The following is a 144,179-nucleotide window of genomic DNA, read 5'->3' as shown; positions in this document are numbered from 1 at the left end:
TTGTAGTATAGTCTGAAGTCAGGGCACATGATTCCTCCAGCTCCATTCTTCTTTCTCAAGATCATTTTGGCTATTCTTTTGGGTCTTTTGGTTTCCATACAAATTTAAAATTTTTTTCTTCTAGTTCTGTGAAAAATGTCATTGGTATTTTGATAGGGATTGCATTGAATCTGTAGATTGCCTTGGGTAGTACTGTCATTTTAACAATATTGATTCTTCCAATTCAAGAACATGGTATATCTTTCCATCTGTTTGTGTCATCTTCAATTTCTTTCATCAATGTCTTACAGTTTTCCGAGTACAAGTCTTTTACCTCCTTAGGTAGTTTTATTCCTAGGTATTTTATTCTTTTTGATGCGATGGTAAATGGGATTATTTCTTTAATTTCTCTTTCTGATACTTTGTTCTTAGTGTATAGAAATGCAACAGATTTCTATATATTTTGTATCCTGAAACTTTATCAAATTCATTGATGAGCTCTAGTAGCTTTCTGGTGGCTTCTTTAGGATTTTCTATGTATTGTATCGTGTCATCTGTATTGTATCGTGTCAGTTTTACTTCTTCCTTTACAATTTGTATTCCTTTTATTTCTTTTTCTTCTCTGACTGCTGTGGCTAGGACTTTCAAAATTATGTTGAATAAAAGTGGTGAGAGTGGGCATCCGTGTCTTGTTCCTGATCTTAGAAGAAATGCTTTCAGCTTTTTACCATTGAGTATGATATTAGCTGTGGTTTATCATATATGGCCTTCATTATATTGAAGTATGTTCCCTTTATGCCCACTTTCTGGAAAGTTTTGATCATAAATGGATGTTGAATTTTATCAAAAGCTTTTTTTGCCCCTATTGAGATGATCATATGGTTTTTATTATTCATTTTGTTAATGTGTTATATCACATTGATTGATTTGCAGTATTGAAAAATTCTTGCATCCCTGGAATAAATCCCACTTGATCGTGGTATATGATTGTTTTAATGTATTGTTGGATTTTGTTTGCTAATATTTTGTTGAGGATTTTTACATCTATGTTCATTAGTAATATTGGCCTGTAATTTTCTTTTTGTGTGTGATATCTTTGTCTGGTGTTGGTATCAGGGTGATGGTGACCTCATAGAATGAGTTCAGAAGTGTTCCTTCCTCTGCAGTTTTTTGGAATAGTTTCAGAAGGGTAGGTGTTAATTCTTCTCTGAATGTTTGGTAGAATGCATCTGTGAAGCCATCTGGTTCTGGACTTCTGTTTGTTGGGAGTTTTTAAATTACTGGTTCAATTTCAGTTCTGGTAACTTGTCTGTTCATATTTTCTATTTCTTCCTGGTTAAGTCTTGGGAGATTGTACCTTTCTAAGAAATTGTCCATTTCTCCTAGGTTGTCCATTTTATCAGCATACTAACAAGACCACTTTTTAAGCAGTCCTCAGACACTTCAAGAGTTGCTTGGTTTATAGTTCTAGCCATTTTATTCCCCCTTTTGTTGCAAGAATAAGGGCCAGAGAATCTCTGCATTTTGTGTATATTTATGTTAGAGATGACCTTTTGTTTCTGATTGAAAATTAGAATGTTGGATTCTGATGGGTATATCACCTGGGAGGACACTTTCAGAAATGTTTGCTGTCGAAACTCTGGAGAGGAGAGGAACTGGGCTCAGACGGCATAATGAGGAGGATGAACCCTTGGGTTGGTTGCTTGGCCCAGGTCCAGCCCAGAGCCCACTATTTTTTTTTTTTTTCCTTTTTTGCGGTACGCAGGCCTCTCACTGTCGTGGCCTCTCCCGTTGCGGAGCACAGGCTCCTAACGCGCAGACTCAGCGGCCATGGCTCACAGGCCCAGCCGCTCAGCGGCATGTGGGATCTTCCTGGACCGGGGCACGAACCCGTGTCCCCTGCATCGGCAGATGGACTCTCAACCACTGCGCCACCAGGGAAGCCCGAGCCCACAATTTTTTATGGAAGGTCAAGAAATTAGGAGCTGGGCCTATGGACATCTGCCTGGAGTGATATTTCCAAATTGGTCTTTCTCCTCTGTAGGTTCAGTTCAAATTTAATTAGCTAGCTAATGATGGTATTACCATGATTAATTGATGAGTGCTAAAGCGCTTTGACTAAAAAGCACTATGTGTAATTTTGAGGGCAGTTAATTAATTAATTATTTATTAATTTAATTTTTTTTTTTTTTTTGCGGTACGCGGGCCTCTCACTGTTGTGGCCTCTCCCGTTGCGGAGCACAGGCTCCGGACGCGCAGGCTCAGTGGCCATGGCTCACGGGCCCAGCCGCTCCGCGGCATGTGGGATCTTCCTGGACCGGGGCACGAACCCGTGTCCCCTGCATTGGCAGGCAGACTCTCAACCACTGCGCCACCAGCGAAGCCCCAGGGCAGTTAATTTTTGGTCTTTGACAAATAATCTAGGAGAGAGACTTTTAATAATAATAATAATAATTTTCATTACTTGCACTGAAGCTCTTGGTCAGAAACACTGCCTTAGGGGAGCATCTCATATAGTCTCTCATTTCCCACTTAGTTAAAAGAACTGTTCTTTTGCCAGAGGCATCCCGGGAGGCAGAAGGCCTTGTGAGAGACCTGCTAGTGTGTCTTTAAAGTCAGGTGCGTAAGAACAGAAAAGTAAATAAGCAGTTATTATCCAGGAGGATAAGTGCTGTGGTGGGCAGATGCCCAGGGAGATATGGGGTCATAGGAGGGGGTCTGGGAAGTGTCCTGGTGGAGGTGAGAGCTCCTGGTGAAGGATGAACAGGAGTTCCTTGGCAGAGGTGGGGGAAGGGGGAGTAAGAAAGCCAATCTGGCAGAGAGAGTAACATGAAGATGTGTGTGTATGTATGTGAGAGAGAGAGAGAGGAAGTAGCACATTTGAAGAACCACAAGTAGAGTGGGTTTGGAAGAGTAGCAAGAGGTATAATTAAAAGGCTAGGGGACTTTTATTTAAAGAAGGTAAATTGAACACATGCATTATATTTCTCCCTGGCAAAACTCTATTAAAGAGATGATAATGGGATTTTTACAAATATATAAACCATAAGAACAAACAGAACAGGAAAGATACAAAAGTAACAAAATTTTAGAAGACAGGCAATAGATGGAAGAGTGGTAGTTGATTAACATACTGGAGAAAGTGGAATCCTAACGTTAAGTAAGCAGTGGGGAAAACTAAATAGGAAGCTGAGTTGAACCAGAAAATACCCCTCCAAGTCTCAGGAAGCACAGGTAATGGACACTCCGGAAGTAGAAACGAAGGAGAATATAAAACCAGGAGAAGTGGTTCAGGTTACTTGAGAGAAAGAGTTGGACCCCCAAATCATTTCCCCATCTGTATAAGAAAATGACTTCCCACTTCTATGCTGACAGAAGAGTAGAGAGTTATTCTCCTGAAGGGATAAAATGGACACCATTTAGAGTCGAGTATGTGAATATCATATTGAAAATACAGTGAGTTAGTGAAAGTTTTCATACTGAGATTGAGGCAGCCCCGTTCTTCGGCTCTTACCAGGCTCTCAGAATTTTGGCAACCACATCTTTATCCTTCAAGAAACAGATGAAAAGAGCCTTCTCTGGAAATATGACAAACCCAAGAAAAATGATCTAAGCGTACTGACATAAGGCCTTCCACAGGGAGCCGGTGAGATATCAACAGTGAAGTCCATCTATAGGCAGTTTCTTTAAGGCAGTACAATTGACAGGAAGCCTAATACACTAATGATGTTCACGCAATTGGAGGAGCGTTTGGAGCTGAATTACTGATGAGTACATGAAAAAAAATTAAGGGTATGTTTATAGAAATCTAAGCAAATAAACAAACAGACAAAAGACAACAATTATCTCCAGGAAAAACAGAAAGTTGTGCAGAAGGGAAAAGTCATTATAGTGCATATTACATGGCTCAGCTACGAGATGTATTTACATAGTTATAATAATATAAATGCAGAATATTTGTCCTACAAAAATTCTAAACACAAGTAAGATGAAGGGCTAGAAAGTGTATTGAGAACAAGGGTGTGGGTGTGAGAAAACACCTTATCCTTATCTTCCACAGTAGATAGTTAATAGATTATGTCTAAAAATAGAAAAATCAGGAAGTAGTAATATAGTGACAGTCTTCATCAAATTAGGAAACACCGGAGAAGAGGAATTATGAGAGAAGGCAATAGATTTGTTATTGAGGTGTGGCTTTGAGGAATCTGTGAAACAGCCAAGTGGAGCTGTCTCTTAAGCAGTTGGCTCTAGGGATCCAGTGCTATCCAGCCCCAGTAAAGGTTCTTGGAGAGAATTAAGCCCCACAGGAAATGATTTGAGTGACTATTTTCCCAGTTCTCCCCCAGGATGGTTGATAGCTACTCCCATTCTAGATACATAGACGTTAATTAGTTATATACAGTGGATGCACTAGGGCTTAATGCCCCTATAGAAGCCAACTGAGAGGGGCTGGGTGGTAGAGTGGGAAGTGGGAATTTGGAGCCCTTGCCAGAGGAGTAGATTGAATTGGCAAAGGGCCAAGGATAATCACTAAAGGACATTAACAGGTTAGGGATGGACAGGGCAAGAGATGACTACAAGGAAATTAAGAAAGAGCAACTAGAATAGAAATAAAAAAAACTCAGAAGCTAAAAGAGAAGAGATTTGAAGGAGCAGGTACATGGGAGGTACTAAAAGTTGCAGAAAGAGTAAGTGAAATAAGGATTATAAGGGGGCTGTTGATTTTACCTATAAGGAAGTTGTCAGTAACCTTAGTTGGAGCAGGTTTACTGGAGTAGGTGGTATTCAGAAGCCACACTGCAGTGTACTTGGGGCCCAGGAATCAGTCAACTGAAACTAGTGCCCACATATCTAACCCAAGCTAAAACTCCATTCATGCTCCAAGTCACATCCCTTAGGAGGGAGCTGTGTTTTCACCCAGGAGACCACTTAGACACACAACATTGGGTTTCTACAATGACTTTGTGAGAACATTTCTAAGGATTCATGGACCCTGGCCAATCCTATTACTGCATTCTTCAGATTAGTTATTTTTATGATTTTTAAATGTGAAACCTTAAATGGGATGAAGTGCTGAAACTGACCAGAGGAAGAGTGAGTTGAATTACTTTGTCCTTCGAGTAATTTCCCAGCATGAGCCAAGAACTCTTCATCTGACAAAGTAAAAGCTTCCCTATAATATGAATGGGTTTATCGATATGTCACTGGAATCTCTGGTGGTATAGCATTTCCGCTCCAACTACCTTCCCTCCCTCCCTCCCTTCCTTTCTTCCTCTCTCCCTCCCTCTCTCCCTCCCTCCCTTACAGTATTTACCACTATCCTGGGAGTTACAGAGATAAAAACAGCGAGTGGATAAGGATTGTGCTCTTAAGAAGTTTACAGTAGAGGCAAAGGGATGATTTGTTGTGCCCAAACAACACCAGTACAAGGTTAAAAGCGCTAAGGAGCCTTATTCTTACGGAGGGTCTTCTATCCAAATCAGCCATACATGAGAGGACTAAAGCGAGGTGGGATCTCCTAGGAAGTGTGTCAACAGTTCTGCCTTGACATTGCCCCTCATCTGATCTGAGTGTGACCCCAGTCTTTCCAGAGCTGCGTGGGTTGTGAACTCTCAACCTATAGGGCTACTTCCAGATAGAGTAGCTGGGCCACATAAGCAAAGGGAGGGTGAAGAGGAGGTTCCATCTGAAGCTTTTGCTTGGCGTTTGTTACGATGTTCCTTCCCTGCTGGGTGATACTTGAGACGATGATACTTCTGACCTGTTGGGTACTTAAAGGGGTGTATTAAAATTTAAACCAGGAGCCTCAGTCCTTATAACTGGAAGATCCATATCTTATTGTGGCACAACCAGATATGTGGCTATGACATCAAATCAGATTTATAGTAGTACCCCAAACTTCAATACCCAGAGCCCATCCATCCTTGACAGGCAGGAAGTCCTGTTGTTTCCATGAGTTTCTCTCTCCAAGTATTTTTGGACCCTCCCTCATATTTTGTTCATGCATTTCAATTATTCCCTTGGTCTCCTGGGATTACCCTAACCAGGATGTATGTGGGGCTAACAGTTTCTCACAGCTCTGCCAGCAGCTCTGACGTCCCTGTTCTCCGCTGGCCACAGACGTCAGCCAACCGGTGATGCTGTGTATGCAGCCAGATGGCCTGTTGGCCTCTAGAACTCTTCTCCCACTGGTCATTTAGGAAATGCTCTTTCTCTTCTGACCAGCTCTTTCAGAAGTGTTTTGGACAGCAGAGCTATTGGACCTCGGCGGTATTGTCTCTCTTTGCCCCACAGCCCATGTTTTCCTTGAGTGGACAGCTCATTTAGGAGGGGTTCAGCTGCCTGGTGTTAGGTTCCACACTGCACCTCTCTGGAACTTTTGCTGCTCCAAATCCCAGGCTCATTCTACCACCAACCTCAGTCGTCCTTTTGTTTTCCTGTTGGATTCCCAGAATGCCAGGGCTATTCCTGGGCAGCTCTTTTAGGGTCCCTGAATATTTCCTGGGACTTAAAAAGTTCCTTGAACATGCTCAGGGAATCCCAAGAACTTCTTAGCGAAGGTATAGCCTAACTTCACCACACTGACCCAGCCAGCTGTGTGTGTTCCCCAGTTGGGGGGAGGGTAGGAAAAGGGGTACATTTTTGTTTCAGTGTTGTGGAAACCAATAGAATTTTCTTTAAAAGTGCAAACTGTACAGAGAATCCTTGAAGGGTTACTTGGGATTGGGGGTGGTGAAGTGGACATATGAAAAACCATGGGAGGTTTTGGTTGGAACTTTCAAACCTGAGTCATCGCCAGCAGTGGCAGCTCCTCCATAGGTCTGAGTGAGCTTGGCTTTTAAAATAACATGCTATTAGACTTGCTGCAGAGTCTCAGCTGTTTGTGGATTAGCCTCTGAAACTCTTCATATCGCTGTAAAATTTGTAACAGAGGAGATGGAATGTGTGTATTGTGAGAAGATGGGAGAACAAAGTATAATTGAATGTGAAGTAAGAAAGGTGGGGGGAATGGAAAATACTTGGGGAAGAGGGTGTTTGTCATTAATTTTGACTGCCTGCCCAGCCTCCCTCTCCCCCCTTTATCTTTGAGACATCCTCCACCTGGGCAGAGAGCAGAGCCTTCCTCTCTCCGTAGAGCCTACATACTTACCACTCCAGCTTTCCTTACAGTTAGACCATAGGTGCATGACTAATGATTCATGAATCAGATTCACCCAGGGTGGATTTTGACTTAGAAGCTATGACTCCAAATGACCTGGGGCTGTGCAGACACCATCTTGGTGAGGTTAATGGTGCCCATAGAAGCTAGATCCAGTTTCCAGAGTCATGGTGGTAACGATTCTAGCATCAGGGACCAGTGTCCAGGATCAGGGTTGTCAGTGGAAGAGGCAGTTGGGTCTGTGTCCAGTAGAAGCAACAATTATGTCTTTAAAGAATCAGTTCCACAAGAGAATTTTGTGTGCTTTTCTTGGACGGGTGACATTTAAGCCTGATTCTGATCCTCCTGGAGCCTCCATGAGCAGCTCAATATCTTTTAATTATTCCCTTTCTGCCTCAATCACCGAACTTGCAGCTATGAACCTTGACACCAAAACAAACAAACAAGCAAAATTTATGTTACAAAAGGTTTGAAAAGATGAAGAAAAGGCACTCATAATCCTGTCACTTTAACACAGCAATGATGACACCTAAGTTTTCCTCGAGACACTTTCCCAAAGTGTTTCCACAGAGCACTAGATGTCGTATGGGCAGAAACAGTGTCTGTCAGATGATTTTGGAAATTTGGAAAATCTTTTGATAATACAGTTTTCTTTACTTCAATACGTAGCTTCTCAAAATTTTTAGTATGTAAGTAAACTTTGAGAAGATTCAGGAAAGAGATAGGCAATTACATTCCCCCCCCGGCAACGTTCCAAGGATTTTGAGGAGCACATGCTGCAAAATGCTGCCTTATGCTCTTTGCTGACACGCAAGCGATCTACACAGTGATAGTCAGAGGGCATTTGTAATTTTATGCCCTGCTTTTGAGGGCAAAACTTTGCATGGAAGAAGCTTCTTTCTTTTGTCTCTGGGGTCTCTAAGTATGAACCTGAGATCACCCAGCAGATGAAAAGGTGGGAACCTCTGCCTTGAGTACTTAGTCTCTGCTCATGTGTATTCCGGTAGAAGCAGGTTGTCAGGACTTGAAATTAGGGTCAAGACCTTCTAATCCTGAAATAAACTGAATTTATTTGGGCATTTCCAGCTCACTAAAGAGCATATCCAACTTCCACTCCCTAGACATAAACCTCGCACGCACGGTGATTTGACACAGACTATAAAGGACAAAAGAAAATCTGATTTTCCTCAAAGGAAGAAACTCCAGGTGTAACAGACTGACTGCAACAGGGTTTGTCATGCAAATGACTGAGAGTATCCTTGTTGCTCCCAATTATGCCCACTGTGGAAAGGGCAGAGATTTAAGAAAACTTAGAGGAAAGAAAAATAATGGATCATCTGTATGCCACTGGCTGTTAAAGGAGAAAAGGAAAAAAAACCCTTTTCACTTTATTATTTTTTTACACCTGCTGAGTTGGCCCCAGGAAATATGACACTTGCTGATAACTCTATCTCAGCTGTGCTGTATGACTCTGCCGGTTAGAACACCGTGGTGACAAAGGCACAGACATGAATCTCCATTCGAATTTATATTCAATGAGGATAGAAACTTGGTTTTTTCACTGCTGTATCCTCAGGATGTAGATTAGTTGCACTATAAATATTTGTAGAATTAATGAAATCTGTCTCCTTATAGAAGAGCTAGTTTTGCTGGGCCCACAGACAGAGGTTGAACCTCTAATCCCCACCAGCCTGAAACCTCTAGTTTGGTGTATATTGTGTATAAAGGCAATTACCATCGTATTTCTCTAAGTTCCCACTGAAAAATTGTCCAGGCACAGATCTCCACAATGTCCTATTTAGTAGGCATTCACTGTGAATTATCTCCTTGCTATAAACTCGCACATTTAGAAAATGCATAGCTTTGTTTCTGGTAATATAATGTCTAGGTATCTGAAACAATCTTCCTGCTAATAACTATGAAAAATGCTGGTTACTGTGTATTTTTAAAATCTTAAAAGCACTGAAGAACTGGTAAAATATAGCAGCAAGAATTTATCAGTCCAACCTCCAAGGGAAGGCAGGAAGAGAGAGAAGTAAGCAAAGTTTTTACCCTGAGGGCTGTTGCTGAACCTGATGAACTTGAGCTTCAATTTTCATAGTTTTTTAGGACAAGTGCCTGTGTGTATGTGTGTGTGTGTGTGAGTGACAGTGGGGGGGAGGGGAAGAAAGCAAAGTCCAGCAACTGTTTCCAAATCCTGGAACCCCATTGGGTCACATACTAAGTGTCAGTGTGAACCAGATTGAAACCCAACTGCAGCCCTTCTACACACAGGAAATTTCAAGGCAAGATGCCTAAGCATCAGACAAAACAGGCAGTAATAATAATAATAAAACTCTTCCTGATGATTAAATTTTTTTTTTTTTTTTTTTTTTTTTTTTTTGCGGTACGCGGGCCTCTCACTGTTGTGGCCTCTCCCGTTGCGGAGCACAGGCTCCGGACGCGCAGGCTCAGCGTCCATGGCTCGCGGGCCCAGCCGCTCCACGGCATGTGGGATCTTCCCCGACCGGGGCACGAACCCGTGTGCCCTGCATCGGCAGGCGGACTCTCAACCACTGCGCCACCAGGGAAGCCCCCTGATGATTAAAAATTTAAGCTGACTTTTGTGTGGACATGTAAGTCAAATTTGTGTGACGCAGGTGGTCCAGAAGACTTCAAGTCAGATTTTAAAGTATTCCCAGAATGGCAATGTCCCAATCATCTGGTAAAAGCAAGCACAAATCCTCTCTGAAGGAATCCACTTCTATCCAAGGCCTCAAAGAATTCTCCCAAAGGAAAGGAAAAGGAGCAGCTAACAATGAATAATTAGTAAATATGTTGACAGAAGAAACAGATCTACACAGACTTCAGATATTGTAATTATCAATCTCATGATCCAAGATAAAGACGATCGCTGCATTTAAAGAAATAAAAGACAAGTTTAAAATGTCTGTAGAAAATACAAAACTAATGAGGGTCTAAGCAGATGTTAAAATCTAAATTGAGGCATATTACAAATTTTAAGAATTTATTTGAGCAAAACTCTATTCAAATCAGGCAGTGCCAAACTGGAAATGGTTAGGGGCACTCCACCAAGAGAAGGAGGAGAAAGACATATATAGAGAAAGCATGGAAGCAAAGAAAGGAAATTATTTCATTGGCTACAGCTTAAAGCCTAGCTACCTGTTTGTGATTGGTTGTCCTTAGTGTTTTGATTTCAGAGCCTTGAGGCATTTACAGGCTTAGATTTTGGTTTGTTTCCATAGGCTGCCATGGCATTAGAGCCACCTCAGTTTAATGAGCTCCTTGTTTAATTAATTTAATGCAGATTTGAAGAAGAACCAAATATAATTTATTGAAATGAAAATTATAATAATAAAATTTTAAAACTCAGTGGATGAGTTTAATATCAAATTAGATGGAGGTGAAGAGAGAATGGGTGAACTAGAAGATAGGTCAAATAAATTACCTAGAATGTAGCGTAGAGACACACAAAATAGAAGATATGACAGAGATCTCGAGAGACTTAGAGCATGGAATGTAAAGATCTAACAAAAATTTAATTGGAGTTCAGAAGGAGAGATGAGAATGGGATAGGGAAGGTGCTCAGAGGTAAGAATTGAGACTTTTTGATAACTGTTAAAGACTAAAACACACAGATTCAACAATTCTCACAAATCCTAAAAAGATTAAATAAAAACAAATGTACATCTGGGCACATTGCAGTGAGACATCAGGACATGAACAGCAAAGAGAAAACTGAAGAGCAACCAGAAGGTAAAATGTATATTACCTTTAAAGAACAGTAGTCAGACAGAAAGCTGTTTTTCAAAAGAAATAATAGAAGCCCAGAATCAAATCTTGTGTGCTGAGGAAGAAAATAACTACTAACGTGGAATTCTGTACCCAGGAAAACTATATTTCAGGACTAAGAACAAAATCAAAAACATTTTCAGAAAACCAAAAACCAAGAGAATTTGCTGCCAGGAGAACCTCTCAAAAGGAAATTCTAAAGGATGAATTGCAAGCAAAAGGAAAGCAATCCCAGATAGAAGGCTTACAATCAAAAAAGGAATGAAGAGTGAGAGGATGGTAAATACATGGGTAAATTTAGATACTCATAAAATACCAATAACATCTTGTGTGGCATTTTATTTTTTTAAATAAGATAAAAGTAAACTACTTTAATTGAAATAGTAATTCTGGAGAATGATAAATGGTATTAAGGTGTTTTAAAGTCCTTGTTTTGTCTAGATGAAGAGTAAAAGTACTGTTTAAATTTAGGCTTTGACGAGAGAGAGAGACAGAGAGAGAAAGAGAGGGAGAAACAGTGGAACAAATAGCACAAAATAAAGTGAAGGAATACATATAGAAATATATCAGTTATTTTATTAAATGTAAAAGGAGTAAGTGAAAATATATAAAGAACACTTACATTCAACAATAAGAAAAATAAGTCAATTAAAAATGGCCAAAAGATGTGAATGGACACTTCAACAAAGAAGTTAAACAGATGGCAAATAAGCATATGAAAAAATCCTCAACATTTTTTGTCATTGGTGCATTTGAAATTAAAACAACAATGAGATACAACCACAAACCAATGAAAATAGCCAAAAACCAAAGAAACTGACAGTATAAAATACTAGCTAAGATGCAGAAGAGCAGGAACTCTCATTCGTTGCTGGTGGTAACGCAAAATGGTGCAGCCAATTTGGAAGATGGTTGGGCAGCTTCTTAAAAGTCTAAATGTAGTCTTACCATATTACAGCAATCTTACTCCTATGTATTCACCAACTGAGTTGAAAACTTATGTATGTTACCCAACACTGGAAGCAACTGGGATGTCCCTCAATAGGTGAATGGCTAAACAAACTGGTACATCCATGCAATAGAATATTATTTGGTGATAAAGAGAAATGAGCTATCAAACCACAAAAAGACTTAGAAAAATTCTAAATGCATATTGCTACATAAAAGAAGTCAGTCTTAAAAGGCTACATACTGTATGATTCCAAGTATATGACTTCTGAAAAAGGTAAAACTCTTGAAACAGTGAAAAGGTCAGTGGTTGCCAGGGAATTGGGAGCAGAGTGAGGGGATAGGTGAAGCCCAGGGGAATTTTTTAGGCAAGTGGAACTATCTGTATGACACTGTAATGGTGGATACGTAACTTTATTCATTTATCAAAACCCATAGAACTTTACAACATAAGCACTGAATCTCAATGCATGCAAATTAAAAAAAATCATTTAGGAGTCTGGGGGATCCCAGGAAATAATCCAAACTATGGCAATAGAATATAACTGTATCACAAGGGTATTTAAAAAGATCTCACTGAAGAGGATGGGGGAAAATGTGCTGACCTAAGTCACTTTGGAAATGAGTGGAATCTGTAAGACTAAAGGCAAAAGCAACTGAACATAAGCACTGTATTTTAGTTGATAAAGTTGCTTCCCGTGGAGGTACAGTTTAGAAATTCTGATACTGCTGGGACTTCCCTGGTGGTGCCGTGGTTGAGAGTCTGCCTGCCAATGCAGGGGACATGGGTTTGATCCCTGGCCCGGGAAGATCCCACATGTTGCAGAGCAACTGGGCCTGTGTGCCACAACTACTGAGCCTGCGCTCTACAGCCCGCAAGCCACAACTACTGAGCCCATGTGCCACAACTACTGAAGCCCGTGCACCTAGAGCCCGTGCTCTGCAACAAGAGAAGCCACCGCAATAAGAAGCCTGCACATTGCAAGGAAGAGTAGCCCTGGCTCGCTGCAACTAGAGAAAGCCTGCGTGCAGCAACGAAGACCCAACTCAGCCAAAAATAAATAAATTAATTTAAAAAAAAAGAAATTCTGATACTGCTATACGTGCATGCTGGAATTGAAGGATTAAGTACATGATAGCAGATGGTAGGAGCCTGGTTTCTCACTGGTGGAATAGGAGTTTACCAGTAAGCATGGGGAGGAGGCTAGAATCATTCACTTGGTAATGGATTAGAGTTGAAGACATTAGTAAGAATTAATTTCTAACCTAATATAAATACAAATGGTGACATACCATTAACACTGGTTAAAATACACACATATACAGTATATTTCTTTGTTTTATCAGCTGAAAGGGCTTAAAAGAAATGACACCCTAGTAGTAATGAGCATACCTAGTGCCCAGATTTGGTTTGTAATACCATTAATCCAGTAAAAGGAAGCAAACTCCTTGGAGAATTGGTTGATTCTAGGACTGGGGGAGGAAATCTACAAGATGAGCTGGGAGCATCTTACAGTGTTAGAAAGTAAGGAAATGCTCAAAAAACGGACAAGCAAACAAACACCTCATACTGATGTACATAGATCAAAAGGGCACAGGAGTCAACTGAAAGAGGTCCCAGTGGCCAAAGCTGGAGCACTTTGAGCAAGAAATAAAGTAATATTGGTTTATAACCCAAACTATAAACAAATATCCATGAGTCTGTATTGACATAAATAAAGGATAGAATAAATAAATAAATGGGATAGAAGAGAGATTTCTCCTATACAGGAACATTTTAAATAATTTATGTAGCTACTCTACACTCAAGGAGGTGACACATGAGTCTCTACTCCTTAAGCATGGATGGCACATAGTGACTTCCCTCCAAAGAATACAGTATAGATGGGGGGGTGGGGGGGGAAGAGTAACTTTATACTGGAGAAATCTGATTAAATTGTCTCAGTCAAGTGATCAAGGTAAATGTCAACAGTAGTAAGTCATGTTGATGGTATGTACCCTTGATCTGATGTGATAAAAAATGGCACTTCACCTCTGTGGCATTCCTCTCCAAAACAAACTACCCCAGGATAATCATGAGAAAAACATCATACAAATCCCAATTGAGAGACATTCTACAAAACACTAGATCAGTACTTATCAACACTGTCAAGGTCATCAAAACTCGGACAAGCCTGAGAAACGATCACAGTGAAGAGAAGCTGAGAAAAAATTATAACGAAATGTAATGTGGTATCCTGGAACAGAAAAAAGGTGTTAGGTAAAAACTAAGGAAATCTGACTTCAGTTAATAATAATCTATCAATATTGGTTCATCAATTATAACAAGTGTACCACATGAATGTAAAATGTACCAGTGTTAACAATAGGGGCAGCTGGGTGTGGGATATATGAAAACTCTCTGCAGGATCTTTGCAATTTTTCTGTAAATCTAAAACTTAAAAAAAGTCTATTAATAACGTAAAAAGGAATAAGTGCTACAATTAAGAGAAAAAAGGTGGTCTGATTGGGTGAAATACAAAAACAACTATGTTCTATTAATAAAAGAAACATCTAAAATAAAAAGATGTAGAAAGAGTGAACAGAAAAAAAGAGTGAAAAAAATATATTGGCCAAAATCTAACCAAAAGGAAGCTGGTGCAATTATTTTAAGATCAGAAAATATAGACTTTAAGCCCAAATCCTTACTAGTGTTATGGATGATTACTTCACACAAAAAAGTTTAATTCACCAAAAAGGTATAATTTAAAATTATGTGTACCTTAATAACAAAACTTATAAATATTCAGGCAAGTAATACTAACCATAAGGAGAAATAGACAAATCCACAATCATAGTGGGTCATTTTAATTCCCCTTTCTCAGTAATTGATTGAACAAGCAGATAAAAATATCAGTAGGAATATAGAATATTTGAACAACATGCTGAAAAAAATTTGATTTAATGGACACGTATAATTGACTTGACTGGGATATGCATTTTTTTCAAAATATACAGAATATTTACCAAAAAATTGGCTGTATGCTGAGCCATAAAGCAAACCCTCACAAATTTAAAAGGGCTGAATAACGTAGATTGGGTCTTCTCAGTTCAATCCAATTAAGAAGGAATCAATGATAAAATGGTAATTTTAAAAGTATGTTTAGAATCGGAAAACACACTACTAAATAATTGGTTCAAAGAAGAAATGTTTATAGAAATTAGAGAATATTTTAAACTGAATGATAATAAAAAGTACTGCCAATCAAAATGTGTGAGGTGAAGCTAAAGCAGTACTTGGAGAGTTTATACTTCAAATGCCAACATAAGCAAAAAGAAAGGCTAAATCAAATTTAACAGTGTATAAAAATGATAATATATAAAGACAAAGTTGAGTTTATCTCAATAAAGCAAGGTTTTAACATTAGAAAATTAAAGTTGTTATAACATTACTAGATGGATGGAGGGAAATCACGCAATAATTTTAATAGATGCAGAAAATTGTTATCCATTTATTATAAATGCTCAGCAGCCTGGAAATAGAAAGGAATTATTTAATTTCATAAAGGATACTGGCAGAAATAGGGGAAGAGGACTAGAGAGAGCATCACTTATAATGGTAAAACATTAAAAGCTTTGTCTTTGAGATAAAGAATGAGATAAGAGTACCATCATCACTTCTCTCAACATCACTCTAGTTTAGCCAGTGAAACATTTTAGCCAGTGAAATACAGCAGGAAAAAAGAAAAGAATAAAAGATACAAAGTTTGAATTAAAAGAAAACATTTCATTATTCAAACATACTATGATTTTATTTGTAAAAATCCTTTAGAATCCAAGGATAAGTTATTAGAATTAATGAGTTTAGTAAGATTGTTAGATAGTAAATTAATGTGCAAAATTCAATTATATTTCTCTATATCAGCCACAGACGAAAAATGAAATTTTTACAAGGTTATGGGAAATACTGTTGGGAGATCCTCCTGCAGGAGTCTTTCATACTCCTGTATGTTTTGTTGGATATGTCAAGAATGCATTGTCCTAACAACTCTTACATGAGCCTGATCTTAAGGTTGTTTTTGCATCGAGAGTTCTTGAGGGATGAAATAATGTCTTCCTTTGGGACAAAGAGCAAACTTGCTTATTGCTTACAATAAAATAATGGGTTTCTCAAACTCAGTGATCCTTAACCATAAGGCGAACCCACTACATGGATAGACTCCATCTGGGCTCCTTCATGGGACTTGGATTAAGGAAAACCAATTCACATGCTTCTTGTTGGGAGTAATAGGAGTTTTCATTTCTACAGGAGTCTCCTGTCTTCTATCAGCATTCATGAAACAATAATAGGCCAACATTTGCTTGTAAGTACAGTGAAATCAAATCTCAGAGCCAAAAAGTACCTGGCAGTAAATCCAATGAAAGATGTGTAAAACCTCTTAAGAAGAAAATTATAATCCTTTACTGAGAGACATTAAAGAAGATATAATAAGTTGAGAGATATTCTGTGTCCACTAGCTATAGAACTCAACCTGTGAAGAGGCCCATTCTTCCAAATTAATGTGCAGAGTCAATGTAATTCCAAGAAAAATATCGATTTTTTGGTGGAAGTTGACAAACTGATTCTAAAGTTTATTTGAAAGTGCAAAAAGTCAAGAATAACCAAAGTCTATTGAAGAAAAGGAACAAGGTGAGAGGTCTTGCCCTACAGATATCAAGTTATTTTAAAGCCATAATAATTAAGATGATGTGGTATTGGGTCTGGGATAGACAAAAAGTTCTATATTAGAAAGTTGGCTTTGCAGATCAGTGGGCAAGGCTAGACTTTTAAATACATAGTACTGGGAAAATTTTTATTCATATGGAAAAAAATGAAAATATATCCCTGCCTTATGTCATATATTGTGTTGAGCCATAGAGAACTATTATCTTGTAGGTGAAAAACAGTCAAACATAGGCAATTTCATATAATTCTACCTAATAAAAAATTCCAGGTAGATTAAAAACCTAAATGTAAAAGATAAAACCACAGATAACACAGGAGAATATATTCATGTCTCAGAAAACAAGACCAACAACCATTAACTATTAAGGGAAAGATTGATAAATCCGATTACATTGAAATCAGAAACTCTCTTTATCAAAGGCACCATAAATGAGTGGAAAAACAAGCAATGGAGTGCAAGAAGATGTTTGAAATGCACGTAACTGACAAATGCTTACTATCTAGAATACATAAAAATAACTTCTAAGCTCAATAGGAAAATAACATAATAGAAAACATAAATATAATAGAAAAACCATTCAATGAGTTATGGAGATATTTCAAATTTGACATATTTTATTATACAAAATCAAACAATCACATTTTAAAGCATCACCTCTGATCTCATCTGCAATGTTCTTAAGTATTGGGAAGCTGTCAAGCTCAGCATGGTGGATACAAGTTTTTCAAAATTCTGATTTTCTCTTGAGAGCTCAATTTTTATCACTAGCTACTAATAGTGTCAGTTGTTTTCCTCAAAATGACAGGCTCCCTTGGCTCATTTTTAAGTAAAGTTCTGCCAAAGTCTGAAATTCTGTAGTTGGTCTGTCAGATGTTCTTTCAAGTAAAAATGGCATTCTGTGAAAAAAACAACTAGTTCAGCTGGTGACTCAAATAATTGCACAAGTTCTTTTCTTTGAGACAGTTATTGTACTTGGGTGTGCTGCAGAAGTGCTTTATGAATTCTTCCCATTTAGTCACACAGAATTAAAAAGACAGGCACTGAGGATCAAGGTGCAATAAAATTAATAATTTTTATTTTTTCGTCAAGGACATTTTAAAAAAAATTATTTATTTATTATTTTTGGCTGCGTTGGGTTTTCATCGCTGTGTGCAGGCTTTCTCTAGTTGTGGTGAGCAGGCTTCTCATTGCGGTGGCCTCTCATTGCAGAGCACGGGCTCTAGGCGCTCAGGTTTCAGTAGTTGTGGCACGCAGCCTCAGCAGTTGCGGCTCGCGGGCTCTAGAGCACAGGCTCAGTAGTTGTGGTGCACGGCCTTAGTTGCTCCGCAGCACATGGGATCTTCCCAGACCAGGGCTCGAACCCGTGTCCCCTGCACTGGCAGGCAGATTCTTAACCACTGTGCCACCAGGGAAGTCCCTGTCAAGGACATTCTTAAGTGAAAGTGACTTTTCTTTTTTTTACTGTGAGGAAAAAGTACAGCTATGAGTATAGTTTGTTGCCATTGCCTTGACTTGTGCTAAGGCGCCTGCAGTTTTACCACCATCAGTGCAAATGTCAGTGCAATGAAAAAGGTAAATATTATCTTAGTTTTCTTATAAAAAGAGTTTGGATTTTTAGGGTCCCCTGAAAAGGACTCATGGACACTTGAGCATCTGTGGACTAAAGTTTTGACAACAGTTGCTCTGGATGGGTGATTTCCCCAATGTTGACAGCAAGGCAATAATATAAACATCTAGAATTTAAGTGTCCAGTTGTCTTTCTTTTCTGCTATATGTGGGTCTCTCAGGACCATTTGGATGAGCTGGGAATCCAGGACATTTTGATGGAGGCTATCTGATGGAACTCTTTTGACATTATCCATTTGATTATACAACTGACATTACTTTGGGGATGGACGTAGTTGAGGTCAAAGATGGAAAGAGGCAATTTCAACTTTTCTAATTTTTTTTTCAAAACTAGAAGTGATGGTAGGTATTTTTTAGAATGAGTCAAAAATTTGCTGGGGGGCTTCCCTGGTGGCACAGTGGTTAAGAATCCAACTGCCAATGCAGGGTACACGGTTCAAGCCCTGGTCTGGGAAGATCCAACATGCCGCAGAGCAACTAAGCCTGTGCGCCACAACTACTGGACCCGTGTGTCACAACTGCTGAAGCCCGCACACCTAGAGCCCGTGCTCCGCAACAAGAGAAGCCACTGCAATGAGAGGCCTGCGCACCTCAATGAAGGGTGGCCCCCACTCACCGCAACTAGAGAAAGCCCGTGCACAGCAACGAAGGCCCAACACAGCCAAAAATAAAAAAAAAAAAAAAAAATTGCTGGGGCCTAAATGTCATGAACCTACTTACCATATTTTATAGGTTAAAATTCTTTTAGTATCAAATAACAGAAAACCCAACTGGAACTGAAAAAAAAGAGGATGTATTCACAAATCCAGGTCAGACTGGATTCTGAAACTTAACTGTGTAATCAGAACCCAGTTTCTTTCAGTGTCTGTTTAGCCTCATGTGGTGTGAGGTTCATTCTGAGCCTGACTTTTTTCATGGAGAGAAAAAGGATGCACTGGTCCCAAGAATTTCATCCATATACCCCATAATTCAGAGGGAGTGAGAGTTTTATTCCGGGAAGCTGCCAAAAAATGTTTGTCCCAATTTTCTGGAACTGAATTGGGACGGTGTTCACCATGAACCACTAACTGTGGGCCGGGATAGGGTTGTGCCGCTTGGCTTAGGCCTGAACCACTGTGCCCTGTCCTTACAGCAGTGATTTTCAAGGGGCAGGGGATGATTTTGCCCCCAGGGGACAGTTTTGGTAGTCAAAACTGGGGTGTGTGCATGCGTGTATGTGCGCAAATGGTATCTAGTGAGTAGAGGCCAGGGCTGGTGCTAAATATCCCAAAATGCTACAATGCACAGGACAGCCTGCTCCCTCGCCCCGCCCTAACAAGTACTGGTGGTTAGGGCTTCAGCATATGAATTTGGGGGGAATATAATTCAGCCTATAACACAGGTTACGTATGCCTGATGGAAATTTAGCATCCAAACTGAGATGTGCTATAAGTGTAAAATATATATCAGAGGGCTTCCCTGGTGGCACAGTGGTTGAGAGTCCACCTGCCAATGCAGGGGACACGGGTTCATGCCCTGGTCCGGGAAGGTCCCACATGCCGTGGAGCGGCTCGGCCCGTGAGCCACGGCCGCTGAGCCTGCGCATCCGGAGCCTGTGCTCTGCAATGGGAGAGGCCACAACAGTGAGAGGCCTGCGTACTGCAAAAAAAAAAAAAAAAAAAAAAAAAAAATATATATATATATATATATATATATATATATATATATACCAGAGTTTGGAGATAAGAGTAGAAAAAGGAATCGAACATCTTTTAAATAAATTCTTTTAGCTTACATGTTGAGAAATAGTATTTTGGATATATTGGTTTAAGTAATATATTGTTAAATCTATTTTACCTTTCTAGGCCACTAGAAAGTTGAAAACTATAGATGTGGCTCTCATGCTATTTCTCTCGGCCAGGGCTGTTCTCTAAATGGCCTCCCACTGCTGAGCTGATCTCATTTCCTGCTACTCTCCATCAGCCTCGCTGGTGCATCTAGAGCGTGAGCAAAGACCTCAGGGTCTTTGTACTTGCCACTCTTTCCGCTTGGAACACTTTATTTCCAGATATCCTCATGGCTTGCTTCCTCACCTTTTTCATGGGATGTTATTCAAATGTCATTTTCTCATTGAGGCTTTCCCCAGCCTTATATATTTATTTTTTAATGGAAAATAAATTTCTGTTATTTAAGCCACCCAGCCTGTGATATTTTGCTATGGCAGTGTGAGAAGACTAATACATCCCCCTTTTTTATTTCTTTATCTTCAGAGGCTTATTACCATTTCACATACTATGTATTAGACTAATTTATCTTGTTTGCTGATTTTCTCCATCTACCATGCTATAAGGTCCGGGAGGGCAGATATTTTTTGTCTCTTTTGTTCTCTGCTGTATCCCCAGTGCACAGAACAATACCTGGAACACACTGAGTTCTCAGTACATATTTGTGCAATGAACAAATGAATCCATGTCTGCAGCTTCAATTACTCTCAGTATCCTTCTTGATATCAGGATACATGTTCAGGACCAGCTTTACAATTTGCTGGACTTTATGCAAAATAAAAATGTGGATCCCCTTGTTCAAAATTTCAAGATGATGACAGCAGAGCATTAGACCAAGAGTGGGGCTCTTCTAAGTGTAGGGCCTTGTGTGACTGCACAGGTCACATGTCCATGAAGCTGGCCCTGAATATGTGATCCCCAAATATCTCTAAATCAGGCCTCTCCTTGAACTGTAGGCCTATACATGCTGCTGCCCTCTTGCTTGGATATCTCAGAGCACCTCTATCTGACATGCAAAATGGAGTTCCTGCCTTTGACTCTCACCTAGTGCCTTCTCCCTTCCTGCGTGGCCACTGCCCATCCAGTCATGCCATCCAGAATCTTTTAGGCCATCTTTGTGACCTCAGTGTCCCTCATCCACCCGTTTGAGTTCTGTCAATTTACGCCCTAAACATCTCTTGAATATGTCTATCTCCCCAACTCTGCTAAAGCCACATGAGCCCAAGCTATCCTAATTTCTCATCTGAACCGCTCCTGACTTTCCCCCCCAAATCTTGTGCATCCCCTAGTCATTTATACGACAGCCACAGCCAACTCTTTTATTTTTTTATTATTTTTTTTTAGTCTTGAGCTGATTTATTAAGTAGAGAAACAGGCTTCTGAGTCAAGCAACAACTTGGTCAAGACACTTTTCTACCTTATAAGACTTAGGAATTGGCACAGTAAAATAGAAAAGGAAGATAAATGATTGGCAAAACAACCAACTTCAGAAGAAAGCTGAAAGCTGTTTTGCAGGAGTGGCATATAGAATAGACTTGACCATCATTCGGGGACCAGTTAGGTTGTATTTTGGTGGTCACCTATACCCAGCACATAATGAAGGCTCTCTTTTTCTGAAGAACTAGAGCACTTATAGCCTGAACCATTCATTTATTTTATTTTTTTAAATAAATAAATTTATTTATTTATTTGTTTTTGGCCGCATTGGGTCTTTGTTGCTGCACGTGGGCTTTCTCTAGTTACGGCAAGCGGGGGCTACTCTTCGTTGCAGTGTGCAGGCTTCTCATTGCGGTGGCTTCTCTTGTTGCTGAGCATGGCCTCTAAGTGCGCGGGCTTCAGTAGTTGTGGCACACGGTCTCTAGAATGCAGGCTCAGTAGTTGTGGCTCACAGGCTCTAGAGCACAGGCTCAGTAGTTGTGATGCACGGGCTTAGTTGCTTCGCAGCATGTGGGATCTTCACGGACCAGGGCTCGAACCCGTGTCCCCTGCATTGGCAGGTGGATTCTTAACCACTGTGCCACCAGGGAAGTCCCCCATTCATTTATTTATTCAACAAATATCTATTGAGAGCCTTCGTTGTGTCAGGTAGTGTTTTTCTTTGCTGTTCAGTACAGCCTCCGACCTCAGGGGATTGTGAAGGAGACTGCGATGAGTTCCATGCCAGGAAAGAAAAGCTGTTGACAGGAAAAGCTTCTGACAGGCAAGGGGCTTTTTCAAGTGTTCTCAAAGGAGACGGTTGCTTCAAGCAGGCTGAGGCAGGGATGCCAGGGCTCTGAGAGAGAAGGGGCAGGCTGGCCCGGCTGGAGCGTCTCTGCTCCATCCCTGCCTGGCCCCCGAGCTCTGGGAACTGGGTGGGAGGAAAGTGAGAGCTGGGAAGCCCACAGCCAACTCTTTTAAATGCATGTATGATCATCTCACTCTCCTGTTTAGAGCTCCCCCCCACCCCCGTGGCTTCCCACTACTCATAAAATAGATCATAATTCCTGTGTGTCTTGCAAGGCTCTGTCTGGTGAGGTCCTGCCCTCCTTCACAGCTGCATCTTTGTTACCCACTCACCATCCATCTGAGCTCCAGCGGCCCTGGATTTCCACCAGTTCCTTGCACAGTGAGGGCAGACAGGGAGTGTTCAATGACTGTTTGTTGAATGAGTGAATGAATGAATACACAGACAAGTGAAAGAACGAGTGAATGAATGCTCTAGGTGAGGCATGCTTGGGAGGGCTCAGATGAGAAACTGCATTGAAGGACACGGTCTTCCTCTCTGCCCTGCGGGGTCTCATGGGCAGCGGGCTCTCTGCCTGGGGAGATGTGCTCTTGCTATCAGCATGCAATACCGTGCCTTGGCGGGGGAAAATGGCAGCAGAGAGGCTCCAGTGCCTCAGCATATCTGTCACAGTCCATATGACACCACCAGAGTGAAAACAACTGGCTTGATGAACTACAGATTTGTCTGTGCCCCTGGGTGTAAGCGGAAACTGAGGACTCAGCGTGAACGTGGTAATTTCTGTTCCTCTTCTTTTTTTAAGTCAGGACCTGGGACAGATGAGTGGCTCTGAAAGTGGCTCTGAGCCCTTTGCCCCCATAGCAGGGGTCCCCAATCCCCGGGGACACGGACCGGTACTGGTCCTCGGCCTGTTAGGAACTGGGCTGCACAGCAGGAGGTGAGCCGCAGGCAAGCGATCGAAGCTTCATCTGCGGCTCCCCATCGTCTGTGGAAAAATTGTCTTCCGTGAAACCGGTCCCTGGTGCCAAAAAGGTTGGGGACTGCTGCCCTATAGCACCAGGGAGAATCAGAGCTGGGTTGTGACAAGCTGTGGTCCCCATTCCATAGCTGGAGGGGGAAGTGCGGGAGAGATGAGTGCCCAGCTCCCGGGGTGGGTTGGGACAGGGGTCAGGCAAGGGCCTTCTCTGAGAGACCAAGCTTCTGTCAGTGGGAAGTTTGGGGTCCATTCTGAGGAGCAGAAACACATACTCTTTCCTATGTGGGGTTTCTTTCTTCTTCTTTTTTTTTGTGCTGCGCCGTGCGGCATGTAGAACTTCCCCGACCAGGGATTGAACCTATGCCCCCTGCACTGGGAGCACAGAGTCTTAACCACTGGACCGCCAGGGAAGTCCTATGTGAGGCTTCTTAGCAAAGTTGAGGGCAAGGCTGGGTTCAGACGTGGGCATCCAGAATAATGGCCTTTTCAAGTGAATATTCTTCAAACATGTGTTTCATGTTTATGTAGGAGCGGGGCTAAGGGTCTGACCCCCATGTTGGGGGAACGTAGTGGGGCTGACGGCAGTGCTCAGCCTCTCCGCCCCTTGAGTGTTTCACCTCTAGCCCCAGACTCCTCACTCAATGAAACTGAAGTCCACAGCTCCTCAGAAGCCAGGCAGGAGCCCCCTCCCTAGAAGTCATCATCTGTGCTAGTGAAGCATGCCCTTTGGGGGGCTGATGCTTGAGCCCAGCAGGTTTCAACCACAGCCAGGTGTGGTCTTCTGGGAGGAGTTTTGATAGATACAGGGTCTCAGTGAGCAGCCCTGACCCACACATCCAAAAGAGTGCTATTAAGCATCTCTGGTGACTGCTGAGTGCCTGCTAGGGTCTCCCTGGTCCTGATTCTATGTCCCAGGGTAGCGTCTGGTGGGGGAATGAGATGGAACCAGACTGTCCTTAGGCAGTAGCTCTGGAACATACTGGGTTGGCTTTCAACGTAGCCTGATCCTCTTCACCTCTCTCCACCCGAAGAGTCAGCGGTGGGGCTGACCTCAGCTGTGGCTGCTTTGTTCCACTCTTGTGTCCTCTGTTCCTTGTTCTCTGGCTTTTCATCTTTTTGCCCCCTCCGGTTCTCAGGTGGCCATCGGCTCACCCATGATAGCAAGCTGATGCTCTTATTTTTCCCAGGGCATTATTTTAAGGCAATAAGTTGCTTTAGGGAACTAGGCTAGTGGAAGTTTAGATCATAACACTGCTGGGAAGATATTTGAGGTTTAAGCATGATTTTCAACATTGTTATACCTTCACCAAGTTATCGCATTTCCAGTAGTGAGGATACCTACTTGAAAGTATTTTCTGCACATTTTAAAGTTTGCCTCTCACAGTAGTCTGTTGAAGTAGGAAGGACAGCTATTCTTATCCCCATTTTAGAGATAAGGACACTAAGCTTCAGAGAGGCAAAGGGACTTACCCGAGGGCATGTTACCAGTAAGTGGCAGAAATAGTTCGATCACATAGGCCTCTGACCTAATATCCAGCAATCTTTCCTCTGTTCCTCAAATAGTCTCAAAGTATGCTATTTTAGGGATCTATCCTGAATTTTAACATAATTAAAGCTGTTAATTGAGTCTCTTTTTTTTTTTTTTTTCGAGTCTCTTTTATAGACATAAGATAGAATTGATTTGATTCCGTTTACATCAATTCTATGTTGAGTCCATACAGAGGGCTGGGCTAAATTTTGGGAATAGAAATGGAAAACCCAGGCTCTTCCCTCAAGGAGCTCACAGATGAGGGGGATACTTTTTTCACTGGTACTTTCCCAATCCCTTCCCAGTCCCCTCCAAGCCTATGGAAAGAAAATACGCTTTCTGCTTCACCAAACTGGAGGGCTGACCCTTCAGACTGGCTTGGACTTGGAAGAGAAACAAATGGTCTGGCAATCTGATAAAGCCAGACCCTAGTGGGAGAAGCACTTTTTGAGCTGCTTCAGTGGCTCTTGATCTGAAAGAAAACTCTGTGGTGGAAAAGACCATGATGCAGAGCAGCACATCTCCTTCGGTACCAAGATGTGAACCCCACATTTTCCTCCCTTGCTGTGAGCTCTGTGGCTGTGCCCATCCCTGTAGGAAAGGGACCTCATCAGAATCTCTTGAGAGGCTGAACCAGACCTGTCCCATTTGACCAAGAGAGCTGTTAGTCACACTTGCATGTTGATACTCTCCTGAGCCCAGATGACCTTTACACGTAACATAACATTACAGAGATCTACCATGGTGGCTGCGTTTTCTAAGTACAAAACTAGGCCAAGTGGCTCTACAGGCATGGCTGGGACACTAGGAAAGAAAAATCAACACGGTGACTCCTCTGAAAAATCTGGACGTAAAAATGACATCCCTCCTTGCATCCACCTTCCTGTTCTGGAAGAGCTTTTTTGGGAGGGTGAGCTGGGGAAAGGGTTTAATGGTAGGTGTGCTTCTCTGCCACGTGCTGCAGTAGATTTCTTTCATGGACAGCTATCTATTTTTCCCTTTTGCTCCATTTCTATTCTTGTGACACAATTAAAGTTCTCCCTTGCTGGGGGTCTCAGCCTTTTGCTTTCCCTAACATCACAGAGCACCCTCTTAGGCAAGTGACTTTAATATACACATTCTTCTGGGGGAACATAGGCAATGATACTGTCCTTCCTTGCTTATTTGACCAGAATCCTGGACCTAAGTATAATTTTGGGGCAAAGCCTTCCCTCCTCCTGTCTTTGCTGCCCAACTCTCCCTTGATTTCTTTGTTCTTAAGAAACCTTCAGGACATATGAGATTGAGAAGTATCTGGGGATCTTAGACAATCAATACCATTTATTATTGTCCTTCATGTGGAGTAACAGAGCCATAGGTCTAATTTCCTAGTGACCCTAGATTTGAAACTTAATTGAGTCCTGGAGAGCCATGACAAATTGAACCATGTAAGTCATACTATCATTTTCAGCAAGCACCATCTTATAAATTCTACTTGCTGCCTTGGAATCCAACCTTATACCACAAAAATACCCAGAGTAATTACAACAAAATGAAACTAAAACAGATATATGCTTTTCAAACATTTATAAATTATATCAAAAGAAATTCAATAGAAAATCTACAGCAATGTTCAATTTGGGTGACTCTTTTGTCTTTTGGACTGAGATGGACTGGCTGAAGCTTCTGAAAATGTTGCTTCAGTGAAGCTGGGATTGAAGTCATCTTCTTTTGTGATAAAGCTCCCTAGACAGTGGCTGTCAACTGAAGGTGATGTTTTGCTCCTGAGGGCGCATTTGGCAATGTCTGGAGATATTTTTGGAGGGGGTGGTGGTCCTACTGGAGTTTGGTGAGTAGAGACCACAGATACTCCTAAATATTCTACAATGCACAAGACAGTTCCCTGCAACAAAGAATTATCTGACCAAAATGTCAATTGCACTGCTGTATTGAAACCCTGCCCTATAGCAAACATAGGCATTTCAAACTGAGTTAAAATTCAGGTCATTTCTTTGGGGGGAAAAAAGGGGGTCAAAGGTAGATTTATATAAATGTCTCTCAGAGTCTCTAAATGGTACATGATGGGGCTGGGGGAAGGCAGGTGGTTCCACCTTGACCTCCTCAGTGATCCCTCACTCATCTAAGTCAGTAAGTCAGCTGAGTTGCCTTTAATAGCAATCCAGGTTGTCATTGCTGCTCATTGTTTCAGTGTAGCTTTGGTTGTAAATACAAGTTTTTGTTATTACTCTCTGGGTTTTATTTATGTGGGAGAAAGAGTCATAAAAAGGAGTGTGGGTCACAGATCACGCCAGGTATTGCCTACACACAGACATAATTTACACATTCCCTCAGAGTTCTTTCTGTTTTCCTTGTATCTTTAAATTTCCTGTATAGCTAGCATATTGAATTTTCATAATTGCCACTGCATTTCTTGTAATTTATACTCATTTCCCAGAAACCTCTAAAGGGCATATTGTTTGTCATGAAGAGCAGACCCAAAGCTTTTACACAAGCTATGAATGGGTGCTTAGTAGTCATCTCTGAGCATAGCAATTCTTACTTAAGGCATTAAAGGGCATCCACATCCGAAAGTACCAGAACATTTTCTGATGCCCTCTTCCCCCTTCCCCCTCCCAAGGAAGATGCTATAGTAATCAGTCCTTTGAGAAGGTTCTGTTAGCTTTTTGGATTCAAGAACTTTCCTTAATTGCCACATTTCTTAGTGTTTGAAATGTGTCTGAGTTAAAAAAAAACTTGTCAGTTTTGAAATGACAACCCTCATCCTAATTGACTGAATTCTATTACTGTATATCTCTTTCCAATTCCTCATGAACACATAAACATCAATTTGGAAAACTTACTCTGTTTTATTTTAAAACCTTTGAATTGAGGGTCTTCACTCACATATGTGTGGAACATTTGGGGAGTAGGGAGTTTGGTACCAGTGGACAGAAGCAGAAAGAGGCAAAAAGAGGCGAAATCTCTTCAAGGGAGAGGCAGCCCTTTCATCTCTGCATATGCAGGGCCAGCGTTGGGTCTGGTCCATAGCAGGTGCCCATTGAGCGCAGATGGTGAGATGAGGGAAGAGGAATAAGAGATGAAGTTATGTGTAGATTTATGAGTCCAATTCATGTTCCTTGAAAGCCTGGGCAATGGAGACTATTGTACATATCACATGAGAGGAGAGATACAGGCCCCATGGGCTCTTACTCTGCGATGATGTCTTACTGCTAACTGGCAAAGAAGTCACTGCTGGGAGTGAAGAGAAGGGAGAGAAGACGCTACTGTGTTTAGGTCGGGTTCTTGGTAATCACACTGATTGTTAATGCTGCTAACATTTTTCTTAATAATCCACTTTTAATTTTACCCGTGGCAGTTCTTCGTTCCCACAACACAGCAATGATTAAATCTGTATTCAGATGGTTGTAAATGCGCCCAGAGGTCTTAAGCAATGGGTGAATTATACTCATTTAAGTAAGAACATAACGTTAGCATTCAGGCACCTCAGGAATAAATACTAATTCCTGAAATGCCTTTGAGTTCCATGATATCCCTTTAGTTTCCTTTTCCCAGATACACGCAGGATGAGATTCAGGGGATGGGTTTTATCTGAATATTACAAAGGTCACTCCTCTGGTAACATAATTCTGGCATATGGGTTTCGGGGTGGCTTATTTAAAATAGGACCAGGAAATGTGATTTTTTTTTTAAAAAAAGGGCCTCTCTTGTCTGATATTATGGAAATCTGCTTTTTAGGAAAAGAGGCACAGGGAAAGGCTAAGAAAAGTGTTCTGCCCCCTTTCGAGTAGGGTGCCTTCTGTGGGAGATTGTCATGTGATTGGAAGTTGGGATTTTTGTCCGTGTTTCTCACACAGCCACAGGGTTGAGGAGAGGCCTGCTGGTGCTTAGAAAAGGTTTATTCCTAAGAGGAATAAACTTAAAAAAAATTTATTTCCAAGGCTGGGAATCTGTCCCTTTTTAAAAGTACGCTCTATGTCTCCCTTTTAATATGGGGATGTGGAGAAAAGTCTCTCCCTGTCGGCCTTGGGATTTCACAATGCTCAGTCTGTCCCTGTGAGCAGCTCTGTCATCAAACTCCCGTTCAGGGCCCCAGGGAGCCAGGCCAACATGAATACTCACCACTCCTGGCCCTGCTGTTTCATGCCCTCTGACTCTCATTCATGCTGTTCCCTACTCATCTTTCCCTTGGCTAATGCCTACTTTCGTGAGACCCAGCCAGGTTGACCTCCTCAGGTAGTCCCCCAACGTCCCTGCCCCAGCCAGCTGGGGAAGAGCCTGTCTGGGTTTATGGCGCCTACCGTGCTCTGTCACAGTCATCTCTGTACTTCCTGGCTCTGCATGCCTGTAGAACTGAACTGCATGGACGTTCCCCTCATGACCCCCCTCTTGGGGCTATTACCTTGCTGGGTCTCACCTAGTGTTACCTGGAGGTTAGAGTTGATCTGACAGTGTGCACTGGGACTAGTTTTAAGGGAGAGAAAGAGACAGTGTTGTCCCAGGTAACCAAGTCTGAGAGGCAGGTGGTCACGAGGAGCTGGAGACTGACTGAGCCAATGGGAAGCAGGCCTAGCGAGTTGGGCCTGTTAGATGTTCTCCACCGGTGCCCATAGATGGCACTAGAGCCTTGGCGATCTGGCTACCACTGGGCACTGCAGGCTTGAGGGAGCTGGATAATGAGTCAGTCTTTGTGGCTGATCAAGGACTCAGAATCATAGACAGGACCAGTCCGGGTGATGCTGGGGCATCCAGCAGAGGCTGCCACCCAGCAGTGACATTTCCTGATGATAAATGCAAAGGGTGAGATGGAGAATTCAAGGTGAGTGGGAGATAGGGAAGGAAGAAGGAGAGAGAGAGAGAGACGAAGAAAGGTTAGAGGAGGAGGAGGTGGGGAGAAGGAGGTAGAGATAACGAGGCTATAATGAGAGAATAGGAACAGGAGAGGCAAGAAACACAGATGGAGTAGCAAGACATTGGGAATGAGATCAGCCTACCTGTGTTATTGTGATTTATAATAAATACATAGTTGTCTTCATCCACCGTTCCTGGCGCACAGCTCCCAAAACCCTTGGGATTTCCTAAAAGTTGAGAAGTGATAAAGGTGTCTTTCGTTATGTGAATGAGGTGACCTTTGGAAGCACCTAAGGATGGGGGCTGGTTGCCAAGAGAACCAACCACACGATTAGAGGGTTGGAAATTTCAGTCCCACCCCCTGACCTCCAGGGAGGGGAGAGAGAGAGGCTGGAGGTTGGAACAGTCACCAATGGCCAATGATTTAATCAATGTAATAAAAAGCTAAAAGGACAGGGTTCGGAGAGCTTCCAGGTTGGTGAACAGGTGGAGATTTGGGGAGAGCGGTGTGCCTGGGGAGGGCATGAAAACTCCGTGCCCCTTTCCCCATGACTTGTCCTATGCATCTCTTCTATCTGGCTGTTTCTGAGTTATATCCTATTATAATAAACCAGTGATCTAGTAAGGAAAATGTTTCTCTGAGTTCTGTGAGCCGCTCTGGCAAATTAATCAAACCCAAGGAGGGGGTCTTGGAACCTCCAATTTGTAGCTGCCAACCAGAGGCACAGGTCACAACCTGGTCTTGAGACTGGTGTCTGAAGCGGAGGTCGGTCTCCCGGGACTGAGCCCTTCACCTGATTCTATTCCAGGTCGATAGTGTTTGAGAATCATTTGTTGGTGTGGGGAAGCTTCCACATACATGATGGGATTGGGTCCAGGTACCCCTTCACTACCCAAGAGGGTGATGCAAAGAAGATACTTTGACGGAAGTGACGGGTGAACACTGAGGGGCGGGGGAGGGGCCGGAGCAGAGGAGAAGGCTGGCCTGTGGGGAAGAAAGGTGCACCTCCGAGATTCCCCGCAGGACTCAGCAGAAGCACATCATTCCTTCAGGATCTTTTATTAACGTATAGAAAATGTGTTTAAAAAAGGAACTATACAGAGGCTAAAAGCAACCAGGACTAAAAATACTAGTTAACAATGGTTAACAAGTGGAGATTCCAGTCTTTGAGCTACAGTGCCATGGAAAGATGGGGGAAATGGGTTAGTCCTCTCCCTTCCTCTGTCTGTTTTTAACGTTATTTTAGTTCATTTAAGTGTGCATTGCCTGAGGAGTGTGTACTCCATTTCCTCTTGTTTTTTTTCTTCCTTCCAGCCTTTCTTTTAAGTAAATGCTTTTCCAGGCACATTGTAGCTACAAAGTGAGTAAACTGGTCTTTGTTATTTTTACCTGAAAAGGCTTGTTAAAAGTTAAAACGACAAACTCAAATTTGGAGGGACTGGAGGATTTGGTGTTTATGATTTCTCAGAACAACAGTCTAGAGACCACCAGGGTGGGTTCCAGCTGCGGAGCCCCAGGTAACAGCTCCCTCAAAGTCACGGTGACTTGCTTAGGGTACCTGGGAATTCCTGTGGGCCTGGAGTGTCTTTGAGGTTGGAATGATGGGATGGGTGTGTGGAATGATAGGAATGGGGAGTCTATGTGTTAGCAATAGCTTGTGAACCTTGGTCTGTGGGGCCGTGGTGCGAGTCTAGGCATCAGGGAGGTCATGGGTGGGGACAGAGAGTTGGCAGGGGAGCACTTTCTTGACTGACATGTTTTTGGAAACTGTGATGTCTGCTGTATCTAACACAGAGGTCACTGCTGCCCAAGCAGCCCCTACATGGGAGAGGACCATAAAATGCAGAGATCTCTCCCAGGACACGTATTCCTTTACATATAAATGTTGTTCAAATAAGAGACAGGGGCTCGTTTCTGGAGTTTGGGCCAGGCAGTGAAAAATGCAAGTTACCAAGTACCAGTTGCCTTCTAAGTTCCCCAAAGTAGCAAAGAGAGCTGAGATTATTATAGTCACTGCCCTCTGAGGCCCCCTGCCTACTGGGAGGTGGGAGCAGGAAGGGAGAAGGGTAAAGAAACCAGGGAATGAACAAAAGTAATTTGTCTCCTGCCTTCTTCTAGCCTCATTCCTCAAAAGTTTCCACTCATATGTCCCTGCAAAGAACCATGAAGGTCCTAGTACCCCTGAGAGTCTAGAAGGAGGGAGCCCAAGTCAGTCTATAACTTACAGGTTTTAGCCTAAAAATTCTTGGCATTTCTGCATTTGATGCCATCTGCATTGCTTTGAATACATGAATAATATAAACCTTTTCCTCCCAAATTCAAGAGTAAAACTGACACTCCAGGAACACGTGCCATGCTTATTCTGGGGGCATCCCCCTCCTCAATCCTGGCCACGTCTTCTGCCTCAGTTTGAGAAGAATGATTCTGGAATTTCTCACTCTTCTAATGTTGGATGAGACAGAGGCTGCATATTCTCCAAGAAGTGGGGTGGGGGAAATAGTGTTTGTGTTCTGGTCTTTATCTTCCGTTCCCAACCCACTGTGACCCTCTCCTTCACCTCCCAAATTAAAAAAAAAAGGAAAAGGAAAAAGTTGCCAGGATGTTTCTTACTTCTGATGGTGAGGTTGAATGTCCCCTGGAGTATGTGGCAAAAACTATGCAAGAACTCCCTTTTCTTAAAAGACAGAGAGGAGAGAGGAAGTGGCGTTTGAAGCCCCTTTGTGAGAATATTAGTAAATCCAAGATGGTGGCCACTTGGCTAAATAAATTTAAAGGGCTGCAGCCTCATGAAGCAGCAAAAGCATGGACTTTAGTTAGACAGAGAGCTTCCAATAATGGCTCTACTTAGCAGCTGTGTGACTTTGGGCGTGTTACTTAACCTTCCTGTTCTTCTGTTCTCTCATCTGTAAAGTGATTAAACTTGAGCCAGGGTGTGGTGAAGATTTAACAGTGTGGTGAAGATTTAACAGAGTAACAGATGTCAAGCTCCTAGCACAGTATCTGGAAAATAGTAGGTATGCAAGAAATACCATTTCTCTTAGTCTTCATTTGGGGAGAGAAAAAATGAAAAAGATATGCCAGATCTGATCTCAGCTCTGTTACTGGGTGAACTTGGGCAAGTTGCCTAACCTTTCTGGGCCTCAGTTTCCTGGAGAATGAAATGAGGGGGATGGGTTAGATGATTTTCAGAGTCCCTTCCAGCTCTGAAGGTTCCCATATTTGCCTTTTGGAGGCTGTGTTGAGCTTATTAGTGTCAAGGACAAGATGTTAATAAAGAAAGCAGGGTCTTCCTGTGGGCTGCCAAACCAGCGATGGGAAGAAAACAATAGTTCTCATCCATGCATTTGCCTCCTGGCCATGCACCTGGGCCCACACCCTCTCTCCTGGCTTCAGTGTTCCAGGCCTCCTGGGATGTTTGCACTGCCTCCCATGATCCCCTGATGCCAATGAGCCAGTGCCAGTACCTGGGAGAGCTGAGCCCGTGAGACCAGAAGGCTTAAATGAACTGGAAATTTAGCATCAGCCCAGCTTCACAGTCAACAATGAGGAGCTGTTTTATGAAGTTAACAGCAGACAGGGGTTTTCTGAGGAACAAGAGCTGTGTTATTTGGATGCCCCGCAATAGCCTTATTAAGCTTGGGGAAGGAGGGAGGATTTCTGGTGTGGAGAAAACGCAACACTGTCCAAACATTGCAAGGTTTGCCAAGGACGTTTGGACAATGAAGTGCTGCAGGTGCAGTGAAGTCATGCTTCAGGCAAGGGGTGACCTTGAAAAAGGAATCAGAAATGCTGGAGATGACAAATCGGGCTTGTGGCTGCTGTGAAGAGAGAGCGAGGTCCGGGCAGATTGGTTGAGCAAGCAAAGAAAGTCCTTCCGCTTCTCATTTCTGTGCCATGAAGGCCTCTGGTGCCTTCGTTTGGTGAAGTGGGTGAACTGACAGGAGCTCTGTGGGGAGGTCGGGGGCTAGAACTCAAGGAACTAATGCTGGTCCCTTTACCAGGGCTCCTCGCGCCTGGTCTCTGTATTTTTTTTTTTTTTACTGGGGGACCATCTGTAGAAAGCTTGCTTTTTGTCTCCAATGACCCATCAGCTTCTTTTTTATGTTATTTTGTATTTTACATTTAATTTTTTTCTTCCCAGCTGTTTCTCAAAGCTTGAAGAGCCCAGAATGGACTTCAGTAAATCCAGTGCGGATACAATTAGGATGAACCAGACCCATTCTTTCAAATTGGACCTGAATCTACACCAACACATTCTTTATCCTAGAGTTTTTCCCTTACTTGTTTTTAGAGGTTTCCATTTGGCCTTTGAGTACTCCTTTGGCTTGGTAGTGCCAGTATTGCTGAGGGAAACCTTATCCCATCTGTGTGGGGTTGGGTTATGGAAGAAACAAAGGTTTAGGGAAGCGTTTAGTCAAAGATCTTCAGGGTCTTGGCCAACGGACCCTAAGGTGGAGCCAGAGAGAGGCTATAGGTACAGTGCAGAAGCCAGCCCCTCTGTGGCTGGGCCACGTGGCTCACCTTTCCTCAGAGCAAAGAACCTCTCTGTTATTGTTGCTGGGAGGAAAACAGACCACCCAGGGAGGCTATGCAGAACTGAGTCAGCAGCTCTCGGTGTCTGGAGCTTTGTGCAAGAGGCAGACTCCTAAACTTCACGGATTCACTCCAGCCCCCTGAGGTCCCAGGGCCCTTCTTGCAGCCCTGGCAAGTTTGAGGCAAGTGAAAACAGATTACCCCACCCTCTTGGGATTATTGAAACTGAAGTGTGAATCTTTCTGAGGTTCCTTATCAAAGTTTTAAGAATGGACAGTGAGATGCAAGTATAGGGCCCCCTTTGGAGGGAAAGAAATGGAAGTAAGGGATTAGATTGAGTAGGAGTCTGGTGATAAGAAAGCAAGCGTAGAAAATCACATATCTTGAGTTAAGTGGCTCCACCTTTCCTGAAATTCTGGGTGGAGGTTAAAGAAGAAGAAGAAAAATGTTTTCATGCCCAAGGGGTATTTGCAGATCCAGGCCACCAGCTAGTCTATTTCAACCCCCTCGGCTTGGTGCACCCACTGTTCTCACAGGTTCCATTTATCTTCTAGAGGAGAGGACAAAGAAGAACTCATAAACCCTCTCTCAACTGATACTTTTAAAAGGGCTCTTTGAAAAAATTCCACAATGACCTTTTGTCCCTTAATCTACAGCTCAATTCTGGGACTGGATTTTGAAGGTATAAATGCGATTAAGGATTGTTTGGTTTGGCATTGAGCTCATTGGCAACCTTGGTTCTTCAGGTTTGTCTTTGAAATAACAGCTTCACTGTGCAGAGAGCTGGTTGCTTCCCAGGTGGGAGGGCTCAGGTGTTGGGTATCTTGCTACTCCATGAGGAGTGCAGTGGGAGCTGGTAGGTGAAGGGTAGGGCGGATTTAACTATTTCTGGAAGTTTGCTTTGCATTTTCTCGCTGCCATTTTGTTGTTGTTTCTTTTACAAATCAGTTGGCCAGTTTTCCTGGGTCCTGGTTTGGTATGAGTTCTCCTGAAAACCTGGAGGCACTGGGTATCCTCAACCCCACTGTCAGGAGGTGACTGGGGATTGTAAATGCCCCAGTGGTCACACTTAGCAAGTCTCCCCCCTCCAGTTAAATCTGTCTAAAGGCCAGCAGGAATTTTCCACAGATTTGTCATCTCCCCCCTACCTCCGCCCCTTCACCTTCCAGATACAAGCCTGGAGAATGTGAGTTTACTGTGTTGGAAATTATCTGATGGGGAAATGCAAAAGCAAGCAACTGTCTGGATCTTAGGTCTAGGCAGTGAGTGTATTGCAGTCATTGGTGGTAGGGTTTTTTTTTTTTTTTTCCTAAATACACATCCTGATGTGTCTGCAGTTTAACTGCCTCTGACCAGAGTCCACTTCTATTCCCTCTGAGTCCCTTGAGGGAAACTTTGGTGTGTGAGGGTGAGTGGTTTGTGAGTATCGCTTACTGGATCCACCCTTGGGAAGAGCACGGGTACTTGGAGGAACAGGATAAGCAGGAATACATGAGTCTAGTTATGAAGCTTTGAGTCAAGTTGACCATGGGCCTTGGGGAGGTAATGGGGCACAGTGTCTCTTAAAAATGGTGAAAATTTGTGAGAAAATCACTCTACTTAATAAAAGGAATCTATAAATCCTTTTCTAGAATGTTGGGTGAGCTAATCTTTGAAGTTCCTTTCTAGCCTTAAAATTCTTTAACATGAATCTAGGCAATGCTGCTGCTATTATTTATAAAAATGTTCCATAGGGTAGAATGGTTCCAATAAAAGACAGATTTTGGTTTCCACTGATGTTTCTTGGCTTTCACCTGAATTGACAGCATGGAGACTCATGATCTTTTTCCATTTCAGTTCCCTTGATGAGGTGGGCTGTACTGGAACTAGGTCCCTGGGTTCTGCTTTTATGGACAAAATGAGTTCAGCCACTTATTTGGCACAGTCTTTTCTGCAATGTTTTCTTTGTGTGTGTGTGTGTGTGCGTGCGTGCGCCGCACACTTGTGTGTATATTTGACTGATGACTTCTGATTCTTTCTTTCTTTCTTTCCTTCTTTCTTCCTTCCTCCTTCCCCCTTCCTTCCTTCCTTCCTTCCTTCCTTCCTTCCTTCCTTTCTTTCTTTCTTTCTTTCTTTCTTTCTTTCTCTTTCTCTCTCTCTCTCCCTCCCTCCCTCCCTCCCTCCCTTCCTCCCTCCCTTCCTTCCTCCCTTCCTTCCTTCCTTCCTTCCTTCTCTCTGTCTGTCTCTCTCTTTCTGTCTTTCATAAAGCAGGGCTTCTGGTGAATTTTCGTTACTTAATTGTGCTCTCTCACCAATGCCAATTTCCATTTTCAGGTCAAAGACTAGCCTTACTTACTGTCAAAACTGAAAGGGAAACCATTCTAGTCTAAACTTTCTTTCAACAGGTGAGGAAGCTGAGGCCCTGAGAGGTGAAACAACTGTCCTGATGTCATAGTGCCAACAAAGTGGCAGAGCTGGGCCTATTCCTGAGACGCCAGGTTCCTCCTTCAACATGCTTCCTACTGTTCATTGGTGTCCCGCTCCCTATCTAAATCTTATTTAATCAACAGATTTCTTGAAAGGATTGTTTCTGTTTCTTCTTCCTTCCCCTAGTTTTTTGAAGCCCATGGTGAACTGAGAAATAGAACCTCTGTGTCCAACACTGGTCCGGCAGTCACATCCACACCACGGCAGTGAGCAAGGCCTTGAGGGTCTGCTAAGGGGAGAATGCAAGTGGCAGCTGACTCCATCCTCATAACCTCAGAAGTGTGGTTGTCAGTCTGAGGGACTCTCCTTTCCTGGTTAACAGAGCCTGGTTAGATTGTGGATGTTTCCATTAGAAAATTTCCAACTCTCAGGCTCATCCCGTGATCTGTTGGGAAAGGCCCAGGATGCCCCAGTTTGACTAAATGTGGGCATTACAAAAAACAGAATTGGGGCCTTAAGGAAAAGGAGAGGAAAGGGAAAAGGCAGCTGGGGAGACCGGGCTTGGATTTTGGCAGATGCTGCAGGGATGCTTGCAGCTGACATTTGATTGGAGAAGTTGAAGGGTCATGGCTTTTAGAGCCTCCAGCTCTCTTGGGTTTAAAAATCAAATCATGCCAGTGAAGAGAGCACACCTCATAAAATGGGAGGTAGGCCCGCACTCCTCCCCTCTTCACCTTTGGATTTCTAGATGTTATTTCCGTTGGCACTTTTCATTTTTCCTCTCAAAGGCAGAATAATAAAAGAAGATGGAGAAAGGCTTCTCATGAGCTCACCTCATTAAGGAGGTCATTCCTGTTTCTCACAGGACCAAAAAAGAGGAGAAAACTGAAACCAAACCCCTAAAATTCCACTTCTTCCCAAGGATTATCAGTCAGGGGAATGGCTGGCTGGTCATATAACTTCTTCTGACTCTTATTAAGCACCGCCCCCCCCTGCCCCCGACCCCCAAGGAGAGCCTGGCTGAAGAAAGGAATGAGGCCTTTCGTTTGCAATTCAGGAAAAAAAAAACCCATGACAAATAGGACCAGAAATAGAGAAAATGGAGCTAAGTGAGATCCGTGTTCCCAATGGAACTGGTCATCTCAATGGCGGGGACCCTGATTTCTATTTCTTCTGTCCTTTCCTCCATGCCTGACCCCAAAGTGCTACAAACCACAATTATCTCCCCCTCCCATCTTCAAAGAAAGTTGCTGTCTGTGACCCAAGGGAGGGGCAGGGACTTATGACCCCTAGGTACACAGCTGCTATGCAGCCCAGGCCAGGGGCAGGCAACACCTTGGGAGCTAAAATCCAAAACAGTGGTTGCGCTTGTGGGGCCGTAGGGGGTCTAAGGGTTAGGATGGAAGTGGGCAAAGGATGGGTTGGCTGGAAAAGAGGCCACTACTCTTGAAAGGTGACAGAGGACACTTGGCTGGTAAGAGTAAGAGTGTCAGATGAGAATCTTTGGCCCGTTAGGCCTTGGGTTGTTGGGAGGGGGCGAGGTTAATCTGTTTCCTTTTAAGGGGACTTGTTGGCAAAGCTTTCTTGCTGAGGCCTCTTCTCTGGGCTGGGGTGAGAACCTGGCCATCCAAGGCAGTGACCAGAGCGCAATACCTGGAAGTGAAGGGCATCTCGGAAGGAGGGCAGGAAAGAAGGCACGTGCCTGTCACCGTCACAGAGTCTGACTCCAGGATTTGCCTTTGAATTGGTCTTTTAAGAAAACGTCTCACTTTTCCTCCTTGGTGGGAAAAGAGGGGTAGGTTAAGGATGACGGGGTAGGAGGGAGCATGGAGACAGAGGGTCAGGCCCGGGGGCAGCAGAAACCATGAGCTGCTGATTCTCAGCTGATTCCTGCTACATCCTGCTTCCTTCAAATGCTCTTAATATGTTGCAAAGCATTACTATGTCCCCCACCCCTTGTTTCATATTATAAAATACAAACAAATGACAGAAAAGGTCAGTTGGCTCGCAGCCGCCCACTGCTTAGAACTGCAAGGACCGCCGTTTCCTCCCCGTCATGAGACGGTGGCTGTAGGGGCGCATCTTCATTTCCACGAAGGGGATGGAGAACTCATGGCCTTTCCAATGGTACCAGTTGATCCCCTGGGAAGGAGAAAGATAAGCATGTCAGATCACCCCTACCCCCTCAACGGAACTGCCAGCTTGAAAAGATAGGGGATGATGAGAGTAGAGAATCCAAGATGTGCATTTAATCATTTTCCATTAACGTGAAGCTTGAGGCTGAGTTCCCAAAAAGGGCAAAAGAGCAGAGGTTTTTTTCTAGCTTTTCTCTTTAGACATTGCCAGTGGCCTGGGTCTATAATGGGAATGTGTTGCAGGTCATTCCTTATTGCTGGCTTTCTGGTTTTGGTTTCAGGATTTGCATGCACCAGTAACTAGTATTGAATTTCAGATTCCCAACAGTATAGAAGCATTTCGAAGAGCATAACTGTGTTTGACTGCTCACTCCTGATGGGAGAGTCAGGTGGTTTCCACCTATCAGGTGACCAACCGTCTTGGTTTGCCCAGGACTAAGGGGTGCCCTGGCCGCTAGCCTTTCAGTACTAAAACTGGAGAGGTCCCAGTTGGCCCAGTTGGTCACCCTGTCACCCAACCCAGCCTATGGACTTGTGGTCTCTAATGGGGAAAGACAGTCCCATTTACACTGCTATTTCTGATCTCTCCCTTCCTAGGACACTTCTTTGGATGAAGCTGAGCCTCTGAAGCTGTCCCCGAACTTGATAAGCTTTTCATGGGATATGCTAGATGAGGAAATGAAATGGGACTTGACTGGTTGTCAAAGGCTTCTCTGGGTGAGTTCCAGCTCCTGAGTCCAGGTGCCTCCCTTTTCTTCCCCTGGCTTCAACTCTGTTCCGCTCTTATCCCAGTGTCTGCATTACTTTCCTCTTTATGGGAGTCCTTTCTCAACACTCTGAGTGTATCTTTTTAAAAGGGAAATATAAGACCCACCTGTGTACTTAGAACATAAAGCCAAGGGACGTGGGCTGCATGGCTCTGGGTCATTCATGCAGCGGCAGAGCTTCACCCACCTGGCTGTGCCTGGACTCCCCGTATTTCCCATTGAGGTTGGTCCGGTGGCAGTTCTTATACCACCAAGCCCCCTTGTATGACATGGCACAGTTGGTAACTGCAACATCATTGTCTCTGTCCTCTGTGGAGAAAGGGCGGCCCTGATGATAGCTGAGGGAGTCCCCTGGAAAAAAAGACACATTCATGAGGCCATCCAACCTGTTGTTCTTTTGTCAGGATGTTCTGGACATTTGACCCATGCCCAACAAACCTGGCGTCCACTTAAGAGACCTTCCACTCACCTCTCGGTTCCTGTCTGGCTCCTCAGCCTGGCTGCACTGAGCTCTTACTCCACCTACCCCTTGGGTCCACTACTTCCGTGCTGCTCTCCCCAGCTCATTACAGTAAGTCCCCTACATATGAACCTTCAAGTTGCAAACTTTCAAAGATGCGAACCTGTGTTTGCACGTCCAATCACGTAAGTTGGTTCACATGTCTGGCGCACATTGTCACGTGCGTGCACCCTCTCCAAGTAGTTGTGCTTTTGTGTACTTTGTACTGTATAGAGTACGGTAGTACAGTATCTTTATTTCTTGCCTGTTCACTCGATGCCAGCCCCTGTATGCCGGCTGTTGTACTGCACTACTGTACTTTTCAAGGTACTCTACTATAAAGTTAAAAGTGTTTATTTTTGTGTGTGTTTGCTTTTTATGTATTATTTGTGTGAAAAGTATTATAAACCTGTTATAGTACAGTACTATATAGCCGATTGTGTTAGTTGGGTACCTAGGCTAACTTTGTTGGACTTAACGAACAAATGGAAGTTACGAATGCGCTCTCGGAATGGAACTCGTTTGTCTGTGGGGGACTTACTGTGCCTCATTGCCCTGGCCTTCTGCTCAGAACTCTGTCCACTCAGCTCCACCTCACCATCCCCATCTGTTTCTTTCAGGCCAGCACTGGGACACAGACATTCACGGCTCCTTTTGTCTCAGAGGAGACAGTGATGAGCCATGGTGACCTGGGCCAGTCCGGGTCAAACACCGTACAGCCTGGCTTTCTCCATGGCTCATCAGGCCCAGTCAGCTCACACCCAACATCCCCCTGTTCAGAACTTGGGGCCACATGTGAAAAGGGACATTAGCTAACTAGAGTTCCTGTCCATAGGAAACAGGATGATAAGAAAATCCTAACCATGTCAGAGGAGAAGTGGTTGGGGAAACCAGGGCTGTATCTTGGGGAAGAGCAGGCTTGAAGGGGACAGTGTCCATTATCACTGACTCCAAATATTTGATGGACTATTGAGTAAGCAAACAAACGATCCCCCCAAAAAACAAAAACTCTTTGAGAAAGTATGAGGATCAGTAGGTAGAGACTGCAAGGTGGCATATTTGGGCTAAATATATGAGGAGAAATTAGCTAAATATTAGAGCTGTTTATAAGTAGTATATACTATTTGGAGATATGGAGAGATCTCTATTCTTAGAGGCTGGGTGTTCTTTTGTTGGGATGTTATGCAGGGGACTCATATGAATCGAGTATTTGAGGTGAGGTATCAAACCGTAATTTATACCTACTGGCCAAACTTTTGGCAGGATTTGTGGTTAGAAATGTTGTGAAGGGGCTCACGCTACTGAATGAGTGTTGTCTTAGATGCTTCTGAGGTCACTTTAAGCCAGGATAGGTCATAGTTCTGATCCTGTGGCTTCCGAGTCCACACTCACAGTGGCCACTCAATGCCTCCAAGTGCTTCTGGCCACAACTTAACTCTTAGGAAGATGATCTTTGTTTTATGGGGAAGCCTGATTCCTTCAGGCCAGTTGGGTCCCTAAGTCCATATGTCATTATTTCTATCCCATCTTTTTCATTTCCCCCTCCTAGTCTCTAAAAAACCAGGCTTTGTGTCCACCCAGAGCTAATCCCACTACCTGCAACTCATTCTTTCCCATGTCTTCCAGGTCCTGGAGAAGGCAGAAAAGATTTCTTATTTTTTCCTTTCTTTATATATATATATTAGGGTTTTCATCTCCTCTCACCCTAACTCATACTCATATCCTTTGTCTTAAAAAATCTTGAATTAATCCTACTCTCTAAAGACCCTTTCTTTACCATCAATTCCCTATGTTGTCTCTACCCACGTTCCTACCTTCTCATCTCCTGCTTGTCTCCCTGTAGTCTAGAAGCTGACCTCATTACTCCCTTGGAACAGTTCTCTCCCACTTCCACTCTGATGTTGCTTTCTGCTTTCTCAGATACGATCCTGATGTTGGTCTATGTCCCCTTCCCAAATCTGGCTCCCCCTCCCATTTCTGCTTCGTATATCCACCTCATATATTCAGTACATTATCTAAGTCTTGGTTTTTCTCTCTCAAACTGCTGTTCAGATTTGTACTTTTCTCTTAATTTCTAACATCAGTCAAGTCTCCTATGATCTCCTACCAGGATTAATGCAGCAGCTCCAGCTGGTCTCTGTTCTTCACTCAGATTTACTTTATCCTATTTATGGCTGTCACCTTGATCTTCCTAAAACCCCACATCCATTGTGTCACTCAGGACCCACCGTGGCTCCCCACTGCCCACCATGTTAAGACAGAACTCCTCTGCCCCCTCCGTTTTAAGGCTCTTCAGGGCCTGGCTCCACCCACTTTCTTTTTATTCTTTCTGAACTCACACCCTGTCCTAGACAGCCAGGCCCTTTGCACTTTCCCTCCCTCCATGGTAACTGCTCCTTTTGTGATTTTTCTCCTAGGATTTTCCTTCCCTGGAATGTTTCCTTTACCATCAGGATCCCAGTCAAACGCCACTGCCTTCATGAAGCCTTTTTCAACCACCCAGAACCCCCTTCTCTGAATGCCCGGTAAACTGGGAGTGAGTACCATTCATTTTGTGGTGAGTTGCTTCTTAATGGTCTGTTTTTGTAAATGGATGTTTAGTTCTTGCAGAGGTCATGTCTTATGCTTCTTTTGAGTCCTCACAATTCACACAATGAACTTTTAGGGGTTGCTCAACAGCCTTTTATTGATAACTTGACTTGGAATTTTCAGTTCTAATCCAGTTAGAGTCCTGGTTAGAGACTTGGATTTTTGTAGCCTTTGAGAACAACGGAGATGGGAGAAGGGGCTGAACTTGGAATTGGAGGCCATGGGGATGGATTGTTGCCAGAAGGGCCAGTAAAAATGAGCAACATATAAGATAAAGGCCAGGGAACTTGGGCAATAGTAAATGCCAGAGAGAGGATGGACTTTTCCTCCCTGGAGACCTTCCAACCTGGGAAGAACAACCATTGTGTGAAGTTGCCCAGAGAAGGGGGCAGCCTACATAAGCCTAGTTTCTCATCTTTTGAAGAAGATGAACTGAATATATGACGTAAGAGGTCAGACTGCAATTAATTTATGATGATTGGCCAAATTGTTGGTGGGACTTGCCTCTGAGACATGACAGTAGAACGCAGTCCAACAGTTATGACCTCCATGGGGCCCAGTAGCGAGATAGAGCTGCAACAGAGGCTGCAGCAGCTGGGCCCAAGTTAGACAGGTAAGAGCATAGGCCTGGAGCAGGTGAAGTGGTGGGAGGGAGGGAGGCCATGTAAGGAAGTGGGAGGGCTTGCTTCTCTTTCTGTGGGAGAAATAAGAACTGCTTTTCTGCAGGCACGATTCTAATCTTAGGGAGTGGTTGGTATCAGGTTATTTTTGCAATGATTTAGTCTGATATTTTGTTTAATACACTCCATTTCAATGGCTATTTTATGCCCAAAGTGTGGTAAATTGGATGTTTTGTTGGGGCACTTCGGGCAGGTCTGATCGCCATTGGGAATGATCTCCCATATGACAAACAACAGGGGAAAGTGTGTCTTCTCTTTGGAGTAACAGTACCTGGCTGAGCAGAGAAATAACTGAGCAGATGCAGTCGTTGGAGAGGCAACACTTGGATGATCTTCTTAGTTCCAAGAGTTATAAAAATGTTGCTAAATTTATATCCTAGCATTTAGCCCTATAATTGGAGTTAATGAAAGGACCAATAACTCCATGTACCAAATAGTGGAATATTTGGCAAAACAGGTTTTAGGAAATGTGCTATAAGAGAACCCTGGAAATAGATTGGCAAAGGCTAAGAAGCAGACTGGATACTATGTTCTGATAAAACTATTAATGCAACAGAGCTTATAGAGATGGTTTTGGTCTACTTAGTGGAAGTGCCATAAAAATCTGTACAGAAAACGTGACCATGTATGGGGTTCTCGTGGAGGAATGAAAAGGAATGTGGCCCATGGGGAACATTTAGGAGCTGTTGTGTGTTCCTTGATGGAGGTGTTATGGTGACTTCTGATGGAGGGGAGTAGAGCTCAGAATGGGGGGGATCTGTCTTATTTCTATTAGTTCAAAGATGGTTTTCCTAGATGTCATTACAGGGGAGATTTCTACCGGACAATAGATGATTATGCTGTCACTGGATAAGAGCCTATGTTGATTAATCTAGACAAGAAAAATAATCCTTCACCCTCACGTTGTACTATTTTTTGTTAACTTTAAAAACACTTCCGCTCTATTTATCACATATTTTTCCTGACTGCTCTGTGAACTAGGACAGGCATCATTATTAAGATTTTCCAGATGAGGAAGCTGAAGTCCTGAGAAATTGATTTCAGGTCACCTGAGTGGTGAGGGGCAGCGTGGACCAGAGGCAGTGCTCCAGCCCTCTGCCCTCCACCTTGGCTAGCGGGGAATTCTGCAGCTCAGGCCTAGAACATGGGGCCCGGTCCTGCTGCACGCCCACTGCCCTTGGGGGCTGCTCGGGGCCAAGGTACCTGCAGTGCCGTTGTAGCCTCCTATGCGGAGTTTGTACAGGCTTCTGCTGCCCTCGACAGAGAACTTGTCGTAGTAGGCGAAGGCGGCGTCCTGGCCGTCACGCATGTCTATGCGCAGCTCGTAGCGGCCCTGGGACGTGATCCCGTGTATGTTGTCCAGCCCTGTGGAGGAGAGCAGAGAACGCAGTCAGCCTGGCCTCAGTGGCTTTGGAAATGGGAAGCAAAATGTGACTGTGGCCTCAAAACAGATGTTCTGGGAAAGAGGAGGGGTACTGGGATTGCTTTTGCCTTCAGTCCTTCCCACGTTGTTATCAAACAGATCCTACCAGACTGAATTTCCTCCTGCAAAAAGACCAGACCAGTTCTGCCGATGAGTTCCCACCGCAGGTCAGCTCAGGGGTCCTACCATCTAGTCATGACCCAGTACCGGACAAGCCCTGAGCCTCAGGATTCCAGGCCCTGTCCCCCGCCACCTCCCACTCCAAACCATGGTGTTAGTTGAAGATGGCAAGAGGCATCACATGGGTGTGAATTCTTTGGTGTGAGTGATAGGAAGCAAGAGGTAGAAACACTGATCAGAGTAATTCACAGTAGGCCCTCGGGGTCCAGGATATCCTACCATCTCCTAGTAGCCTGGGAGGGGGTTCCGTCCACCTTTAATTACACTGCCCTTTGTTCTCTCAGCCTCTAGCCCTCCTGAGGCTCCCATAACTGGGTCAGAGAATATTGTCACCTGTCTCCTAACTCCAGTTCTTTTCTCTCTAATCTACTTGCTATATCTTGCACTGCTACGTCTTCACTCGTCTTTCTGGGCAGTTACCCTCCCCCACCCACTCTCTCCTTGGCCTCTAAGCTTCCCAGGCCTTGGTCTAATAGATTCTTGTAAGGTGCAGACCCCATGAGTCCAGAGTGAGGCAGAGCCCAGCTCTTCCTTGGTGATATTTTCTCATATGTATTTTCTTGTCTCTCTGCCCTGGATGGCTGTGCTCTGGGACTTTCTGATTCTGACTACCTGCCCATACTTTGAACCACTCCCCTTGCATTGCTGGTGATCTCTGAGTCCTCCTGATTCCTACCTGCTTACTGAACTGGGGTCCTCTTGCTTTACTGTGACATTTGATATCTATCAGAGTACACCATGACTTAGAATAAAAAAATTGCAGAGGTGGAAAGGAATCTAGAGATTACTTAGGCTGGTCTCTTTGTGTTGTGGAAAAGGAGGCTGAAGTCCAGAGAAGTGAAATGACTGGCTGAGGGTCACCTCGATCTCTCTGTTTCCCTATCCTGTTTGAGAGTTCAAGCTTTATGTTAGTTATATGTTGAAAGCTGTTTGCTATATGTTGCGTGCCGGGTTGCTCTTACCCTAGGCTTGTGCTTGTGCGGATATGGTGGATCCTGGCGGTGCCCTGCCCGGATGCCCTTTTTAATTTTTTACTGTTTTTATTTTGAAGAAGGGAGATGTTACAGCATGTTTTCTAGTATAAGATGTATAGGGGAAAACTCAATGAAGAAGTAGAGAGAAGAGAGAATTGTCAGAGGGGGAAGAATGGTCCTTCAAAGGCAAGTGGAAATAGGAGCCAGCACACATCTGGAGAGTTTGGTTAGATCACAGACAGCCCAGATGCCCTTTAATTGGACAGTGGATGTAGCCCCCAGCTGCCAACAACTCACAGCTGCCTCCTTCCTGGATCATTGCCCTTGACCGAACAGGAGTTGCTCTACTCTGGAAGTTACCTGCTCCCTCCCCCATGCCTTGGGGCAGACCTCCATCAATACCTGATGAGGAGGTACCAAATCCCAGCCCCCTTGCCCCATTGGGGGCCAATCTGAGGAGCAGTTTATGCTCCAGAGCTTCCCTGAGGATCAGACTGAAGCTAATCTCCCACCAGGATCACACTGTTGCATTTTTCCCCCCTGCTCTATGCTATTTCCCTCATTCCCCTTCTGAGAGCACCCCACTGATAAATCACTTGAACAAGAACCCCTGTCTCAGGCTTTGCTTCTAGGGAACCCAACTTACAACATAAACCATGGGTCAGAGTGTTACCCCTAACCTGAGTATTGTCACCGAACTACACATCACCAGGCCGGGCTTCTATTTAAGAGCCCTCCCCGGCTCCCTATTACCTATGGCATTGAGTCAAACCTTCTCTTCCCCACTTTAGGTACCACAACACGCCTCTGTTCAACGCACCTTACCTCATTTTCTTCTTTCCCTGAGCTGCATCTTTGCTCTGGTTGGATGGTTTTTCCATTGTCCCGTTTGCACATGTCAGAAGGATCCCTGCCTTCCCTCTTTTCTTGTGTGCTTCCCTCCTGCATTCTTCTTACTCATCCCTCAATGCCTTCTCCAGGAAGCTGACTCTTCCTTCTCTGAGTACCTGCAGCCTTCTTGTCAGTGGCTCATCGATTAGTACAGTGTTTCCCAATGTGGGAGGGCATCTCTGATGACATGAGAAGTATTTGGGGAATAAGGACTAAATAACTTTGGACAGGTAGGGAGAAAGATATTTCCAAATTCTCTCGTTTTCTTAATAGATTAAGGGGAAACCTTAACCCTGATCCTAACGGTAACTCTCGTACTTTGTGGTTTCCACCCAACACTTTCTAATCTCCATTTTTAGTACCGCCAGCACAGCAACAACTGGCATTTAATAATATATATACTGTTTTCTTTTCATTGCATTTATTTTTGAGACTCCCTTTTATTTATGGCACATGATGACTAGCTTTCCATTTTTGGCACTGCTGTAAAGTTTCTTTCACAAAACAGTAGATTCCTTTAAAAAAACAAGCGAGATGTAGAAAATTCAAGTGCGTGATAGTTCAGATGTTTCCCAGATATGGTAAAAATTGTGAACGGGGTGTACTGTAGCTGAGGTTTGGGAAACATGAGCACTGTCTGCTATGGGCGCATTGATTCCTGTGCTTTATACTTATCTCCCAAGCTGTTTGTAAACTCTTAGAAGGTAAGGATATTTTCCTATTTACTTGACTTCTCGTTCAATGTTTTTATGTGATTTTTACCTTATATTTTTTATTATGTTCAACAGCAAATACAGATCTGGGCATCTAATAGGCACTCAATAAATTCTTATTAATTGATTGATTGATTGTTATCTACACTTTAGGTACCTACTATCCCCGGCCACTGTGATAGGTAATGAGGTTAAAAATGAATATGGGTTGGTCCCAGCCCAGAAAGAAGTTTACGTAGTATAGTCAAGAGAGACAGAAAGGAAAATGGACACTGATTTGCACCACAGAAGAGAAAGTAGCTAATTCTCCCACAGGCAAAGGGTGAGAAAAATGGGTAGGATAGGTCCTATGGAGGAAGAAGAGGTTAGCTGGGCCTTTGAATACGCACAGAGCACAGCAAGGTGTACAGGGGAGGGGGAGAGTTGGATGGCAGAGCGTTCCTTGCAGAGGAAACATTAGTGATTGTAAGGGTTTGGAGTTTGGGGTGGGGAGGGATAAATTGGGAATTTGGGATTAACAGATACACACTACTATATATAAATAGATAAACAACAGGACTTACTTATAGCACAGGGAACTATATTTAATATCTTGTAATAACCTATAATGGAAAAGAATCTTAAAAAGTGTGTGTGTGTGTGTGTGTGTGTGTGTGTGTGTGTATATATATATATATATATATATATATATATATAAAACACTGAGTCACTTTGCTCTACACCTGAAACATTGTAAATCAACTATACTTCCATAAAAAAAGTGCTTGGGGTCTGGTGTCGGTTGCGGGGTGCAGGGAAGAGCAGCAGGGCTCTTGGAGGTGGGGCGCAGGCCCAAGACGAGGGCCTTGTACCACAGCCAAGGTGTTTAGTTTTCACGTGCTGGTGATGGGGAGTGGTTTAAAAGCTCCACAAATGGGGTTATAGCCGTTGCTCAGATTTGGGTATGAGGGAGATGATTCTCCTGGCCATGTGGACAATGGGTGGTCCAGGAGGCAGGAAGGCCAGTGAGGGGTTGTTATATGAGCGTCCAGGAGAAAGATGTTGAGGCTAAGCGGGATAGTGACAGGGGAGAGAGAGAGGAGACCACGAATACAGAATACAGATATCCACCTTTCCCCTGCCTCCCTTTATAATCACTGTGAAAATCCAACCAAGAGGGAGATGCAGGGAAAAATAAATTTACTGCTTTCTAGGATTGGCTTCACTGCCATCTGCCTGGGTCAGGTGTATGTTTACCTTCTCACGCTAGTTCAGTTCTCAAGCTACACCTCCTGCTTGTGTCAGACCTCTAGGAAATTGCCGGTCACCTCTAATGTCATTTTCGTTTTTTCCCTTCCCGTCCCAAGTCAGTAATAACATTCTTCCAAGGAACTAGAGCCGAGTGACTGTCTCATTTCTCTTCCGACCTGCGGGCTGGCTGGCTGGTGTCTGGCTTCTGAGAGATGACCAGCCATCCTGTTGCTCCCTCTGCCCCCTCCCCTCACCAGGCAGCTCTCTCCCTTTGTAAAAGTTGCCTCATGTCAAGACCCATCAGTAAGAGACTATTAATGAGGATGGGAAGAGACAGAGCAAAGAGGAAAACACCACAACAAGATAGAAACAGATCAATAGTGGAGCCTAACAGAGCAAGAGGTACTGAAAGCAATTCACGAGCTGTCAGCTTCTCAACGGACACAGGGTTTCTGATAATCCCAGATGGACACAGAGAGGAGAAAGATGGACAAAGAACTGGAGCTGCATTCCAAGGGAAACAAAAAGGAGGCGTTACCCAGCCAAAACTCATCCTCCAGGTTCCCAAAGCCAACGCGGTACTCAGCCCATTTCCGGAAAAAATCAGTTTGGCCATTCTGCCGCCTCTGGAATACCTGTGAAGAGAAAGAGGGGAAATGAAGAAAATGCTAAGGAAAATAAACTCTAACGAGTAAAACTGCCATAACTGGGTTTTATATCTGCAGTGACAAAGATTCTCAGATTAAGCACCACTGCAGTACGGAGCTCGGTATTTGCACAGCAGTCGCAGGAGATGCTCAGAGCCCTTCTCTGAAGCGCAGGGGTGCTTGAAGAATAGGCCAGGGTGTAATGTTGACACTTATTTGCACCCCTGCAACGTAGAAAGGATATGAAGCCCCCAACTAGTCAAGGGAAATAGGCTTGACTCTCAAATTAATCTTTCTGCACCACAGAATGCAGTAGAAAGCATTTCTCACCAGAAGAATGGGACCAACTTCAGATCAGCTAGGAGCTGTCATCATCCTATTTCAGGCAAAGCAATTGCATATCATTCACCTCCCGAGCTGTTTAAGTGCTAATTTCATTTACCCTCCAATACATCAGCCTCGACTTCAACTTCCAATTAGGCTTTAAGAAGAAGGCACAAATATGTCAGAAACATAAAAGAAAATGCTTCCCGAGAGTGGCTGTTACGAGCACAGCCACCATTTAACTCCATTCAACAACTATCCATTTTGCACTGTGAAAAATCCAGCGCTGTGTGTTGGTGCTGGAGGAGGGATCCGCAGGAGGAGGGTGGGTGGAGGGGCTGGGTTTCCATCTGCCCTGACTGAGCTAATGCTGCTCTGCTTTCAGGCCGGGCTGCCGGAACTCGCCCATCTGTGTAGTGGCCTGTACTGATGTGTGAGGCCATTCGCCAGGCTGCCCTTCCTCTTCTTTCTGTACTGCCCTATCACACATGGGAGGAGGGTGGTGACAGGAAATGGTATCTCTCTTTTCCCCACCACTTCTCCTCCCTGAAGGCTAGGACAGCTCTGGGGAAGAACCAGAGAGGCCAGGGAAGGATGGGGACGGGGGTGGCCTTGGTAACTAGAGGGGGCTCTCCGGGTTCTTCCCCTCATCTGCTCCGCCATATGTAATTCTCCAATAGAAAGATCCTAATCATCTCCCCATAGAGACTCACCTCCTCCTGCAGGGGACTCACCTCCTCTCTTTCTTTATTATTTCCGCAGTCTTCATCAGGCAAGACCCCTGGGCCTCTCTGAGCCACTGCTCCCTTTCCCTCATGCATGAGCTATCCCCACAGAAGGAGCAGTTTTCCTGGGGCTCCCTCACTGGGCTGGGCCACTGCAGCCTCAATATTCTTATTCCTTCCTCTGCCTCACCAAACCTATGGGCTGCTGAGCAAGGCCCTGAGGACAATGCAAAGCCCCAGGTTGGGCATGAGGGGAGTGTGTGAAAGGATGGCCAGAGGATGGTGGAGTGTAGATGGATGGGTGCTGAGCCAGGTGGACTGAAGCATCGACGATGCTGGTGGGCAGGGAGAACAGCCGCAGGTACTCACAATCCAGCCACCCCCGTCGGTCGTCATATCGCAGTACACCTGTAACTTCCGGCTTAGCTCTCCATTGAGGAAGATGGTGTAAACCCCGCTCAGAGTGTCTCCGTTCATCAAATGCTGGGCACAGTCTTGAGGATGCGGGAAGACCCGGCCCCCTGCACAAGAGAAGAGGCAATTTCCGGAAAGGGTCCTTCCTCCCACTATGCATAAGAGCCCCTCGGATCAGAGAACAGTTTAGAAGGTCTCACGGTACTTCATCAAGAACTGTAAGAAATCCTCGCTGAATCTGTGTATGACTCCTGCATCATCTTGCATTCCCTCTTTTCAACTGATGTTGGGTTTATCAGACAGTATACAGTTTTACAGGATCTGAGGACCAAAGAGCTGTGTTCACTGTGTGGCTCCCCCATTCACCTACTTGTTTAGCTTAGGCAAATAGCCTGACTTCCTGGCATCATCTTTTTATCAGAAAGATGGGGATAATAAAAATATTCCTCCACCAAGGGTGAAGGTATGTTAATGTACCTAGTAATTGGTTACTTAGGCGATGATTACAGAAGCATGGAGCACATTGCAACACCGCAGAGTCCGCCTTTCAAAAGAACAAGGGGGATTAAGCACAGCTGTCTGCCGGAGTGCCCAAACAAGCTTAGTTTAGCGTTATCAAGAAGATGGATATCTATTCCTCCTGCAAAATAATCTCCTGATTGCACTAAACAATCAAATGGCCATGTTTTACAGTTCAGTTTAAGTTTAAGGAGAGGGCAGAGGAAATAAATTGCTGCTCATCTTTCAGAGAGAACAGCCCTATTTGTAGAACAATATCTAATTAGCTGAAAGAAAAGCTTAAATCATGTGTCTTGAAGAGTTTAGCTTCAGGGCAGATTTTAATGCTTAACAGGCAAGCCAGAAAGCAGAGGTCCCATGGGAGGAGCTCTGCTGGACTGCAGGAGCTGATGGAGCAATTTAAAGGCAGAGCTTGGCACCGGAGGAAAAGTGGTTTGGGTGCTCTGTAAATATATGATCTCTGGGTCAATGGAAAGTGTGGTGCAGTTGATGTGGTTCTGCATCCTTGAAGGGTAGCAGAGCTAGGAAGAGAGGTGGGGTAGGGACTTCATGGGACTTACAGTGCCCCCTAGTGGCAGAACTCGTGCACTGCAGGTGTGACAGAGCTGGGGGCGGGGGGCCCTTGGAGAGTCAGCCGGCGGGCCAGAGCAAGTGGCAGCATAATGCCACACAAGGGAGGTAACATAGCAACCTCACTGAAGCATCCTGTGTTAGGGGGAGGTTGTAGGGGTTCGGTAGACTTTATGCAAGGCCCCTCTCGGAGATGTGTTAACTCCTCTTGCACAAGGACGGTCCAGCTTGCTTGCACACCATGGTCAAGGGTCGCTCTCATTTCAGGTAGTTCAGAACAAGGCACCGCCTGCTTCAGGCATACACCAGGGAATAACAATATATTCCTATAGAACTAGTATTTTACCAAGTGTGCTTTTATTTCCATTTAATTCTTGCAAGAAACATGAGAGGAAGGCAGATTGTTATAGATTGAAGTCTTATTTTACAGGGAAGGAAGCTGTACTCAAGAAAGATCGCATGACTTCCTCCGTTCACTTGAACTCAAGTTTTCAGACCCCGAGTCAAGTGCTCCTTGAACTTTACTAAAACAGGGGATATAACTTATGATTCAGTTTACTGGATCTATATCTGTCCAGATGGCAAATGATTAACTAAAATCTATATTTATCTTATAAGCATATAAAGCCCCAGAGGTTAAAGTTACCTCAGAAAGTTCTATGTTCACGTTAAATAGCTTAACCCTCTCAAAACCTATTTCCTTAATAGCTGCAGAAAAGCTCTCCAGCCTGTCCTAGATCTCGGTAGAGTTCCTGATCCCACCTGTTCCTAGAGGGTCCAATTACGTTTCAGGGGTAGGTGTGGGTGAGTGCCTTCTCTCTCCCTGTTGCTTTGGGAGCACAGTGATTATTTCCTGGCTTCCAGGCCATTCTCTAGCGGATCTTTGGAGCAACCATCCTGTCTGTCTTCCTTTCTCCCCTCTTTTCTCACTGCCTGAGTTTCTCATTTTAGATCAATACAAAACATGCTTGGTCTTCAGCTCACTCCTAGCTTATGTGTTAATAGCCCTTTCTCCTGAATCAACTCAGCGCCTTAAAGGGGCCAGAACCCCAAATTTCTTCCCAATATCCAACGTGTCCCCCACAGGACATCTTCTCCCAAACCTCAAAACGACAACCTCATCCAAATACACATACAAAACCAAATGAAACTTTAGAACAGACAAATAAATAATCTTATACAGGCTTCTTCACATTGATAAGATCAATTATTTAATTTTTCTATTACAGATACTTTCTAAAGGCTCAAACGTATTAGTTGCTTCAAAGGTAGAACTACCAAAAACAAATATAGGAAAATGAGATGGTTTGCTCTGGAGGAGAGAAGTTTTTAAATATCTGAAGGGTGGTCATATGCCATGTGTAAAATAGGTAGCCAGTGGGAACCTGCTGTATAGCGCAGGGAGCTCAGCTCTGTGCTTCGTGGTGACTGAGATGGGTGGGATGGGGGAGGGTGGGAGGTCCAAGAGGGAGGGGATATATGTACACACATAGCTGATTCACTTCACTGTACAGCAGAAACTAACAACATTGTAAAGCAACTGTACCTCAATAAAAAAAAATTTTTTTTAAAAAGGGATCCATTTTTATAAAGTCAGAAAACGGGAATAAAATCAACTTAAGAAAAAAGTGTGACCTAAGGAGTGTCAAAAGTTCTGATGGGGTCTTCCCTGGTGGCGCAGTGTTTGAGAGTCCGCCTGCCGATGCAGGGGACACGGGTTCGTGCCCCGGTCCGGGAAGATCCCACGTGCCGCGGAGCGGCTGCGCCCGTGAGCCATGGCCGCTGAGCCTGCGCGTCCAGAGCCTGTGCTCCACAACGGGAGAGGCCACAACAGTGAGAGGCCCGCGTACCGCAAAAAAAAAAAAAAAAAAAAAGTTCTGATGGGATGAAGGTCTCAGAGTGCACCTTGGGAGAGAAGGGGTCGTGTTTTCTTCCTTCTGGGCCTTCACGTTGGACTGGTCGGTGGAGGCACTCACCAGATGTGTGTGGGACTGATGCAGAGTTGCTGGGTGTGCTTGCCTTACCTTTGACAAACGGCAAGGCCACCCGGTGGTTTAGAGATTCCACTTATCATAATTTAGTCTGTGGCATTAATGGAAAGATGATCAAAAGCATTTTTCTTATGCAGAATATCCGCAGCGGCAATATTCACATCTTGGGAACTTGGAGACGACATTTATCGTGAAACCACTCTTCTCCACCCGCCTCCGACCCTTAACACTGTAAAAGTTTTACCTCATACCACCAATCCATGATCATTATTCCTTTTCACCTGATGAGAGGAAGTAGACTCACTAATTGTTCCCAAGCCAGGGACTATTAAAATTCAGGTTCCTGGGTTCTGCAGCAGATCTACTGAATCAGAATGCTGGGGGGTAAGTGTCAGGAATCAGTGTTTCACCAGAGCTCTTCAGATGAGCCTGAAGACCAGCTGGACTTGAACTCCACTCTTTCTCCAGTATGTTTCCCTCTCCTCAGAGAGTGCAGAGGTGGAGCTGGTTAGCTAGACTGTGCCCCAAGGGGTGTGATGGTCTGTTTTCCCTGCTGAGATCCATATGGCAGGGTGGATAAATAGACCGAGTTTCTGTCTGTCTGTCTCTCCCCCTCCTTCCCCTCTTTCCTTATTTTCTTTCCCTTTCTCCTTTTCCTTCTCTCTCCCTTTCCTTCCCTCTCTCTTTCTCAGTAAGCATGTCTTGAGTGGGCTGGTCCCAAGATGTAAATTGAGTGAGAGGGCATATGAGACTCTATCCTTGAGTTTAAGCCTTGTGTTCCAGTTTTTAGCATTAGGTTCTCCTCTGGGGTTATTGGACTCAGGCTTAGCTAATGATAAAGAATACACTGATTCCCAGTCTGCTTTATTCATTGCGTGTATACTGTGGCTTCATACATTTTTAAGAGATAGGGCAGTTTTCAGGCATCCCTAGCTCTCTGGATGTTATCCCATCTAATATCATCAAAAACTCACCTTTAATCCTAACATAGATCATCCCAGTAATTTTTCCCAAGGCAGAAATTTTAGGATGAAGAGAAAAACTGGAAGGCTTTTCTTCCCTTCTCCTTTGATACAATTACTAGGGTCTGGCCTGACAAAGAGGCTTCTTTTCCCCCGCCCCCCTGCTTTTTTTGTTTGTTTTTTTTGTTTTTAATGCAGGCTGTGATGATTACCAAGTTAACAGGAAAGCAATGCCAAGTGATCGGTACACTGAAATGTCTCATGGTTAAGCATCTCTAGATGTAACTGGGAGCTCAACAGGGCCGGGGCACTCACTGGAAGAATTGCTCAGAAATTGGTTTGGGTTGGGCATCTGGAGGCTGAATGCTGAGTAGAGGGAAGTGAGCTATACGACACACAGTGCAAATGGAGAGCCCCCAGCCAGCTGGGAGTGAAGGGAGAGACTCTTTCTGTCCCTTACTTGCTTTGTGTTCTTGAATGTGGTCTTTAAAGTGGTCAGAGTTAATGGCTTTGGAAAGTGTCTGCCCACTGCCCACTCTTAATGGCCTTAGCATCAGGACCGAAACCATGATATCAGTGTTTCTCTCTGAGAACAACCTCAGCAAGTCTCTCTGCAACTGCAGAGAAAAGGGTGCTGCTCCACACTAGCACAGGTGAGACCACCTCTGGCCACCCACACTTACATTTTTTTCACAGAAGTGGGTTTGTGGGTAGCAGGGTTTGGGGAGTGAGTCTGAGGCTGTGGACAGGGAAAAGTTACCTGTCTAGTCCACATGGGCTGTCAAACCTACCACCTTAGCCTCCTTCACAGCATCTTCCAGTTCGTTTACCTGTTCATTCTTTTGTGTATTTATTCAACAAACATATAGGAAGTGTCTGTTGGGGGTCTAAATACTGGGCTAACAGATTGGAATACAAAGAAGAAAAAGACACAGTTCCATCTTTCAGGTTGCTGACACTCTGGTGGAAGAAATAGAACAATATAACCCCAAGTCCTAAGTACTCTGGAAAAGAGATAAACGTAGGGAGGTATCAAAACATGGGAGTGGGCATGCAATGAATTCTCGGGCTGGTGAGGATAGGGTGAGTGGTGGAGCCTGGTATGGGGCAGAGATTAGCAAATGCTAATCAGAAAGTGCTTCTTAAGTTAGGAACCGATGTAGAAGTTAACCACAAATTGGTGGAAGAGGGGTGTTCTAGGTCTTTGCAAAACATGGCCTATATAGGAAACTGCAGGTTTAGCTAGGAAACAAGAGGAAGAGCCGGGTTGGATGGATAAGGAAGAGTTTTGGGGAGATAAGAGGGACTGGATCATGCCATTTAAGGAGGTGGACCTTCTCCTGAAGGAAACAGGATGAAGAGTCCTGATGGACTTTAAGCTCAAGTTTTTAGAAAGATCATTCTCACTGTAGTGTAGAGAACAGATTAGATGAGGGTGAGAGTGGAGGTAAGACCCCATTCAGGAGGTAGCAGTAGGAATCAAGGTAGAGAGATAACAACAGTCTTTAAGGAGTCAATGGAAACATAGAATTAACTGAGCAGTAGACAGCTTGAGTGTCTCTATCTTAAGCAGGGTTGCTGAGGAAGGTCTTAAGCACGGCAGACCACCCGCCTTCTACCCACAAAGGACAAATGCAACAGGCTTCCAAATCTTTCCTTCGAATTTGCCTGACTATTCCTTGGATTTACTTATATCAGGAGACCCAGTTCCATGGCAGATTAATTGATCACAGACTGGTAGCTTCCAGCCTGGCCCCTCTCTGTGTCTCTTGATTTAATATGGCAAGGAGAGGGTTGGGTTATGGTAAAGCCTCCTACTTGGTCTCTTCTTGCTATTCTGGCTCCACTTGCATCCATTCTCCATATTTTAACCAGAGTAATCTTTCAATAATGTACATGTGATACTATCTCATCCTTTTTCTCACTTGCTGAAAACCCTCCAATAGCTTCTCCAGTGCAACAGCTCCGATTGCAATGGCTTCCTGCAATTAGAATAAAAACTAAAGTCCTGAACACATCCTGTAACTTCCTGCATGCTCTGACTCTGCCTTGCACTCCTCCCACTTTCTCACTGGCTTTCTTTTATTTTTTTAATTAATTAATTTATTTTTTGGTAATGTTGCCAATATTTTTAAAATTTTTATTTTATTATTTTTTTTTACAGCAGGTTCTTATTAGTTATCTATTTTATACATATTAGTGTATATATGTCAATCCCAATCTCCCAGTTCATCCCACCACCACTGCCACCACCCCCTGCCCTGCCTTCCCCCCATGGTGTCCGTACATTTGTTCTCTACAACTGTGTCTCTATTTCTGCCTTGCAAACCGGTTCATCTGTACCATTTTTCTAGATTCCACATATATGTGTTAATATATGATATTTGTTTCTCTCTTTCTGACTTACTTCACTCTGTATGACAGTCTCTAGGTCATCCACTACAAATGACCCAATTTCGTTCCTTTTTATGGCTGAGTAATATTCCATTGTATATATGTACCACATCTTTTTTATCCATTTGTCTGTCTGTCAATGGGCATTTAGGTTGCTTCCATGACCTGGCTATTGTACATAGTGCTGCAATGAACTTTGGGGTGCATGTGTCTTTTGGAATTATGGTTTTCTCTGGGTATATGTCCAGTAGTGGGATTGCTGGGTCACATGGTAATTGTATTTTTAGTTTTTTAAGGAACCTCCATACTGTTCTCCATAGTGGCTGTATCAATTTATATTCCCACCAACAGTGCAGGAGGGTTCCCTTTTCTCCACACACTCTCCAGCATTCGTTGTTTGTAGATTTTCTGATGATGCACCTTCTAACTGGTGTGAGGTGATACCTCATTGTAGTTTTGATTTGCATTTCTCTCATAATTGGTGATGTTGAGCAGCTTTTCTTGTGCCTCTTGGCCACCTGTATGTCTTCCTTGGAGAAATGTCTATTTAGGTCTTCTGTCCATTTTTTGATTAGGTTGTTTGTTTTTCTAATATTGAGCTGCATGAGCTGCTTGTATATTTTGGAGATTAATCCTTTGTCTGTTGATTTGTTTGCAAATATTTTCTCCCATTCTGAGAGTTGTCTTTTCATCTTCTTTATAGTTTCCTTTGCTGTGCAAAAGCTTTTGTTTCATTAAGTTCCATTTGTTTATTTTTGTTTTTATTTCCATTACTCTAGGAGGTGGGTCAAAAAAGATATTGCTGTGATTTATGTCAAAGAGTGTTCTTCCTATGTTTTCCTCTAAGAGTTTTATAATCTCTGGGCTTACATTTAGGTCTTTAATCCATTTTTTTTTTTTTTGTGGTACACGGGCCTCTCACTGTTGTGGCCTCTCCCGTTGCGGAGCACAGGCTCCGAACGTGCAGGCTCAGCGGCCATGGCTCATGGGCCCAGCCACTCCACGGCATGTGGGATCTTCCCGGACCAGGGCACGAACCCATGTCCCCTGCATCAGCAGGCGGACTCTCAACCACTACACCACTAGGGAAGCCCTAATCCATTTTGAGTTTATTTTTGTGTATGGTGTTAGGGAGTGTTCTAATTTCATCCTTTTACATGTAGCTGTCCAGTTGTCCCAGCACCACTTATTGAAGAGACTGTCTTTTCTCCATTGTATATTCTTGCCTCCTTTGTCATAGATTAGTTGACCATAGGTGTGTGGGTTTATCTCTGGGCTTTCTATCCTGTATAATTGATCCGTATTTCTGTTTTTGTGCCAGTACCATATTGTCTTGATTACTGTAGCTTTGTAGTATAGTTTGAAGCCAGGGAGTCTGATTCCTCCAGCTCTGTTTTTTTCCCTGAAGATTGCTTTGGCTATTCGGGGTCTTTTGTGTCTCCATACAAATTTTAATATTTTTTGTTCTAGTTCTGTAAAAATTGCCATTGGTAATTTGATAGGGATTGCATTGAATCTGTAGATTGCTTTGGGTAGTATAGTCATTTTCACAATATTGATTCTTCCAATCCAAGAACAAGGTATATCTCTCCATCTGTTAGTGTCATCTTTGATTTCTTTCATCAGTGTCATAGTCTTCTGAGTACAGGTCTCTTACCTCCTTAGGTAGGTTCATTCCTAGGTATTTTATTCTTTTTGTTACAATGGTGAGTGGGATTGTTTCCTTAGTTTCTCTTTCTGATCTTTCATTGTTAGCATATAGGAACGCAAGAGATTTCTGTGCATTAATTTTGTATCCTGCAACTTTACCAAATTCATTGATTAGCTCTAGTAGTTTTCTGGTGGCATCTTTAGGGTTATCTATGTATCTGCAAACAGTGATAGTTTGATTCCTTCTTTTCCAATTTGTATTCCTTTTATTTCTTTTTCTTCTCTGATTGCCATGGCTAGGACTTCCAGAACTATGTTGAATAATAGTGGCTAGAGTGGATATCCTTGTCTTGTTCCTGATCTTAGAGGAAATGCTTTCACTTTTTCACCTTTGAGAATGATGTTTGCTGTGGGTTTGTAATATATGGCCTTTATTATGTTGAGGTAGCTTCCCTCTATGCCCACTTTCTGGAGAGTTTTTATCGTAAATGAGTGTTGAATTTTGTCAAAAGTTTTTTCTGCATCTATGGAGATGATCACGTGGCTTTTTTTCTTCAGGTTTTTAATATGGTGTATCACATTGATTGATTTGTGTATATTGAAGAAGGCTTGCATCCCTGAGATAAATCCCACTTGATCATGGTGTATGATCCTTTTAATGTGTTGTTGGATTTGGTTTGCTAGTATTTTGTTGAGGATTTTTGAATCTATATTCATCAGTCATATTGGTTTGTAATTTTCTTTTTTTGTAGCATCTCTGTCTGTTTTTGGTATCAGGGTGATGGTGGCCTCGTAGAATGAGTTTAGGAGTGTTCCTTTCTTTGCACTTTTTTGGAAGAGTTTGAGAAGGATGGGTGTTAGCTCTTCTCTAAATGTTTGATAGAATTCACCTGTGAAGCCATCTGGTCCTGGACTTTTCTTTGTTGGAAGATTTTTTTTTAATTTATTCATTTTTATTTGTTTTTGGCTGCGTTAGGTCTTTGTTGCTGTGTGCAGGCTTCTCATTGCCATGGCTTCTCTTGTGGCGGAGCATGGGCTCTAGGTGCACAGGCTCAGTAGTTGTGGTTCACAGGCTCTAGAGCACACGCTCAGTAGTTGTGGTGCACGGGCTTAGTTGCTCCGCGGCATGTGGGATCTTCCCAGACCAGGGTTTGAACCCGTGTCCCCTGCATTGGCAGGCAGATTCTTAACCACTGGGTCACCAGGGAAGCCCATGTTAGAAGATTTTTAATCACAGTTTCAATTTCATTACTTGTGATTGGTCTGTTCATATTTTCTGTTTCTTCCTGGTTCAGTCTTGGAAGGTTATACCTTTCTAAGAATTTGTCCATTTCTTCCAGGTGTCCATTTTATTGGCATAGAGCTGCTTGTAGTAGTCTCTTATGATGTTTTGTATTTCTGTGGTGTCCGTTGTACCTTCTCCTTTTTCATTTCTAATTTTATTGATTTGAGTCCTCTCCTTTTTCTTGATGAGTCTGGCTAAAGGTTTATCAATTTTGTTTATCTTCTCAAAGAACCAGCTTTTAGTTTTATTGATCTTTACTATTGTTTTCTTTGTTTCTATTTCATTTATTTCTGCTCTGATCTTTATGATTTCTTTCCTTTTACTAACTTTGGGTTTTGTTTGTTCTTCTTTCCCTAGTTTCTTAGGTGTAAGGTTAGATTGTTTATTTGAGGTGTTTCTTGAGGTAGGATTGTATTGCTATAACCTTCCCCTTTGAACTGCTTTTGCTGCATCCCATAGGTTTTGGATCATTGTGTTTTCATTGTCATTTGGCTGCGTTGGGTCTTTGTTGCTGTGCGCAAGCTTCTCATTGCCGTGGCTTCTCTTCTGGCGGAGCATGGGCTCTAGGCGCACGGGCTCAGTAGTTGTGGCTTACAGGCTGTAGAGCGCAGGCTCAGTAGTTGTGGTGCACGGGCTTAGTCTCTAGGTATGTTTTGATTTCCTCTTTGATTTCTTCAGTGGTCTCTTGGTTATTTAGTAACGTATTGTTTAGCCTCCACATGTTTGTGTTTTTTACGTATTTTTCCCTGTAATTTACTTCTAATCTCATAGCGTTGTGGTTGGAAAAGATCCTTGATATGATTTCAAATTTCTTAATTTTACCAAGGCTTGATTTGTGATCCAGTATGTGATCTATCCTGGAGAATGTTCCATGTGCACTTGAGACGAAAGTGTAATCTGCTGTTTTTGGATGGAATGTCCTATAAATATCAATTAAATCTATCTGGTCTATTGTGTCATTTGGTTGGAGCATTTAATGCATTCACATTTAAGGTAATTATCAATATGTATGTTCCTATTACCATTTTCTTAATTGTTTTGGGTTTGTTTTTGTAGGTCCTTTTCTTCTCTTGTGTTTCCCACTTAGAGAAGTTCCTTTAGTGTTTGTCATAGAGCTGGTTTGGTGGTGCTGAATTGTCTTAGCTTTTGCTTGTCTGTAAAGCTTTTGATTTCTCCATCAAATCTGAATGAGATCCTTGCCAGGTAGAATAATCTTGATTGTAGCTTCTTCCCTTTCATCACTTTAAATATATTGTGCCACTCCCTTCTGTCTCGGAGAGTTTCTGCTGAGAAATCAGCTGTCAACATTATGGGAGTTCTTTTGTATGTTATTTGTCGTTTTACCCTTGTTGCTTTTAATAATTTTTCTTTGTCTTTAATTTTGTTCAATTTGATTACTATGTGTCTCGGCATGTTTCTCCTTGGGTTTATCCCGCCTGGGACTCTCTGTGCTTCCTGGACTTGGGTGGCTATTTCCTTTCCCATGTTAGGGAAGTTTTCAACTATAATCTCTTCAAATATTTTCTTGGGTCCTTTCTCTCTCTCTTCTCCTTCTGGAACACCTGTAATGCGAATGTTGGTGCGTTTAATGTTGTCCCAGAGGTCTCTTATGCTGTCTTCACTTCTTTTCATTCTGTTTTCTTTATTTTGTTCTGCTGCAGTGAATTCCATCAGTCTGTCTTCTAGGTCATTTATCTGTTCTTCTGCCTCAGTTATTCTGCTATTGATTCCTTCTAGTGTATTTTTCATTTAATTTATTGTATTGTTCATCTCTGTTTGTTTGTTGTTTAATTCTTCTAGGTGTTTCTTCATTAATTCTTCTAGGTCTTTGTTAAACATTTCTTGCATCTTCTCGATCTTTGCCTCCATTCTTTTTCCGAGGTCCTGGATCATCTTCACTATCATTATACTGAGTTCATTTTCTGGAAAGCTGCCTACCTCCACTTCATTTAGCTCTTTTTTTCTGGGGTTTTATCTTGTTCCTTCAACTAGTACATCGTCCTCTGCCTTTTCATTTTGTCTGTATTTCTGTGAATGTGGCTTTCATTCCGCAGGCTGCAGAATTGTAGTTCTTCTTGCTTCTGCTTTCTGCCCTCTGGTGGATGAGGCTATGTAAGAGGCTTATGCAAGCTTCCTGATGGGAGGGACTGGTGGTGGGTAGAGCTGGGTGTTGCTCTGGTAGACAGAGCTCAGTAAAACTTTAATCTGCTTGTCTGCTGATGGGTGGGGCTGAGTTCCCTCCCTGTTGGTTGTTTGGCCTGAGGAGACCCAGCACTGGAAGCTACAGGCTCTTTGGTGGGACTAATGGCAGACTCCAGGAGGGCTTATGCCAAGGAGTTCTTCCCAGAGCTTCTGCTGCCAGTGTCCTTGTCCCTGTGGTGAGCCACAGCCACCCCCTGCTTCTGCAGGAGACCCTCCAACACTAGCTGGTAGATATGGTTCAGTCTCCTATGGGGTCACTGCTCCTTCCCCCTTGGTCCTGATGTGCACAGTACTTTGAGTGTGCCCTCCAGGAGTGGAGTCTCTGTTTCCCCTGGTCCAGTCTAAGTCCTGCAAGCAAATCCCGCTAGCCTTCAAAGTCTGGTTCTCTGGGAATTCCTCCTCCCATTGCCAGAACCCAAGATTGGGAAGCCTGACGTGGGGCTCAGAACCTTCAATCCAGTGGGTGGACTTCTGTGGTAAAATTGTGCTCCAGTTTGTGAGTCACCCACCCAGCAGTTATGGGGTTTGATTTTATTGTGATAGCGCCCCACCTACCATCTCACTGTGGCTTCTCCTTTGTCTTTGGATGTGGGGTATCTCTTGTGGTGAGTTCCAGTGTCTTCCTATAGATGATTGTTCAGCAGTTGGTTGTGATTTCACTGCTCTCGCAAGAGGGACTGAGAGCACGTCCTTCTACTCCGCCATCTTGAGCCAGTTTCCTGGCTTTCTTTTAATCTGTTGAACATGGCAAAGTTATTCCTCCCTAGAGTTGTAGTAATTACTCTTCTCTAGGCTCGGAATGCTTTTCTTGTGTAATTCACTCTCATCTTGCAACTCCTGGCTGAAATGTCTCAGCTCAAAGAGAGGCCTTTCCTGACCACCCTAGTTGAGGCCAGGGTCTGCGATGGGGGGAGATAGTGGCAAGTGAGTCCCAGTGCAGAGGCAGGAATTTGAACGAAGCCTGGATCAGACCCACTTGCTTATCTTGGAGAGCCTCCCAAAGAGGCAGGAGGCAACTGGAATGCCCCCTGGGGACATAGATGTTGGTGGCAGGCATTTTGGGGAGCTTGTCCTACAACAAGGACACTGATGCTGGCAAGTGCCATTTTGGAATCCTCCTTCTAGCCTATTAGCACCAGGGGCTTACCCGCCCACCAGTGGTCTGGCACTAGCCTCGGATCCCCTGGACTACACAGCTAGCCTCGCCAGAACCTGGCCCTGTCCACCATGGGCCAGCAACCGCCACATGGGTCAGGGCCAGGCAGCCAACCAGGCCAGAGGCCAGTCCCACCTTCGAGCATAACCACAATAGTCAGCCCTGCCACAACAGAAGGGCCCACACAGCCCACGTAGGGGGAACTTCTAGAGTTTATAGCTCTGGTGACCAGAGAGCAGTGTGCTGCTGGGCCCCATAGGACGTCTCCTACATAAGGCTACCAGTCCGAGATGGGAAACATAACTGACCTACTTAATACGTAGAAATGAAAATAGAGAATGAGGTAAAATTAGAAGACATAGGAGTATGTTCCAATGAAAGAACAAGACAAAACCTCAAAAGAACTAAACAAAGTGGAGATAAGCAATCTACCCAGTAGAGTTCAAGGTAACAATCATAAAGATGGTTGATGAACTCAGGAGAATGAATAAATACAGTGAGGAGTTTGACAAAGAGTTAGAAAATATAAAGAAGGCCCAAACAGAACTAAAGAATACAATAACTAAATTTAAAAAAACAAACAAACACTAAAAGAAATCAGCAGTGGATTAGATGATACAGAGGAAAAGATCAGAGAACTGGAAGACAGAGTAGTGGAAATTACCCAAGCTGAACAGAAAAAAGAAAAATAATTTAAGAAAATGAGGATAGTTTAAGAGACCTCTGGAATGACATTAAGTGTACTAACATTCACGTTATTGGGGTCCCAGAAGGAGAAAAGAGAGAAAAGGGGGCAAAGAACTTATTTGAAGAAATAATAGCTGAAAACTTTCCTAACCTGGGAAAGGAAAGAGACATCCAAGTTCAGGAAGGACAGGGTCCCAGACAAGATGAGCCCAAAGGTCCACATCAAGACACTTTATAATTAAAATGGCAAAAATTAAAGAGAAAGAATTTTAAAAGCAGCAAGTGAAAAGAAACTAGTTTCACACAAGGGGACTCCCATGAGACTTTCAGCTGACTTTTCAGTAGAAGCTTTTCAAGCCAGAGGGTGTAGCATGATATATTCAAAGTGATAAAAGGGAAGAACCTACAACCATAGTCTACCCAGCAGGCCTATCTTACTGATTTGAAGGCGAGATAAAGAATTTTATGGACAAACAAAAGCTAAAAGAGTTCAGCACCACTAAACTGGCATTACAGGACATGTTAAGAGACTTCTTTAAGTGGAAAGGAAAAGACCATTATTAGAAACATGAAAATTACAAAAGGAAAAATCTTACTGGTAAAGGCAAACATACAGTAAAGGTAGTAGATCAACCACTTATAAAGCTAGTAGGAAGTTTAAAAGACAAAAGTAGTAAAATCACCTATATTCACAATAAGTAGTTAAGGGATACACAAAACAAAAAGATGTAGAATATGATGTCAAAAGCATTAAACGTTGGGGGAGATTAAAAAAAGCACAACGTAGTGTTGGCAAAAGAACAGATAAATAGAGCATGGAATAGAATAGGAGTTCAGAGTTCAGAGACAGAGCCATGTATATATGGGAATTTAATATACAATACAGCACCACAAATCAGTGGAGAATAGATGGACTGTTCAGTAGAAGATGCTGGGGAAATTGGCTCGCCGTATCCCTACTTAATACTGTGTACAAAATAGACTAGATATACAAATAAATCCAGTAAGTTAATAGAAGGATATATAGAAAAATATGTTTGTGTCCTACAGGCAAGGGAAAGATTTTTTTAAGAAAGACTTCAAAAGTTCAAATAATAATAGCTAATACTTATCTAGCACAGGAACCCTGATGGACAAAGGAGAAGGTGGGCCTCTCCTTTTAGGGGTTTGCTTGTCTCAGTGAAGTTTACTCAGAGCTGTTTACTCAGCTCTGCTCAGAGCTGGTTCTAAGTAGTGGAGCGGAGAGAAGCCCCTTCAGTTCCCTACTCTGGTGCGGGGAAGTGTGGCGTATATAGGAGTAGATTGCAATGAACAGTGGTCATCAGGCTTTCCTTGCCCATTGATAACTATGTGGACTTGCATGGTCCACCACCTATTGTTCCAGAACCTAGGGTTTGCCCATTTTCCTTAATTTTCACAACCTCAAAAACTGAAGCTTGTGTTAGAGTACACTCCCGGAGTTTTCCTTAAAAGCCCCAGAGAGCAGCTCAGCCTGGCTTTGGAAGAGCAGGGACGGAAGCACAGGCAATAAAGAAAACTTCTCATTACCTATCTCTGGGGGCTTCCGAAAATGATTGTCTTCGCTTGACCTCAAGGTCAAGACAACCAGTTTTATTGTGTTCACTGTCTCGGAGGACAAGCTTTAGCGAGTGCCTTGTTTGCTTCTTATAGTATTAAAATAGACAATGAAATTGGCTTCTCAGAAGATCATTTCGCAAAGTCCCTGTTGCTCTGTGGGGAATATTTGTTTCCTCATTTATATTCATGTTTCTAAAAGACAAGCAGACCTTGAATGAAATTTCAGGCGACAGTAAATTATAAATAATGTGTCCATATTTTTTTTCTCTTCCATACTGCTTGTATTTAATTCCCCCCAGAGTCTTGTGCAAACACCAGAGACAAGAGGACAGGAAGCTATTAACATGATGGAAAAAATGAAATGGGCTTATGTTATATGGCAGGAATGCAACAAGGGGAGACATCTTGATCAAAGGAGTTTTTTGAGGTTTTGTGGGAGCCAGTTCTTCCCTTTTGTCTCTCTCTCTTTTATTTTTATTTTATTTTTTGTAACATCTCAACTTTTTTCTAGACCCTTAAGTAGGCATCTACTTGAAATGAGTCTCTTTACTTGGCCCACCCAGGACAAGATGAGGGCTTGTCAATGGATGGAGGCCACTTTGGGGTCCAGCTTTAAGCTCTTTTGTTCCCTAAGACACAACATAAAAAATGCTTAGAAAGATCAGCTGAGATCAGCCTGTCCTAAGAATAGGATGCTGATAAGTGGAAAGCTCAGGTACTGTCAGTGAAGTCAGAAAGGATGCCAGTTATTAGAATGAAATTAGCCTCTAAATCCATCAGCCCTGGTTTGCCATAACATAGGATGCTCTGGTGTTCCTCAGCCCTCTTGCCCAGCAGGAGTGATTCATGGGGTTCAGGCCAGCAGGCCTCCAATCTTTCGAGTACGGGAAGATACTCTGCTCTTTGTTTTTGTTTCTTTCTCTTTTCCTCTCTCTCTCTCTCTCTCTTTTAAGCAAGTGACAGGATCCTGCAGATGGAGCTTGCAGGGTACACTATGTGGCTTCAGAGGTGTGAAGGGAATAAGCGCTGGTCCTGATGGAGGGGCAGGAAGAGGATGGTTTGGGATGTGCTGAGTGTTGGGGGTGCTCAGAGAAGAGCAGAATCAGACCTGAGGCGCTGCTGCCCCAACCTCTCTTCCCAGAGGAAGCCCACTCTCAGGGCATCTCAGGAGATATATGGGCAGACAGGGGAGTTCTGGGATGAGAAACACCTGGGCGCCCAGGTGCCGGAGGCCTCTCTTTTCCCAGACTCCTTGTAAAGGAGTCTAGCTCATGCCACCTATCAAGTAAACCCCAATCCTCTTCTTGAGGACATCTCCACCCCCATACTTAGGAAGCTGGTACCCTTGTACTCTCTTCTTCTTTAATAAAATTTGCTTTTTTGGTGGGGCAATTGGAGGATGGGGGTAGAAAAGAGGGAGGGCGTGGCACAGGCAATGAGGACTCATTAATATTGACACGCAGATGACTCTGTAGGCTTTGTGTAATTTATTCGGGGAAATTTGCATGTGGGGTGGCAGAAAGAGCCTGCAATCAGGGGGACGCTGGGCATCATACCCTGCGGGCAGTACCTTTTTGCCTGTGTCTTCCCTTTGAAGGATACTGAGAACCCTCTCCTCCTAGAGCTTTCTTTAACCAGAAACCCCTCTTCTGTGCTCTGCAGCTGGGATTTAACTATTCCACTCAACCACCGTTTATTATGTCTGCTATGTGCCAGGCTTTGTGCAAGGTGATGTCACATGCATTACTTCTGTCCCTGAACTTTTCATTCTGTAACTGGTCAGTTCAGGGGGTTCTGGTAAATCTCCAAGACAAAGCCAGCAGGGTTTGGTGTGCGTCAGTGATTGAGATTTAAATTTGAGCTTTCCAGTAAAACTCTGTGAAAACTTCTAAACATGGACCCGTCTTTGCCATGCACCACTGTAGTTGTAGTAGCAAGTCCTTCTCTGATTCCCCAAACTGCTTGGAGCAACTCAGGCAGTAACTTACATTGATGGTACAGGCAAGTGGGCTCTTCAGTGTTCTCCTTTCCGAGGGGTATTGGTCATGCTGCAGTCGCCCAGTGTCAGTTGAAGTCTCATACAAACAAACGAAGAAATACCTAAATACATCCTGATGGTCCCCCTGTGCTGTCCTCCAAACAAAGCCACTCCCCTGGGCTCTTCCCCAGATTTCCACGAATTGTCAACCCTCTGTTTATTGGATCTTGCTGGGCCCCCAGCTGGATTCGGGATTCTAACTATTGCACACCCGCTGGAGGCAGCTTCGTCTAAGAGAGGCCAGCGGTGGGCACAGAAGCTGGCATATTTTACAGCCCAGGCAGACCTGGAGCAAGGCACAGCTGCAAGATACTGCAGAAACCTCAGGCATATTGCCGTCCTGCTCACAACCACTAGCTGTGCCGTTACCAGGATGGGAATTGAAAGCTCATACTACACTGAGCAAGCCTTGAAACCCATGCATTTTTGGAATGAAATGATTAGTTTAGACCTAATAAATATGCAGATCAGGGGCTCTGTTTATGTTTCTGTCATCTGTATTTGTTTTAGGGGAAGGAAAATTTTAATTCAGTGAAAAAGCTCCAATCCATGGGTCTTAGAGTGGTGGCTTAGGAAAGGAAAGCCTAGAGGACCCTTTAATTAACCTGTGAATGTGCAGGGAAAGGCTTGACCAAGAAGAGGGTGATGCCTTGGTTCTGAGATAAGATACCCCTAGAAAGGTCATGGAGTGTGAGCGTAACCGACTTCAGCCCATAAAAGAGATCAAGTGTCCTCCAAATTCCACTTGTCAAGGACCCATCTTGGATTCATTTCTTGGTTGTGTGAGCAAGGTTTATTTTTATTTTTTTATTAAAAATTATTTTTCTGATTAATGTGCTCATTGTCGACACTTTGCAAGATATTGAAAAGTATAAAACAGAAAGAAAAAGGGGACTCATTCATAATCTCACTACCCTAAAGAATCACTAGCGATGTTTTAATGTATTTGATCCAGTGTCCTGCTTTGTTATTCAGAACAAGTCTAGTCGGGGAGGCACCTGGGTAGGGATGGGGGAATTTCTGTCACTTCTCTCTGGTGATGGGAGGATGGGCTCTGGGGTGTGGACAGCAATCCAATCACCCTGGTGCTCTAAGACGGCAGGCAGAAGTGTGTCTAGGGATAAGGAACATGCCTACACCTGCCCCACACTGTGTAGAGCCAACCCCCTCAGAACATGGGAGGGGGAGAGAATTCAAGGTCTGGACTGGGCAGTCCCACATTACAGACTGTAGAGAGGTACCGTGGGAAGTGCTAGAAAGGGTTGTTAACAGCACAGACCCCAGAGGCAGAACAACTGGGGGTCAATCCCACGTCTCCTACTTGAGAGCTATGGGATCTTAGGTGAGTTACCTCACCTCTCTGTGGCCCAGTTTCCTCATCTGTAAATAAGGACACTAGAACATACCTCACAGGCTGTCATGAGAATTAAATAGTACACATAACGCAGTTAGAACAGCAGTGCCTGTCAGATAGCTCTCAAAGGTCAGGTGTTAGTTTATTTCCTGTTATACACATTAGGACACCCTTATCCCTTAAGGGCATTTCCAGTATCTTCTGCTGATACTTAAATGAGGGAAAGCAGGAAGAATGCTGGACTTAGAAGGAGAAGACCTTGGTTCAAGTTCTGACCCAGCCACTTACTGCCATGTAAGTTATTTGATCTCCATGCACCTGAGTTTCATCATCTGAGATGAAATGGGGATAATAAGGCCCTTCTCACCAGTTGTTATAAGGATGAGTTGAGACCATAGAAATGCAAAAGTGCTTTGTGTGTGGAGAAGAACCACAGTTTTAATATTGGGGCTTTACTCCTGGGACTTTTACTAGGTGAATCTGATTACAGGCAGCAGAGGAAGGAAGGAGGGGAGGACAAACTGTGCTGGAAAGACCCTTGCAGAAAATCTCAACAGGAGCCTGCTCTCTTACTTGGTGCATTTAGTTGGTGCAGGTGGACCAGGACTTTGCACTGCTGGCTCCTGTGGCTGCCTTGGTAGTGAGAGGTTCCTGGCAGGGCCTTGGAAGGCAGGAGTGGAGGGAATAATTATTTTCCTTTGCAGGAAGAGGCAGTTGAGTTTCTCTGATGGGCTCCTCCCTGGCCAAGTCTCAGCAGAGGCAGCCGAGGAGCCAGACGCCACCCAGGGGAGGAGAAGGCATCAGGGCAGCAGGAAATCTCTCACCTGTGGTGAAGGCGGTGGAGGTGATGCTGCTCCGCTCGGTGTCCTGGGCCGCCTGCAGGAGCACCGTGTAGTCTGTGCTCTCAGACAGGCCCTCCAGTCGGATCCACGTGTCCTCCGCATCCACAATCAGCTCCTGCGGGATAGGCGGAGGAGGGAGGTGGAAGGGGGTGAGCAGAGGCGTCACCATGGAGGGCAGTGGGGAAGGGAAGTTCAGACCCCAAGGTCGGTATTGCAGTGGCCATTTTTATCCTCTCCATCCCACATTATGTAAGAAGGAAACCATTCCAATAAGCAGGGAAAACAGCTCCTATGTGAGACTGAGGCCAGCTCCTATCTCACGGATGCACATTGGGAGAAACTTAGGCCCGGCATTATTGAATCCAGTGGTTTTCGGATTGCACAGGGCCCCCTGGAGCCCTGAGATGCAGGAACCTAGGCTTCCCTCTTCCACATCCAACAGACTAGCTCTACTTAAATCTATTCTCTGTATTTGGCTTCTGAATATGATTTCACTTTTAAAAAGGATTCCACTGTTAACAAAAATTTGACAACCCGTGCTCTAGGTGAACTGTTTCAACTGGTCACCTAAAACCGAAATTTGTCATCTCTATTGCGGGCTATATAGATGTAGCCTTTATAATGCTTATCTAGAGGCATGTGAGACTGTCCAGTTTGGTATCCAGCTCATGTTTGCTTGGCCCTGTTAGTGAAAAACCGTTCCACTACTGTGTACTTATATTGCCTTGGAAGCTGGTGCGTCATCATATTGGTCACATCACCACACCTAAGTGAACTTGCAGGGTAGATGCCCCCATTACCTAGAGAAGAAACTGAGGCTCAGAGAGGTTGAGTGCTTTGCCTCAACTTGTATGGAGAGTAGTAGCGGAGGCAAGACTAGCACCCAAATCGTTGGCTTGCAGATGAAGGCTCTTTCCTCAACAGCACGCTAGGTATCCATAGTGGCAAACCTAGCTTGTTCCCTTGTGGATTGCTGGACAGCAACGGTCTTTCCCCTTTCCAGAAAAATCTCACCTTGCGGCTTCCATCGGTGGATTTGTAGGTCAAGATGTAATTCTCAGTCTCTGCTCTGGGAGGCTGCCAGGAGATCAGGGCACTTTGTCTGGTGACTTCACTTGCTGTCAGATTGGCAGGAGCATCCAGGACTGAAGAGAGGAGAAAACGCCAGTAGTGCCTGCCCCTCCATCTCCTTCCTCTTTGATTCCAGGCATGTAGATCAGTCTGTCTATCTATGTGGTCTCTGGGCTGCTCACATGCTAACCCCAGTTCTAGCTTGGACAGGAGCCTAAAGGGCACTGCTGGGCCAGAAGGTAATCGTCATGTCATGATCATTCCTGCAGCTATTCCCCCTTCCCTCACCTGACCCTCCGGGCCTAGATGTGATATCTTCCGATCTGACCCTCTAGGTCTGAAATCATGACCTTGTTAAACCTGCATGTGTGTGAGCTCACTCTTGAACATATAGCATTCCCACACCTATACCTTTGTCTGCTGTTCTCCTGGCCATGACCATACCCAGCAACTCCCTCCCCAATATTAAGCTCTTTAATATCTATCAGATTTTTCCGGGCCAGATGCATTCTCAGTACTGGCCTCTGTTGGCCTGGTTGTACTGCTGTCAGCCAGACCCAGGAAGAGAGCTGCAACTCACTTTCACTGGCATTTGGGCGGCAGTTAACTAAAATAAGGATAGCTCACAGCTGCAATGTCCAAAACCTATAGACTATAATCTAGTTGAGCACATGGAAACTGATCATTTTCAGGATCAATAAAAGCCTCTCAGGATACTAGATATGAAGCTGACCATGTACTCACGGGTAGAGAAGTTGGTGCTGATCGTGCCACTGGTGAGAGGCCCACTGGCGGCATACAGAGTGACGGTATAGTGGGTCCTAGGAAGCAGGTCAACAAGCTGGAATTCCTCACGGTCTCCATCAACCAGGATGGTCTCTCCAGCAACTGAAATCAGATGGTTATGGATAAGGAATGAATAAGGCTCTTCAACTTAGGAAAGACCTATCAAATCCAAAGGCATTTCATAATGGGATATGTTATCATGGGATATTGTTATCACATGCTGAGATTATTATTCATCAAAGATCTTGTTTATAACCCACTCCCCAGCCTTACCTTGTGTAGTTGGTTTTAGTTGATTTTTTGCACCCATGGGAAGAGCTTTGCATTCATTTCTACTGCATTTTGCCTTGTTGACTGAGTTTTGGGCCACTGTTTCAGTTTATTAAAATACACGTGAATTTGGCTTCTATTGATCACAGTTTTGCCTTTTGGAAGAGCTCACATAATGGCTCTGTCTCTTTAGTATCTCCCTTTGCATATGCTACCAACAGTCAGCATCACTACAGCAGTTCTTCAAACTCCCCACTCTCTCAGGGTACTGTTTTCCTTGGAACGCCCCTTCTTCTCCTATTCTCTTTGTCTTTAACTTTATCTAAGATCTGCCTTCTTTCTTCCCCTCAACACCTTCACCCCAAATCACAGTGGCCCATCAGAGGTGGCACACTGGTGTGTTGTGCTTGCCCAAATCATGACACTGCCCACGTTGGGTTGTAACTCTTTACTTGCCTGCATCATCACCAGAAGTGAGTTCTGCAAAGACAAGAACTCATGTTTGGTCTCTGAATCATTATAGCCTTAGAGAGTGCATGGCACATGGGAGGGCAGCAAAAGTAGTTGTTGAATGAATGGAAATTAATGGCTGTGATGGAGCTCTGTGCTTCGTATCTGTGAGCAGGTGCATCTGACTGCCTTAGGGGAATAATGGAGATAGTGTTGAAACTAAGGCTTAAAGGATGGGTTTACTAGGCAGATAAGTAGGGAGAGCGTTTCCTGGTAGAAGAAAGAGCATGTGCACGGTGGTTTGAGAAGGCAGGTGAGAATTAAGAAATGCAGGGTCATAATGTGCATGGAGGAGTGGTAGGGGTTGAAGTGGCTTTTGCATGCACACAGGGAGGTTAGGATGTATCCATAGTAATGATATTCATTCTCTGAGGAGGGTCAATCATTCAATCAGCTATGTAACTCCAAATGTGGTCCACCATGTATTTTTCCATCTAAGTGGTAAGTGGGTCTTTGTAATGCCTTGCTGAGATACTAATGTGCTCTCAGACTTGCCAATTAAAAAAAAAGGACATAAAGTGGTTTTGGTGAAACTCATACTTAGTGAACCTGTGCTGGTATGTAGTAAGCACTGATTCCCTTCCAGCTTATTTAATAGTCTGTTTTGGTTTTTACTTTCCCAAGCTTTGACAATCAGTTTACTTTTCAGCTTACAGAATTGACTTAATCTGTCATTTTTGAAAATTAAGACATCTGCCTGCCTTCTCTCTTCTGGTATCTTTGTTCTCTGGATTCCTGCCTATAACCCACAATATTCTGTGAGCACATGTATAATTTAGGCAGGGAAATAATTTTCCTTGGCTTAGGAACTTGAATTACTCAACACTGTTTTGCTTTGGGCTTCTCTGTTCAACTTCAAATAGCGTTAAGGTGAACAAGTAAGGTGAAGAAGACGTTGCAACTCAAGATTTCATGTGGGCTCAACCTTTTGGGATGGATATGAGTAGAGAAGATCAAAGCGACAGAAGAGCTTAGTAGTTCTGAATCCTTTGTCACCTGTTACCACGGATGGTCCTTTAGTGTTTTGTTCGCTCTGTAAATATCTAGAAAAGTCAGCTTTCTTGCCTGCAGCATTTTGGGGCAAGTTCTGAGTTTTGTCTTCCAAGTGCTGTTTCTGTTTTTGTTTTCCTGTTGGTTACATACCCTTCTTATACCTTTTAGATTCAGCTTTCTCAATTCTCATAGTTGATACAGTTCACAGAGTTTGGGGGCTATCTTGAGGGCTTTATGGTGAAATTAAAGCAGGAAAATTCCCAGTTTTCTCTCAGATGGATAAAATGTTTTGGTTTTTTTTACTTTCACACTATCCTTCAGCCCCAATCCCCGCCGTTCCCCCCTGATGCATAGAACCGCAGACACCCACCTGCAAAGTGTGTGAGAACAATGACGTAGTTCTCCACTTCACTCACTGGTGCCTTCCACTGCAGCAGAGCTTCTGTTGGAGTGATGTTGGTAGCAGTCAGATCCACAGGATTGTCCATGGCTGAAACAGTACAGGAAAATATCAGGTAAAGGTAAGAGGAACTGCAGGATGGAAGAGCAGAGAACCGTCTCCTATAGTTTCACCCAGGATGCATGTCTGCTGCTGCACTATACAAAATAATGAAGTGAGTGAGGACCTCTTTCCTTTCTCCCCTTCTGATTCCATCAGCCCCTTCCCCTTCTCCCATTCCTCCTTCCTCTCAAGCACCCCATGCTCCCCTAATTGCCCTCAGATCTTCCTTTTTAATTCATTCATTAGCTTCTTATGTGCAGAGGGCTGTCAGGTGTTACGGGGGTGTCCAAGGTATGGATGTTGTGTTTTAGATATTTAAACCTAGATGGAGAAACTAAGAACATGCTGTAGAAACTATTATATTTCTAGTTAATGAGCTAATATGCTTCCCAGGCTCTTTGTTCTTTGATAAATACAAGGGGCGTGCCTTGTGGAACAGTCTCTGTTGATGAACGTCAGGAAGTATGGTGGGAGTTCCATGAAGTCAGGGAGTAACCCCAGCACCTGGAACTTAGAAGTTACTCAGTAAATACTTGTGGAATGAAGAATGGGACTCAGGTTGCCTTTAAAGTCAGATCCGATTGCTGAATTCTTGCTTTGCTACTTACGAGGCTGACTCTGTACTGAGTCCTGGGGATCCTTTTTGTGGCATAGAGAGTCAAGGGACTTCGTCCAGGCTTAAAGCCAGGAGTGCCTGTTGAGGAACAGAGGTTGCTCATCATAGCACCATGTTCTTATTCTCACTTGCCTATGCTCCATGCGTTTGTTTCCTTACTGTGCCTCCTTTCCATAAAGTTGGGATTTATCTTAGAAATGCAGGTTATTACAGTAGTTTAGGCATCAGCTCACCCTACGTGTCATGGAATTTACTTTTGGGGACCAAGATATGCTGTTGATCTGGTCCTGTTCTGTGACTGAAGGTTCTTATCGCTTGTCTATGTCTTTTATTTCAAAGAAACAACCATAAAGTGTGTTTACAATTTTAACATCTGAATTGTATCCATAACCTGTGCCTTGAACAAGGTCTTCGAATGCAACCTTATTGAAAAGAAACAAAGAAGAAACGTCTTATGAGACTACAATTAGCTTGACCTCTCTGAGATTGACCATGAGACTCCGAGGAGTACTCGTTGCCAAAAGTTATAAAATCATAGACATCATATTAAAACAACAAAATAAAACATTTCCGTGAGTAATCTGGTTATTGGGAGTTGCCAAAATAGCTCTGCCTAAACTTGAAGGAGGACAGTTTGGGTTGGTGCACTACTGAATACCTGCGTTAGAGAGACTTGCTTATGACCAAGAACCCAAGGAATGAGTTTTTGACCTGAATTGTTGTTCTCGTTTACTTCCGGGGTAGGAGGCTCTTGAAGTCCATTTTATTGTCCTCACTGAGAAAAACCCTAATTTCTTTAACATGATTTCTAAGACTTTGAGGAAAGTATGGGGGGTGGGCAGGGGCTTGTTTTATTCAATGGACATCACTTCAGGTCAACATCAGTAGATACTTTAATGGTCATAGATAACTTGATAGAAAGGGTAAGATTAAACCAAAAACATGGCTGCGTTATCTGTAGTCATAGGCATGGAAGGAGATTAGGGAAGATTAGAACATCCTGTGGTATCTTTAGATGAATAATTTTTTGAGTTTCTGAAGGAATGTTTCTTTGGCCATGGCCACAGGGATGTTCTTCCTGGGCTAGTGAGTGTATCTACAGAAGCAGTGAGGAATTCCAAGTTGCCCTCGTTCAGAAAATACGATTCTCTGAGGGAAGTAAGCAGCCTCAGGAAATCCAGGCGTTCTCCTCATGAGGCAAGCTGCATGTTTTCCTGTGTGCTACAGGAACGATAGCCTCATGGAGAGTTAGGTCTGGGGTTGCAACAGGAAACTTTGGCTGTTCCCTCTTGTGTCTTCCACAGCAAATCTTTCCTAGTTTTGCATGATGGGCTGGCTGAGGGGTCAGAGAAGGAGAGCAGGGGAGCTGCTGCCAGAGCCCTGTCCTCTGGCCCATCATTTTTCTACAGAAAAGCGCCTCCTTCCTCCTCCCTGGAGCATAAAGCAAGAACAAATGCAGCTACTTGGTGGTTTCTGGTCACATAGGATGAGGAGTTTCATGACCCCAAGGGTCATTACTGGAATAACAGCCCCCTTTTGTTTTTTTCTCTAAGGTAAAGTTTCCTTGTCTGAGTCTTTTTAACAATTAGACGGGATGAATCAGATGTCTGTTGTGGAATTCATTCTGTCATGAGTCTTTGGAAGGTTCCTTTTCATACTGGAAGTTCCATGAAAATGTCTGACCTAAACCAGTAAGACTCTTAGAAGGTGTCTCTCTAAACTGCTGGTGTTACAGAGGAGGTCAAAGGGGAGAACACTGCAAATTGTTTTACATAACAATGAGTCAGAGGAGCACCCAGGAGAGGAGCCTGGGATCCCAGGATCAGTGTCCTCTGCATTAGCCGGGATAACTTCACTCTTTCCCTCTTTTGTTGGTCGCAGGTCCTCAGCCAGGGTCCCGACTTGGCCCACCATAGGGAGACATGCCCACCTGTGTGCACAAGAGTGCAGATCCGCTCACTCTCCTCCCTGCCCCGCACGCTGTTGAGGCTGATTTCATATTCGGTAGCTGGGTACAGCTTGCTGATGGTGAATTCTGTCACTGTGTTGGGCACCACCGAGCTGTCCAGCCGTCCCACTAAGGAAGAACAGAAGCCACAGGTCAAGTTCAGTGGATCCCGTATATACGCAGCTCATAATACAGGAGCTCCTGGTGGCACGCTTTCTTTCATGAAGCCAATACGGGTGCAAGGCTCAGCACCCAGTTGGGGGATGGGGAGGCTGGGAATGTTGGAACTTGAAGAGACCTTGCATGCTGATCCCACCCCCTCGTTATATAGGATCCCAGGAGCAAAGGAAAAAAAAACCTATTTATTAGGTGGTTTTCTAACAAACTAGTCTTAAAGCAGTATAGAGGGAATGGCAGAAAAGAGTGGTCCATGCAGCCCAGAGACAGGGTAGTCTGGAAAATTATCCCACCCCCTCACTGGAAGTGATTGTACCCTCTACTTCATTAACAATTCCACATGCACCAGCAAGAACTGTTAGGATGCAGGTGAGGTCTGGGCCAACTTCTTCTGACTCCTAACTTGGCTGGAGTGGCCGTAATAGGACCACCGTCACTGTGGTTCCCTCCAAGGCTCCATCTGGCTCTGTGGTGTCTTTAGGCATCCCCTGGGGTGTTTAGCCTTGGACTTTAATTCCCTCAGAAAAGTGCATGTGACCCTGGCTCTTGTTAGACTCGTTTAGAGTTCTTTGTTTCTTGCTACACTGTCTGGATAATGACGACCGATTACCATGGTTCACTCTACTGGTGAAGGGCCTGCTTTTTGAGTGAATGTAATCAAGCCTTTTGTGGGAGGAGTTCGTGAGTTCTGGATTCCTTGGCTGCTCCTCATCAACCCACTCTCATTCTGATGCAGCATGCTGCAGAGAGGAAGGAAATTGCAGGCAGGAGGGTGATATCCCCTGGGATACGCTAGTTCTCCCATAACAGTCTTCATCCAGCTCCAAATCCCATTCATCTTTGAGAAACCAAGAAACTTTATTACCTTGTGTTGGCCGATATGATACTCGGTAGTAATCAAAAGACGCAACAGGAGGGCTCCAGGAGACCATAACTGAGTCCTTGGTCACATTGCTGATTGTGATGTCTTTGGGGGGATCAATTCCTACAAGGCCCCGGGTGGTTATGGGAAAAAGACAGGAAGCACAGTGTGAAAAACAAATTCCTATTTTTGGTTTTATGTGGACCAAGAGCTATTGGTGTCCCAGAGGCAGACAAGGCCTTACTTTATACTAGGGCAACCTTAAAACCATTATCAGGCTGAAGTCTCTCTTGAAACCTCATAGGAGTGGCCAGTGTCATGCTCCTGGAGAATATTTTAACAACATGACGTCAAGCTGTCAAGGTCTGTGCCTGTGCAGCAACTGTTACCTATATGTAGGCCAACTGGGAAATTTCCTTTAAGTTTGTATGTTTTATTTTGAACTGGGAGTAATGGTCATTCTCTCTGGGGCAGCTTCTCTTGGACAAACCCAACTCTCTCTCTATCTCTCTTTAAGCAGCCGCCTTTTGTTCAATTTGGAAAAATTGCTCTTGACTGTAGAGGGATTTCAGAGCACAAGTCCAGAACAAACCCACTTCCCTAAACTGTATTTTATTTATACTGTATACTTTGTTTTTTTGACTACTGGAAGATTGCAGGGTCAAAACCAGCTGAGTGTTTAATCCCCTTGTTCAGTTTATGAATTCTTGTAAGTATGTAAGAAACCACCCAAACACACATGTCCTCACCCACATGCACACTCATATTTGTGATTATAGATGAGAAGGCTGAGAAACAAGTGATCCAATTCAGCTGAGAGTACCTGTGTTTTCCAAACAACATGCAGATCACCCCATTCTCAGAGTACCAGGTCCCTGTATGGTTGCATGCTAGTCGCATATGATCCTGAGGAAGCATCATTCACATCAGTGAACTTACTGGGCAGTCAAGAGATGGCACTCCAGAATAGGAACAGATGTCTCCTCACTGTAGAAGGGTTTCCTCTTGGAGACTAGCTCTCTCCAGGGCTTTCTCCTAAGTTGGTAGTGGGAAGACATCTGGACCAATGCATTAAAGGCCTGGCCTCCTCAAGACATTGAGTCCATCCTACCTTCTAAATGGAAGTTTCCCATCTTATACATTTTGTGCGGCCCTGGAAGAGGTGGCTGTTTCAGAACAACTCATAGACGCTCTCTTGATAAATGAGGTGGTCCCTTACTCCTTGGGTGTTTCTCCTTGTAAATTTCATTGACTTGTTGAAGGCTACTGTGGGAACCCCCTCACCACCTGCTGTCAACTCCTCCAGCCTCACCTGTGGTGATGGAGCCCATGATGGGCTCAGAGGTCACTGTGCCATGGACTGCCACCAAGTTCACAATGTACTCGGTGGCTGGCTGTAGGCCCATCAGGACAGCATGCCTCTTCGTGGCATCCAGAGAGACCTCCATCGTCTCTTCCTCTTCATCCCGGGGGCTGTAGTTCAGAATGAGTCTGTCTGCTGGAGGGGATGGGTCACTCCAGGTGATGTTCACACTGGAGGAGGTCACGTGAGAAAAGTGCAAATGGGAGATGGGGCGGAAGCCTGCAAAGCAGAGGACATGGATGGTTCTGAAATCCACATGAGGTGGTGGGGCCACTGGGATAGAAGAGGCATCTGACTGAAGAGATCTCCTTTCCTCGCACATAAGGACTATGCCTTCACCTGTTGACCCAGAGCTTCCACATTCTCACTCTCCTGTCCTGTCTACTGTCCTTTCTCCAAGCCATACACTGAAAAATGAATGCCCTCAGCAGTATAAAACCAGCATTACCTCTGAGTTATTCATAGTACTGATCTAGGATTTAAAACCTCTATCCTGGAAGGAATTCAACAGGATCCCATGGAACCTCAGAATGCCCACTGATTTTGTGCAGGCAAGGAACTATGAACAGAATCAACCACTGTGTGCAGCCTATAGGAAACCAGATACAAAATTTCAGGCACGCAGGTAGGCTTGTTCATCACCCCCTTCACCTCCAACCATTCTCTCTTGAGGTATTTATTAGTTTCTCCTCTATCTCTTCTTTCTCTACCTACATTCTTCCTTTCTCTAAAGGATATGGGGCATTGGAAGAGTGGGTTGCCTAGATGACCTTCTCATACTAAGATCCGTTGATCCCTGAACCCAGCCGAGATTTCTGCTGTCCTGGTACCTGTGAAGGCATCCACCGTGGACTCCAAGCTCTGCTGCCGACCCCTCTCAGCTGTGATTGAAATGATGTACTCTGCCCCGGGCTCTAGATCTGTCAGTGTGTACGAGGTCCTGTCCTTGGGCACAGTGACTTCGGAGGCGATCCCAGAGGATGGGGTGAATGTGATTCGGTAGTGGTCAATGGGGCCGCTGGCCTTGGTCCAGATGAGGGAGATGGAGGTTTCTGAGGAGGCTGTCACCATGAGGTCTCGAGGACTGTCAAGTTCTGTGGATCAACATAAGGGGCCTATTTTACGTAAGTTCCACACGAGGGCCAGTATTTATTGGAATTGGACCCCCTGTGGATTTCTAAGCTATCAGCGGGTCTGCTGACCATGAAAATTGGCTTGTCACTGCTGACACTTATCTCACACTTTGTTAAGCACCTTTCCTTTGAAAGATGGCCGGGGGCTTGGCATATAGATGAATAATCTGCAGAAAGGCATTAGTAACTCTAACACCACTGGAATACACCCACCTCTGGGACAGAGCTGGCTGCTGATTTGTAAGCTCTCTGTAATCATTTTCTCCCAGCCTTTCTCAGTAAACCAACCAGGGCAAAACAGGTACCACCATCAAGTAGGGATATGCCATTCCTGGCAACCGTAGCTACCTCTGTTCCTGGTGCCATTTTGACTGACCTGGCCATGGTTGTGCAGGCAACAAGGTCTGAGGACTCCTGGGGACCCATGTCCATGTGGTTCTCTAGAGAGGCGGTCTATGCTGGACAACCTTGGGACAGGGATTGGTTCAAAATCCCCAGCCCAGCCCAGGCTGCTTGTACTTACGTTACTAAAGTGACTTTGGAATTTGCCCGGGATTTGGAAGCAAAACTGCTGGATCCAGAATAGCAAGGGTCTCAGTGGATTTCTCCATTGCCCTTAAATTGAATGGGTTGTTTCCATGTCTAGACCTTCAGCCTGTGGCTTTTCTGAGGGCTTCTGTCCTACACGGTGAGGAGTCCCACATTCTGCCTGCTGTGGGGTGATCTAGAAGGGAATATGACTTGCTACAACTCCCACTTATTTGGGGTTTTCCACCTCCGTTCCCCACAGCTGTGGGCAGCCCTTCAGACTGTGGGGGACCCCGTGCAGATCTGTGGGGAGAGGGTGGGAGTCCATCCTGCATGTCAGATGTCAGAGAGTAGGCACAGGGAATCAAAAAGCTGCCGGTAGATGGTGTTCTTTGACGGATAATCATCACCCAGGGACCTGTTCACTAGGAGGCATTGCCTTCTGACCAGTCCTTGCTGGGCTAAGCTTCCATGGCCCCTCAGGCTTGCAGACTGTCCCGGTCTCCTTCCACAGCAATCTTCCTACTCACCAGTCCTGGCATTCATGGTGGCTGGTACGCTTTGCTGTGAGTTCATGATGGCGGATATTCCAATTCCATACTCAGTGCCAGGCACCAGATCTGTTGGTAGATGTAGAAACAGACATTATTCCGTGTGTGTCAGGGATGGGGAAGGCTGGATGGAGGGAAGCAAATGACCTTAGGTTCTTGTTCAGATCTTGTGTTTAATCCTTCCCGAATCCACTCCTATTTTTACCTATTAGGAAATCCCAATTTCACCACTTAGGAAATCCATACCAAGTCAACAGGACGAAGTGATCAGTGCAGAGCTTCCTTCTTGCTGCTGGTCTCCTCGGGAGGGCAGTGAGGCTGCCCTTGTCAGTGACCTTCAGAACCGTGCTCTGCTGTGGAAGGTCTCCCTGAGGTACTTAGAGTCTCAGGTTGGCTACAACTGGTGAAGGGATTTCTTGCTTACATTGTGAATCGGGGGAGTGCGTAATCGAGAAGGACTGTGTGGACATAAGCCTTTAAAGCATTTCTTGAACATTGTGGATGAAGACCAAGCTGTACCTTTTATAGACAGGGACTGAGGCCATGTGGGGACGTTTTCATCCTTTCTGGGGAGCAACTGTGGATGGACTGTCTCGCTGAGCACAGGGCTGTCAGGCCTTTAATGTAGGGGCATGCAGAAGCCCTGTTGCTGTGGGCTCCCTACCAAGGGCACCCAAAGCTGTGGATTCAATGTTAGGATGACTTCTGGGGGACCTGAGGAAGCTGGAGAAAATGAAAAAAACTGCCCAACTACGGGGGAAATTCTTTAGGGTTCAGTATAAAGGACCTAGAATTATTTGGGATGTCTCCCTACCCTCTCCCACATTCATTTTCAGATTAACTCGTTTGACTGGTATATTAATTTCCTATTTCTGTTGCAACAAATTACCACAACCCAGTGGCTCAAAACAACACACATCTATTATTTTATAGTTCAGGAGGTCTGAAGTCTGAAATGGTTCAGCAGGGCTGTGTTCCTTCTGGAGGCTCTAGGAAAGAATTTTTCTTCGCCTTTTGTAGCTTCTAGAGGTTGCCTGCATCCCTTGGCTTGTGTCCCCATAACCCATCTTCAGAGTCAGTGGTGTAACATTTTCAAATCTGTTTTTCTCTCTGAGCTCTGCTTCCGTGGTCCCATCTTCTCCTCCGTCTTATAAGGACCCTGGTGATTACATTGGCCCCACCTGGATAGGACAGGCTGTTCTCCCCATCTTAAGATCCTTAACCTAATTACATCTGTACTTTCCTTTTTGCCATGTAAGATGACATAGTCACACGTTCCAGGGAGTAGAATGTGGGCATCGTTGGGGGCCTTTATTCTAGTACCAAACCCGCATCAAACTCACCCTCATTTATTAGGACTGGAGCTGCAGGAATATGCAACAAGATCAGATTATCACCTGTAGGGCCCCTCATTGTCTGCCTGAGTCCCTCTGGGAGGCTCTCTTTGGGGCCCTTTGTGGGCTCGACAGAGCCGTTCTGCATTTATATAACATTTGTTCTTTTCAAAATACCTGACTGTATTTTGACTGTTGTTTTCCTCACAACCTTGTGAGGAAAGTGGGTTGGGGATCCCTTTCACCATCTGCATTAATTTCCTGTGGCTGCCATGAAAAAGGACGACAAGCTGGGTGGCTTAAAAACAACAGAAATGTATTCTCGCAGTTCTGGTGTCTAGAGGGCCAAAATCAAGGTGTTGGTAAGCCCGTGCTCCTTCCAAATACTTTATGGGGGGAATCTTTCCTTGCCTCTTCCTAGCTACTGGTAGTTGCTGGCAATCCTTGGTATTTCTTGGCTTACAGCTGCGTCACTCCAGGCTCTGCCTCTCCTCTGTTGGTACGTGGTGTCTTGGTCTGTTTGGGCTGCTATAGGCCAGGCAACTTAAACAATACATATTTGTTTCCCACAGTTCTGGAGGCTGAGAAGTTCAAGATCAAGGCACCAGCAGATTTGATGTCTGTTGAGCCCCAGCTTCCTGGTTCATAGACCATCTTCTCACTGTGTTCTCATACAGCGAAAGAGCAAGAAAACTCTCTGAGGTCTCTCTTACAAGGTCACTAGTCCCATTTATGAGGGCTGCACCCTCATGACCTAGTCACCTCGCATAGGCCCCCATTTCACGTTGGGAATGAGGATTACAATATACGAATTTGCGGGGAGGGACACAAACATTTAGTCCATAACACATGGCCTTCTCCCTGTGTGTCTGTGTCTTCTCCTAATCTTTTGAAGACACTGGTCACATTGTATTTAGGGCCCACCCTCATCTTAACTTGATTTCATCTGTAAAGATCCTCTTTCCGAATAAGGTCACATTCACAGGTTTCAGGTGGAAATGGATATTTTTGGGGGGAGGGGGTTGGAGGTGTGGGGGGGACACTATTCAAATCAGTAGTTATTTCTTTATAAAAAGAAACTATGGCAAAGAGTAAGTCTGTGACCAGCTGGAGATGATCCCCAGCCTTCTGGCCTCAGGGTTCAGGGCTTTTAGGACTGAATGCCTTATCCTTCCCTTCATTTCATCCCCTCCCCGGAGCAGCTGTGACTTCCCCAGGAGCCCTGAGGTAATAGGAATGATTTTGACAGGAAATGCATTGAGCAACTTTTCCTTAACAGCCACTTGGATTAAGGAAGGTGAACGCTGCCTGGGAACCAGAGGGTTCTGCACTCCCTCCTCATTGTGGCTTTCAGTACAGCCTGTGCGGTGAATCCCTCGTGCTCCAGTACGGCAGAACCTCCCAGGCCTTACTGACCAGGCTCTCTGGACAGAATGTGTTAGAATCAGCCCTCTTTTTCCCTTCTCAAACCAGCCCCATTCATTTCCTAACCTTTAGTTCTTTCTTTCTCTAAAGTGTCAATACTGGTGGAGGTCCACTTTGACTTTGAGGTCTGCCGTACTTACATTAATATTCAGGCTCTGCCGCTTTCTACACGTGTAACTGATTACTTCACATCTTTGAGCTTCAGTTTCTGTAGAATGGGAAGAATATTAGTATCTATCTCAGAGGGTCATCGTGAGGATTAAGTGAACCAATGTGTGTGAAGAACGGTGCCTGGCCCACTGTGATAGTAGCTCACAGTATTATTACCTTGCTCAGAGAACTATTCCAGGATTTCGAGTTGTTTGTTGGTGAGCCCCAGGAAGGTACAGGTTGGTCCTCGGCACACCTCTTGTCAGCTTGCTGAAGCTTAGCCTGTTGGCTCTGATGAAACCGATGATTTAGGGAGTCCCGGTGTCAGTGAGGAGCTGGCCCCTGGCTGGGCCGAGTACCTATCACTAGAATGAGTTGGGCGATTGCAACACCCCACATCCATTCAAAGTACACATTTATATCTGTCAGTATGTTCAGCGAGTCCCAGGTACATCCTTGGTTGGAGAAATTAGATTACCTTTGGGACATAAACTGCTTTTCTCAGACAACTGATTGAGACCTTCAGTTGCCTATGATGAAGTAGAAATTTTCCGACGTAGGTGAAGGGTGACAGATCGAGGGAGGAAGACAGAAATTACATGTTGCCAAACGGATCTACCATGTAACGTTTTCATCCGACTTTCTTATTTATGAAGCTTAAATGAAATGTTCAATAATTTACAACGGAATCATCATCTCCCAGAAAAGTGCAGAGCAGAATTTAAAGCACTCTCTTCCCAGGCTTTCTGTCTAGGTGATGTGGAAGTGAGACTTGCTTATAGGTTCCTGCCTGCCGCTTCCTTTGATTTTCAGCAGCTTTCTTCCTGTGCTACACGTGAATTGTTGCTCTTTGCCAGCAGGTAAAATACACCTCTGCTGGAAAAGAAAATGCGTATCTGAGGCATACCCAGTACACTTATATATCAGCACTTGGAGGACTCCTAGGGATTTCTCACTTTTTAAAGACCCCTTGCTCTCTACCAATGCTCACTTTATCTTTCCATCCAGCTCCTGCAAGTAGTAGCCTATGAATGGCTCTGTTCCCTTTCTTAACAATAGCTCAGAAAATTCATCTCAGAGGAAACCACCGCTCTGCATCCCTTATAGAACTTCCTTTGTTCAGCTTAGAGGGTGATGCTTTTCTCAACTCTTTCACTGCATATCCATTCTTCTTTGAATTCCCAAAGCACACAGTTCATTCACTCAACAGACATTACTGAGGGTGTCCTTTGTGCCAGGCACACGTTGCATACTGGGGATACCAGGGTGAGCTGAATGGAATCACCCTTGTCCTTAATGAGATAAAAAGGAATCTGTACTGAAGAAGGAAATTAATTACTTACTGAGTACCCATAATATGCCAAGCAATGAGCTGCATGCAGTAATCTAGAAGAATAATGAAGAAAAAAGAGAGGGAAGAAAGGAGGGATAAAAATCAAAAGAGAATTTTAAGTGTCTCGTGGCCAGGAGGTCTATTATTAACTTTAGTTTCTTAGCGATTCATACCTGTTACCTCGTTTTCCCCTGCAGCACTGCCAGGAGGGCCTTACTCATGGGTAAACAGAGGATCAGAGAAGTCCATTTCTTGACCAAGGTCACAAAGATAATATACAATAAAACTGGGTTTAGAACCCAGGTTCATTGTTCTTTCTGACACATCATAGCATGGTCCCTGTCCCTAAGAGTCTTACAGGCTAGGAGAGGGGAGTGGAGTAAGCACATTGGAATTTGAAGGTGATTTTGCACTACACCATGGGCTGCTAACTAAGAAAACCATTTCAGAGTGGGGATGAGATCAGCATGGGCTGGAGTAGCCAGAGAAGGCTTTCTAGAGAAGGGACTTGAACCTTGAAAGCTAGCCAAGATTAGGAAAGGTTGAGGGACGACGGAGGTGTGGAATTTTCTGATCGGTAGGATGGGACATAGTGAGCAGGAAGAGATTAATTAGAGCTAGAGAGCAAGAGGAACTAGCAGATTCTCACCTGCACTGCAAGGACTGTGGGTGGGTGATAAAGATAGGATGACTCACTTCCCTCTGTTAGGAAACCTATTCTTCATGCTTCCTGCTGCTAGCAGGAAAACAGTGGGAGAAGGAGGCCCAGGAAACTGAGATTGCTGTGTCTTGCCAGCAGAAACATAAACAATACACCTGGGGTCTGCAGGCTTGATTAGGTTCAGATGGCCATGCAGAAAGATGGACCCTTTCCGTCTCTGAATCCCTGGACTCATCTCCAGAATATCTGTGAAGTTCAAGTCTAGCAAACTGGGGTTGGGGATTTGGTTGTCTCTAGTGCAGGGGTCCCCAACCCCTGGGCTGCAGACCCCTACTGGTCTGCGGCCTGTTAGGAACCGGGCCGCACAGCAGGAGGTGAGCGGCGGGCGAGCCAGCGAGGCGTCATCTGCGGCTCACCATCACTCCCCATCGCTCGCATTACCGCCTGCACCATCCCCCCCACCCATCGTCCTTGGAAAAATTGCCTTCCACGAAACTGGTCCCTGGTGCCAAAAAGGTTGGGGATCGCTGCTCCAGTGCATTTGAAGGACATCTGCCTTCAAATGGAGGGGCAAACTGATGACCCTGTCCCCAAGGAGCTTGCAGTCAGTCTCTTAGTTTTTATCACAATCATGCTATTATGTTGTTATTGTTAGCTTTCTTGCTGGCCTCCTCAGTAGACTCTTAGGTCTTTGGGTCAAGGGATTTGATTTTTTTAATATTTTAATTCAGTATGTCGTATAGTGAAAAAAAAATATGATGCATAGAAGCAGCATGGCGGGGGCAACGGTAGTGTTGGGAAGACTTCTATGAGAGAATATCTGAGCTGGATTTTGAAGGATCAGGGGACATTTGGTTGGGGAAAGGGCAGGCTGAGGGAATAACATATGCAAAGGTATATCTGGTAAAAGAACTCATGAAAACCAGGGACCTAATGTAGGGCCCCTCATAGGGAAACTTCCAGCAGGGAATTTGGGTACCAGACGTTTCATAGATGGGGAGATATTTGGAGACAGAGAATCTTCTGGGAACCCCTAAAATCATACCAGATAGGCAACAATCTACTTTTCAATGTACTGAGATGTAAGCTCCCAGGCCCCGCATTCTGATATTCTTGGGGAATGGCAGATGCTTCTCCAGGGTTCCCCAAATGAGTCAGGCTTTGGAGGACATCTCCCCACTTTTTGGGTGGGGATGATGTTCGAGCATCAAGAGAAGATTCTATGCTGACTTTAAGGAAGGGACTGGTCCTACAAACTTATATTTAAAAAGAAAATCATAACACCAAGGACTGTTCAGATGCAACTTTCTTGTTGCCAGTGGGATTAATGAGGAACGTGGGTCTTCACCCCCTGTCCTACAGGAACATCCCACGTCCGGGTCTTTACTGTAAACAAGCATTCGCTGCTGAAGAAGTCAAAGCAGAAACGGAAAAATTCCCACCTGGCTTTACTCTTGGTTCCCTTGCACCAGCCCTTTAATGCAAATAAGGGGACAGATGCCCCTACATGCCAGCTGTGAGGAGGAGGACGGCGTGGAAGCCACTGCCCCTTATCGCCTCTCTTCTGCTTGGGTCTCTGCAGCCCCTGGAAGGTGGCGCTGTGCTCAGAGGGTGCCTTACCAAAGTGACCACTTGGGGTCACTGTGACTTCGCCCAAAGCAGGATGAGCACCATCTGGCCCAGGCCCCGGGCCCATTGCCTGACTCCTCCTCCTTAGAGGAGCTTGCAGGGCATTGAAGGTCTGGCACTCGGTCCGGAGCTTGTGCCCTGGCACGTCAGGGAGTGCAGACAGGGTGAAGTGAACGTCAAGTGCCTCGGTCAGCGCTGATTTGCTAGCTGGACTCCTCTGGGGGTCTCGGATTTCTTCATGGAAAATCTTCCTGTGGACAAGCACCTCGCGGAGCCCACCTTCTCACCATGAGGTCTCCATTTAAGCCCCAAGGAGACGATGAGGGATTTGGTAGAGGCCTCGGTTTCCTGTCCCCAGCAACCAGAGGCCTGGAAGGCGGCAGTTCACAGGGCCTGACTGGGGCATGCTTGCACACATCAGCCTTGTGCAAGTATGTGTGTGTGAGTGTGGGGGGGGGGGTGTCGTGTGTGGCTGGCTGCAGGTCTTTGTTTTCTTGCGATCCATTGTTGCACCATGAAGTCTGTAGGAATCTTCAAGCCTCTGGGCTTCCTAAGCCCTGGTGATGAATTTTCTGATTAGCACCTTGTTGACTGGAGATCCAGGTAGTCGCTGTGCAGAGAGGCAGCTGGTTGGGAAGCATCATCAAGAGGTGTGTAGGGGGCGCCCCATCGAGTGGGTGAGGGACGTGATGACCGGGCCCCGGAGCAGGGTTAGAGCCCAGTGCTCACGTGGCCATACGGGCCAGTTTCTTTTGCCCTTCTCCTGACCACAGGGGTCCTCAAGTGTGGGCTCCTGTTCCTGAGGGAGGACCAGGCAAGAGACCGTAGATGACTGAAGACAAACCCCTTTCCCCTGTTCGCAAAACACCGAAGGCACAGGCTTTTCTGATGACAGGTTAGTGGAGTCCTCTCAGACAGAGACCAGGGCAGTGTTTATAATTTGCATTGGTCACAGGCAGGGTTTTGGTTTTTTGTTTGTTTTTTGAATCAAATTCCAGTCAAAGAATGAAAATTTCCTTCCTTTCCTCCTCCCTCCCTTCCTCCCTCTGTCCCTCCACTAGGAGTTTTCTGTATGGTTTATGCTTTTTCACTGCTACTCAGAAAACAGTGATGGTGCCAGTTCCTGGTACATGCTTCTGGTTCTAACCTAGAGGGACCTTGGTGAGCCTGTAAGGTACATAACACTCGGGGACCCCTTTGGGACTCCAGATATGGTTCACAGGCCAAGCAGACATGGTCCAGGCTGAGAGGCTGAGCCTAAAAAAAGACTTTATCATTAAGGACGCAGAAGCCACCAGAGCAGAGAAAAAAATCATTGCAGACACCGAGTCTGTTGTTGAGAAACAAATTCACACTCCAGAAGGAATTTGCTGGGCATTGCCTAGAGAGAATAATGGAAAAGAAATGTTTGGTATTCTGTGCCCCAGCCTGGTCTCTGTGTTGCAAAGGGGGAGGTACACGATGGAGGATGCAGTGGGGTGCGGTGAGCCCGCCGTGTGACTCTGAGCCCCAGAGTCAGGAAGGGCTTGCATTCCACAGCGAAGGGGTAAGTGGTGGCTGCAGAGACAAGGGCTTCTGCAAGGAGTATCCAGTACAGATTCCATAGGACTTGAAGGACTTGGAGTCAGCTGACTGTGAGAATAAAGGGTATGTGAAGTTCTGCCTGGGAGAGGCCAGGTTGCCAGAGATCCAGGCTGAGTTTTGTAGGAATTAAAAACAATAAAAGGTCAAATGGCTATTGAAGGTTTTCTATGTACCAGTGCTCAGATATATAAATATATATGAGTTCATTGACTCCTCCCAACAACCTATGAGGTAGACATGATGTCCTTCAGACCAGGAAGCGGAAGCACAGAAATTGAAGAAATTTGCCCAAAGATGCACATCAGTGAAGTTGGTCTCAAGCCTGAGTGGGTGACTTCAGAAACCATGCTCTAAGTGAGTGCTTCTTGACCATTAATGTGCACACAAATCCCCCGAGGGGCTTGTAAAATGCAGGCTCTGATTCCACAGATCTAGGGGGAGAGGGCTCTGACATCTCCTGGGGTGATGCCCTTGCCGCTGGACCCCACTTTGAGAAGCAGGGTCTCTACTCTGTGCCACACTTATTACAGGGGATCGTCCCAAAGCATCCGTTAGCTCACAGACCTTCTCCTCTGCCTCCTTATTTCTCCTCCTCTCCCGCGCCTCCTTCCCCCCACCATCATCATCACCATCATCCACGTATTGAGTACTTTGCTATGTTAGAAGAATGGTCTTAAACTCCTTCAGTACATGATCTCATTAAAGCCCCATCAAACACTATGAGGTAAGTGGCATTATTCCCCTTTTACCAATGATGAAACAGAGGCTTAGAAAGGTCGAGTCAATGGCTCCAAATCACACAGTGAGTAACTGGGCCTAGATACAGAGTCTAGAGTCCCAGCTCTTAACATGTCCCACAGGACCGAGCATTCAAATAAAACTGAGACAAGAGAGAATGGTACCTTCTTGCTAAGGTTGCAGTTATTTTTGACTGGGGATAAGGAGGGTGGGGACAGCTGAAGTTTCTAGTCCTTCATACTCTTTCTGGCCAGGGAGGAATTGCTTCAGATAAGCCTGGAATGCCCTTCCCACTGAGTCCAGGGTCTTGTTTTATATATACAAGCAAATAACTTGTTTGGAACTAAAAACAAACAAACAAAACCCCCCAAAACAAAAACAGGTCTCGGAAGCTGAAAAAACTCTCCTCTTTAGCATCCAAGTTGGAGAATGAGGGAGAAAACACAACTATTTAGAGCTGGGGTCAAACTTCTCGCTCTTTTTGCCTTCCTTCCTTCCAGGTCCTTCCTTCTTTTTCCCCAGCTACCACAGCGAGAGTGCCAGCAATCCTTGTAATCTGCATCTCAGCAAGTACAGATATACTTGATTTCCTTACATTCCTATAATCCCTTTTTAAATCACATAAGGCTATTTGCCTTTGTAAATCTTCCCAGCAGTGAGCTCCCTGGGATAATTATGTGTAATATATATTTATAATTTTATTTCATAAGCCCAATTCAAATATAAAAAAAAATCAACCTATCTGAGCTCACTCCTCACTAATAACCTTTCCATTCCTTGTAAGTCTGCAAGATTTGACTGCTCCTTTCATGTTACTTCTTTAGTAGGAGCAGCCATGAAAAGGGATGGGGACTTTTGACTAGAATTCAGAACTGCCTTTGAGTCACAGCCCCCTTGCTAGCTTTGTGAACTCGGGCAAGTTTCCAAAATCCCCGAGTCTCAATTTCCTCATCCGTAAAATGGAGATGCTGACTGGGGCGCCTATGATGTGATGGCCGATGGCTGTGACATCCTTTGTTTACCGATACGGCAGGCAATATTTTAGTTCACCTGTCCCTCATGAGTTGTTGTTGTGAAGATTCAATAAGCTAAAACTATATGAAGGTGCCTGGAATAACAGAGATGATCAAATGGATGTAGAATCTTCTTCCCCGCCCCCCGCCCCCGGTAATGGGAAATAATAGGATGATTATTAGGAGGATGTGACTGAGTTCTTCTCTATATCTCATGATTTTAAAGTGTGTCCTCCATCCAAACAACTAGCCATCATCTTTGTAAAATTGCTAATTGCCAAAGCAGCCTGCAGCTCTGGGCAGAGATGGGCTGCACCTAGAACCAGTTCCCTCCTGTATCACTGCAGGGTTTTTTGTTTAGCTTAATTTTTGTGAATGTCTCCAGCTCTCTGTAAAGGCTCTGTGCCAGATGGTCTGTTCCTGCTATGTTTAATTCACCCCCATTAACCTGCTTGGTCAGCATATCTTTCCATCTCCTTGCTGTGTTTCAGGAGTGCGTCTGTTTGGAAAAAACATTTATTATATTTACTTTAACTGGCCTCATTTGGCAACGTGGTCTGGGATTTCAGTTCAGGAGGAAAACAGATTTGATTATACTGCCCTTGTTTACTGTACGCACTCTTCTGTGTGGATCTCTTGTCTACTAATGCTTTTGCAAGAAGCCAAGACACAGGATAAACAAAGTCTCTGCGAGCATACTGGTGGCCCCTGGTCCATGGCTGCTTTGCACAGTCTCCATCTGAAAACTGTGCCCCACATTTCCAGCCATCTACCTTTCAGCAAAGTCCAGCAGGTAGGTTTTCCTGGCGGGTGTGTCTAAGGCCCCAGGAGGAGCACTGGTTGGACGCCACATCGTCATGGGGACCCGGAATGCTCCCCAGCCAAGCGTCATGGTGACCTGGGTCATCGTCTTAGTTCATACCACCATTATCTCTCTCTTTGACTCTGTGCAGCCTCCTGACCTCTCCCTGCCTTTGGCCTTGTCCTCCTCCCGTCTGTTCTCCACACTGTAGCTGCCCAAATCTGGTCATTGCATCATCTTATTTCAGACCTTTCAACAACCCTCCACTCACACTCTTTATAGGGTACATAAGGCATAACCAGGCTCTTACCTTATCACTGGCCTCTTGTAGCCTATGCCCCAGTCATAGTGAACATGTGCAGTTTCTCTCATCATTCATGCATGCGTTTATTCATTCGTTCATCACTTATCCAGGACCTGTAAGTGCTAGATGCTGTGCTGAACGCTGGGGAGTCATGATGAGTGAAACCAAATATGGTCCCACTTTCACAGAGTTTAGTCTAAGATGGAGACTGACAATCCAATAATCACACCCACAAGCGTACAATGATAACTTGAGGAGTGCTGTGAGTGGTAACCAGTAAGATAAGGCTGCCAGACAGGATGACCTGACCTCGCCTGGGGACCAGGGAGGGTTCCAGAGAAGTGACAGGTGAACTGAGAGCTGGAAGGGAAGCAGACGTCACGAGGTAAAGAAGGTGGTGGGAGAGGCTGGCAGGCAGAGGGAACAGCATGTGCCAAGCGCTGTGGCAGGAGGGAGAAGGTGTTTGAGGAACTGAAACAAGTAGACTTGTGCGCCTGGAGCACAGGGGGCACCAGGGAACGCGGGAGGGAGAGGAGACTGGAGAAGATGGTAAGGAAACCAAGGCCGTGCAAGGGTTTGGAGTTTATCCCAAGAGCAGTCGGAGTCCCTGAAATGGCTGCAAAATGGGATGGCATAATCATAAATGTATTTTTTTTTTTTTTTTTTTTGCGGTACGCGGGCCTCTCACTGTCACGGCTTCTCCCATTGTGGAGCACAGGCTCTGGATGCGCAGGCTCAGCGGCCATGGCTCATGGGCCCAGCTGCTCCGCGGCATGTGGGATCTTCCCGGACCAGGGCACGAACCCGTGTCCCCTGCATCGGCAGGCGGACTCTCAACCACTGTGCCACCAGGGAAGCCCTGGAAATGTATTTTGAAAAGATAACTGATGGAGTGAAGAGGAGAGGAGAGCAGAGGGGAGAGAAAGTGGGGAGGTTATCGCAGTGGCGAAGACAAGATATGGTAGTAGCTTAGACCAGGTGATGGCAGTGCAATGGAGAACAGCAGACGTATGTGATAGGTACTTGAGGGATTAAGTCAATGGGATTTGGCGACGGTTGGATGTGGGGTTGGATGGCCGGGGAGAGAGCTGGGAGGGTATGGACTCAGGAACTGCCATGCCCCCAGGACCTTACTTACCTGTGAGCGTGGCTCTGGTGGTTGGACCGATGCTCTTGGGGACCAACAGCTCATGGTACTGCTCGCCTGCCAAGGTGCTGTACACAATCTTGTACTCCTGAACCTCTGCTTCACTGTTGTCCCACTCAAGGTCAAGGCTGGTTGCTGTGCGGGAACCAAGCCGCAGGTTCTTGGGGGCGTCAATCTCTAAAAAAATCCAGATATCACCAACATCACACAGGATAATGTGCATTTGTCATGCATCTTGAACTTGAACAGGCTTTGGGGTGAGAGTCCATGACCCTCTGCCTCACGTTTGAGTGAACCCAGGGGCTGCCCCTCAGCTTTTGGTCTGCCAGGTTGGCCATGACAGATTACGTGGGCAGGTTGGAGAGTTTTACTCGGGAGTTAGATATCAACACACTTCACACGTCCCCCATGCCCATTCAGGAGTTCTAGTGGTGTTCTAGAAATTGAAGAATGAACCAGTTAGTATCATAAGGTTGAGACTAAGCAAGAGAAACCCTGGAAAGTGGAAATCAGAGATGGCATCCAAGTGATTAAGATGAAATAATTTCAAATTTGATCACTGAGCAAAAAGCAGAGGATTGACTGCAAGATTTTGAAGTATAAGATGCCTTCCCCTGGACTTACTTGCATAGACACTGCTGAAAGTTTTGCATATAGAGAGGGGATGTGATGTATTGGAAATCAGTCAGCTTTAGAGTCAGGTCTCAGTTTGAGCCCTACCTCCGACTCTTATTGTAATGGGACCGTGGGCAAGTCTTCATCTCACTGGGTCTTGATGGCCGCATCTGTAAAATGGGCTAATAATACTCACTTTTCAGGGAGTTGTACAAATTAGACAATGCATGTAGAAGTGAGTAGCATGGTGCCTGGTACAAAATTAGGTGCCCAAGTCCTGGGCTGGCTTCCTGGTGCCTCCAATGCTTGCTCCTTGGGGTTCCAAGAATTCCACAACAATGAAAAGACCATTGGCATTGAGGTCTTTTCCGCAGTTGTGGGGGGCTGGTTCTCTCTTCCAGGACTGGTCATCTCTTCAGGCTTATTTGGGCAGAAACAACATAAACAACTTACAGGATAAGAAGGTGCTGTCTTGACAACCTGCCACTTAAAAAGTTCCAAATAGGTCTTGACTTTGAGACTTGAATTTAACTTTGGAGTGGACCAGCCATTTGCTCTGGGAAAACCTCAAGTGGACTGTTTTAATTTGCAAACGCCAGGCAAGTCTCCACCGATTGTTCTTTCAGAAGATGGGACTGTTGTGAATCAATCTGAGTGCAGCTGCTGCAGAGTGAGAAGTATTCTGTTTAGTGATGTAAATTGGGTGAATCTTTTAGCAGATTTATGCCTCTGCAGCTTATTTTTCTGAGAAACGTTTCCTTACTCAGTGTGGGTTTAGCATGCTGGAAACTGTGCATTATCCACGTGCTGTGTGTGGGATTTCTCGAGCAGTTGGATGGAAAGAGGAGCTTGAGTAGAGGGGTATGTAGGAGGAATGCTCTGGGCTGCAGATCCCTAAATCTCACGTGGGAGGAGAGGCCGGCAAAGGACTGGGTGGGGCTTGGGGGTGTGTGTGGCCTGAATGGAACTGGAGCAAAAAGAGATTCACTTAAGGTTCAGGTTGAGTCTTGTATTTACCTACTGCTCTTCACAACTAAAGACCCCAGACCTGGGAAATGTTTGTTAGACTATGGATTTGTTTTTTGCTTTTTTGGCCTTAGGACCTGTGCCCTGTGGATAGGCGGCAGTGTTTCCTCTGAAGGGACTGGACATTTCCAATGTCAATGATCCCTAAGGAGATCAATCCTGAGAATGAGGGCTGGAGAAGGCAGGTGTCTTAGGACTGGGGTGGAGTGAAATGGTTTGCTCCCCCTAGGTCTTGAAGCCTGACCTCTAGGAGGCGCAGCTGAAGGGCACCCTGGCAAGTGGGAGCTGTGCTGGCCTCTGCAACACACCAGCAAGCTAGGGGCAAGGTAAAGCCAGGTGTCCAGTGGGGGCCCTGTGGAGAGGCTGCGGCTGTAGACTCTCACCTCTAAAACATAAATTAAATCAAGCAGTTCTGCTGAAAACGTTACACTGCTTCCTATTACGAACTCCTAATTGTGGCAGGGCTCTACGTGATCTGGCCCTGCCTGCTTCTCAGGTGGCACCTTGGAACATTCTACCCGTACTCACCGTGCTCCAGCTGCACTGCCTTTCTCCTACTCCTGAATCACAGCAAGCTTATTCTCACCCTAGGGCTTTTGCACTGGCTGGTACGTTTGCCTGGAACGCTCTTCCCCAGACCCTCACATGACTGAGGTCACCTAGGTTTTGGTTAAAACTTTAGCTCCTCAGAGAGGCCTTTCTGACTACTCCCTCTATATCATCCATTTCATTTTTTTAGCATAATCCTCGTGATTGAAATGATCCCATATGTTTCTTTTCTTCTTCCTTATTTAGTTTCCCCCCCTGGAATGTAACTTATGTGAACTGGGATCTTGTCTATCTTGTTTGTTCTGCATCCTCACTGCCTAGGACAGTGCTTGGCACCTACTAGGTGTTCATTAAGCACATGTGAGGTGGCTGAATGAGTACTGTCAGTTCTCTGTCTTGTCTGCTCCCTCAAAGCCTTTGGAAAAGTCTTGTTAAATATTCCAGCTGGGGACTTTGAGGATGCTTGGGGCCAGGTGGTGCAGAGAAAAGAACAGCTTTGACTGAGGGCAGCTGGTCTTGGCTGGCTGACAAGGGCCATCCAGGTTGAACTTGTGGAGGCAGTTCCTGGAGAATCCCGGAGTACAGTCCCTGCGCAGCAAGTGGGAGCTCCAGCTGTTGTGACTTGGGCCTTTGTTGCGTTTCCTGAGGCTGCCACCACCAAGGGCCACACACTGGGTGGCTTCAAGGATAGAAATGTATTGTCTCACAAACTGGAAGTCTGAGATCAACGTGTTGGCTCCCTTCCAAGGGCTGTGAGGGAGAATCTGTTCCGTGCTTCTCTCCAGTGGTTTGCCAAAGGATCCACCAAAAGAGTCCCGGGAATGCCCCCATGAGGGCAACTGCAACCAGAGCTATGGAGGGCAGGGAGGTTCGGGAGACTGGTCTCCGGGTTTCCGTGGGCTGCCTTCTCTCTAACCATTGGCCTTAGTGGGCTCCCATCGGTGCTTTCCTTTTTCCGAGCGGCTCTAAGACCTAGACAAATCTGCTCACCACGCAGGAAGCAAATCCCAGTTTTAATTGCCTGTGCAATTAGTGCGCTCCTAGTGTTGAAGCCATCACCTGGAAAAGCACTTTGGCTAATTTGAATTTAAGCAGAGCTCTGAAATGACTGAGGGCCCTGCCGTGAGGGTCCAGGCACCTTCTCATTCAGCCAGCACCTGCCAACCCCAGGCCTTGAGAGCTGGGCTGCAAAGCTGTCCGCGGCAACGCACCCCACCCTGTTGCCCCCTCATCCGCTTCGGGCAGAGGGGGACAGCTTGGAGGTGCAGGCTGCTGCTGCCTGCAGAAGGTAGCCACCTAGCAGCTGCCCATCCTCCAGGCAACCGCAAACAGAGAATCACGCAACAAACGGAAACTCAGGGGGAGCTTCTAGGAGGCAGAATGTAATTGTCTTGATTGGAATTTTCCTGGGCCATCAGCCAGTCCTGCTTCCATCTCGTTGACGTAAGCATCAAGAATTATGCTTTCCGTCCTGCTCCTGGAGAGCTCTCGTCTCATTTTCTGCCTCTTCAAACTCCTTATCTGAGTAAAGCACAAAGAAACCACTTTTCATACAAAAACTGTGTTGAAATTAAAAAAGAATGCAGGACTCATGGCCCTCAGGAGGTCCCAGCACCGGAGCAGACCGTGTCCTGGGGGTGCGAAGGCTGAGGGGTGGGCAGGGCTGACCTTGAATTCACCAAGAAGGGAGCTTGTGTGTGAGGCCCTGAGCAGTTTTGGTTCAGTGTGGGAAAAGACAGCAAGAGAAATGGGCAGAATGTAGTCCCTTTATTTTAAAGACATATGCACAGTCACTGGGGATCCCAACGTGTGTTCAGTAAAACATCTGACCAGCGACCCCTGGCTGGGGTGGAGTCTAGCACAGGGGCTGGAGAGCAAACCTGAGAGGGCCTCTTTCAGAATCAAGCTGCCTTCTCTGTTTCGTCAGTGTCCGTGCTTGCTCCCTTGTAACAGGGAATGTTTCCTTTGGGGTGGAGGGAAACCCATTATGAGATTCCCGGCCTTCCTCTTTCTTCTGCTGGGGAAGACGGACTTGCTTCCATGGTGAGTTTTGTAGCAGGCCTAGGCACGGCCCTCCTGCTACCCTCTCTCATGGGAGCCGTCTGCACATGGGGATCGGCCTCTGCTTGTTCCTCTGTGCTGTAAGCCCTAACCTGCGTAGCCCCACAGCTTCCGCCAGATGGGGGTCTTGCCCAGGTCCACAGGGTCCATCCGTTGGCAAGCCCATCCAACACTAAGCTACATGCTCCAATCTAGGGGATATTTAGGCCTCCATCTGTCTTACTCTTTGCCTGATTTATCAGCTGATTTTAAACACAGGTGGAGGGTAATGGTGCTGTTTATTGACCCTCCCTGCAGCCCCTTGGCTGGCTTACCCCATCCCGTGACAGACTCTTAGGCTACCACTCAATGTAGGATGCCTGAATTAGTGATTCTCCTACTTCACCCCATCAGGAGATGCTTGTTCTTAGATCTTACAGAAGCTGGCAGTCTCCTTTGATCTCTGCAACAACTGGGGAGTTGTCAGAGACATTCCTTGATGTGTGACCACCCCCCTGCTGCCCCCCAACAGGGCAGAGAGGCCAAGACTGGGTATCTGGGTTAGACAGAGACTCACTGTCGGATCACAGCCCCCGATCACCCAGTGAGAGTGCCAGGGAGCCTGTCTTTGGATGGTGCCTGACCTACTTGTCCACTAGCTGGTTGTCCTGATGGGCTCCTAGAGAGCCAGGGAGTAGGTCGTGAGGTCTGGCCTTTCCCGACTATTGGAGCCGAGTCTACATTAGCCTTCTTGCCGGTGCCCACAAACGGCAGGATGAGTCACAGACTCTCAGGTGGAAGGCCTGCTTCCAGGCATGCAGGCCCGGCTTTGCACAACTCCAAGGGGCGCCATCGTGCTGGTGTAGTCACTGTGGATTTATGCAGTCATTACAGCCATTTCCGGCAAATTGCAATAAAGTGACTCCTGGAAGGGGTACTGAACCCTCACAGAATTTCCCTTTGGGCTAGCGATGGGGATGTCAAGTGACTTCAGGACAAACTTTTCATTTTATAAAGGAGAAACCTGAAACCTGAGGGGAAGAGACTTCTGTCAAGTCACAGATCTGGCTGGTAGCAGAGGTAGGACAGGAACCCAGCTCTCCTATCCACTGGTGCTGTGCGCTCCTCTGCCCTGAGATGTGACCTCACCGGGATGCCCTGAAACCTCTCGCTTCCTTCTTGCAGTGTCTGTGATACGTGGATGCCCAAGCACACGTCATCTCTCTCCCTGGATGCCCCTCTTGCCATGAGGACACCAGCTGGCTCAGCACCCTCTCCCCTCCTCAGGCTCTGCTCCCCCCACCCCGCCCCACCCCACCTACAGCCTCACCTGTTGTGAACTGGGTGGTGGTGGACTCGCTCTCGTTGTTTCCACGGACTGCGCTGACCCACACTTCGTATTGGGAGCCGGGCCGCAGGGCCTGTACCGAGTACTGGCTCAGGGGAGGCTGCAGTCGGAAGGTGGTCTTCCCACCTTCCCCGCCCACCAAGCCGTACTTCAAGAGAATGAAATCGACTTTGGCTCGAGGTGGGGTCCACTCCACGAAGGCTACAGTGTCGGAGACATCTCGAACCAGGATGTGCGTGGGCCCATCAATGACTGATGAGAAGGATCCAATAGAAAAAAAAAAAAGTTTGAGAAGTGAGCCTCTGACTTAAGCTCTTTCCTTTCCTTTCCTCCTTACATTAGCCTGGTTGGTCAGAGAGAGAATAGGTATTATCATCCCATTTTACAGATGGGGAAATTGAGACACAGTGAGATAAAATCTATTTCCTGAGGACACATGGTTTTTCAGTGGGGGAACAGACACTGGATCTTAGGTCCCCTGAATCTTGCTGTCACGGGGCTGTGGTTTTTAGGATTGGCACTTCCCAGTTGAGGCAGGGGAAGGGCACTTACTGGCTTGAGAGGGCCAGCACTGTTCTGTCAGGAGGTTATGGGACAGACAACAGAGAACTGTGTTTCTCGTGTGTGCCCAGCTCTCACATTCTGTGAGCCCCAAGGAAAGACCTATGAAATTAGCAGCCCTATCTAAATATCTGAGACTTCCAACTTGGTTGCCAATGAGGGCATCACGAGTATCCAGAAGATGTCCCTGCTCAGCTGTACCGACAACTCAGTCAACCAGCTGCTAAGACAGTCAAAAACCCAACAGACATTTGTATTTGTGGATATGAAATATGCCTTCTGGGGAAACTTGCTGTTCTGTAAAAACAAGGATCTCTGTTTTGGAACAGCCTCTTGTGGGCTATTTTTTCCCCACCGGTTCTTGCGTATTCCTGAGCCAGGAGGGCACTGCAGTCACACACAGTCCCTCCAGGTTATTCAGCATGTGTCCCTCGTGAGTCCTGGCCTCTGGCACTGAGCACCTGAAGGGAACACCATTGTGGGATGGTGTTACCTAGGAAAAGCTGGTTGGTTTCCTAGGGGTCCTACCACCCTGGTTCCAGCACCCACTTGGGGTCCTGTTCATGTTGAATTAGATGATGGTGGCGGTGGGGCAAGGTGAGAGAATGTAGAAGGGAAATAGAAAGGGCTTAGTGAGTAGAATAGAAAATGGTGTTCTCAACTCCTCATGGTGTGTCTGGATGGCTGACGTGCCCTCCTTTGAATTACTCATTACCTTCTAAAAAGATCTGGCCCGGCTTCCATGTTTGCGTTATTATGGACTACACCCCTCTAGCTGGGGCTGATTAACATTAATATTAATATTCTTCAAGGATTTGGAACTGGAACCACAGACTCTGGCTCTCTGGTTAGCTGGTTTTGGACCATGTAGAGCCAGGGCTGGTCTGGCCATTCTCTACCATAGTCACAAATAAATAGAAAACATCTGATCTGGGGAGAGAGAGACAGAGAGACAGAGACAGAGCGAGCGAGCGAGAGAGAGAGAGAGAGAGAGACAGAGAGAGAGAGAAAGAGAAGAGGAGAAAGGGGAAAAGGTGACTTTTTAACAAATACATATTTGGTTTTCCCTTCTTAGCGCAGAGCTCCTAAAACCCGGGGAATTTTCTAAGTGATGAGAGTAATCAGGTTGTCTTTTGTTATGTTAATGAAGTGAGGGAGAAAGCTGGTTGCCAAGGGACCCAACCAGGTGATTAGAGGGTTGGAACTTTCAGTCCCACCCCTGACGTCTGGTCAGTCCATCAATCATGCCTATGTAATGAAGCCTCCATAAAAATCCAAAAGGACTGGGTTTGGAGAGCTTCCAGCTTGGGGAACCAGAATGCTTCCATGTGCCACTGCCATGGGCCCCAAATTCCACAGGAGCAGAAGCTCCTTTGTTCAGGACCTCACCTATGTATCTCTTCATCTGGCTGTTGATTTGTATCCTTTAATATCCTTTGTGATAAACCAGTAATTCAGTGAGAAAATGAGTTTCCTCATGAGTTATATGAGCTTCTCTAGCAAATTAATCAAACCCAAGGAGGGGTTGTAGGAACCTCCAATCTGTAGCTGGTCAGTCAGAAGCACGGGTGACAACCTGGGCTCGTGATTGGCATCTGAAGTGGAGGGTAGTCTTGTGGGACTGAGCCCTCCAACCTGTGGAATCCGATGCTCTCTCCGGGTAGATGTGTTGAAATTGAGTTGAATGGTAGGACACCCAGCTGGTGTTGCAGAGAATTGCTTGGTGTGGGGAACCCCTCCCCCAGTCACACACATACTGGAACTGGGTGCAGAATTTTAGGAGCAAATACACAGAGAGAAGCAGAAGTGAGTGACCTTGTGGCGCTTCTAGAAAGGTATAGAGAATAACTCGGTTCTTGACTGTCCATTTTTTGGTTCAAGTCTTTTGTGAGACTCAGATGCATTTCTGGCCCTGGGGTTTCATAAGACACTCTGTGTCCTTCCAGTAAATTATCTTTTTTGCTACAGCTAGTTTAAGAAAGTGTTTTTCCCTTGTTACCAGAGAGTCTTGACGAAGACTGTTTTCTGTTTTTTTTAACCAGTCTGCACTGGACCACCTCCTCGTCTGTCTCCAGAATGGAGTGTCTCCCTCAGGACTGTCTCAGCCTGACTTGGATCCTCTCTCTCTTTCCGAGTTGGGCCTTTCGCTGGGTACCCCGCCCTCTTTCTGGGTGTAGCCCAGTCCTGTTCTCTGTTAAGCAGCTTAGGAATTTTGGTCTGGCACCAGCCAAAATGAAAATCACCAGACCATTTTGGTTTTGGTGCCACCTGGTTTGGAGTGAAAGTGAAGTTCTGTTTTTCATATTTGGAGTAATAATGAGATTTAACAGAATATATCCAGATGTTTTCTTTTCTGCACGCTGTATTTAGTGGTTTTAGGTAACTTGGGCCTTTTTAATTCCATTTAATTTAATAATGAGATGGAGGAAATTATCTCCTAACTGCTAAATAAGCATAGTGCTTGAAACATAGTAGACACTCAGTAAATGGGTGTTGAGTAAATGAAGTAAATAGATGACTCTCTATATGCATAAGAAAGAAAGTGAAACATTTCAATGAATTGGAGCTTCTTGAAAAAAAAAAAAAGATGTCACCAAAACTCAAATGACCATGTAAGGCTTTTGTCCATCAGCTCTTTTAAGTCCCCAAATCCTAATCATAATGATTGCTCATATTAAAATGTGACTGGGCAGCACCGAGGACTCTGGCTGCAGGAGGTCTTGTAATTTGAATTCCCAAAATGGCCTGCCTGGAAGAAGCCAGCCTGCGTGCCTGATGAGGACTCAGAGCTTAGCAGCAGGGGGTTGGTGTGGGTCAGGCATTAGCGGAGGGAAATAATTAAACAATCGTTTCTTAAAAACAGCAGACAGGGCTGGGAGCCAACCATCTTTTCTGCAGCCGTCCTTGGATTCGGCCCTTCAGTTGGCCATTGGGTAACCATGTCCCATTCCAGTCAAGGAGGTATCAGCTTACTTTCAACTTAGGGCCTAATTTTTAAACAAACACACACCCTACTCAAAAAGTAAACTGGAATAAATATTTGTCTTTCCATTTCTTCGTAATTCTGTACACAATCCCAAAATATGAACTAGGAGTTTTTTTCTTAATTGAAAAAAATTCTGCCTGGCTTTACCACAGATGACTAGATCTGGAACTTTTAATTTTAATCTTAAGGAAATTCCAAACCAAAAAATACTGCAGATGTTGTCAAAATGTGGTTTTAAGTAGAAGACTAAAGCAGAGTTGGACTGTCTTCTCTAAGTGCTGTCAGTACTTTGGAAGAAAAGCGTCCTCCCTCTGTAATGTTCTTCTCTGCCCTCTCATGAACCATCTCCTTCTAGCTTTTTTTTTTTTTTCCTACTAATACTTTCTTAATATCAAATCACAGAAGTGATTTGGGGACCCTGAAACATTCCGTATCAGAAGAGGAGAATCTACACGTGTTACCAAATCAACCCTTCAGGGTCCAGCATAACCTTGGGAAGCAGAACTGGGGAAAAACTCCGGCCACTGGTGTCTGGAGAGATTCTTGGACACTGGTGTCCAGAGTACTTTTAGACTTTAGGGCTAATAGAGTTTCTTCTGAAACGTATTTGGATTAGTATAGTGGGTTTTAAAGCCTTTTGGGGAGGAGGGGGCTAATATTCTTTTTTTTTTTTTTTGCTAATATTCTTTTTTAAAAGAACAAAATCTTAAATGATTGTACAAAATATAAAACAGACAAAAGTGGAGCTGCCTCGGTTGGAGGGTGTGAGGGGCATGGGAGTGGGAGTAATTAGAGACCTGCATCTCCACTTCCTCCTTGCCTTGAGGCGTGGCCATGGAAAACTGGTGCTCTAATGGAGCATAATCTAATGCCACAGTAGTTTTAAACCAGTGTTTTCTAGACTGAGCATAAGCGTCAGCACCTGATGCTGTTTAGTTTGGATCCAATTAACAAAGTATGAATCACTAATCCATAAACATGGGCTCATTATATAGTGTTGTGATTCCCTTTTCTGGCCAGCTTGGCCTTTGTCCTGCACTCATGACTGGTTTTCTTAGGTGTCAGTTTCTGTTTATGAAAAATAAAGCGGTACCAATATTCGCCTACCTCAGTCTGTTACTAACAGGGACCATTGCTTAACCTTCGAGTTTCAACTCTCCCATCAATAAAATGAGGGCCAAAAATGATACCAGAAGCTATTTATAACTTCTGAGAAATTCTTGGTGAGGGCACACACACATGTATCATAGCTGTTAATTTACAGCATCCTTTGTTAGCTGAGGGCACACACACATGCATCATAATTGTTAATTTACAGCATCCTTTGTCAGCTAAGGAAACAAAAAAGCAAAATGCGATACAGTTAATTAATCAAACCTAGAAATATAATGGTCTTGCATAAGAGGAACTGTGGGGATGAAATAATAATCAACTTAAGTCATCACCTTGAACAGTGACCCAACCCACAATTACTGGTTTTGAACGACATTTCCCGCTCTCACTTCTAACAGTGTTCTCTGAGTGTATGTATACACACAAGCTATCGAGCACTCACTGTCATTGACACAGTGCTAATCACTTTGTGTGCTTTATCTGATTTAATCCTCATGTCATTTCTATGAAGTTCATCATTGTCAAATGAATCAAGGTTTGGGAAGGTCAAATGACTTTCTGCAAATCTCACAATAAATAAGAGTGAATTAGCCCTTGCTGGCTCCAAAGCTCAAGATACTAGGGGCTGACAAACAAGGCCTCTTAATGAGTAAGATCAGAAGAGATCTTAAGATCAGAAGAGATCCTAACAAAGAATTTCCCCGTAGAATACTCTTCCAGATTTTTGTGCTTGCAAGGATAAGGAAGATGTTCAGCCAAGCATCTGGTCGAGTAGCTCCATCTCCAGGTACCCAAATTAATCTCAGCTGTGGGAGAAATCCTAGCACCCCTTTGTCTCTCTACTTCCTGGGTGCATCTGCAGTTTTTCCTGAGTGACCTAATGGTTAGCTATAAGGTGAAAGGTTGGGGGCACTCACCAGTGGAGACGCTGGCCGAGGTAGGGGGGCTCCGGGCTTGCTCTTTCAGAGCCACCACATTGACAGTATATTCCTCCCCAGGCTTTAATCCCGTCTGGTTGAAGGATGTAACATCACTGGGGAGCTGGGCAATCACCCCTCCTTCATTGTTCTGCAGGGCAGGGGTGGGGAGGGGGGAAGGGAGAAGCAGAGAAAGCAAAAGAGGAAATCAATGGGAGGGAAATGTGTGGGACACTGACTGTGAATTAAAGATGGGGACCACTTCTCTGCCCTCCAGGCTGACGGCTGAGGGTCTGGGGCCAGGAATGACTCCCAGCAGGATCAAGAAGAATGTCACCACTCTATGAGGATCTGGCAAACGGAGAACCAATTTTCAAGAACATTTCTTTGGCCTCTCCTGAGTCTACTGAGTTTGCCAATAAAAATTAGTCATGAGGTGATGTAGATTGGCTCTTGCCAAAAATGAAATGTCTGATGCTTACCATCTATGAGAGTTTTTGGCATTTATCATGGTGAGCATGCCCTTGGCTATTTAGAAGAGTCTAGTTGTGTATGTATGTGTGTAAACATCTTTATGTACGTGACAACATGTTTCAAACTAAGACATTCCCAGTTTTTTAATGAGCCGGAGCTATTATTTTTCTGTGTCTGGAGTTTCTCATGGTGTTACACTGGCTGCAAGTCTGTCATTGTCTTATTAGCCAGATGAGTTAGGAATCCGTGACACAACCAGCTGTGAAGCACAAGGAAGAGAAAGGGGGTAGAACAAAGAATAATACAAAGGAGAGAAGAAAGAGACAAGTTGGTGGAAGAGGAAATGAAAAAGATCAACTTGATGATGCTGGGTCCAGGATTTTGTACCTTTCTACCCACCTGTCTGTCTGTCTGTCTGTTTGCCTATTATTATACATTTTCTCTGTGTGCCTCTGGAAATGGAGGCGACAAGAGGGCTCTTTTTTGTGGCACTGCACTTCTCCACTATTCTTTGGTCTCTGTTCATGTCACCTGGAGTGCCCTATTATGTAATTTATAGCCACACTTTTATAAATCAGCGTGACCTCCCACTGGCCTCAACCTACAGATGATACAGCTATTCTCTGTGGCTGTATATTTGACCTTGGCATGCCCTGGCTAGCCCCACTCTTAGAGTTTTACATATTGGATATAAAACAGGCAAACCTGGCTTTGGTTTTTTTCCTGCCTGAGTGGCAGAGTGACATGATTCTCTCTGCCCTGTTATAAATCCAATTGCTCACCATACTTTACTGGCCATTTTAATGCAGATAAGACATAGAAGAACGTATGTGTAGAGAATGTCTGCTTCGATGTATTTAGCTTGCCATGGCATGACTATATCCACATAAGAGAAGTGGACAGAGCCCTGGAATAGGAAGTGGAGACCCAATTCTTCTTTTAAGCCTGCCACCAACTAGCTGTCTGAAATCATTTAAGTTCACTGAGTCTTAGTCTTTATAAACTAAACAAACTAGATATAAAATGAAGGGTCATCAGTCCCAACAGTCCATGCCTCTAAGAATTTTGAAGTAAAGCAATGGTGAAATCATAGTCTCATCGGCCAAAAATGTGTCATCTGTCATTAAGTCTGATGAATGACTGAAAAAATCCTCTTTGATATTGAAAGATGAAGACAGAGGAAAGGACTATGATTAAACATTATACCCTTATGAGTGGTATAGTTAGGGAAACCATCAGTGGCGTTAATAAATCCTGGAAAACTAGAACTAGTCAGGTGCCTCTGGCAACTTAGAAAAGTAGTTTTAGGGTTAATAAAATAAAATACTGCTTTGATGAATGGAAAGGAATCTTAGGATAATTTTTAACTCAAAGACTAATAATATAATTTGCTTAAGGAAAAATTTTCTCAATGAATAGGTTATGAAAGGTGTTTTTGTGTTACATCTCTGACCTTTAGAGACTGAAGCCATACAAGCTGACTTTTGGGGGCATCTGTCGGCACAGAAGGAAGCTGTGGGTTGATCATAAGACCGATTCAGTTTGGCTTTTCTTATGTCCTAAAGAGACGCCCCAACTTTTTGAAGGTCTCAGTTTTCAGACTTGCTAAAATGACAGCTTGCTAAACCCTAGAGCTTTCTGAGCAGAGAGCTGGGGCTGGTGGCTGCTTCCGCTTCTCTTGTCATCCAAGGCTCAGGTGCCAGGCTCAGGGCCATTACTCAGTCCTTACCAAGCCTTTATGAAAGAAATGTTCTGTAGCCTATATACCCACAAAATGCCCCTTTGTGTCCTGATGGCATGGAGAGAGAGATTGGGGGGAGTGCCTTTTTTGCTGCCCCGATTCCAAGTTGAGGGCATGAATACCCCAAATAAGGCTGTTCGGCAGTCTGACAGGTGGGGGTTACCTTTGGAATGAAGCTGATCTCCCACCCATCGAAGGAGAATGAGAAGGGCTCCCACTGCACCTCCACGGTGGTCTCTGTGATTGTCTTGAATCGTAGCCCTTGAGGAGTGGAGAGATCTGGAACACAGCAATGTGGGTGACCATGTCATGGCTCTCCCTGGCAGGGGCAGAGAGCATTACCTGGGGCTCCCTCCACGCCATGGGTGCGATGGCGTGTGATGGGCAGGCTATCCCAATCTCATTACAGAGGCGGTGGGTTCCAGGTAAGGGATCAGCCCATGTCACTGTGGTCTTGGCACTCAGTGTGGGCGAAGATATGAATAAAGTTAACAAACATAACCTAATAAATACTTTTTTATGCTTTCTGTTACATAATAGGTTACTATTAAAATAAAAAAACACACTTTCCTTTCCTTACTAAGGTGGTGAATCTTGGCATTTAACATAATGCCTTTTTCAGAGAAACTGAACACTGTCTTCAGAGGCTTTAAGGGTTCCTGAGAGACAACATAAAGGCTAACATCACTGTTTCCATTTCACACCCAGGAAACCGTGGCACAGAGAGTAATGAAAGACGTGGAGGAAGCCAACTTCAGAATATAGTCTGGAATGCTTTTCTCGATCACGTGATGTGCCCTAAGAATATCTTGTTTAGCTCAAATCGTCTAGGATGGTCTGAAATTTCCATTTCATGTATACAAGCAAAGCAAGGGCATAATCAAGGGACAGTAGTAGATGCTGGGGTTTTCACTCTCACTCCACTAGCTTCTTCTTTTCTCCAGCTGTTCCTTCATTCTCTCTCCCTTCTCTCCTTCACTCACCTGTGCCTCATGTATCTCGTTTTTAGTTCCTCTGCTTATCTCCCTCTTTTTCCATTCCCTACACCCTCCTCCCGGCCCCCTCCCCAACAACACACGCACACGCACACGCACACGCACATGCACACGCACAGGCACAGGTGGAAGTATGCTTGTCCTAATGGAGTCCCAATTACCAGCCCTGAAATACGACAGCACGACTTTTCTCAGTTCTCCAGCGAGCCTGCTCCCATTTCAGCTGTGCCTCTCCTGGGATATTCCCATTGGAAAATTGACAGATTCTCATCCTTCCTGTTTGGAAGCTTCCTCACGCTTCTTGGTGAAAGGCAGGGCTGATTCTGAACCCACTTGAAGGCGTGTCAGGGGAGCTTACATGATTCTGTCCTTGTCACCTGGGAGCTTGCCTGAGGGGATGCCCTGAATTGGTGTAATAAAGGCCATGGGAGATGGAAACCTCGTCACGGCATGTGCACGTGGATCAGAGAAGAGACGCCTGGGAGTCGGGCCAGGCTCTTGCTGAGCTGACCCATCCTGGAGCAAGGTGGGAAAAGCGGCAGATGGTGACCTGCCTCTCTACACAATCATTGCAAATATTTTAAATTAGTTCTCAGGCACGAGAGGAGTTGAAGAAAAAGGTCAAATATAAACAGTGATAATTACAGGCATATTTAAAAAAAGGCAGCATTCATAGGGGGAGTCCAATATTATAACAGGATCTTTGTCACCTGAAAAGCAAGGGGACAAAATGACTTCTTAAATCCTTTTCCCTCTGCTTGCCCCTATGCTTACATCCTTCAAAGCATAACTCAAGTCCCTGGGCCTCCATGGAGACTTCAAAGCCAACTCTTCCTACTTCAACCTCTTCTTATTCTGAACTTTCATGACATTTGTTATCCAGATACCATCTTGTCATTTAAGAGCTACATAAAATGGGCTCAGATCTCTCATCCCATATTTGGTGATAAGTCCCATTTACCAACCCAGGGGCTTATGTTTCATGGTCACATCTTGTTCCCGTTTCCTGCTACTGCTAAATTCTCTGCATTATGTAATAAAAAATAAGTATTTGGTCTTTGTCCTGGCACACAGCTCCCAAAACCCTAGGAATTCCCGGAGTGATGAGTGTCTTTTGTATGATTATGAGATAACCGGTAGTTGGGACCTCCTAGATAGCTGGTCTGCAGAAAAACCCAGGCATGATTTAGAGAGAGGGTTGGAACTTTCAGCCCCACCTCCCAACCTCCAGGGAGGGGAAAGGGGCTGACTTGAGTTAATCACCAATGGCTAGTGGTTTCGTCAATCATGCCTGTGTAATGAAACCTCCATAAAAAAAACCCTAAACGACGGGGTTCAGAGGGCTTCTGGGTGGGTGAACACATGGAGGTACTGAGAAGGGTGCTTGTCCAGAAAGAACGTGGAAACTCCACACCCCATACTTCACCCTATGCATGTCTTCCATTTGGTTGTTCCTGAGTTGTATCCTTTATAAGAAACTGGTAATAGGGAGTAAAGCTCTGTGAGTTCTAAGGAATTACCAAAAGTAAGCAGGGGTTGTGGGAACTCCTTAAATTTATAGCTGGTCAGTCAGAAGTCCTGGTGACAACCTGGGACTTGTGATGGCAACTGACGTGGAGGCCCTGTGAGACTGAGGACTTAGCTTGTGGGATCTGATGCTAACTCCAGGTGGATAGATATTGAACTGAATTGAACTGGACTGTTGGACACCTAGCTGGCATTTGAGAGCTGGACAAGTGGTGTTGGAAAGATAATTGAAGAATTCGGAGGTGTAAAAAGAAAACTAAATAGCAGCCCCTTCCCATCTCTTTCTTATTCTGCTCTTCGATGTAGTCAATGTTAATAGTTGGCATGCAATTTTTTAAAAATTTTCTGTGCTTAAATAAACATACAAAATATAGATACATACCTATAGCAGTTTCTCTGTTATAAATAGAACACTTCCATTTCTCATGGAGAAGAGTTTAGCTTGCTCTCTGTGTCTGTCTGTCTCTCTTTTACCCCGTTGTCTTTCTAGACGATGCTTTAGAGCCTCAATGTTTATAATCAAAATGGACTATCAGGATATTTTACCAAATAAACGATCACGAAGAAATATGCTATGAGGAGAGGTGGGAGTTTTCAGTTGTGGTTTTAAATAAGATTTTTTTTTCCACTCTGTTATACACTTACCATCTGTAACATACCATTTACACTTGCTTATTATACACCCTATTTCATATCTCCTGGTTTCTAGTCTCTAACTAGATTTGAAGTCTATATAAGTCTCATACTTTCCTTGACTTCTAATCAGACTAGCTTATAACAAGTCAGAACTCAATAATTAAAGTACTTTTTGTCCTTTTGGTTCTATAATTGATAGGGGTTGCCTAGATTTGGAAACTCATTTTTGGAAGTGCCTTTTTAATGAGGTACCCTCTCCTAAGTGGGTCACGTTGGAAGCCCTTCCCCTCAAGAGTAATGATTATTGCAGGCATCCCTGAAGAATTAAGAAAAGACCCTACTATCATGAATGCCCATGATCTCCCGTAGGAGAAAAGAAGAATGAAACAGGATGGGGAAATGGTACGTACGGGTGGCCACCTTGGCCGTGATGGGAAGGCTGAGGATGTTGCTAATGACAGCGTAGACGCTGATGTTGTAGGTGAGACCTGGCTCCAGCTCCGAGATGGTGACACCACTCCAATCTCCAGGCACCCGCTGCTGGAGCTGGAGGCCCCCCAGGGCCATCGGCTGGTAAGAGATCACATATTCCGTCACTGCCATCGGCCCGTCCCATTCCAGCTCAATGGACCTGTCGCTGATACCAGCCACTCGCAAGTCCTCTGGAGGGGCAACTACCAGGAGGCAATACACAGATAGCATGAGCTCAGAGGACTGCCTTCCCCATCCTGGACCCAACTTCCTTCCTCACATCTCACCCCACATGCCCTGTCTGTGTATTCTGCGCAGCTCATTGCCTTTGAGTGATTGGTAATTCCCTTTGCAGGCAGGTTCTTATCTTTTCTGTGCTCGGTACTCCCATCCCTATAGGGCCATGAGTTAGTGGTGTGCTGGAGCCGGCTTCTACTGGCTCAGGAAAGTTGATTGTCGAATTTTGCAAGACAGTTTTAAATAGTCATTATTAAAGATTAAATTGTATTCAATATTAACTTACAATTAAGTAAAATTATCTTAAAAACAAAATTATGAATACTCCAAACTCATCACTGGCAAATTACTTCACTACATTTTACTGTTATCTATGCCCTTGAGTTAATTCACATGTGTTGTATCTCTCTGGTAGAAATACTATGTAATTGTGTGCTAATGCACAGCTGTTTCCAACTCTGCATTTAGTGACTTCACGTTGGTAGTTTGAAATTGGCCACAGAGGGAGTATTTACACCATGGAAGTTGGCAAATGCTACAAAGTGGGGCTTTTTATTTTTTCCCTCAGAGATCTAGTTGTTAGATATTTAACAGCATACATTGGCTAATATTTTTGGTAGTTTAATAAATTATTGTTACCAGATTACCCTGGGAGCCAGTATTTGATTTGGCAAGTGGAAATAAAGGCTTATTCCTGGTTATCTTGCAAAGTACAAGAAGCCAAAACAGTAAATCCTAGATACCATGGACTGATGAAGACATTCAATAACACTTTATTTTCCCTGTTAAAAGGAGACTGTTTACGTTTTGAAAGAAATGTAACTCGTGTTAAACAAATTTTTATTAGCCTTGATTTTGGGGATGATGAGAAAGGAGCATTCTTGAGGGCTTTGCTTTTCTCTCTTGTTCTACTTTTCAAATGCTATTCAGAGAATCACCAAAAATTAAACCTCATTGAAATAGCCTTTCATGTATGGTTCCCTTGGGAAGTGAAGATTCACCAGTAGTGGGGGTATTAAATGACTGAAACTTTAAGATCAATTAGGATTAACGCCAGTATACCTGTAATTGGACCTGCCCATAGATTAACTCGAAGGTCAGGCCAGTATTTAAATAGTCATAATTAACTTATACATTTATATGCAGTGGAGGCTTTGTTTAGTTTAAAAGTTGTCATTGGTATTGAATTTCTCCTCTGAGAATTCTCACTCTTTCACCTTTACAAGAGCAGAGGACTGAGGCTGCTGCTAGTCACAGGGCCATGTGAAAAGAAGGTGCCTGCGCTCCCTGTGGTGCTCAGCCTCAAATTCTTGGCAGAGGTGTAAATGAGGACTCATAAGATGGAAATTAGGAACATATATTTACAATGTTGGGCATATGCTTTGATTGCTTTTGCCCCAAACTGTGAATGGTATAAAACAATCTAGATAGCAGAGCTTCCTCTGATTAAAGATGGCAAATGTTGACCAGGACAAAAAAATTTTTAATTTATTTTTTTTTAATTTATAAAACTAGATGAATGTAAATGAAATTTAAATAATCACACTTTCAAACGCTAGTTTATAAGCATATATCATTTCTAACTCTGGCATGATGAAAGCTTTGAATTGCACTAAGATCTTTGGGGTAGTCTGTATAATGCATACCAGATGACTCCTGGACCAGGGAAAGAAGAGTTGGTATATAGAACCTATCAGTATTTTGCATGGTTATATAGAGCATTTATTATGCACCAAGGACAATGCTATACATTCTGACATAGATTTTCTTATTTCACCCTCTCACCAACACTATGGAATTGGTACTATTTTTACCCCTGTTTTATAGAGAAGAAAACTGAGCCACAGAGTCAGCAAACACAGAAGCTAGGATTTGAACCCAGGCACAATGCTTCTAGAATCTCTAAGCCAGTGTACAATACCACTTTACATATGCATAACATTTCAGTCTATAAAACATGTTCAGATAAACCATCTAACTAGACTTTAAAAAAAAATCCTTTAATTGCAGCTCTATGAGGTAGATTGGGTAGATATAATTATCCCAACTTAACAAATGGAGAAACTGAGACCCAGGCTAAAGGACTTGCCAAAAGTAAGGGAGTTGGGTCATAGCTGAACTGATTATCAAACCAAGATCTATGCTTAATGTGTTCTTTCCCCTACAATTTGTAGGATGGGTCACTGATTGTACCAGATGCTTTCCTTCATTTATACACAGCCCTCAAATATAAACTACATCAGTGAATAATTCAGACTATCGTTTAGGTTACCAGTTCCAGACTGGTGCTTATCCTAGAGGTAAGAAACTTCTTTTAAGAAGGATTCTCTAAAATTTCACAATTTGTATGGAAACACAAAAGACCCCAAATAGCCAAAGCAATCTTGAGAAAGAAAAACGGAGCTGGAGGAATCAGGCTCCCTGACTTCAGACTATACTACAAACCTACAGTAATCAAGACAGTATGGTACTGGCACAAAAACAGAAATATAGATCAATGGAACAGGATAGAAAGCCCAGAGATAAACCCATGCACATACGGTCACCTTATCTCTGATAAAGGAGGCAAGAATATACAATGGAGAAAAGACAGCCTCTTCAACAAGTGATGCTGGGAAAACTGGACAGCTACATGTAAAAGAATGAAATTAGAACACTCCCTAACACCATACACAAAAATAAACTCAAAATGGATTAAAGACCTAAATGTAAGGGCAGACACTATAAATCTCTTAGACGAAAACATAGGCAGAACAGCCTATGACATACATCACAGCAAGATCCTTTTTGACCCACCTCTTAGAGAAATGGAAATAAAAACAAAAATAAACAAGTGGGACCTAATGAAACTTAAAAGCTTTTGCACAGCAAAGGAAACCATAAACAAGATGAAAAGACAACCCTCAGAATGGGAGAAAATATTTGCAAATGAAGCAACTGACAAAGGATTAATCTCCAAAATATACAAGCAGCTCATGCAGCTCAATATCAAAAAACAAACAACCCAATCCAAAAATGGGCAGAAGACCTAAATAGACATTTTTCCAAAGAAGATATACAGACTGCCAACAAACACATGAAAGAATGCTTAACATCACTAATCATTAGAGAAATGCAAATCAAAACTACAATGAGGTATCACCTCATGCCAGTCAGAATGGCCATTCATCCAAAAAATTTATAAACAATAAATGCTCGAGAGGGTGTGGAGAAAAGGGAACACTCTTGCACTGCTGGTGGGAATGTAAATTGATAGAGCCACTATGGAGAACAGTATGGAGGTTCCTTAAAAAACTAAAAATAGAACTGTCATATGACCCAGCAATCCCACTACTGGGCATATACCCTGAGAAAACCATAATTCAAAAAGTCATGTACCACAATGTTCATTGCAGCACTATTTACAATAGCCAGGATATGGAAGCAACCTAAGTGTCCATCAACAGATGGACGGATAAAGAAGATGTGGCATATATACAATGGAATATTACTCAGCCATAAAAACAAACAAAATTGAGTTATTTGTAGTGAGGTGGATGGACCTAGAGTCTGTCATACAGAGTGAAGTAAGTCAGAAAGAGAAAAACAAATACCGTTTGCTAACACATATATATGGAATCTAAAAAAAAAAATAGTTCTGAAGAACCTAGGGGCTGAACAGGAGTAAAGATGCAGACACAGAGAATGGACTTGAGGACACGGGGAGGGGGAAGGGTAAGCTGGGATGAAGTGAGAGAGTGGCATGGACATATATACACTACCAAATGTAATATAGATAGCTAGTGGGAAGCAGCCGCATAGCACAGGGAGATCCGGTCGGTGCATGTGACCACCTAGAGGGGTGGGATAGGGAGGGTGGGAGGGAGACACAAGAGGGAGGGGACATGGGGATATATGTATACGTGTAGCTGATTCACTTTGTTATACAGCATCAACTAACACAACAATGTAAAGCAATTATACTCCAATAAAGATGTTAAAAAATAAATAAATAAATAAAACAAAAGCACAACAACAAGAAAAAAAAAAAGAAAGAAAGCTTCTCTAGGGCCTGCCTTTTGTTATTCAACACGCTGATTCCAAGTTTCCTGTGTGGGACTCCTCCTGTCATGGTGACAGAAACAGCCATTCCAAATTTCAAGTCACCAGCAATTCTTAGGGCCTTTGGGACAAGTCAGTGTATTCATTTTTAGTGCCTTTCTCCAGAAAATAAAGCTAATCACGACGAAGGAGAATGATCCAAGCAGAGCATTTGGGGATTTTAAAGTAAAAAACAGGTGCAGAAGGATTTTTTCATCTTGACAACTTCACTTGGCAAGTTTTTTATCTTGAGACCTGAGCCTGGTGGTGGTAATGATGAGAAAGAAGCAATGGTGTCGATTGTGGAAGAAGCATTCTTGAGAGCGGTGGCTCCAAGGAGGAGACCATCACCTTTCACCCTATAACTTAGCAGCAGCCGTGTACATTGGGTGTCAGTAATTCTTATAAAATGAAATGGTATTGCTAGAAAGCAAACTGTAAAAGAGCCGTATGCCTTGATTCAAGGAATTTAGTGTGTGGGGCGGGGGCTGCGAATTATTCTTAGTATTACCTTCTTTGGGGCTCCAAGTTGGGAACTTGGGGAAGAGCAGGCAGTTAAAAAGGAGTAAACTGCGGCTCGAGGAATTGGAGTTGCTTATCTGCAAAGATGCCATGCTGTTTACTTCTTAGATCTTGCATCAATTTTGCACATATGTGGTGAGCGCAGTTGGAATTAGTTCCATGAAGTGTCTCGCTCGGAGGAGCGAGATTTCAGGTGCCAAAGGTTGGGCTGGCCGCGGTGCTAGCAGACACAGAGGCTGATGCTGATGAATCTCTGCGGGTCTGACTGAAGTCCAGGGAACGGCTTTCTGGATTGTTTCAAGCCCCTGCTCTGGTTGTTCTTTCATCCTGTTGCTTTGCGGGGAGTTGTGGCCAAACCTCCTTCCCTGGGGGCAGGCGTGGACAAATGGTTGGACGTGCTTCCTTACCCCGTCTCCAACACCTAATATTTTTTATCATTTGACAGAGCTCAGCTTTCATGTCAAAAGACTATTTCTTTGTGTATGTGGCTTTCAAAATTTTTATTTTCTGATGCCACTCTACTTAGCATCCCAGGGAGGATTAAAGAGTGCTAGAAGTTGGTAGGAGACCAGCGTTCTTATTTTTGATCTGCCATTAATTAGCTGTCTGGCTGTGGAAAAATCTTCCTGTCTCTCAGGGCTGCTGCTTTTTTCAATTTGTAAAATGAGAAGCCCAGAGTAGCTTCTTTCAAAGCCTGTTTTAAGTGCTCATATTCATGAATTTTTTTGTTCTATTGTCTTTACCGGGCCAGAGAACAGAGGCAGAAAGGTTGAGATCTGGTCCCATGGCCCACTGTGAGAACGATCAAGGCCGGTAGTCAAATAGAGTGGCCTTGTCAACTCTATTCAATTGTATTTAAGCTCTAGTGGCCTAAGGAGCCTCAGAATGAAGTCCACACAATGGGCAGCCATTTTCCATGCCCTTGCCAGAGAGAAAAGAATGACCTGTGGAGAAGTGCATTTTGTGGCTCTCCATGTTTTCACCTTACGCGTTCTCTTCTTTCCTCTCCTCACTGCTGTTGGTGAGGGGAGCAGTAATGCTGGAGTGGGTGCATCTGGCCAGAAGAGTCAAGCAGTGGATAAGCAGCCCCTCTCCTAGAGCCTTCTCACAAAGAGCAAGTGAAGTAGCACTTTAGATAATGACCTAGTTACTTCTCTGGAAAAAACCCATGGCATTTGGTTTAAAAGACAAGAAAGCCTTGAGAGCAGCACCTGCCGAATCAGTGGTGGCTCCATGGTTGCTATAGAAACAGATGGAGATTATGCAACTGTCCCTCCTCACATGCTTTGGGAACCTGTAAAGTAATTTATCTGGGCATCCAGAAGTCTTCCTCGAACAGCACAGAGGTAACGTGTTGGAGGTAACGTGCTCATGGTTTGGGCTCAACCCAGTTGTAGTTATGCTAGCAGCTCCTGAGTCTTCCCTGAGTGACCAGAAGGGCTTATCTCCAGTTCAGTTTGGACCCTGGATCAGATTAAGATTCTGTTTGCAAATGAACCCATCCCTGTGGAAAAGGAGGGTCAAGAACATGAGAAGTAGGTACAACCCGACAGAGATCAATTTTATTAAGAAGGATGTGAACTACAGAATAGCCGTACATAGAAAAGGGCCCAAATGGACCCTTAGCATCCTCTGATGGAGCCTCATGGAGCCTCGTCCTGTGGGTGGGAATAGGATCATGCTTCAGCCTCCTCTTCCCAGCAATTACCTAGGACTTTGGATTCAGAAATACGAAGCTTAACTTCTGCTTGACTTTTCCGTCTGAACAACTGGTATAACAGCTATTTATATTTTCAGTAAGATATTCAGTAAACAAAATTAGGAGGCTAAATGAAATCATTGACTGTGGAAAAAAATAGAAGAACATGAAAATATTGTTTTTCCTAAGCAGTGGGTTGTTGTTTATCTTTTAGTTGTTGCCATCGATCTTTTAAAAAATTTTAGGTTGAAGTTGCAGGTGCAGGAGACTTGTCTGACTGGTCTGGTACCTAGGTGGGAATCATTGACGATGCTCAAGAATAAAAGGCTTGTGAAGCTGGCCTCCCAGGATTTCCCCCTTAAACCAAGGTCAGAAGGTTGATCAGAAAATTCCTAGAACCAACCCATCAGAAAGCTTAACGATGTTCGTTTGTTGTTATTTTTTATTTTCAATTTTCCCAATGAGCACTCTGAGCCCACTGTTACAGACTGAACTACAAATGGAAAAGATCAAGATCAATCACTCAATCTGTACTGTTTAAAGCACAAATTTATCAGTGAGAGTCACTGATGTAGTCAGAAGATGAGCAATAATGGTGAGATAGTGACAATAATCTGATTTTAGGCAATATTGGTATTTTCCCACTGATAGATTTAGGTCCTCCTTTTGGGACATCACCTTTGGATTGGTTTCCATGGTGCAGACACATGTGGGGTTGTTTCCAATTTGCTATGTCATCTGGAACAAAGCGACTCGTGACCTTTTAATATGCTGTACTAATAGTTAGAACGTGCGTTGTTGCTCGATGCCTTTAGTAGTTTATTCCTAGTGACAAGTAATTCCTTGCCTATAAATACTTTTATCCATGTGGACACTAGATTATTTCAAAAATTAATAACACTTTGCAATATGCAAGCTCTAAAATAGCCAGGGTGCCAGAGTGCCCTGCTAGTCTGACTATCACAGACTAACCGCCATTGCATGCCCTAGCACTGTGAAAGGACGTGTCCCCAGACTATGGCAACAGGCAAGGGGGATATTCTGGAGCAGGTGGAGCTCTGGGAAGCCCGCTGAGTTAGAGTGGTCCGTTGCCTAAGGTGGTGCCATGGCCTGACTCTCCGCTTTCTTCCATCTCAAGGACAGTGAAATGCTGTCACCGTCATTACCATTGACTTTGTTCCAGTCTTGGGGTAAGATTCAGCTTTCATCCTGAACTTGACCTTTTCTGGTTTCCACCCTTCCCCCCCTTAAATCTGCCTCGTCAATTGTGATTGACTCAAGAAATCAGCTGTCTTGGAAAGCAAGTGTACATGACCCAGTTGGGAATTCTTCGGCCTAAAATTCACCTTCCCTCCCATCTCTCTTCCCACCTCCAGCCAGTTTGCTGGACCACCCTTGACAAAGGCCCCGCCGAGCTCCCCTCCCTACCTGCCGAGCAGTCAGGGCCCTGGTAGCCCCCTTCACAGAAGCAGATCCCCTCCTGGCAGTGTCCTCGCCCACTGCAGGCGTTCAGACACCGCTGCTGGCCGCAGTCCTCACCAGTGTAGCCCTCCTGGCACAGGCAGGTACCGTTGGTACATCTCCCCTTCCCCGAGCAGTCCCCAGGGCACCTCAGCTCGCTGCAGCCCTCGCCAGTGTAGGCCTCTTCACAGACACACTCCCCGTCCACGCACAGCCCCCGGGAGCTGCAGTCTGTCGGGCACCGGAGCTCTGAGCAGTCATCGCCGCTGTACTCGCTGTCACAGATGCACTGGCCATCCACACACACGCCCCGACTGGAGCAGCCTAGGGGGCAGTAGGGCTCCGAGCAGTTCTTGCCAAACCAGCCTTGATCGCAGATGCAGCCACAGGACTCGAGGCTAAAGTTGCCGTGGCCACTGCAGTGAGGGATATAATCCAGTTGTCCTGGAATGGCCAAGGAGAAAGTCAAAGGGCAGCAGTGGAACCTCCTGTAAATGGGGTATGGGAGGGGTGGGCAGAGACCTCTCCTCACTCTCTGATCAGATTTGTGTTGCTGAGAATTAAGCTCAAGCTAGTTTGGTACATCATCGACTTCATGAATGTTTTCATCTAATAGGGGTTGTGTCTGGCACAGCACTGGGGGCGACGATGAGTGAGATCAGGTCCCTAGTCCTGCAGGGGCTCACCTTCAGTGTGTCTTGGCTTGGGTTCCCTAGAATCAGACTTTAGATGAGAATTCAAATGATAGTGACTTACTGGAAAGTGCTCCCAGGAAAAACCTGTCAGGGAGAAGGGGAGACTCAGGAGGTTGGAGCCCAAGCCAGAGATACATTATCAGGCAAAGTCCTGGGGGTGTCACTTGGGTTCAGTCCTGCAGGGTCTTCTGGACACAGTGTAAGCCACACCTCAACTGGGACGAAAGGCTGTCCTTGGAGGGTATAAATGTCCATTGTCTCCCTGGGGCAGGCCAAAGAGGTTCTTACAGCCCAAGGACAGCCCCTGACCAAGACGCCCAGGTGCTGGCTATGGGGACGGAAGGGGATCTGAGGGCTTGTATGCTGAGTACCAGGCCTGTGATGCAGGACAAGGTCACATGCGCTGCAGCCACATCCCACTCCCTCTCCTTCCTGCCATCTAACTAACTCTGCTCATTCATCACAACTTAGCACTAGGGTCACTTCAAAGGCTTCCCAGAACTTGTCTCATTTGATGACTGTTTGCTGTGATCTTTTTAGGATTCTATGCATATCTCCTGCCCTAGCCCTTACCATGCTATAACTATAGTGGTTAATTTAAACCACTATAAAAGGTAAAAGCTTGAACCCAAGATAGTAAGGAAGACACAGTCCTCTTGTTAAAGAATGAATTTCATGGGTTGAAGGTACCTTTTGGGTGAGAGGAGCTGGGCACAAAAAGGGACACACTTTCTGCTCATTGGGGGTCAGCTGATAAGAGCTATTGCATGTGAGGTCCCTACTAGAAGCCAGGCTTTCATCTGAATGGAGGCTTTTATATGTAATAACTCCTGATGTTCTAGTCTGTCACCGTTTGTCAATGGAGAAAGGAACTCATGGGTTATGCAACTTGCTTAAGTCACAAGCTAGTAAGTAGCAGAGCTAGGATTTGAAGTCAGGAAGTCTGGCTCTGACTTCTCCCAGGGAGGTCAAGATAGTCATTGGTAAGTGTTACTAGTCAGGGGGTGGGTGAGACTAGAGGTATAAGTCCTGGATACTCAGCCTTCGGAGGGGAGGGGGTTGTAATAAGCTCTGTGAGTGGGTGTGTGCATGCACGGGCATGTACATCCACATGCGTTCGTGGAGGGGGCAGGGGCTGAAACTTCCATCTTGCTGGAGAAGATGGGGCCAGGTCCTCTGAGACTATAATGACTATCATTTACTCAGATGGGAGAAAGACTGAGATGGAGTGAACAGAGCACCTGAATTCTCTAGTCCCTCAGGTTAACATGGATAGATATCAATTCAACAGCCTGTGAAAACCCAAGATGAATGAAGACAGACGTCAAATTCCCTGCTCACCACAGAAGTTGCTGTGCTGAACCGATGTATCATTACCTGACTCATCCCCCCCAAATCGGGTTAATGTATTTCAAACTGACTATGCGCTGTAGAGAATCCCTACGCCAAATCCCCTGGGAAGGACCACATTTAGATCTTAGAGACGTCTGAACAGAGAGCTACAGACTGGGGCACTTCTTTCCCTCTGTGTGAAGAGGAGCCAGGTCTCGAGGGGAGTGGTGGCTCGCGCTCACTCACTCTCCCTCTCCACTCAGCGCCTTCCCTCCCTCCTGAGACCGGCTGCAGACTCCCAGACTCTACCTGTGGCCGCACTTTGCTGGCAACAGTTGCTGCTGCACTGGTCCCGAAGCACTGACACCTCCCTCTCCAGCATCTCGATCCGGCTCAGCAGCTCCTGCAGCACCTGGGCAGAGCTGGCGCATGGGCAGGCCTTTTTGGGGAGGTTGATCCTGTGGGTGAAGGTGACCTGGCTCGCGTGGTCCGAGGTCTGGCCCATGTACTCTGTCAGCACCTCGTCTTCGGCACTCACCTCCTGCTCGGCCGAGGCCTCCAGCCCCGAGGAGCAGAGGCTGTCCAGGGGCACGTTAATGTTGTACACGTGGTTGAAGACCACCGGCTGCTCTTTGCCGGATGTATTGTAGCTGTCAGCGCCTCCTTCCTCCTCCACCGCCTGTCTCTGGACCCTTTCCGTGGTGACCTCCAGCTGACACTCCGAGGGCTTGAGCATGGAGCCCAGAAGGATCAGGTTGACGCCAATGAGCATGTTCTTCAAGACCACTGTTTCCCCGTCTGCCCCCATCCTCTCAGCAGAGTGCTGGGTTCAAGACCGGCCTGCAGCAGAAAGCATGGAGTTGTGGAAATTTTCAAGAGAAACCAAGGAACGAACGAGATGGCCTCTGAGACCTGCGCTTGGGCACCACGCTATGCACAGTCCTACAAAGCTAAAGGATAGCAGTGAGGATTTCAAGGGGAAGGTTGGGAAGTGACTACCAGGGTCATGAAAGCCCAGAGCTTTTTGTTCCCGAGAGGAATGAACCCCTGAAAGTGGACTCTGCTTCGCAGAAGGGCATTTTGATTTCCCAAAAGGCTCATCTGGAGCACATGAGTCTGGCCTCCACAGTGGGCAAGTGGTTCCAACAAAGAGGACATGTGAGGACTCGGGGCAGGGGCACTGTGGCTAGCCTCGTCCTCCAAGGAGAACTCAGAGCATCCTTTCACTTCTGAGTGAGAATTAAGATAAAGGGTACCATGGAGCCTTAGGCATACCCTCGTATTTCGCCAGATATTTATAATGAAGGGGTCCCGCCAGCCACTTCAAGATAACTTATTAACTCCTCTAAGCTCATCTGTTCACATACAAGTTGACTTTAGAATAACCAACCAGGCAGATAATATAGTTCCAGGTAACTGTGGTTGTTAATAATCCTTAGGTACATTTGTGATTATCCGGGACTGTGTGAGCCGAACTTTCTTTTAATGTTCTCATTAGTATAGTCCCAGTGCTTTGTGATCACAGGGTGCCTTTCTTCCGAGGTCCTGTTTAAATTGCTAAAATAATGTATTAGCTCCTCTACTGGTTACCTAGTCACCAAGACCCATGGAGAACGATAAATTTCCTGTAATGCAAATCAGTTTTACAGAAATTATATTTCTTCTGTATTCCCTGTGTAAAAGAGAAAAGAGGCTTACAAATTTTGGTTCTAAAGGTAATGTGAGAGCTAAGAAGATTAAGGGCAAAGGAACAGGGTGAGAGTAAATGTGAATTTGGGAAGAAGGCGATAAGCAACAGCTAACATCAACTGAATGTGTCCTGTGTACAGACTGCGCTGTGCACCTCATGGGGGATCTTACTTGACCCTTAGAACAAACCTATGATGGGATGTTATGATTATCCCCATCTTGTAATGGAGTGAATTCTGCCTAGAAAGCTTAAAATTTGAATGCAGGTCTGACTCCAAAACCTGTGTTCTTAACTGCTATGCTCCAGTGCTTGTCTTGATAAGCACGTTCAATGTTCTGTTGTCTCTGATGGAAATTGTGTTAGTTATAGGATCTTCCCAAGAATATTGAGATTAGAAAATTTTGCTAGGGCCAGATCCAGTGTTCCTTCCTCCACGAAGCATTCTCCTCTCATCTTTTTCTTCCTGTTCCCTCAGGAGGCTAAGGAGCATCCCCAGCACAGGTTAAATTTATCTCTCACTCCTTATAAAGCCCCTCTGACAGCATTTGCCACACTAGACTGTGGGTTTCCTTTGTCTGCTCCTGCCCCCCCATCAGCTTCGTCCCCTGCCTCCCCCCACTGGCCCCGAACTGCTAAGTCAATTTAGGTCAGACCACATCTTATTCACAGTATTTGATGTGTGTCTAGGACAGCAAAAGTGTTCTGTACTATGGCTGTTGAATGAATAAGTGAGTAGATACATGGAAGATCGTTAAACAGATGAATTAATGAGTAAATGCCCTGTGAGCACAAGGTTCAATCATTCTCCAACTCATTTAATCTCTTTCCATTATCCTCAAGTTATTCACTATTTTCTTCAATTTCAGTTCAATTGGACAATTTCTGAGGGATGATTATATTAGGAGTAATCTGTATTAGTGACTATTTTGGAAACCATGTCTTATGACTCAGTCTTTATATTATATATTGGACTAAAATCTTTGTTTCCAATATGAAGAAGAAGCAGAACAGAATAGAGCTATTAAGATTCTGGACTCTGGAGCCAGACTGCCTGGTTCTTCCCCTATCCCAGGACTACCCTGAAATCACTGGCACATGTGAGAAATCTCTTCCATCATTTGACAGCCGGAAAGCCCAACCTTAGCATACCCTTGTTCAAAGAAGGGTGAGGTTCTTGGAGTGATGGGAGAGGTGGTGATCCACTGGTTACATCAGATGAGGTAAATCAACCTTGGGGACACATGGAGTGACATGTCTGAACCAAATTTCTCTCATGACTGTAAGCTCTTTCCAAGCCCCTCTATCTGAGGTATTACTTGCCTTCCCATTTTCAGCTGCTCTAGGCGTTTCATCCTTGGAGTGGCACTCTGCCCTTATGTCATTGAAAGTTTCCCAGGAATGGCTCTGATATAAATCATTTACACTTACATTTACATTGAAGGCTAAGGAGCCTTAGCCATCTCACTTGCTAAACTAAAGTTGGTTTGTCTGATCCATGTTGATATTGCTGAATAGTTGGTTGTTTTTTTGTTTTCTGGGAATCGTAAAATTATCATGTAGCACCCATAGCACTTAACAGAACTTTTTGCACAGAACAGACACTCAATAAATAAGTGAAAGAATAAATGACATTATAAATGAAAAGGAAGACAAGTGACAGGAAAATTAAAAGGGAAAAATGTTAGGTTCCACACCAGTCCAAAGCAACAACTATAAAATTATATGTGGAGAGAAAAGTATAGTTTTATGTGTGAAAAACACAAGATTTTAGTCAATAACCAAACTGACTATGAATTAGTCAACAGTGTGATTTTTGTAACCTCCAAAACCTTTTTTAGACTCAGGATTTATTGACTGATTGACTGATTGATTGATTGATTGAAGTATAGTTGATTTACCGACTCAGGCTTTATTAATTGAAATTACAGACTAGGATGTGCAGGAGACTGTTTTGCTCTGTACTGCGCTTGTCATTGATTACTTCTGGGTGGGGAGGATGCTGAAGGTACTCAAAATCTTGTTGTAGGAGAGGGAGGAACTTAGCATTTTTGTCCAGAGAAGTGACAACCCCAGAGCTATCGTTCCTTTATCATTCATTCCTTTGACAGATATTTATTGAGTACCTACTATATGCTGGTTCCTTTATTCACAGAAGTTATATTTAAGTGTGTGTGGGGGGGGGAGAGGGTGGGAGGGGGAGGACATGCAATACATAAATACCCACAATAATTCTGTATGTCATATATAATGTATGATATAATGCATATTATGTGGTATTTAATATATGATGATGTAACATTCACTTGTGTGTGTTGTGTCAGCAAGTGGTAACTGCTGTGGAGGAAAAGAAAAGAAGGGAGCAGAGGAGGTACCAGGACAGGGAAGTCACATGGATATTTTGTAGAGCCCAGCCAGGGAAAGCTTGTCTAATGAGGTGACCACTGAGCAGAGACCTGAAGGAAGTGAGGGGTGGGCTTAGCAGACGGCTGAGGAAGTGCATTCCAGGCACAGGGAACGGCAAGGGTGAGGGCTCTGAGGCAGGAGCCGGCCTGGTGAGTTTGAGTGACAGTGAGACTGGAGGCGAGTGAATGAGGGGGCAGATGTGGGGAGATGAGATCAGAGGAGGAGTGGGGGCCAGGTCAGAGAAGGCCTGTGAACCACTGTAAGGACTTGGGCTCTTACTGTGGCTATACAGTCATTGCTCTCAAATGCATCCACTTATTAAATGTTTATGACGATCTAGTTCTTGTCATTGAGAAACTCTCAGCCTCATGAAAGAGATGGAAACACAAGTAAATATAATGACAATGCAGTGTGATCATTATCATGACCAAAAAACACACAAAATGTCCCTAGAGGGCTGGAGGTGACACAGCAACTTTGCCTGGGGCAGCAGGGGAAGCTACGCAGAGGGTGTGGGGTAATCGTCAGTCCTGTTTGCCAAGTATTTCTGGCCTGGCTTTCCAGACATGTGGCAGGACTACATTCTCCAGGGCTGTGTTTTCCGGCCCCCTGTTGGTTAGGTGAGGCCATGTCACTAGTACTGGCCGATGGTTGTGAGAGGAAGTGATGTGGGTCACTTCTGGGAGGGGGCATTCATTGCTGACGGGAGACCCCCCAGAGCTTTCTCTTTCCCATCCATGGTGACTGGCAATGTTCAGGATGGTGGCTGCTTTCTCAATCTGGGTCCCTGAGTGACCATGATAAAGGGTGCCCTGGCTGCGTACAGCAGGTGTGTAGTGCATGAGAGAGAAATAAACTTGGTTTTGAAGCACAGATTTTTCCTACAGCATAAACTAGTGTATCAGAAGATAATACTGAACTGGGTTTTAATAGATGACTCTTTAAGTAGAGAAGACAGAAGTTCATTATAGACAAAAGGAACTGCATTTGCTAAAACTCTGACATGTGCACGAATATGGCTTATTCAAGGAATTCAAGTATTTGAAGGGCTGTTAAATGCTATGGGATTGGACTTTTATACAGCAAAAGGTCCAAGGGAGGGAATTTCCCCCAAATGGGGGAATCTACAGGGAAACAGATTTTGGCTCCATGTAAAGAATAGCTTTTATAATAGTCAGAGCTATTGGGTTGTCATGGTAGGTAGTGAGTTCCTGGTCACTGGAGGTGTTCAAGCACAAGCCACAAGACTACTTAGTGAGGATGTTGAAGATGGGCTTTCAAGCATCACATCAGAGAGTGGACTAAAATGAACATTAAGGTTTCCTCTTTCCTGTTACTTTATGAATTCAGGGTCTTATGTGTCCTTTGAGGAGTCTACCCACTATAATATTGTATTCGTTTCCTAGGGCTGCCATAACAAGTTACCACAAACTGGGTAGCTTAAAACTATAGAACTCTATTCTCTCACAGTTCTGGAGACTGGAATAGAAGGCCAAAACCAATATGTCATCAGGGTTAACCCCTTCTGAGGCTCTGAAGGAAAATCTATTTCATGCCTCTCTCCTAGTTTCTGGTGATGGCGGGCAATGCTTGGCATTCCTTGGCTAGTAGATGCATTACTCCAGTCTCTGCCTCCATCCTCACATTGCGCTCTGCCTGTGTCTCTGTGTCTTCACGGGGCCATCTTCCTTCAAGGACATCAGTCATCTTGGATTAGGGGCCCATCACGCCAATATGACCTCGTCTTAACTAATTACATCTACGATGACCCGATTTCCAAATAAGGTCACATTCTGAGGTACTGGGGGTTAGAACTTCAACATTATCTTCTTTGTGGGACACAATTCAATCCACAATACATAACAATAGCAAACTGAGTATTTACCGGGTACCAAGCTAAGCATTTTCCTTATAGTACTTCATTCATTCCTGACAACAACCCTATAAGCTAGGAGGAGTGATATTTAGGAGCCAAGATATTTAGCAACTGGTATGGCTCAGGCAACAACCAATCAGAAGGGGGCATCCATCAATCAGACCTGCTGTAAACAACCAGCAGGGCTCTGTGGTGATTTCACCATGATGGTAGGTCCTCTTTCAAGTTCCATTATTGGAGACAAGGAAAATGAGCTTCAGGAAAGGCCAAGGAATGTGACCAAGACTGCACAGCTAATGAGCGCAGGAGCCAGGACTGAACCCAGATCTTGCTGACCATAGTCTGTCCCCTTAACTGCTGTTTTCAGCCAACTTTAATTAGCAGCCACATAGCACTCTCATGAAAAGACTTAGAGCTCTTACAAATCAACACCCTCCTCCCCCTGGATCAGATTTAGGACCTCCTGACAGCGATGACTTTTCGCTTAATGTTTTCTCTGCCAATCCCGGCTACTACCCCCGATATTGCTTTAGCCTCTTACCCTGGAGGGAAGGCTTGTCTGCTGGCTTTTTATTTAAAAGTGCCCAGCCTCCACTGTGTCCCAGAGAGTCAAGAACAGCTCTAAGCAAGTAAACCTTGATCCTAGAGGGATCAGGAGACATTTTTTACGCTTGTCCTTCCCTAGGACGGTTCCCCTCCAGCCAGCAGCTACAGAAAACCAGGGCTTGCCCTGGACCCTGCCGGCTTCATTCACTTCTCTGAGCTCCCTTTGGCTTGTCCCCAGCAGGCTCAGTCACAAGCCATTGTTAACCACACCGCTGACCTCTCTGCTTCTCCCCATTTGCATATGGCTGAGGATGCTTTCTGAAGGCAGGCAGTGAGAGGGGGTGGGGTGAATGGCATGGGAGGCTTCATTTTTCTCATTTCATCTGAAGCCTGCTGGAGGGGGACGGGGAATGAAACTCATGGTTATTTAATGCCTACTTAATAAATGTGCTCTTAGTTTTGCTAAGCTCATGTCGCTTAATAATTATTTCAAAGTGGCTTTTCTTTCTTGTGTCCCTGAAAGCTTCCCTTTCGGGCTTCATTCTCTACTTCCACCACCTGTTCCTCTGGATCACAAGGAACACCGACTGTTCTGCAGGCGGGCCCCTTTCCGTGGCACTCTTCAGCGATGCTGCTGGGCAGATTTTTGCAACTTCCTATGAGAAAGGCCTGTTTTAATCCTGTGGCATATCCAAGAACGCGACGTTGATGTGTTTGTCGCCTTTAGAGGGGTCCTGCTTGCTCTGGCTTTGGTGTGAAGTGGTGGCTGCACCTCTAAGCTAGCTGCAAAATCTCTGTCACTAAAAGCAACGTTGGAGGCTGGAGGGGACCAGCAGAGCCCCTCTCCTCCCTCACTCTCTTCCTGTTTCTCAGATGAGTCATCCGACTAGAGCTGTAAGACTCCAGGACAGAAGCAAAACAGGCCAGTCGGAGGATGAAGTGGTGGTGAGAGAGGGGGAAGAGGAGGAGAAACCTGAGAAGATGGAGAAGAAAAATATGGCAGAGCGCCAGGCTGGCGAGAGCAACAGACAGAGTTCTACAGGTAGAGGGAGAAAACATAAACCTGAGGGACAGATAATACATTCAGGGTTCAATGGTACACTGACAGTTGTAAGCAAGACAGGTAGCTAATGACCCTCCAAGTGAAAGTGCAAGCAAGTTGCAGCAATTCGATAGATCGATACTCAGGAAGTCCGTGCAATGCCATTGATTCATTTCCTCCACTCCAGCCTCCTTATCAATATAATTATCATGGCGGGCACCACAGGGGTCTCCGGGTCATGTGTAAGAGGCGAGTGGACAGCTGGACGGGCCTCCAGGCCCAGGTGGTGCCGTGCTGCTGGGGTCTGCGCTCGTCCCCCCCGGGCGGCCTGCGGGGAGAGTGCGGGTCACCCGGGCCCGGCCAAGTCTTGCCCCAGCTAAAGTTGTCCTTCAGTGGCTTTTCTTTCCCTTGCCCCCCTCCGCATGCCTTCTCCTGGCTTCGTTTCTTCACGTTGAAGGGCTTGCTACTGTTACAGAAAAATGTTCTGGGAGCCATCACCTTTACGCAGGCTGGGAGGAGGGGAGAAGTGGTCTCAGGAGGGTGGGATGTGGGGCGGGAGGGAGGAGGGGGAGGGGACGACGAGGGACAGAAAGAGCCACAAGTCACTCACGTTGAAGCTCTGCCTTTGTGTTTTCTCCTTTTTATTTTCTCTTAGAGCCAGAGAGGGAGTGAACGAGACAAACACAGGTAGAGGAGCTTCAGAAAAAAAAAAGAAAAAGAAAGAAAAGACATGAGTGTCTAGGTTGTTGGGGGGGCGGGGGGGGGCAAGGAGAGGTGAGCAGCCAGTGCTTTGTTTAGATTTTCTAGCTTCTGCCAACCTTACACCCCACGCTGTCCCTGGGGGTGATTTTATAAACCAGAACCATATCTGTGAAAAAAAATGACACTTTTTTTTTTTTAGTTAGAATTAGTTTAAAAATAGTTCCCCGCCTGCCGTTGGGATGCTCTGTCACTTGGAGAAAGAGGGTAATTATGAAAGACGAGGGTGTAATGTGATTACTTCCGGCCCCATTGTGTCAGCGTCAGGAGGCAGCGTCAGGGCTGCTGGGAGGACGCAGGGCCCGCTTGTCTCCATCAGCCCTAGGCCTTTATTGGGTATGTCAGGTTTCTGAAAAGAACCCGAGGGCAGAAAACTCCCTGCAGACAGGACTCGGTGGCTGGCCCAGAGCTGTCAAGAAAGACGCGCGGGAGGAGATGCAAGGCCAGGCTGGGGCGTCGCCTCCCCCCAGGACTGGCCGCCTCACCCTCGCTCCAGGACCACGTCCCTTGACGTGCCTCCAGGTGGGATCTGCCGGAAGGGTCTTTGGTTCAGAATGTGATGGAGCCACACTCATTTTTTGGCACAAGTGGGTCAGCCCAGTATATTTGTGTGTGTGTGTGTGTCCCTGCGGGATAGAGAAACCGCATTGGCTGGGTGGAGGAATCTGGCTTCTGGTCTTGTCCTCTGGCTCTGTCTTGTGCTGTCTTTGAGAATTCCAACTGACCTGGCCTCGCAGAGCAGTTCCTTCTTCATCTGAAAAGTGGGGTCCTCAAGATCCATCAAGGGAATAACATCAAAGGAGTAATAAAATCTTCCGATTGGAAGTAAGGGTGAGGCCATCCAGGTTTGAATTCCTGCTTTACAATCTAAGGGGAGAGGCTGGGCAAGTGTTACTGCTGGGGGCCTCTGCTTCCTTTTGCGGCAGCTAAGGTTGACAGTCTACCTCCAGGTTTCCCCATGATTTTTGGTAAATAGAGATCCCATTTAGGTGAGAATTTATCCAATGTCTATAGATCTCAGAGAATTCTTAACATCTGTAGAGCATTTGACTATATACAAACGTATATATATAACCACATATATATATATATAGTTATATATGTATGTGTGTGTGTGTTTGTATGTGTATATATATATATATATATATATATATATATATATATGGAGAGAGAGAGAGAGAGAGAGAGAGAGGGAGTCATATATACAGAGCCCTATTTAATCCTCATAATGGGCAATGGGATTATTCCAGTTTTATAGACAAGGCTCAAAGTATGGGAGTGATTTTCCCAGTTACACACAGTGAGTTAGAGCCAAACTAAATCCTGAGTCATATTTCCAGACTCTCAGTTCATTCGTAGATGCCACAACCTCCCTCCGTCAGCCACCTTTGTCCTTTGGAAGTAGGTAGGATATAAAAACTGAATTCCTAATTAATCTCCACCATTTTGGTTCAGAAATTCTTCTAAGAGCCTGACCTTTTGCTATCATTAATATCTATTTTTCATCTGTGTTTCTCAAGCTGGGAGAACAGCATGTCACCGTTTGCTGTTCAGTCACTCTTCTTGAACAGTCATCCTGCTTTTCATCTTTCTTTTCTTTACATTTAATAAAACTGCAAAGCAAAGTTTCTTCTAAGAAAGATGACCACTCAGACTGCAGCCCAAATTGATGCTTTTTTTTTTTTCCTTGCCCAAGATACTCATTAGAACAGATGGAGAAACTGGTTTAGAATATAAAAAGTGGTCTCTGCCCTCATGGGGCTTATAATCTAGCTGAGAAGACTAGACTCATACACGTGAAACTGAACGACAAGGCAAGGCTGTCCTTTTGTATTATTAGTCACTTACTTTAAGTTTAATAGATGCCCCTCACAGTGTGGGACAGGTGACCAGAAGAGGCTTCCTGAAGGGGTGGTGTCCCAGTCCACATGGAGGGGTGGTGTTGGAAAGGTGGATACGAGTTGTGGGGAGTGGGTGAGGAGGGGGGGTAAAGGGCACAGCATAAGCAGAGTTGATTGAAGCATCAAGGCCAAATGCAAGGAAGTTCTGCCTCTGAAGGGACCACCTTCAGTCTTCACGAAGGTTTAAAATCAATTAAAACTATGTTACGAAAATGTATGAAAATAATCCCTACATGCCCTGTGTGTGCCTGAGGTAAGGGAGCTGGTCACGTCTTAGTAGTGCTTCCAGGGCTTTATGTCCAGGAGGCCAACTCGGGGCCAGGCCGATTTATAAACATGGGCTCAGAACTTCTAATTAATTATAACTATAAATGTAGGAAGTGTTTGCTTGATTACTTGGACATTGAAACCCTTTAGAAACAAACAAATCTTGGGAGTAGTTACCTGTAGAAATTATATTCACCCACATCCAGAAGACCAGATAATTCATCTGCTCTAAAAGTACCTAATGACAGGTTCAAATATCAGATTCATGCAGTTTCCAATTATATGACATAACTACATTGGATTTGGTCCTTCTACCAGGAACTGAATAATTGCTTTAATATCTGATATCCATTAACTTCTCCAGATAACATGTATGTTGGAGGTGGCAACTTACGAACGTTTAGCTCTAGAGGTCTAGAGGAGTTATTTACTTTATTGTGCAAATTATCAATGTGTTTTCGAGCATGAAAGAGCACCACTCTGACCCAAAGACTACACACAGATGAATTCTATTTTCTAGTGCATGAAATAGCGTTTTGAAATTTGAGGAAGCTCCAACGGTACTGGTATATGGAGCACAGCCTCTTTAATTAAGTGCAGATGCACACTGATTGCATGCCAGGAACTGAACTAGGTTCCATTCGAGATGTCGGGGTGAGCTAGAGAAATCTCAGGTAACTCCCTGTATAACTAGGAGGAAGGTATTTACATAACGAGAATAAATAGCAAACCATGATAAGTAGCATATCCCAGGTATGGAGAAATTCTTCTGGGAGCCCAGCAGAAGGAATCATTTCAACTGTAAGACTCTCTAGAGAAATCTCAATGTTTTCCATCGATGTAGCCTTTGAGCTGGGTCTTGAAGAATTAGAAAGATTTTGAAAGGAGGAGACAGGGGAAAGGGCAGTAAAGTGAGTGAGGAAGAAGGGCACAGTTCCTGGGGTGTTTGTGTGTGTTCAGGATTGAGGGGGCTAAGAAGACGTCAGAGAGCCTTGATTGGCATCTTTAGACATTTCCTCTGTATTCTGTGGGCTGGTGGAGCCTCAGTGTTTTTTAAGCAGGGCGTGACATGATTAAAGAAATCCTTTAATATGTGCAGTTGCAGTTGGCCCCAGAGATGAATTCTAATCTGAAAAACTCAAAAGATTTTTTTTTTTTGCTTGTCGTTTATCTTATTTTGTAGTTATTCAGTCAGTAAGGGCTGGATTAGCCTTGCTTATTACTTTAGAGAGTGGTTTTTCAGGGTACATAATTTCTTAAATTCCTTTTCTCTCACTCTCTGTCCTTGACAAAATGCATTTTGCTCTCCATTAAGTTATACTGCGTCATCTTTGTTCATTGTTGTTAAAAGGGGGCTCCAGGAGAATTCAAATGTTGTTTTATTAACTGCTAAATCCAGGATATGTATTGTACAATTTGGGGCTTTTTAAATGTTTTCAATCTGAATAAAGATAAGAATTGACCATTTAGCTCCAAGCAGCTACCTTTCTGACAAATTGAGAACGCAGACAGCACTGAGTTGGCTCTGAATGTAGCCAGGCTTTGGTGAGCAAAGCACGGTTTTGAGGTTCCCAAGTCCACGTATGATCCATTTAGGGTACAGAACAGCCCAAAAGAGGATGCAGAATGTCCCTGGTGGGCTGGGGTTGATGCCTGAAATAACTTGTGCATGGCGCCCTCTTCTCTGATGGGAGTTCTCCTTCCCCAGAGCAACTCTCCTCCCTCCCCAGCCTCTGTGCGCACTGCCTGGGCCCGCCTTCCTCTCCTGCACACAGTTGGAGTTCTCCCTTTGCCCCTCCAGACCCTCTCTCCATCCTTTTCTTCTTGGACCTGATCTCTTTTCCTAGAGAGCTTCCCATTCAGCTAAAGGAGATCCCCAGTAGGGGAGCTGCAGCTCCAGCCAGAGGGGAGTGGGGTCCTGACTTCCTTCCTGGGAGGTCACCCGCTGGTTGTGTCCCTCAGCTGAAGGGCGTAGTTTCTCTCAAGGTGACCTTTTCATAGGACTGACTCTCTTTCCAGGTTCTGGTAACCTCTCTGCCAACTCCCTTCACCTCCTTTGGGGCTTAAGGGTGGCAACAGCTCAGCTGCTACTAACCCCAGATGGCCTGGGTGCAGTGTCCTCACTGACCGACCCGTGGCTGTCTAGTGCTCGTTCCTGCAGGTCTCCACAGGGGCCTGCCTTCCTGGGAAGGGCTGTTTACCCCAGACATTTCCTCTGGCCCCAACTCTGCTTAAAACGTACCGGTCCTCTGTGCCTCATTCCCTCAGTAGTCAAATGCCAAAGTAATACAAGATACAGTGCTGGCAATAAATTAACACCTTCTGAAAACCTATTTGGAAAGAGGTAGGCCTTAAACCATAAATAACAGTCACATTTTCATTTTAACAACAGCCTTCAACTAACCTAACAGTGGACATGGTTCAGTGTGGTTTCATGCTGTAGCAGAGAATAATTTTCATTGCCTGTAAAAGGTTTCAGCATTTTTTTTCTCACATTGATCTTTCTACCTTTCCCCTGTTGAAAAGCACTAAAATGAGTCAGAGTAACAGAACACCTGGCATCTGCAGAGCTCATTATAGTTTAAATGACGTTTTCATAAACGTAATCTCGATTGATTGTTCTATGAATTTTGTAAAGTATGTAAGGTGGGTTACCACCCCACATTACAGATAAGTGCACTGAGGCTTATTCCTATGAATAACATGCCATAAAGCTGGTATTAAAGAAATCAGATTTTCTGAGGAAAACTTGAGAAATTTGTCTCTGAGAACTTTACAGTGTTAAAAGGAATTTGACTCACATCTTCTTGAGTTTGTTTTTCTGATGGGGAAACTGGAAAAGTACAGTGACATTAAAAAATAATAATGATAAAGGCACGGGCTTATTTATTCCTCAGCAAGAATGTGTTTCTCTGAGTTAAAAAATAGTTCCAGCCTTATACTTTTTCAACTCTTTGGCCATGTATAGGGGCTTTAACGAGCACTTTGCTGGGGTAGGGGTTTGGGGGTGCAGCCATTGACTCTTGGCCGCAGGGCTGGGTGTGGGATGGGGTCTGGCAGCCCAGGGTCAGAGGAGAGAGAGGGAGGAGCCCAAGATGGTCAGGGCACAGGGAACCTTTCTGTTTCTCTCTGGATTTACTCAACAACTCTCCTTCTTGAGGGCTGGAGGACTATACCCCAAGGGGCTCTCAGATTCCTCAGTAACAACTTAAGAGCGAATCCTTTCTCTGGAGTTCGTAGTGGGAAAACCTATCCCTTTGATCCTAGTTTGCATTATCAAACAGGATTCCTGCAGGGAAATCATTTTATGAAAGAGTTCCCCCTGCTGAGCAAGTCACCAGCCTGATTCACTGAATGAATGAGAAGCCCAACACAGGTGACCTGTTTCCCAAGCCAGCTCGGAGAATTTTCCATGCTTTATCCTGTATTTGAAGATAATTTTGAAGTAGGCAGTGACGTGCCTTCCTACTGTTCTGGAATATTATACCTTCATTAGTCTAGAGCCTAATGTCTAGAATGAAACAAACTTTTGATCAACAAGACGAACCCACATTTTTTTTTAACTTTAAAAGTTTCTTTTATTTTTTTATACAGCAGGTTCTTATTAGTTATCTATTTTATAAATATTAGTGTATATACGTCAATCGCAATCTCCCAATTCATCCCGCCACCACCCCCTGCCCCGCTTTCTCCCCTTGGTGTCCAGACATTTGTTCTCTACGTCTGTGTCTCTATTTCTGCCTTGCAAGCCGGTTCATCTGTACCATTTTTCTAGATTCCACATAGATGCCGTTAATATACGATATTTGTTTTTCTCTTTCTGACTTACTTCACTCTGTATGACAGCCTCTAGGTCCATCCACGTCTCTACAAATGACCCAATTTCGTTCCTTTTTATGTCTGAGCAATATTCCATTGTATATATGTACCACATCTTCTTTATCCATTCATCTGTTGATGGGCATTTAGGTTGCTTCCATGTCCTGGCTATTGTAAATAGAGCTGTAATGAACGTTGTGTTACATGACTCTTTTTGAATTATGGTTTTCTCTGGGTATATGCCCAGTAGTGGGATTGCTGAGTCCTATGGTAATTGAATTTTTAGTTTTTTAGGGAACCTCCATACTGTTCTCCACAGTGGCTATATATCAATTTACATTCCCACCAACAGTGCGAGACGGTTCCCTTTTCTCCACACCCTCTCCAGCATTTGCTGCTTGTAGATTTTCTGATGATGCCCATTCTAACTGGTGTGAGGTGATACCTCATTGTAGTTTTCATTTGCATTTCTCTAATGATTAGTGATGCTGAGCAGCTTTTCATGTGCTTCTTGGCCATCTGTATGTCTTCTTTGGAGAAATGTCTATTTAGGTCTTCTGCCCATTTTTGATTGGGTTGTTTGTTTTTTTTAATATTCAGCTGTATGATCTGTTTATATATATGGAGATTACTCCTTTGTCCATTGACTCATTTGCAAATATTTTCTCCCATTCTGAGTGTTGTCTTTTTGTAAATCAACAATGAGTATGTATTGCCTTTCTCCAAAATAGCAAGATCGCTGGGCTTTTCTTTGAAGACTGAGCGTGTGGGACTGGTGGCTGGGTTTGTCCAAACCAGCTGCTTTTGATTAGGAAGGTAAAATCCCCACCACCTTCACCTTCACCTTCACGCATAACTGCATGACCCAGGATTTGTGCAATTGACCGCATTGCAATGTGTGTGCAGGATTGTTCTATGAAGGAAAGGAGTGGCTTTTTCTGACTGATACCTGCATATCCCAGGCATACTCCAGGCACTCATCCAAGGGCATTACATATTAACTCAATCCCCACAGCAACCATACTTGTCCCCATTTTACAGATGAGGAAACTGAGTCACAGAGCGTTTAAGTGACTTGTCTAAAATCACAAAGCATTTAAGCAAGGGCACCAAGATTCAATTTTTTTTGTCAAGGGATGCATCCAGTGTGTCTGGAAGCCTCCATATGAGAAAGAATTTGTGACAATAATCTCCCTCTCTGAGCTCCAACAGAACTTGTTATTACACTTATCACAATAGTTACCTGCAAAGTTGTTCCCCACCCCCCACCAACAGAGAGTCCCTAGAGGGCAGGTGTATAATCTACTTGTCTTTGGTCCCAGTATATAGCACAGATCCTGGAGTCTAGTAGATTCTCTCTCTCTCCAAATACATACATACACAAACCTGTGATATATTTCCAGCCAACCTTACCTACTCAGGTGTCTGCATATCCCCACAAACTGGTTTTTCCTGCTGCCAAAGTTTCTGAAACGTTCCTCTCTGCAGTGTTAGCCAGGAGAACTGCTGCTGGGAGTGTGTGAGGTGAACCCAATGGGACCAAGGACGCACTGTGCTGCTGGCCATCAGCACGGTTTATTGTTAGGGCGATAAATGTCCTGCCCACCCCCTTCCAGGCTTCCTTGCTGATAGCTTCAGGATTGCAGTCTTCCCCGCACACTTAGTTTGATTACTGCTGCCTGTCACGTTGTTTCTTATTATTGACCTTGGTACCTGTCAGACCGTTCACACCCCCTAATTGTCTTTACCTGCTACCCGTCCATCTTCACTGAAAGGCTGGTTTCTCTGATTACTCAGCCCCTGTCAGTTTCTCATGGATTTACTTGATTCTTCTCAGAAGTGAAGGAGTGCTTTGTGGCCTCCTTTGCCCTCGGATTGATGAAGGTTTTGGGCTGTGAGCCAGGTCACAGACGGTCCTCTCCAGAGGGCCACTTTAGGGAGGTTTTAGAGAGGGGTCATTGCCTAGGGGGCAGGGCCCTGCCTTGAAGACAACATCTCTCTGGGTCTCCTGCCATTTTCATTTATTTCATGTATTCAATTTTATTTATTCAAGCTTTCTGAGCTTGAGCAAGCCAGGAGACTGCTCTGACTACCTGCGAAGTGGGAATTATTTACAGTGAGAATCAAGTCTATGTGAAAATACTGCTCTCTCCAAATGAATCTTCTCCTAGGTACTGCTCTCAGCCTTTTAGACCCTCATTGTCAGGAGGAGGTTTAAGAATTGTGCCCTGCATAGAGAACAGACCTGTGGTTGCCAAGGGGGAGGAAGGGTGGGGGAGGGATGGATTGGGAGTTTGGGGTTAGCAGATGCAAACTATTATATATAGGATGGATAAACAACGAGGTCCTACTGTGTAGCACAGGGAACTATATTCAATATCCTGCGGTAAACCATCATGGAAAAGAAGATGAAAAATAATGTATATATATGTACCTTGCTGCACAGCAGAAATTAACACAACACTGTAAGTCAACTATACTTCAATTAAAAAAAAAAAAGAATTATGTCCAGGGGGGCGGAATATTGTATCATCTATGAAGTGGCACATAATCAGTGGGAAGGTCTCAGCATCGTTAACGTACGGCAAATAAAGAAGCACATGGTCTCCATTTCTGCATGGATCAGAGTTTCGTTATTTGACATCCAACCACGGAATTGTATTTCCTTCTCAGTCTTCCCTCAGCCCCAGCATTTAGAGGGGGCACGAGCAGGATGATGAGTCCTTACTTGTTGCTAAGTTGGTAATTGTTGGATTGAGTGGAACTGAGGATGCTCAGGTGGTGAAGAGTGACAAACCCCATGGTGGCATTTGTGGTGTGTCTTCTTGACCCACAAGTATAGAGAAGGACCATCACTTCATGTAGATGATCAACAACCCCCAGGGAATTGTCTGCTTTCCAGAGTTGGGTTGATTCGAATGTAAAAAGAGAACTCAATCCCCTAAGAATCACAAGGATTTCTGAATTATTCTATGGGTGTTCCTAGGCTGAGTTTGCACCCTGAAACTGGGCTCTAAGAAACCAGAGGGACACCAGGGATCAAAAGCTATTGACCTGATTACAGCAACCAGACATGGGGCCTGGGAGGCCAACTTTGGGGTCCGAGGCCAAGGTGGGGCTTTACTGAGCTGGACAAGACACTAGGGTGGACAATGTGTTGTATCCAGGGCATAGCCAGGGTCAACTGAAAGTCACAGAGCTGGATCAAAGCCACCAGAGTCAGAAACTAAAGAAGAGGAGACACATCAACAGAACCAGGATGCAAATCCCACGTGTCACAGGGTGTAAAGCTGGGTGTGTGCTGGCCAACACCATAAGCCTTGGGAGTTACAATACCCACACCAATGGCCTAAAGCAAACCAACAATTCTCTATTAAAAAATTTTTAATTTCCTGGTGGCGCCGTGGTTAAGAATCTGCCTGCAAATGCAGGGGGCACGGGTTCGAGCCCTGGGTCCTGGAGGATCCCACATGCTGCGGAGCAGCTAAGCCCGTGCACCACAACTACTGAGCCTGTGCCCTAGAGCCCGCGAGCCACAGCTACTGAGCCCACATGCCACAGCTACTGAAGCCCGTGGCGCCTAGAGCCCGTGCTTCACAACAAGAGAAGCCACCGCAGTGAGAAACCTGTGCACCACAGCGAAGAGCAGCCCCCGCTCGCCGCAACTAGAGAAAGCCCGCGTGCAGCAATGAAGACCCAACGCAGCCATAAATAAATAAATAAATAAAGTGTTTCTCTAAAGAAAAAAAGAGAGAAAAAAGAAAGCGATTGGCAGTCCTGGGTTCTCCAACTAGCAGCGAGACCTGTGCCAAATCTCCTTAAAAAAAAATTTTTTTTTTTCTGATTGGAAGTAAAACACATATTCATTATAAACTAATCAGAACATACAGGTTGAATTTTTAATAACTTGACCCAGTGAAAGCCACTAGTGTTTTGGCCTATTTTTCCCCAATTTTTTTTCTGTGTTTATTCACATAATTGGGATGGAATACTATTAGAATTGACTTTAAACAAATAAATTTCTTGGGTAAGCACTACCCAGTGACAGTTCAGGCAGGCTCAGAAGGTAGGTCTCAGGCCAACTCGGGTCCGTATCAGCTGCCAGGCTGCAGGGTTATACAGGTAAGGCAGGGGCCAGGCCTGGCCAGGGAGTAGGGGGGCGGCTAGGCGGATCTCACTCAGGGAGCAGCTTTTGTATTTTTCCCTCCGCCCCTGGCAACAAGCACATTTCTCTGTTCGTTGGGAGCCTGGGCAAGTGTTGACAGGGTGACTAGTTTCCTCTGCACAGTCCTCCTCATTAAGACGCGTGCAGAATCGTGTCTGAATGCACGGCTCTTGTGGGGGACATTGCGTTTCGTTCCAGATCGGAATAAAGAACGAGGTCTATTAGGGAGTCCTGAGGGAGAGCAGGGTGACTCCCGACTCTGTGGTTTCTGACCGATCTGAACAGCAGGGCCCTCAGGCAGGTGGACCTGAAGCTCTGGGGGAGAGAAGTTTCAGCAGGGTGGGCGTGCCCAGAGCACAGAGCAGACACGACGGGTGTGGGTGAAGTCCCTCAGTTCCCGCGCACCACCCTGCACCGCTAGGTTCCATCAGAGCGAGTTAGGAAGGGCCAGCGGCCAAGTTTGCGTGCAAGACAGAAGCTGCCGGCCAAGATGGAATTGTGCTCAGAAAGAGCTTCAGGAACTTTTTGAAACCTGTGATGTCAGTTCCTGAAGTAGTGTCTTCATTAGCTATGAAAATGGCCTTTGGTGACAACCACTGGGCAGGATAAAGGGCAGCCGGCAGCAACGGGATGTGTTTGCATCCTTTCTCCTTACATATTACCTACGGCCACTGAATTTGCAAAGACAAGCCTTTTGTCAGCACCCCCATGGACTGGGGCCTGGGAACATAGGAGGCCTCTGACCCTTCTTCCCAGGGCCGAGACTCCTGGGGCAGAGTTGGGGTTGAGCAGCTGTTACAATGCAGGGAGCTGCAGCTTATGAACTTGCATCACTGGGGTGAGGTCAGGACCAGCCCCGGGGTGGACCTCAGCCTCTGCCACCAGTGAGGTTGTTCAAAGCACAGCTCATCACCTTGCTGCTGTGGGGTCTTAAATCAACCTGGAGCTGGCCTTTGACTTCCAGAGAGTGCTGCCTTGGGAGCCTGCTGAGATCACTGAGGCTCAGTCTCTGGGAAGTGCAGGGTGGGTTGCATTTTTCTAATTTAACTACGTGGAGGGAAGAGGTCTTTGAGTTTTGGATTCCCTGACTAGTCTGGAGAGGAACCTTCTCCGGTCATGCTGGGATAGGCTGAAGGAAAGAGCAGACCTCGATGGATAAACTAGCAACACAGGGTCTAATTTGCCTTTGAGTGGGCATTACTTCCTGCTCCTCGGGGTACTTGGATGCTGTTTGCCCCCTGCCTTGATGTGCCAGGGCCCCAGGAGCCCTCAGGGAGTCGCAGGGCAGTGCTCAGCTGCTTTCTCCTCAGGCCTCTGTACTAATATGACTCACAGAGATGGACTAATGGGCAGTGCAGGTGCCCCTCTTTCCCGCTTTACTGCATCAGGAGAGGCTGCGAGGTTTCCATAAGCAGAACTTAAAAATTGCAGCATCGACCCAACTCATTGCTCAATCTCCCTAGTCAGATACCGGTCGTATAGCCTTTGTTTTTATGCCAGAACATTCTGATCTAAGGAAGTACTGTCTCATCCTATATAACTTACAAAAGGGGTGTTGAAACACTTTTTTTACTCCATTGGCAGTGAAAAATATTTCTTACCTTGTAACTCAATACATCATGCATAAATTCTATATACATATAAAATTGAAAGCAAATTTCACAAAACAATACTTACTATTTTGACTGTTTCAATCCAATCTATTACAGAATATATATTCTATTCTCCTTCATTAAGGAAGAATGGGTTGTAACCCACTAAACTGGTTTCATGCTCCACTAATACACAACCCACAATCTAGAAATCATTGCTTTAGAGCAGTACTGTCCAATAAAAGTATAAGGCAAGTCACTAATGCGAGTCACGTATGTAATTTAAAAGTTTCTAGTTAGCCGCACTAAAAAGGCAAAGATAAGCAGGTGAAATTAATTTTGGTAATATGTTTTCCATAGGTAAAATGTTACGATTTCAACATGTAATCAGTATTAAACATTGTTAACAAGTTATTTTCCTTTTTTTAATACTGTTTCTGAAATCCAGTATGTACTTGATGCTCATAGCACATCTCAATTTGGACTAGCCACATTTCAGCAAGTGCTCGATAGTCACATGGGGCTGCTCCCCTTCTGGCCAAGTTTAGAGGATACTTCAGGAAGAAGAATCAAGTGTTTATCCTGGTGTTTACAGGTGTGTGAGGTCCTGGCAACATATATATATATTTTGGAAGCTGCATTTTCCAGGCACCTCTGCTCCAGCACCAAGAAATACATTGCAACAGAATGGATTTGGGCTTGGTATCTGGATTTATTATTAGAAATCCTATCTTTTGTGTAGTTTGGGGAGACATTCAAGGAGGATGTTCAGGGGGACACCATTCTATCTCCTAAGTAAACCTTAAGGTGTAAAGTTAGCTGAATTCAACAAACCATTATTGAACAGTTACTGTGTATCAAGTATAAACCAATGTCTCAGCGTCTAAGTGTTTTTCGGGGGGCTCTTTTACTCAGAGCCAGAAGGTGATTTGCATAGGGATTGTCCCTGCTTTGTCCCTAGTGGCCTTTCTTTTAACTCTTTCTGTACCAGGGGCTTTCTTCTCCCTGTAAGCCTGCCACTACCCAGCGTCCCCTACTCAGGGTGTGACTCAGGTGGAGACCTGGCTGAGAGAGCTGATGTAAACTGGGACGGCTGTGCTTCAGGTCCAACTAAGTTTATTACTGTTGATGATGACAGCGCTTGCAGCTGACATTTACATCAGCCTTTAAAATTAACGCTCGCAAATACATCATCTGATTGAATTTTCACAGCAGCCCTGGAAGCTGAAATCCCTATTATCTTCTTCATTTTATACATGAGCAAACAAAGGCTCAGGAAGGTTAAGAAAATTGTTCAATATCAAATGTTCATTTGAGTCAACATACATTTCTTTTGAGCATCTACCAGGCACAATATTATATGTTGAGCTTATGAGAAGGAATAAAGTTCTAGGTATTGGTTGAATTGGGGCTCAAATGAAAATCTCTAGTCCAAATTTCAAGCTTTTTATGCCATCCCACACTATTCCCATTTTATGTAGGTGGAAATGCTCACCATCTATATTAGTTTGTTCTTGGCTTGACTTGACTGACCTGTTTTTCATGGATCATCAATTACTTAAAAATTTCTTTGGGAATTCAGGGTTGGAGTCCATTCTGTTCTCTACATTTACTAACTCCCTTTAAACTCATTTAGGACCTGAAAAATTGGATAACTCTCATATGGATTTTTGAGTCATCCGGTTATACTAACGTTGGTCTAATATTGTCTACTAATATCACTAAGAACGGTAAATTAAGCAAAGAGTGAGTCTAGGATTCAAGATTCTCATCCTTCCTTCAGAAAACCCTCAAAAGCATATTTTCTTGGTGCTCTAGAACATTCTACACCATGAGTTGTTAGTAGAAGCTAAGCAAAGATGGGGAAAAAAGTGTCGGTAGGGGGCTTCTTGTGTCAAATTAATTTAGAAATCACTTAAACAGAGTTAAATAAATTCCTTTATGGAAGGAATTTTAAGAGCCTTTAACATGCTAATGTGATGTGTGAGTCATGAAGATAGATATAGATGTAGAGGTAAGTATAGATTTATAGTATATATGTAGATAAAGGTACACAGTATAAAGATAGACAGATACAGAAATGGGAGGCAACATAATGTAATGGTTAAAAGAATGGATTCTAGATTTGGATTGCCAGATTGAAACTTGGCTCCAATATTTGCTAGTTGTGTGACCTCTCTTGCCTCAGTTTCCTCATCTGTAAAATGGACATTGTGATAGGGTTGTTGTGAGAATCAACTAAAACATGCAAAGCACTTAAATCAAAATTTGTGACATGATGAATACTCAATAACTCTTAGATGAAAATGTTAGCTATATTTAGCATGTGACATTTCCCAAATGTCAGATCAAAAGCCCTTCTTTTAGTAGCATCTTCTAGGGTTAATATTACAGAAATACTCTTTGTAAAATGCTTCTCAAGAACTTAGAGCACAGGTTGGAACTGGAGAAAAGGGGTAGGAGCTGGGAGCTCTGTTTTGGACGATGGGCGGAGACTGTTGTATGAGGTCACTGGTTGAGGAAAGATTTTGTCACTGGAGGAGTGGGGTCCTCACCATTGTAGTTTCATCTCCATGAAGGCACAGGCTGGTCGTCCAAGAGCTTGGGGCCCAGGGACAGCAAATAAGTGGCATGTATGTCATGACTTCTGTCTTCTTCCCTCATGGCAGACATTGCCAACTGATCACGATGCACTCTCCTGCCAGCCTTCTTAACACGGGACTTCATGCAACTCTACGAGAAGGGTGGAATCTGTGTGTGAGAGAAAACCTACTTTCTAGCCCTGGGTCAGTCATCGTTTGGTGGGGAAGAAAGTAGCAGTGCTTCAACACAGCTGGTTGCTGGAACCCCAATGCGTGGGTCAGACAACTAATTCTACTGAGACACCAGCTTTTCAGCTAACTTTGTTTAGAGTTGGCTCTGTATAGAGGCTGAGGAAATTAACTAACAACAAAAGTCATGGTAGTCATAATAGTAGCAAAAGTGAGAAAGAAATTGGTGGGCAGGTAGTTGAATGGCAACTTGGACAGCCTTTAGGAAATAACTTCTGAAGAAGGAATTAAGTCAGGGTTCCTGAAGCAAGAATTAGACAGAAGTCTTAGAATATTTGTAACCTCCTATCTCAGGCTAAAAGGATCATTCTAGTGGCTGAGATTACATCATGTTCTCGAACAGTTTCCCGTACTCCTCACTCCCATCTCCTTGTACTTCCAATGGGTACAGACTCCAAGCGGCATCAGCAGGCTTTAGAGCTCCCTTTAGATCTTTCCGTTTGACCGGAGAAGAAGCAACCCGATTCTCAGTGGTAGATCTGAGATTAGAAAGCAGGTCTCCTGACGCCTGGCTCTATGTTCTTTCCACTGTACAATCTTCCTCCTCGATGCGCCCTCAGAGTTTTCCTTTAAACCCAGCAGAGAACCATGTTTTTCATTGGAATCCTTCAAATTTCTTCTTTACTTCCCTCTCACAGTCTTTAGATAAAAGTTGTTTATATCTACTGTATAGAGAAGAGGACCCAGTGAAACATCAGTATTTAAAGGGAAATTGTGACTGCAATAATGAGTTCTTTCATATTTTGGAGTGAAGAAAACATCATTTTTGATGAGGAGAAGGAAAATTTTGTTTTAGCGCCACTCTAAGTATTTTGGAGTCTCTCTTGGGCCCGGTCTGGGCATCCTTATTTCGCAGGTATAGGTATGAACCGGGGGAGACATTTGACCTCATCGTCGGCTTTCTCCTCACATGAGCACCTGTTCC

The 144,179-nt window shown here is 44.7% G+C and overlaps 1 protein-coding gene across 1 annotated transcript; it reads right to left on the bottom strand.

Annotated features, from left to right (window-relative positions):
• Positions 1-38,478: 38,478 nt before the first annotated feature.
• Positions 38,479-121,171, bottom strand: TNR (tenascin R). Its single transcript, XM_022556645.3, has 21 exons — positions 120,673-121,171; positions 118,304-118,780; positions 110,277-110,540; positions 106,872-106,987; positions 104,494-104,644; positions 98,899-99,168; positions 93,330-93,515; positions 81,198-81,287; positions 79,837-80,100; positions 78,956-79,225; positions 77,647-77,766; positions 76,587-76,733; positions 73,909-74,028; positions 71,724-71,867; positions 70,923-71,053; positions 69,891-70,023; positions 50,636-50,787; positions 49,109-49,205; positions 44,363-44,524; positions 39,579-39,742; positions 38,479-38,631 (listed from the first exon to the last, which is right to left on the bottom strand). The coding sequence occupies exons 1-21, from the start codon at positions 121,169-121,171 to the stop codon at positions 38,512-38,514; spliced, it is 4,077 nt and encodes a 1,358-aa protein (XP_022412353.2). The 3' UTR covers positions 38,479-38,511.
• Positions 121,172-144,179: the final 23,008 nt, after the last annotated feature.

This window comes from Delphinapterus leucas, chromosome 1, assembly GCF_059928025.1.
Source record: "Delphinapterus leucas isolate spDelLeu-1000000601 "Yukka" chromosome 1, BTC_Dleu_Yukka2, whole genome shotgun sequence".
Lineage (NCBI taxonomy): Eukaryota > Metazoa > Chordata > Mammalia > Artiodactyla > Monodontidae > Delphinapterus > Delphinapterus leucas.
This window is presented reverse-complemented; position numbering and strand designations above follow the sequence as displayed.

Excerpts from the sequence above, each read along its gene's own strand:
- TNR (XM_022556645.3), bottom strand. The coding sequence starts at position 121,171 with ATGGGGGCAGACGGGGAAACAGTGGTCTTGAAGAACATGCTCATTGGC. Across the intron at positions 76,734-77,646 it reads ATCATATCGGCCAACACAAG|TGGGACGGCTGGACAGCTCG; the intron begins GTAATAAAGTTT and ends GTTCTTCCTTAG. Across the intron at positions 39,743-44,362 it reads AGGCTACAACGGCACTGCAG|GGGACTCCCTCAGCTATCAT; the intron begins GTACCTTGGCCC and ends CTTTTTTTCCAG.